The sequence below is a fragment of the Colletotrichum fioriniae genome (assembly GCF_027942845.1).
Source record: "Colletotrichum fioriniae strain IMI 355084 chromosome Unknown scaffold_10, whole genome shotgun sequence".
Taxonomy (NCBI): domain Eukaryota; kingdom Fungi; phylum Ascomycota; class Sordariomycetes; order Glomerellales; family Glomerellaceae; genus Colletotrichum; species Colletotrichum fioriniae.
The window spans coordinates 1,388,011-1,525,510 of NW_027076846.1; the positions used below are offsets into that span (position 1 = coordinate 1,388,011).

The window sequence follows — 137,500 nt, forward strand, 5'->3', positions numbered from 1 at the left end:
CATGGGCCAGCACGGTGCCCGGTGAGCCCACCCCTCCCTTCAGACGGGATGAGAGCGAGGAAGAGAGTAAAGAAGATGGAGTAGTGGTGGTAGGGGACAGCCGAACAAGAAGAGAGGGTACTTTGGTACCGAAAGGATGTGTGTGGCCATGTCCACACTTCACCCACTTGGGTTGAGCCTTGCTGCAACTGGGGACATTCGAATTGTGGGAGAAGAGGGAACACCAACAAGTAGATGGGCAAGTATAAGTCGGGTAAGACGAAGTACTCTCTCATCGTCGTTGACAGGCGGAAAGCAGTGCAAAAGACGGACAGGAAACACGCCAAAGATACCTCGTCCGGAGACCAGACGGTTCGACTATGGTACCTGCTCTACTGCGTATGGATACCTTTGCCATTGGATACTTCCTTACACCTTTCCACTGACTGAGCAGTGAGGTATTCTTCGGATGGGGAAGGCGTAAGTGTATTCTTTTTTCCCATCCTTTCCTCGCGGTGCAAACCTTGTCTTACTACGCGCACTACACGTCATAGCACAAGGAATTGATCCGGCACACACCAATTGCACACAGGCGCCTCTGCGCCCCCGGCAACACTAAAAGTCTGCCGAGTGTTGCAAGCCCGCTTTTGTCGGATGGGACAAGCTGGGTAGAAAAACTCTGTCTTCTTGCGTGCAGTAAGCAACATGCGAATAGGTACAGTACAAAGTATGGCAGACGCAAGAGACGCGAGAGAAAAAAAGAAAAGAAAAAAAAAAAGGGTATTTTGCGGGAATCTGGACTCCTGCAGCGTGGGTACGGAGTACTACTTACCTTACGCAAGTTTTCATCAAGGCCCCCCCTCCCCCAAGGAAGTTCCCGAATGGGTCCCTTTAGGAAAGACACCAAATCAAAGAGAAAAAGAGACCCCAGAAAAAAGCAGGGCAAATGGAGACGTTCCGCGGCGGAACGTGTGTCGTTGTGTGGAGCCATCTCGCGCGGGATCCAGCGACGAGCATCATTGTGCTCCAGCTGAGCTCCATCTGGCGACATGTCGAAAACCTCGGCCTGGCCCTTTTGTGGCTGCGACGGCAGATACTCGGCATCTGATTATGAGGAGTTGGATGAGAAAACAGAGCCAACAAGAAGATTGAGAAGAGATAGGTGACCGGAGAGACAACGGCCCAGATCCAGGACCACCTTTGGTCGCCATATAACAACAGACCACATCAACCAGGGGGGTCCTGCAAGTGCTGCGATTCCAGCACGTCTTGTCCATGTAATTTGGACGTAATGGACGTGGAGTTCTCGATCCACCACCAGAATCTCACCGAACGGCGTACGGGCAGAAAAAAAAAGAGAGGGAAAAATTACCACACCAGAAAAAGACGTCCAAGAAGAGACGGACATGGACCGGTCCGTTGAGGAAGAGAAGGAGGGGAACTACCTCAGGGAAGGTGGGAAGGTAACGCAACCTAACAAGAAGGGAAAGAGGGGTTCAGCTACCTGCTATGCGTGAGCAGGTGCGGTGGTGCGCACCTCCCTCAACAAGTTGCAAGAGCTTCGCAGAGCTTCCTAGAGCTTCTGGCAACCCCGACAACTCCCAGGTCACACCCTTCCGCGCCACATAAACGGTTGCAAGAGCTTCTTGGCCCCTTCCACACCCATTACAGAGCTTCGCGAAACTAACTTTGGCTCTACTCCTTGGTCTCGATCCTTCACGATAGCCAGCACGTTGTAGAAAGGGCCCAGACGGTAGAGAATCGGGCTTGTTTGGCAAATCTGCTCATGTTGTTGGCTGACCTTTTGGGAGGGTGCGTGTGGCCGGACGGGCGTTGTGAGACATTCGGACATTGGGCACGCGACCAGCCCTCTGCTCATCTCACTCACGTCCGTCTCTCGATCACAAGTAGCTCGAACTGCAGCGATTGATCCGTCGCTTTCTCCTTCACCAACTCTTGCGTGGGTTGGAAATCTCTGCACATGACAACTCATCCGTAAACATGGACAATAGGAGGGTCCTTCTCGCCATGGTTGTCGGCCCCCTTTTCCCTTCTTGTCACCGATTGAACCATGTACCAGGTCTCACAACGCCACCGGCTCGGCGTGAAGACTGGGCATCAAATGCTCTTTCTTCGCATACCTTTCCACGTAACCCATCACTCCATTCACAGAGCCGGGGTTTGAAGACAGACCATTTCAAAGCCTTTCCAATGTATCCATGAGGCGAATCAGTATAAGACAAGGGGGGTTGAAGAGGCAATCAGAGCATGTACTCCGTAAACGCCTTGGAATGATGAAGGAGACCCAGACTCAAGGCGAAAGAAGACTTTTTCTCTTTCCGCGGTGGCACTTTGCTGCGTTTCCATTACACAATGGTTAAGGGAGGGGACAGAGACCGAAGAAAGGGTCAGTTCAGTCATCCCACGCTCCCACGCTCCTAGAGGGTCCTGGTGACCTTGGTTCCAGCCCTCATAATGCACCTCCTTATCTCGAATCGACATTAGTTGCGATGTCGTCAGCCAGTCCAGGCCTGTTCCGTCCAATAGACTCCCCTTGTGTGTTCCCAGTAACAGCATGGCGTGCCCGCCCACTCGCCCCGTTTCCCGTTCGTGGCCCTTTGTAGGCCGCAGTCCGCAGAAACCTCTCAGTATTTCGCATGTAGACCAGATGTAGCCTCAAAGCATATCCCGCGTGCCATGCCAACGTTTTGCTCCAGGGATCATCGGCAGTCGCCAGAGACGGCCGTCGCCAACGCCGACATCCATAGAGTTGCCGGAGCTAAATCAGGGAAGGGGAACAGCCCAGGGGCTCAGAAGCCAGACAGAGTCAGACAGAAAGTGAGAGACAACACAAGCCAAGTCACGAGGAAAGGGGGAGGGGGAGACCGCCAGCCAGTCCCTCCCCCTCTCACGACCGCTGGTCCTCCCAGCTCCCAAGCCACCGCCATCTCTCCGCCACCCGAGCCACCCCGTCCAGCGCGCCCTTGACCCTCCCCTCCGGATCCCGGAACCGGTGCCCCTCAAACTCGACGAAGAAGACATAGTGAAACGGCGCCGTCAGGCTCGGCCGGCTGTTGATGCTCGTAAGATTCGTCCCGTACCGCCGGAAACACTCCAACACATCCGCCAGCGCGCCGGGGGCCTCGTGCGGAACCGTAAACGACACCATGGACTTTGTCTTGTTCTTTGGCCTGACGCAGTGGCCCGGCATCTTTTGACTCTCGTCCAGGCCCTTTCGGATGATGAAGAACCGCGTCGTGTTGTCCTCGCGGTCCTCAATCGTCCGCGCGAGCACGTCAATGCCGTGCATGCCCGCCGCGATCTCGCTAGAGATGGCGGCGCTCGTCCCCGTCTCGTCCTGGCTGACCAGCTCCGCCGCGCGGCTCGTCGAGCTGACGTCGATGGCCTCGATACCCTTGAGGTACGTCTGCAAAAAGGCGACGCACTGGCCCCACGCCTGCGGGTGCGAGTACAGGCGCCGGACGTGCTTGAGGCTGCACAGCGGCTTCGTCCGCGGCTTGAGCGGGTTCGGGTCCGACGCCGTCGGCGTGCAGGCGCCGGAGCCTTCGTCTCCTCCCCGTAGTCCCGGGCCGGCGGCGGCGTCGTGAGCCGGGTCCGGACGACGGCCGACGAGAAAGTGGTGCACGTCGAGGTAGATCTCGCCGCAGACCGAAATGTCTGGGTACAAGCCGTTGCGGTCGGCAAAGTTGTCCAGCGTGAACAGTACGGAGCCATTGGTTGAGTTCTCGACGGGAACGACGCCGAAGGCGACCTCGCCGGCTTGTACGACCTCGAAGATGTCTGATGGAGGTTCGTTTTCAAGTCAGACGGGAGGTAGCACACGGCACGGCGCGGGAACGAAAACACAAAGAGAAGGAGAATGGGGGTGGTGCCAAGAACACCAGAGACGACATATGAAGAAAGGGAATGGTGATTTACGTGCCTGTGATGTTGACGACGGGTCTGAGATCCCACTCATCTTCTGGGAAAGCCTGCAACGAAGCCTGTGATGCACAAAGTTAGAGATGATTGACAAGTTTCACCACTCTTGGCATATGCCGTGCGAGGTGTGGTTTCTTTTCTTCAGGTTCGTGGTACCTACCTGGTGCGTGTACGAGGCCTGGGGGCCCAAGAAGCCCACCAGAGGCTTGATTCCTCCGCCTGTAGCATCCGCCGGAACCTGAGACTTGTCACTCATGGTTTGATCGTGGTGTAACGTAAAAATCTGAATGAAGGGCGAGCAAAAGTACGTGAGCGTACGCTTGGAGGAAGCTTCCAGAAATGAGCAGATGAAATGATCCGTGGATGGGTATTCGTCTGAGAGCTCACACACACGGGAACAGAAGTCGTTTACGTGGTTGTGGAAGTCGACAGAGGAGGATGAAGATGATGATGAGGAGGAGGGGGCCCTTTATTTCCGGATCCCGGGTAGCCGCGTAGGGGTCGCACCTTGGCGCGGTCGATTGCCTGCAGAATACAAAAGACGGCTTCCTTGTACTATCTCGAATACGAAGCCAACTTCATTTACTGAGCTGCGCGCTGTCCTACAACCTCTGGGGCGCAAAGTCGACGACGAACGAGGCTGTCGGAAATTTCGACGTCGTGGTGGTGGTCGTCGATATCGGAGGTTTAGTGGTGGTGGACTGGGCTTTTTTTTTTTGGCTGGAAGGGAGAGGGGTTGCTCCCGCGGGGCATGGGGAAGATGCTCCACTCGCCGATGAGCAAATGCCGGGCCCGGCACAACTAAGACATCTGCGACTTTCGTCTATCGCGCCAGCTTGGAATCGACTATTTGATTTACCTGTTGAGCAGTCATGGTCAGTCATGCTCATGTTTAAATATCTTGAGAAGGCAATTTCGCTCTTACGGTAACCGCTTCATAACAACAAACTTACCGTGGACGAGACACAGCCCAAAAAGTTGTCACCTTCGTGTCGGCCGCCTGGGACTGACAGCGGATCATCCCGTCGCTCAAAACATTCCAGCTCTCACATGAGCTACTTAGGTCATGTACGTACGTCGAGGGAGTCTCCTTGTCGGCGCTCCCACTCTGCGTTTGGCCGAAGAACACGCATCGAGCGTATGCTCACTTCAATGGTCGTTCTGGCCTTGCGAGGCGTGCTTGTCAAAGTATCAGACCAAGAGTCTTCGGCCATCGTGTGTGTGCGTGTGTCTGCGGTAACATTGGACGTAGATGATATCACAACGGTCTTAATAGCGAAAGGGGGCCCTGGGACTATCAGCCAAGGCGGTCACCCTTGACTGCCGCTCATATCTCCAGCCGGCCGACTGCCGTGTCTTATCACTCACAACATCCTCACGCCCCGCCATTTCCAAGGAAAAGTGCTCTTTCCCAGTGAAGCAGTCCTGACAGCTCTCCGGTCCTTGATAGCAAGTCCTAGATAAGATGAAGACGTGTTTGATTGCTCACGTTGATCTCGTGAGCTTGCCACCACAGGGTGTTGCTTATCGAGCACCGGCCAAGTCGCTTCACCCATCAGCTGAAGCATCGACGCATCGGTCAGTCAGCAACCACAGTGGTTGGCATCACGAGAGCCTGTACTTGAAACGGGACGAGTTTTGCATATTGTGCTGAAAAGTTCTCTGAATGGGATATAAGGGCACTATCGAGACTCCGACGGAACCACCGGAGGACTGACGATGACAACGCCTGGAGGCAGAGGTTCGTTCCGTCCGCAAACTCTCTCTCTCGTCAGCCACCCCGACGAGCCCGCGTATACGAGAAACACGAAACAACTATTGAGTCACAAGCGCCGCAACGTCATGCGTCCGGAACGACGTCGTCATGCTCAGACCGCAAACCCTCCGGAGCCCGAGACTCCTCTTTCGCTGTCGATGCCGGACAGAGGGCCAAGCCGACAGCCGTCCATGCGGGGACCGGCGACCCGCCCGACAGACCGACTTGCCGACAGTGCCTAAACAAGAACTCATGGTCGCGGCGGCGGCGGTGGTGGCGGCGGCGGAGCTGTGTGGAGAAAGGACTTCATCCGAAGCTGGCGGTCAGTGGCGCATCCTGGCGTGCCTGGTTGGGTTTTTAGCGTTTCCGCACCAATCCCAGCTGGGTGTTCGTCGCAACTCTACTCCCCTTCAATTTCGAGGAGACCTTCTTCTTTCCTTCTGAGACTCTTTGCGAAAAACTCGTTTCTTACAAGCTGCAATGTCCATGCTGCCGTGATGCTTCGAATCTGCTGCAGGGGTGAAGCACGGCATCTATAGCGCAACAGCAGCTTCGAAGTGGATCTCTGGCGTGAAGCAGGGGAATGATGGGACAGTGGTTAAAGTTGCCCCGTAGCTTTCATAGTAACACGGAGGCAGCAAGTAGGCGACTCCTTCGGTCTCGGTCCCGTTCCGTAGACCGCGATACGAGTTGGAAAGTTCATCGCGAGTAGTGTTAGTTGCGACGACAAGGCGGTCGTGGCCTCATCTTGGTCTTTCAACATGTTTCTGTTTCTTCAGAACCCTGTCCACGTGGAAGGCCACCGGTCAAAGGTCACACAGGCCACGGCTGACGACATCAAGTCTGAACGGCAAGGCTCAAGCAGACGCAGCAAGGGTTGCCGTCCGTGATGAGCAGCTAGGTAGGGTAGTGAGGTGCCGGCGCGCCGGGAGAAGACCTTCCCACAAGCCGATCTCCATCGCATATTGCAAAGTGGCAGCGTGGCTAGGACCGATGGCTTTCTCTGAATGAGGGGGATTAACACTAGGCCAAAATGTTTGTACCGCAACGAGATGGCCAATGGATATGCAAGGCAGATCTTCCAAGGTTTCATGTTTCAGGCTTGGTGACGCCCGCTCTGACCAGGCCACGTTGGCACTCCATTTTAGCTGACCAGACGGCCGGATCTAGGACTGCTCTGCAGAAGGGTAGGCTCCTTTTGGATGGTTCCCAGGCGGTCTGGTCTGAAACGTGAGCGGCGCGCTCTAGGGGACATATTTGGGAATATCGTCAGTTTCCAAGGAGTCAACTGTGTCGGCAAATGCCAAGTCTTGGTTGACCGTATGTGTTCCCCTCTCCTTGGGTGGCGACTTGGCGGTGATCGGGCCATAACTCATTTCCTTCGCATGACTGCAGTGACTGCATGTCCCCACAGTCGTGGACTGCTTTCGCCGAAGAATCAGCATCAGGAGCAGATGGGGATAAGCAGGAGGTGCCCTGCACGTCTTTCTGTGCAACGACGGCACAAACGGCTGCGTATCTTTCCAAAATAGCAGCGTTGGCGTAACCGAATCCACCAACATGCCGTGGAATGGCACCTCAGCGCTGTCAATTTCGCAGACCGTGGATCAAAGGTTGCAGGAAAAAGAAAGGTGCCGTATATCTCACTCGGTGTATACATATGTCAGGTGTCTCCTAGTCCTGAATTTTCGTAGCAATCAGAGGTGTCACAGGAATAAGTGCGCCGTTTAGAGGTAAGCTATGTGTCGCATGGCGCCTCTTACAAGCAGAGAAAAGTCAAAAGGCGGCTCGAAATGACAATGTAGGTGATTGGCTCGAGATGTGCCAAAGAAGGTAAAGAGGCTCTGGAAGGGGTGAAGCCCAGCCAGGATGATCCACGATGCGCAAAGTGACGGTGAGCGCCCCTCTCCACGTTAGACGTGCCTTGGGCTCAGACTGGCGTCGCCGTGTTAATTAATCTGAGGAGACGCCAACGCCGAAAGGTAAGCAGAAATGACGCTCCGGAGCCCCCCAGTCTTGCGAGCCATTGCCCATATACGGAGTAGAGACTGGAGAGGTGGTGCAGTGGTGCCGTAGTGGTTGAGTCTTGGTAGTCCCTGGTGTCCAACGAAGCACCAGTGAAGACAAGGCGGGATATTGGCGCCCAGAGTAGGGAAACCAGGGATGCAGGGCAGCGGAGAGGGTGTCGAGACGTGCGACACGACTGGTTTCAAGCGATCCAGCCCCGAGTTGAGTGCGGGAGTGCGCCGGAGCCAATCACCGGTGGACGCGGGCCATGCTGCCGGCCTCTGCAACTCTGGCGAATCCTCCATCGGCCTTGTCACTATGAACTCCTGCAGTTCTGTTGTGCTGTCCTCGGCGAACAGCTTACACTTGACTTTTCTAGCGGGCACCTCTTGATTCGTCGATAGGTAGTTCACGATGGTCGGTGGCGACCTGCTCCTCCTGGCAGACCGCGAAAGCAAATAAGGGATTGCGGCCAAATTATCAGGGTGTGTTGGTCTGCTCGTTGGGCCTATCACGTTGCAAGGAGTCGGCTCCATTGTATGGCGTCCATTCGACGGACAAGATCTCCGCCTGTTGGTCAGCGGCCAAACCATTTTCTCGCCTATCGTGTAATCGTGTCATCGTCCCAAGCAGAGTGGAACCGGCGGAGGTATCATCACAGCGGGGATCTCTGGCCCTCTCGTGATCCGGGCGAGACGGACAAGCTCTCGTTGTTGACAGCGTCTGGTTGCGACGGTGACCTTCTCCAAGGAGCCGGGTATTGTTGTGGAGGGCTCATGCCGGACCTTGGTGTGTATCCGTACGGATAGTGTAGACCATGGAACATGGCATGCCAAAGTGTACGTGTGATGGGCCGCCTTGTCACTTGCACCCGAGAAGGGATCGTGAGCAGGCCTCTGCAGGTGGGTTACGGGTAGGCTGACGATAAGACGACGTCTGGCACCACGGAGGCGAGGCCGTGCATGATGGCGTGGCTACTTAGCACTCAGTATTCGTACGCCATGGTGGCTTTCATGGCATGGCCGAAGCCATCGCTGTGGAAAATTGTGTTCCAGAGGAAATTGCATCCCATCTTCGTCGGGAGTCAAGGGCGGCAGAGGTTCGAAGAGAGGCGCCGTGACGTGGCTTTGGTGAACAGAGTCTGAGGCTTTGAATAGGAACAGTCTTGCAAGCAAGGGGCGGGCGGCGCGCGCAACCAAGCGGGTGTGCTGACGGGCCAAGAATAGCAAAGAAAAGACTCGGATGGGCGCGTGTAGGATTGTTCCAGAGGTCAGCGAGAAGCCGGGATGTTCTCTGGTTTGTTTGAAGAATAATCTGAGCTTGGTCGGCAGCTGAATAAACTACCATCCGCCATCCGCCACTATTCACGGATTCCGTGGCTGGACGTGGTTGCTATTTTGTTGCACCTCTTTTCTTCTTAGGGTCCCTGTAGGCTCTGATGTGTGTGGTCGTCATGATGAACAGGCCGTGATGGATCAGAAGCACGAGAGGGTCTCTTGTGGCACACTGCAATACAAGAACACGAGATATCGACTTGGCGACGATTGGCTGGGCGGCGGGGGTTGCATGACGGCGCATTGAGAAGGGCAAATTACACGTTGGGGAGACATTGGGGGGATATTGGGGACGTTTGGGGAGTAAGACGGCTTACGGCTGAGTAATTCCTCAGGACTTCCTCAGGTACATTGTCCATGTTTCTGGTTGGAAGCACGGGAAGGCACGCTCCAGAGTCTTTTGAGAGTGCCTTCCTCAGTGATGGGCAGTAAAATCCTAATGGAAGGTACTGACTGGGCAGTCAAGCAGTGAAGGCAAGTGCTAAGGAGGAGCCAGGACAGCTCAGGGCAGGTACTGACTGAGGGGGCAGGTGCCGCTGCAGAGCCAAAGTTTGGGTGGGGACGTGCGGCGTTGACCCTGCTTGAGCCAGTTTCATGAAGCCGCCGCCGTCGCCATACCCTTGCAAACGCCCTTTTAAAGGTTGCCATGTTGCCAAGGGTGCAGACAGGGGCTTGACTTCTCCATCCATGATCCGCCATCGCGCCTGAGACTCATCGTGGAAGGAGAGGAGAGAAAGACAGATGAAGCCTTTGGCCAGCGAAAACCTTGTTGAATCGACGTGCCATTTTGCCGTGTAATGTCGCTCTTTAGTGGACCGCAAACCCGAGGGAACCGGTCATGTTGGACAGAGATGGAGGCTCTTTGATGGCATCTTGGAACACATTGCTAGCGTAAGTAAGCCTCTTCGGAGTACTGTGTAAGCCTAAGCCTGTATGGCAGGTAGATAACATGCCCGAGCAAAATGAAGAAATACTACTCCGTACTCAAAGACTTGGTGACGAAGAAGAACAGGGGATAGCTGAACAATACATCAAAAGACCAGACCTCAAACAACGCGAACAAAACCTTGCCGTACGCCTCATCGTCGTCGTACCCCTTCGCAACGTTGCCTTTCGCTCATTGTCACCGTGGCTAAAAGCCCAAGACTCAAGGGCAGACTCCGCGGAAAGCTTCTCGAGTGTGTTTGTTTCCCCCAAGTTTCTGCCTCAAGCGAACAGACGCATCAGGGCCGTTGCGAGGACTGTGCGGCCTGTAAATCTCGTGTTTTGTAGCTCAGCTTTGCTTTGCTTTGCTGTACAGTGATACCGTCCGTTGTTCCAAGGTTGTACACACACAGCACCTCAGAGAGATTCCTTCTTTGCATTGGAGCCTCAGCCAAGTCCATTTCCTTTCACGGACTGCTGCGACAGCACACAAGTGACAAAGGAAGAAGAAGCATTGGAAGCTTGTTGCCGCCCTCCCCTCCTCTCCCCTTGCCCCCCTGCTGTATGGTCTGTGGTCTCTCACCTCAGGTAGAGTCTCTGTGGTGGTGCTTGCTGCCGCTACTGCTGCCCACCCAGAGATGAAGTATCTCTCTTCCCAAGTTATATGTGAAGATACCTCAAAGGCTGCTTACACCTGCACCACTCACACACCCCTCCCTGCCGCTGGCTCCCAAGTGCAAGTCCCCTGCACCCCCAAAATCCATCATTAACCCTCCCCTTCCCTCCTCTTTTTCCCTCCCGGCCGAAGTACCCGTAATTCCACACACGACCTTCACCCTCACCAAATTCCCTCCTCTGCGTCTCCAAGCAGAAACCAGACCTTCACGGTCCGGCACTGAAGAGGCTCGACATTCCCCGACCTGGATCCAGCGAGAGACACCTACATTCCACATTATCGCTATATCGCAACTTCTTCGCTTCTATCGCATCCGGCCCGACGCCTTGTTCCCTGTCTCGGACACCTGCTTGACGGAATCCTCTCTCGGCACGACGCGCTCCAGGAGAGGCAGCTGAGACAAACCCCTCCCGCCATCACCATCGCCATCGACCACGCCAACTTCACTCCAGTCAATGTCCACCTGACATATCACAATTCCAAGATGGCAATGCTTGCCCCCAAAACCGCATTCCCAGCACCGCTGGGCTCCAGCAATCCCATGGTTTCCAACGTTTCTACCGGTGCCGCACCGCCCTCAAGACGGGCACCCACAATCCCGAACCAGGCCACTGCCTACGCCAGCCCGACCGAATCCGAATTTTCTGAGAGCGACGGCCCCGATGCCGTCAAGAACTGGGACGAGGACAGGGTCTGCGACTACCTGAGGAGCGTCAAATGCGGCGAGTACGAGAAGCTCTTTCGTAAGAACCACATCAATGGCGAGAACCTCCTCGAACTCGACAAGGATGTCCTCAAAGAGATGGGCATCGAAAAGGTCGGCGACCGCGTGCGATTGTTCCTGGGCATTAAGAAGTTGAGGACAAAGGCCTACGCCAACCAGAAGAAACGGAATAGGGTACGTGCAAGACCGGCTCTCCCCTCCCCTTGCGGCACCGTGAGACGCCGTCAGCAATGGGTAACACAGCTGACATTTGACCACTACAGGATTCGTTTGGTGGCCTCGACCAATTCACCCCGTCATCGGGCGGGTCTTCTCGACCATCTGCTTCAAGTGCTCGTACCGCCCCCACGCCTTCCATGAACAAGCGCTACTCAAGACAATACGACTCCCTTCCCCTGGAGGGCGCTTCTTCTCGTCCCAACTCACCCCTTCCCGGCACGGATGCCATCCGCCCTCTGCGAACAAGATATGGCCAAAGTCCCGGCTATGTGAGTAGCGCCGGGCAATCCGTTCCCCAGACCGGCCGATTGGTAACTTCCCATACCAGGAATAACTCCAGTATGGATGGTTCACTGATGGCTGGCTTACCGCAGAATCAGGATGTTATCCGCGTCATTTCCACCGGAGGAGTCACAAAGGTCGTCAAAATCGCTGACTGCAACACGTGTGAGGAGGTCATGCGAGTTACCCTTAGGAAGTTTGCTCTACGAGAGGATCATGAGAGGAACTATTGCTTCTGGGTACTGGCCGGAATTGAGCCGGACCCGAACCAATGCCGGCGACTCGGCGATACGGAGCTCTGGCGGATTATCAAGGACCAGAAACGCCCTGAGCGGAATCGCCTGATTCTCCGCCGTGTCCCTGCCGGCGAGCCCGGCATGCCCGAGCTCGAGAGAGCAGCGGGCATCGCCATTGAGGAGGCGCAGCAAAACCACAGTCGCGCCCTCGAGACTGTGGATAAGAGAAGCCAGATGAAGGTGCAAAAGCTTCTGGGTGAGAGATGGAACGATGAGCTGCAACATCCTCTCTCCCCGGTCTCTTTCCACGACCGAGAGCGCAATGTGTACAACACCGCCAAGGAGCTGGAACGTCCCGCATCCAACGACGGCCCTAGATCTGCCGGCGGACCCAGGAGGAATAAGGGCATCTTGCGGTCGTTTGGCGGGTTGCGTCCTCCCAGCGAGCTCATCGCCTCGGACCTCACATCCTATTTCCCGGATCACCCAAGAGAGGAGATTGACAGGACCGCTCGTCTGTCCATGAGAAGATCGACTCGTCTGAGCAAGGTCAACAGCCGTCTGAGTGTGGCTAGCAACCTCAGCTTCGCGTCTAGCATCCAAGATGCACCCCCTATTCCGACCATCGCCGACAGCTGGCTTCACGCTGGAAGTGCTCCGAAGGCGCGATCAGGCCTGCGGGTCACCCACTTCCGCGACTCTGTCGCCTCTTCCATGCTCGACACCTTGCAAGAGGAGTCGCCTGTCGAGCCGAACCGCAAGTCCTATGTGTCATTCGCCGACAGCTCCGACGGTGCTAGTGCAGCCGCTCTCAGCGTGACCGACCCCGAAGGTAACGTTACGCGGCGAAGCTACTTCGAGACCGACGGCTCAACGGGTTCAGGTTCCCTCAAAGATCTCACGGCGGCGCTCAACGAAGACGGCGAGGACGCCGATGAGGAGCTTGAGAGCTTCCTCGCGGGAGAGTCCTGGTCTGACGACAAGTGGATGAAGGGAGCCCTCATCGGCCAGGGCTCCTTCGGTTGTGTCTACCTCGCCCTGCATGCCGTGACCGGTGAGCTTCTTGCCGTCAAGCAGGTCGAGGCGCCAGCCCCAGGTGCCAACAGCCAAAATGATGCACGCAAGAAGAGCATGATCGAGGCCCTTAAGCGGGAAATCAGTCTGCTCCGCGACCTTCGACACCCGAATATCGTTCAGTATCTAGGTTGCAGTTCATCTACCGAGTACCTCAACATTTTCCTCGAGTACGTCCCCGGCGGTTCCGTCCAGACCATGCTCAACTCGTATGGTGCTCTCGGAGAGCCCCTTGTGCGCAGCTTCGTCCGCCAGATTTTGACTGGTCTGTCGTATCTGCACGATCGTGAGATCATCCACCGAGATATTAAGGGTGCCAACATTCTCGTGGACAACAAGGGCACTATCAAGATTTCCGATTTCGGTATCTCCAAGAAGCTCGAGGCTACCAACATCCTGTCTGGCGCGAACAACAACAAGCACCGCCCCTCCCTCCAGGGCTCCGTCTTCTGGATGGCTCCCGAGGTTGTCAAGCAGACCTCATACACCCGCAAGGCCGACATTTGGTCGCTCGGGTGCCTGGTTGTTGAGATGATGACAGGCACACATCCGTATCCCGACTGCAGTCAGCTGCAGGCTATCTTCAAAATTGGTGGCGGTAAGGCGGCTCCCACGATTCCGGAGCATGCTTCTGAAGATGCCAAGACGTTCCTTGCCCAGACCTTTGAGATGGATCACAACCTGCGGCCGAGTGCGGACGAGCTGATGCTTAGCCCTTTCCTGGCTCCCATCACATAGTCTCTGCGTTGCAACAGATACCCCCCTCTTCGATTCTTTGGGCTCTTGCCGCTACACTTGTAGCGGGATACTGTCCTTTTTGTACCTATTTTTCTTACGACACTCAACTCCTCCCCACGTTCTCGCGCCAGGACGGGGGATTATATACTGGGACGAGGCATTGGATTGTCTCTCTTTTTTTGTACGTGCGAGCGGCCGCTGGAAGGACCCGACGATAAAGCATGGACATGGTTGGACTCCTCCTTGACATTCACGCATGGGCTGGCGAATGGAGAGAGGCTATAAAGATTTGGCATTTCACGGGCACCGGGGGGCATGAAACAAGAGAGTGTATAATAATATCTCGATGAGAAATGACACTGAAGAAGGGGAATAATGAGCCGAGAGTTATAGCACACTGCTTGCGCATCATGTGAGATGCCATTGTCCATCATGACAGTATCAGTTGACACCCTCAAAAGTCATCAACTGGGTGACCCGATGCTCTCGTGAACCTGCCCCAGCGGTATGGCCGAGGGTTCTTGCGACCCTAGGCGTCATAGTCAGCAACCCATCTCGTTTGTTCGCTCACTCAGTGGCATGGAAAGGAATTAGGAGAAGCTCGGATGCATCGCCTAGTCAGCCGCCGTCGCCATTCATTTCCCGCCAGCCCTAGTCTGAATACCCAACATCAAAACAAGTAATCAGTGAGCACTTTTGCCCATTTTTCTTCCTCATTGGGAAGAGAGAGAGAGAGCAGTACCCGAGGCAGGTACATAGTTTTTGCCATCCTCCGCGTTCCTAAGTAGGAAGAGACACGATCAATTCACCGATGGGCGGCGAAGTTTCTTCTCTATTAACTTTCACAAAGTTGTGTAAAAATCCTCCGTACGGATACTTTTGCGACTCGTGTCCGGAGTAGGGATAGTTGCCGCGTGTCATTTGCCTGGATTTTCCCAGTTTTGTGTACCCAAAGGGAAATGTCTCTGAGAAAGCCATGTGCTTGATTTCCATCTCTGCGCGGGGTGATAAATTACTCGTTTCCTTTTTTGGTGGGAGACTGGGAGTTGAGGTTGAGAAGAGAGATGATGATGATTATCTTCATTATTTTAAACCTCGTTGTTTATCCTATTCCCCTCATGCCCCCATGCTGCAGCTTTCCCCTCTCGGCGACTTTGGAAATACAGATCTGCGGGCTTGCAGGAGTGTGGAGTTTATGTTGTGAGCATGGCTTGCATGGGTTTGGTTGGTGTCTACTGGGGGGCTGTTTTTCTTTTTTTGCCTGGCAGCTTGCCCGGGTTTTGCTTTCCCTGCTCAGCGTTAATCTGATTCTTTGCTTCGCGAAATATTCGTCTCTTTTATCAAAGCCGTTGGAGTCTGGAAGACAGAGCATATGAGATATGCCTCATTGGATGAATGAGGGCTCATTGGATGAATGAGGAAAATGGAATTCAAGGTGCGAAAAAAGGGAAGACAAATGACCTGCCAAGCGCTTGATCAAATACATCTCCCGGCTCATTCTCACATTGAGACCGCCAGTAACACCCAAAGCTCGGTCCAAGCGTCTAAGAGAATACATAAAAGTGTACAGAAAAGGCTCCCGTATCCTTCGAGCAATCTGATGAAATGAATTTTGCCTGCACATGCAAGTTCCTGGGGGCTGGAGCTACTCGGGTTTCGAACTTTGAGATCGCCTTTTACTCCCCCCCAACTAGGTCAGGATTCTGGATTGCTGCTGATCATCGGGTTACGGATGTCTTGCAACACCGAGGCGGAGATGTGCCCAACTTCCCACTCTCCAAGCTCCAAGTGCTTACTTTTGCCTTCAGCTACCCAATGATCGTCTCTGGGAGAGCGTGATGGTCATCAAAGAAGAGCCAGGGATTTAGTCGCTGTCAACAAGAACTTGTTGGAAGTCTTTGGGGGGGAGGAGAGGGCTCGGACAGCCGTTTGTGGGCACCGCTAGACGGGCTCCCATGTCCTCTTCGCAGACGCTAGCAGCAACAAAACGTGCTTCGGGACGTTGCGATTTCCACTGCGTATGGGTGGTGAACATGGGAGCTTGAGGGGGGCCATACGGCATCTCAGTTCCGAGGTTCAGAGTGAAACTCGCCGGTCATCCTTTACCCTATTTTGCCGCTCTTTCTGTGATCCGTCATCTGCAAGCTGCGGACTCGAAGGAGGGGGGCGCGGGCTGCGGCGTTGACGTGATTTCCTAATGTTGGCCGCTGATTGAGGGTTAGCCGCGGAAGCCCGTCCGCTTCGTGATACGTCGTACTATCGAAACCTACTATGCGAGCCGCATTAGTTTCTTCCTCAAGTCTCGCAGCAGCTCTCGACAGCCTGCTTTTTCAGCCTCCAAGGCCTAGAACTAGACGGGCTGAGTCTAGAGAGACTACGAAGTCTAGAACCACCACTCCCGCCGCCGTGGTTCAGCGAAGGAACAGACAATATCGATCGTCGAGAAGGTAAGACAAGAAAGGACGCGTTCTTTTCTTGACCGGTCGAGCGAGCCGTGGCTTCCCGTGCTTTCCGTCCCTTCCCCGTGTCCGTCCTTGCCGTTAACGGAGAACGAGCTGAGACCTGCAGGAGACGGTTCTGTATCGCGCCGTCCGCGGAAGAACCCGTTCGGAAGAGGGGGGGCCAACGGGGGCTGCGGTCACGGGGGTTGTCAGGCACCGCGGGATAAAATTGAGACGGACTCATTCATTGAAACGAGATCGACCTGTCAAATTTCCTTTGACAGTTAACCCCGACATGAGGCCCCCCGTCACCCGGTGTCAGGGGTTTGCATTCTTTAGTGTCTTTGGTGCGTCTAGCTCGCTGCAGTTTACATGGCTTGCATGGGTGGTATGCAGAACGCCAGACGCTAACAGACCGCGGAGAGAGTTTGGACTATTCAGACTTGGCATCTGATAGGCATATAGGGCATGGGCACATCCGACAGGCAACCCAACCCGTTACCCGATAGCGATAACGCGGGTGATGATAAACCTGATAGACACTGAGGCGAGACTCGGGAGGGGTGACGAACACATGCTAGGACTGGGGTTTTATGACGGCCTACAGGTGCCAAGGGCGGAGGGCAGCATTCCAGGTTCGTTGGTGAAACAGATTGCGTCGTACGGATACTGGGTGGTAGTGGTCGGGATGGGATCTTCGAGTCGTTCGTCTTGTCATTTCTTTTGACGTGCAAAGTCTAATTTGTCTGGACCTCTAGGCTTCTGGGGCGGCAACGACGGGTACCCATCCCACTCGTTATTCAACACTATTGATGTAGAGAGAATCAGATTTCTGATTTGTTTTTGAACAAGGATGGGTAGAAAACACAATCTCTCTGCCCGGGTCCGGGGTTGCTGCTTATCACATTCTAACTTTTGGGAACTCCTTTCTTTTTTCTTTCTTTTTTCGTTTCGGCGTCACATTCGGACGCCTCTTGCCGCGGGTTGTGGGAGAGTTTTTGGAAAGACGGCGCCGTGGAAGCGGTACGAAGTATCCGTATGCAATCAAATATTCACTACGGGTACCAATACCGCGCCGAGCTACTCCGTATCCTACTGTCTCACTGTGGACTCTATACAATCTGATAGGTCTGACAGATGACATGTAGTTGCGGAGCACCGCAACGGCGCAACGGGTTAGAACTTGGCAACAGGATAAAACGGCCTTCACTCCGACTGAGAGGAACAGCAGTACCCGCTGCCTGTCAATGTCATAGCTGCGCCGGCCCGGCCGGCAAGCTCCGAAAGAGGAATGGGAGGAACTGTGGAGATTGGGACGCGTAAAGAAGAGAGAGAGAGAGCACGGAGGACCAGACCTGGAAATGGTCAACCACTGGCCGCATCCGCTGCTCGTCCAGAAGCAGAAACAAAGGCCCTTTCACACCAAGGACGGAGGCGAAACGCGGAAACCTTTCTTGATTCAATCTGGTCTCGCGAGGTTACTTAACTAACCGAACGCCGGTTCGGGGATCGCCTCAACTACCGAACTTTGCCGAAGACATTCTAGGAAACGCAGGGAGAGCTTTACTTTGACTACATGCACCACGAGTCCGCGATAGCCGTCTCATCTTCAACAAGACTCTTTCTATTCATACGGAAAAAGAAATGCTTCACCAGAGAGGAGAGGGAGACGGGTTACGGTATTATGGGCGGGAGGATTTCCAATTGGGTCTCGAAGATGCAATGCGTTCCCACCCGTCAAACTCCTCTCTCTCCCCTTATTCCCAGCCAGCGGGCCTGCAGGCTGCGAAGCTGCTGAAGAAACCTGAACCGCAGGAGTTCCGCAAATGCTGAAGAAACCCTCTCCAGCCCCTGCCTTTTCAACCAGGGGGAGGAGGGAGGCAAATCCACCAGAAACTGGCAGGGCCCCTTGCCACGCCATGAGGCCGGTGGGCTTTTGCCAATGCTTTCCCTCGATTCCTCGAGGCAAGTCGTCACTTGTCAGTGTCAAGACTAGCGAAAAAGCACGTGGCCCGCGTTCTATGTGGTAGAGTCGCAATGAGTTTGCTGATTCATGTTTTGTCTCCGGTCCCCGGCAGGCAGGATTACGATCTCGACCGGGCCACGCGTGCGTTGGTAATAAAAAAAAAAGCCGGGAATTATCTTTGCCTCTATTCATTGGGGGCCGTCCCGATTCAGACTCTTCATAATCAAAGGATAGTCCGTACTGCTACTTTTTTCCCTGGCTATTACGCGAGCTTTTACGCGAAACGTCACTGGGTTACCATTTTGTCACCCCCCTGAGCCCTGCTTCATATGACAAAACCTAGGTGGGCAGCTTTTTCTTTTCTTTTTTTTTTCTCCAGCCAAAAAGCACGCAAGTGGTCGACATCTGCCGCGTTGCATTTGGAATGCCACTATGGCTAGCCAGGGGTAGGTGAGGCTTTGCTGCGCTGATCTTCATCCGGGGGGACCCTTGTCACATATTGCCTACTACGGATATGGGCCTACGCACTACGCATGCTAACGTAGGCGGCCAAGTTCCGGTAGGTTGACGCGGTTTTGACGAAGCACTGAGCACATGCAGGTTCGGCTTAAACGCGTGAGGATTGGGTCGAGTGAGGCTATTCTCGAAAGATTCAAGCATGTTTTCCTATTGGACCTGGTCTGGAACTGTGTGTTTGCAACTCTGTTTCTTTTTATTTTACTTGTCTCGATTTGACTTAGTCTCACGAGACAACCCTGTTTGTTAAAGATCTACATCGTCTTCTATCCAAGGCACGCACTCGGTCTCCCAAGAAAACTATCTACGCCGCAATCTTCTCTTGGCCAACCTTAACAGCAAGCTCGACGCCCTCGATGACGAGGTCCGGGCGGGACAGGAAGGGGGGAGTGGGAGGTGTTTGCGTAAAAGGTAGTGTAGCCGGTAGGGAATTGGGCAGCCATGGCCTCCTGGGTAGCCAGAGGAATAGCCTGGTCCTGCTCAGTGTGGAAGTACATGACCTCGATGCCATTGTTCCACGGCTCGTAGGTCGCGGGGTCGGAGAAGACACGGGCGGACTGCCAGCTCAACTCCGCAATGGCCTTGGCCTTGAGAACCGGGTTGACATCGGCGTAGAAGATGGTCTCTGGGGTATCAGCGTAGACCTTGTCACCCTGCAAGTTCAGTGTCAGCGGGAATTATCTCGATCAAGAGTCTCTTGGGGCATGTTTCTAGATATGTCGCATGCCAAGCAAGGGTTTAAAACAGTGACATGAGGGATGGGTGGAGGGGGCCATTGGCACTGGGTTCCAGCGTCAAAGTGTCAAAAGAAGAAGCTTACCTCGACTCTCATCCAGGGGAGGTACTCTCCGCTGAGCATGTCCAAAAGGCTGGTAGCGTTGGGGGCAGCAAAGGCGGCAAGGTAGACGAGCATGATGACGCCGCCCTTTTCGTTGTTGGCCGCGCGCTGCTTGTATCCAAGCCCCTCGATGGCGTTGCCGCCAACCATGCCGCCGTACGAGTGAACGACGACGACGACCTCCTTGCCGGCGTCGGCGAGGGTCTCAATGGTGGACCGCAGGACGGCGGCATCCTCCTCGAGACCGACGGTCGCGGGCTCCGCGCCGACGGAGGGGAGGGTGATGGCCTCGGACTCGTAGCCCTTTGAGCGTCAGACCGGCGCGGACGAGGTCGAAGGACTGCGGACCGTGCCAGGCGCCCGGGGTGAAGACCACGGTGGGCAGAGTGGCGGCGGTGGCCACGAGGGCCGAGGAAAGGAGGCTGGCGATCTTGGGGAGCATGTTGATGGATTTAGGAGGAGTGGTGGTAGGGGGGCGTGTGGTGTAAGTTGCGTCAAGGGGGGGCGAGAGGACACAGACAACTGCCGATCAACGTGTACCAAGGTTCAAGAGTGTTTTGGTACGGATACGGGTAACCGTTGACGTGCAGGATCTTTGGTAAAATGAACGACGGGTAAGGAGTTGTGGGATGCCGGAGGCGTATTAGCGAACGATGCAATAGGATCGATCGAGTAAGAGGGAAATGCTGCACGAGAGAGTGATTGAGGTGCCAACGCGCGAGGAACCGAGGGGATCGTGGGAAAGCCGAGGGGAAGGAAGAGATGAACATGCCATTTTATCCTCGTTCAATATCCGTACGGATACCTCTCTGACTCTCTATCTTGTTACTCTGCTGACAGCTCCCGGTGCTCCCATGAACCTCGTCTTTGCCTCAATCTCATAGAATTCATTATGCCCATGTCGATATCAGAGAAAAGAATTAGTGTCGCAACTGTCGCCCCCCTCAACGGTGTCCCCCTTTTCCGAAAGAGGTCGTCAAGACCGGAGGATAGCGACTGTATTGAGGTGGTGTTGATGGGGCGAGCTGAGGTTACATCAGCAATGGGGCACATTTGTCTGAACTCCCGTGATGAGCCTGGCTGCGATCAGACGTCGCGCTCGGAGCACAGGGTCGTGACGGGGACCACTTCTACGTAGTACTGGGTAGGGGACAAGGGCACAAGAGGTAGCAGGGCCTCGAGGTGGACGTTATATCGATGCGGATTTTGGCTCCCCAGTACGACGTTGGCCCCCTTCGACAGGCGTCGAGGGGACCCTCCCCTCCCCATTGAAGCCTCCAGCCTTGACAAGCCGGCATGTTGTCGCCCCTCATATGCCGAGTCAGTCGAATCTCACCACGTTTTTCTGCACCGGGCAGGGTGTCAATGGCAGAGCGTATAAGGACTCTAGGCTTGCGCATCCCGGATATCCAGGAAAGAGAGGCTCCATTTTGTTCTTGTCCGAGCCCTTCTTTTTCTCTCATTTTCCTATTGATATCCCCGTACCCGAAAAATTTCGGGAAGCAGCAGAGAGATACCGAAAAACTGGCGTGTTTCTTGCATTCATTGTATTCTTCGTTGACTCGTTGTTTGTTGTGTCCACGATACTGACTCACAAACTATTGGATTCTGGACGGAGGAGTACTGGTCTCGGAGATTTCACGCCCCCATCTTTTCCCTTCTTCAGCCTCCATGGCCGACACATCGGGTCTGACAGACCCTTTGGCGGATAGAGGGCCTGAACTGAGTGGCACCACGACGGCGTTGCTCGTTCTCGCAACCGTTTTTGTCGGTCTCCGGTTCTGGGCGCGATGGACTGTTGGCTTTCACTATGGCCTCGATGACTGGTTCATGGTGGTTGGCCTGATTGTCACCTTTATGGCGGGAGCCCTCAACTATGCCAGTAAGCACTAGACAAGACGATGGTTGAAGTGAGGGCATCACGAAGACTGACCCTGAATATAGTGATTGCACAAGGCCTCGGCCGCCACGCCGCAACATTATCACAAGATACCCTGATCCAGTTCCTCAAGCTGCTGCTGGCGTTTGAGTGTGTATACGTGACGGCGGTCATGTTCATCAAGATCTCGCTGCTGCTCATGTACCGCCGCATCTTCCCCGGCCGCGGCTTCAAGATCGCGGCCATGGTCCTCGGCCTCCTCACCATCGGCTGGTGGCTCGCCATCGTCTTTGTGTGTGTCTTCCAGTGCACGCCCGTGGCCAAGGCCTACATGCCCTGGATCGAAGGTACCTGCATCGACCTCAAGGCGTCCTTCATTGGCAACGCTATCCCCAACATCTTGACCGACGTGGCCATCCTGTGCTTGCCTATCGGCCAGGTGTGGAAGCTACAGGTGACATTGGCTCAGCGGTTGTCGTTGTGCTTCATGTTCCTGCTGGGAGGATTGTAAGTGATGCCAAGCCCTGAGGTAATCGTATAAGTGCTGACCTCGACAAAGTGTACTCTTCGCCAGTATCTACCGCTTCACAACAATTATGCAGTTTGAGCTCACTGACACGACATGTAAGGCTCGCCCAGCCAGCTACTTCTACTCATCCACTGACGATATACCTAGGGACCCTCGCCACTGCGTGTACATGGTGCGTCGTCGAATGTGCCTGCGGCGTTATCAGCGCTTGCCTGCCCACATTACGCCCCCTCATGGTCAAAGTCTCGTCGCAGTTCGGAAGCATCGCGACAAAGTACAACCTCTCTGGGGGTCAGAGCGGCGGTCGCTCAAAGGCCGGAAGCCGGGGGCCCACGGAACTCATGACGATCGGGGGAACGGGAGGGAAGTCGGCCGACAGAGGGTTCAAGCGCCTGGGAACCGAGGACGGAAAGTACGGCATCACGACGAACATCTCAACCCGATCTGCAGGAGCAGGAGGAGGAGCGACGACAAAGCCCTCGGAGGGTTCTGACTCGGGCTCGTGCGACGACTTGTCCCTGAAGGGCGGAATACGGATCAAGGTGGACCAGGAGGTCCGTTGGGGCGAGGAGAGCCGGTCTCGTCAGGACTCAACGGCGTCGACAAAGTACGAGTCTTCATCACGGAGCGGATCCTCGCATCTGGGCTCAAACCGAGTCTGAAAATGGGTCTTGACGACTGCATAATGAGAAGCGTTTACTTTGTCATATCATAACTGAACATAATAGAAACCTAATACAGAAGAGCGATTGTCAGCTTCAACAGATAACCGCCCGCCGGATTCAAAAACCATCTTGGACTTGACTCTGTACCGGAAATCTAGGCCCCAAAACTATTTTTTGGCATCGCAGCGTCCCGGACCAACCCAGCTAGGCATCGACCTCTCGCGTCCCATACTCGAACATGGCATTCGACTCCACGGCGCTCTCGTCAACGAGCTTATGCGCCGACTCTACGCCGGCGACAGGCAGCTTGAACTCGAATTTCTTCCCGGACGCCGGACCGCTACCGTTAATCTGGTAGGGGAACGGCAGGAACTCAGGCAGGAGGCCAAGTTGGCGCAGCGCGGTAGCCTGGTCCCAGGCAATGTGCTCGTGGTGGAGATGGTCGCCCCGTACGTTCACGACACTCGTAAAGGGGATAGAGAGATGCTTTCCAGTTGGCGGAACACCGGGAAGCCTGCGTTCGAGGTTAGAAGTACGCTCTTCACTTGTTTTGTGCTGGGGGACCCTTACAGCCAGTCAATGACCCTGTTGTGGGTGCACTTGAAGACAAACTCATCAATCACTCGATCAATACCAACCGTGCGGCTGACCAGCTCGAGCTCGGTGTCATCGGGATTGTTGAAGATGAAATGGTCTCTGTAGAAGCTGGTCAGGTATTGGCGGCCCACGCCGCCGGTGAGCGTCGGGATGTGATTGACCTGCGCCGGTATTAGCCAACCTTGCCCTTGAGAGCAACCTCCCGACAAAACTCACATAGGGCTGCTCGACCATGGTGGCCATGGTCTTTTCGACATTGCGCTCGCCAAACTCGAAGAGAGTGTGTTCTTCCCAGACGGCCTCGAGATCAAAGTACGGCCCGCCGAGGAGGGGTTTCAGGAACGTCAGTGTGCGCGTGTGCGCGAGCCCTGCGGCATTGGCGTTGAAGTTGGGATGGCTAGGGACGACGAAGAAGTCGCTTGCTCCGGGGTAGGAGTGTGTCTTTGCCGTGGGAGTTGGCTTGGGACTGTCTGTCACGGTTTTGGGAAGATGCGAAAGGGTGGGAATTGTGAGTGTCTGGCCAAAGTTGTAAAATACGGCCGCCTTGATCTCGGAATGACTCTCCAAGGCGTCGACAAGTTGCGAAGAGGGGGCACTGATGAGAGCTGGTGAGATTTGTTAGTTGGAGGTTTCCAATAGCCAACGATGTCCTTACAAATGACACCAAACTTGTCCTTTTCGTCACAACTGTCGAGCTCTCTGAGAATTTCAATGGCCGAGGTAACCTGGCCAGCAACGTCCGCGGCTCCTGGTGCAACGCTTATCTGCGCAACGGCGTATCCTTCCTCTGCCCATTTTTGTGACGGAGGAGGGTCCAGGATCTTGTCATGTTTGGACAGGTTGATGCCCTCTTCGACCACGATGATGAGCCCAGGCCCGTGGCCACGGCGGGACAGTGGTGGTTGAATCGTCACGGCGCTCATCTTTTCCTAATTTTGTTGTCTCGCTTTGAGGTAGAAACTCTGCTCAACCAGTTGGGGATCCTTTTTGTAATGTGCGACTTCGCGATTGGCACCAATGGAACGGCATCGACTTTGATGACCAGTTGAACAGGTTTCAATGGTAAGGTGAGATCAGTTGCGCCTCCACTTGGTGCAACCCCCGCTCGAGATATCGGCCGATTCCTCCCAGCTCCATTCCCAGATAAGGCAGTCAGCCGGGTTGGCAAGCCCTCTGTAACAACCTCGGCCAATCGCGACTGTTCCTCGAGAGTTGCGTCTTCCAATGCCATGTTGCAATTGAGGCGGTTTAGGGAAGAGTCCGTCAACAGTCCTTGGCGGTAAGTAATCATGTTTATCTAACCTCAGCATAGTATCGCTGATAGGGATACCTGGTTGTCCGAGTACGCCGTTGTCTGGAAACCTGAGAGAAGAGACCAATTGAGTTCAGGGATGAGATGTCAAAAGATGCAGAGTCCCCATTGAGTCTGTAACTCAATTGGCGCAGAGCTACCTTTTTCCCGAGTTGCTGAGCGACATAGAGGATGTTGGAGGCAAGGTGTCTTTTCAATTTGTTGACACACAACTGGCTTGACGCACCACACATATTTGACTCAATTGCGTTTAGAACATCCTCAAGCCCACAAAAATTGCATTTCTCTAGGTATTCCATTGCAATGAAACCAGGTCTCACTCAATTGCACGGCCCATAGCTAAGCGTGTGAAGCTCGCTATTGGCACCTCGAAAGATGGCAAAAGAAGCAATTGGTGCAGAATGCAAGGGACCAGCCAATGCAGGGGCGCAGGGGCTGCAGACAACCCAAGGGCGGGTCGTGGCATTTTAAGGGATCTGCCGTGTACTGTGTAACGCCGGGCGGTAGTTGTCTAGAAGCGGGAGAAGAAAAGGCTGCGATAACGTATAATCACCCTCACATCCGTTCTCAACCTTGAGAAGAACTGAAGCAGTCTTTGTTCATAGCAACTTTCCAGTCTACGACTGTAAGTGAAGGTGACGCTCGATGACCATCCTAGCTGGCCCCGTCCACAATGACGTGCCGCGCCGGAAGCGTGGGGAGTCCCGTTGCCGCGTTCATCACAGATTTCCCCCGTCCCCCCCTGTGGGAACTCCCCGATCTTTGGTCCCTGCAGTGTGCGTGGACTGTGGACTGCCTTACGAGTCCAGACAACCGGGACCGCATGTGGGAGACGTACGGCGGCCGATGAATGGTCGACGGTGGTGTCCCATGTCCACACAAGTCGTCCTGCATCTCATCTCAGATCCATCCCTCGGACCACCGCATCCAGAGCCTCAGCTTTGATATGCTCAGACACTCTACCCCAGACAGAACTGCCAGAATATTCTCGTCTAATCGTACAGGCTAGTTGTCGTTCGTTCGCCATGACAGTTGTCGCCGAAGAAGAGTGACATGAAGGAAACTTGGGCCACCCGCCAGCCAAGGCGATGGCTGATGGTATTTCAATGTCTTGAAACTCTAAAAATCACTCCCCCCGACTATGAAAGCTGGCCTGAAGCTGCCCTCCAATACCCTCCGTGCCGGGTGCCCTTCATTCTAGCCCCTCCCTCCCTGGCCATAGTCGGCGACGCCACGCCACACTATACAGACTACCCAAGATGTCAGACACAGCTCCCTGGCGTCCATTTTGAGACCTGGGTCCCTTGCTCAGCTTCCTACTTGTCTCCGACGTAAGTTCGACTCTTTCCCACCTCCAAACCTCGCCGGCTGCGCTCTGCGTTACTCTTTCTTGCTCATCGTCATTGTCAGCTTGCTCTAATGCGGTGATTTATGATTCCTGGCCCAGCAAAGACAACCATCGTTCACAGCTGGTTCTGGTCCCAAGTTGCGCGCATCGATCGCATCAACCACGTCTTTGAAAAGTCGCCGACTCCGAGCCGCAGCATCCATCGACAGCATTCGCCATGTCGACTGCTCCAGTGAACAGGCAGACCTTCATTGGTCTGCTCATCCTTCTCTTCTTCCTGTGGACGCTCTCGACTTTTACCCAGACAACATCGACAACTCCTACACACATTGTGAGTCTTGAGCCAATGTCTGGTCTTTCTCTAGGCTCTCTGGACTAACTCTCGACTCCCTAGACACACGACCAGCAGTCTGCCAATCCTGTAGGCCATCCGCAGTACCCGAACAGTAATAGCAATGCCGCGGATAAGCAGAAGCCCGACAAGTCCTCGAAGCCGTCCCACGATATTTCAAAACCAGACAAGTCGCCAGAGTACTCCCTTCCGCCATGGTACGAGGACGACGAAGACAAGGCAGACAAGGCAGCCTCTCAAACGACTGCCAAGGGAGCGAAGGAGACCGCAAGCGCTGCCTCTGACAAGGGCGCGAGCAAGAGCTCGTCTGCCTCTACATCTCTAAAGTCGCATTCGTCCTCGTCTTCTGCCACCTCGAAAGAATCATCCGGCTCCAAGGACCGCAGCCGTCCCCTAGTCCTCTACGCCTACGCCGAGTCCGACGCCGGCCGCGAGAACCTCCAGTTCTTCGTCAAGCAGGGCCTGCACGACGCTGCCGACTTCATCTTTATCCTCAACGGCGAGACCAATGTCAGCAGTATCATCCCTGAAAAGGACAACATCAAGGTTGTTGCCCGCGACAACACCTGCTTCGACCTCGGCGCGTACGGCGAGGTGCTCCGGAAAGGAGATCTGTATAAGAAATACAAGCGATTCATCACCATGAACGCCAGTATCCGCGGCCCTTTCCTACCTCACTGGGCGCAGTCGTGCTGGACTGACATGTACCTGGACCGTCTCACGGATGAAGTCAAGGTAAGACGATGACGAAGTTCCGCAACTCTAGTGACTGCTGCTAACATGGCTTGCTAGCTGGTCGGCATGACGGCAAACTGCTGGCCCCGATTCCACGTCCAGTCCATGATCTGGGCCACCGACAGCGTAGGCATCGATCTGCTCCTCAACCCCCCGCCTGGCTCCTCCGTCAAGGACGACTTCGGCACCGAGAACGACCCTGTCGGCCTGGGCGGCTGCTACGACGGCTGGAATCACGCTGTGCATGCCGAGATTGGTGCTACGGGCACCTTCTTGAAGCAAGGCTACAAGGTGGACCTGATGATGACGGCGTTCCAAAAGTCCAAGAACTACATTGAAGAGTGCGACACGTCGCAGAATGGTGACGTTCTCTGGAACGGCAAGTACTTTGGTACCAACGTGCACCCGTACGAGACCATTTTTATCAAGGCCAACCGCGACATTGACCCGACTCTGATTGAGCATTTGACGACCTGGCATCAAGCGTCCGGTTTTGACAGCTATGCCGCTTGCAAGTCGAGTTCCTAGTGGTTGGGTCATGTTTTGGATGTAGTATTGGGCGCTCGGCGTTGGCTATTTCCTTCATGTTTTGGAAGTACAAAGGATGAATGTGTACATTAGGCGCATGTGTACGGCAAAAGAGCGTAGTTGGAAATGAATGCATATTGGATATCACTTTTAGATAACGAACCGAGTCAAAATCGATCGGCAGTGTGTTTCTGACTACTGACTACTACTTGTAGCTCCAAGTTGTTCCAGTCTGGCCAACTTTGCCCCGCGATGTTTGCTGATCCCGGAACCTGCTTTCGCGTCTTCCACTCCGACCAACACCTGACCGTTTCTCCTTGTAAGCGTACAAATTATGTTAAATTTGAGTTTGAACCCCGTTGATGTGGGCATAGTGAGGCTGTCAAGATGGATCTCAGCTGGAGATCTCTATGGAAACCCGCGAAACGCGCGGTGAACATTTCGTTGATGAGATACATAGACTGACACGGATGGCTTGCTTCGCAGGTGAAGGACATATCTCACCAGATTCTTGCTGCCATAGCTTGTCGAAGGTATCTCTCGAGTTTATTCGGCCTCAACTGTACACATGCCTGGGCTTCAATTGCGTTAACCTACCAAAACTACGAATTATCACGATGCGGCCCTCAGTGACATTTTTCATCTCAGTACTCGCCGCAGCCACAAAAGAAAAAGACTGCGCCTGTGTCTGGTTCTACCCGGGTGTCACGTGGGGAAAGTGGGCAATGGGCCGTCCAGACGAGGCCATTGGCATCTGCGTCGAGGAAGTCGGCGGCTGGGTGTACTACCCCGACCAGAACGTGCAGGACGGCGACATCCCAGCGAACCGGTGTACCATCTGTCGCGACGCGAGAAGCTGCACCAAGGACTATGATGTCGATAATGACTACTTTCGTGTACGGTGCAGCACGTATGCTGAGGGAAGTTGTGGGGCGTGGAGGTCTCAGAGGTGAGTTGCCATAGAGTGCGTCCCGGGTATTATCGCTAAGTTTACTGGCTCGGTGAAAATGAAGGGTAACACAATTAAATCAGGAAAAGTTAAATGCGACTGAAAGTCTGTTCTCGCTCTGTACTACCCAAGTTGCAATATCCGTTGCGGCAATTGAAGGATACAGCACCCATACATGTATGTTTGAACAGGATACACACCTTACTAAGGGCCTCTAATACTATTGAAGTTTCAGTGCTATCCTGCTGCGTCCTAGATGACTCGAGAATTATGAATGCATTTCGAGGAGTCACCGTCGTTTTGTATTAGAGATGAGCTCGTAAAAGCAACATAATTACGTGAGTTCACACCACAGGTGTCATACACGATATTGTACCCACATTGACCCATTGATACCCGAGACCCCCCATTTAACCTCACAGCCCGTCCTCCTTCAAGATCAAGCTCCTCTTACATCGTACACCTTTCCAACTTGCCCACAGAACTGCTCCTGTGCCGTCTTGAGCCTCTTGCAGTTCAAAATCTAGCACATACGACCATACCCATTGGAAAACTCGGGATCCCGTCCGCTCTCCCATAGATAAGCCAATGAGGGCCGGATTAGTAGTTGGGTCGGTGACGACCAGCGAATACCTGGTGTTGTATGTTTTTTTTTGACGTTTTGGCGATTTCACGATGTTTTTTGTGGTGGATATAAGTCGAGTTTTGTCGGTTGTGAGAGTACACCAAAAAAGAGCAGTGCGGCTGCTGACTGTACAACTGCAGCTGCACAATGACTAAGAACCTACCTTACACTGCAGTCTGCAGGTGCCAGGCAGCCTTTTAAGAAACCCCTGTCGACCACCCGAGAGCTTGAACTTTGAATTTGAAGCATGGCCGGTAGCCGGAGCTAAACCCCATCAAGGAGGTCAATCGAACTTGGCCCCCGGGCTAGGCCGGCCGTCTCACTTTCGATCCTCCCCAATGGCCGCCAAGAGCCAGTCAGCAACCCGTCGTAAAGCCTGATGAGGCAATGGGACCCAGCGACCATCTCCAGGCAGCCGTCAATTTCCCTGCCGTCATCCTGCTCGCCCGTGCGGCTGTCGAGGTTCACCACGACTTTCGATGCAGGAACCAGGATTTCTCGAGGTCGCCAATCGGTCCGGATTGGATGGATTGGATGAACACCTGCAGCTCGATGCCGTCAATCCTTGCGTTCTCTGGAAATAGACTCCCGCTGTTTGGCGAAGCGATGTCGATGAAAAGAAGGAACAGGGGCTTTTTGGTGAGGAGAGCTACAAAATACACTAGAGCTATTCAGCCCTCACGATCGACATTTGCATTAGCGTCCAGGCCCCAAGAAAGAGCTGGTGCTACGGCATCGGGTGCTGCGCCCCTGGGATAATCTCGTTTTCCTTCCTCCTCACTTCATTGGCGAATCCTGGGGTTTACCGTTGCGGCCCGCAAGACTCGGGGAAGGCATCAGAAGCTTGTTAAGACGGCCGGTCTTCCCACACTTCTTTGTCTCCGTCTCTGCATCCCTCTCATCGCAAGCCTGACAATCCATCGAACATTGTCAACATGGTCCGTCTCAGTCTTTTGGCACTCGCTGCCACCACGCAGCTCGCCCACGCATGGCTGCCCAACGACGGCACCAGAAAGCTGTTGGATACCCGCGGCTTCAGCCTCTTTGACAACCAAAACACCACGTCCGATGACTCTGACGGCGTGAGCAAGCGCTGGTGGACGGCTTCCGGCAAGATCAGGGGCGTCAACTTGGGCTCCCTGTTCGTCTTTGAGCCCTGGATCGCCAACAACGAGTGGAACACCATGGGCTGCGGTGGCCAGCAGTCTGAATTCGACTGCGTCATGAACACGGGCCAGGAGAGGTCTGATGCCGCGTTCCAGAAGCACTGGGATACGTGGATCACCGAGGGTGACTTGGATGAGATGATGTCTTATGGCATCAACACCATCCGTATTCCCGTGGGATACTGGCTGGATGAGTCGTTGGTTGACCAGAACTCTGAGCACTTCCCAAGGGTTTGTGGCCCTTTGATCTGTTGTCTGACTAAGACTGACCGAATATAGGGAGCTGTCAAGTACTTGATCCGGCTCTGCGGGTGGGCTAGTGACCGCGGATTCTACATCATCCTGGAGTATGTTCAACAACCCATGAGACGCCTTCAAAGACTAACAACATGAAGCCAGCACGGTGCCCCGGGTGCTCAAGTGGCCAAGAACTCGTTCACTGGCCAAGTAAGACCTCCTATCCCTAGACTTATGGCCGTCCTCTGACTGTCTCCAGTTCGCCAACACCCCGGGCTTCTACAATGACTACCAGTACGGCCGGGCTGTCAAGTTCCTCGAGTTCCTGAGGAAGCTTGCCCACGACAACAACGAGCTCCGGAATGTCGGCACGATCGAACTCGTCAACGAGCCTACCAACTGGGACTCTTCCGTGCAGTCCCTCCGCAGCACGTTCTACAAGAACGGCTACAATGTTAGTCACTACTGTTGATACCTTGCGCATCTCACTAACACTCTCAGGCCATCCGCAACGTCGAAAAGAGCCTCGGCGTCAGCGCCAACAACTACTTCCACATCCAGATGATGTCCTCGCTCTGGGGCTCTGGCAACCCGACCGAGTTCCTCGACGACACCTACTTCACCGCATTTGACGACCACCGCTACCTCAAGTGGGCCAACAAGAACGACGTGCCCTGGACGCACGACAGCTACATCTCGACGTCGTGCAACGACAACCGCAACGGCGACGCCTCGGGCCCGACGATTGTCGGCGAGTGGAGCATCAGCCCGCCCGACGAGATTGAGAACTCGGACGACTGGAACCGTGACACGCAAAAGGACTTTTACAAGAAGTGGTTCGCAGCGCAGGTCCACGCCTACGAGAAGAACACTGCCGGGTGGGTGTTTTGGACGTGGAAGGCCCAGCTTGGCGATTACCGGTGGTCCTACAGAGGTGAGTTTCTTTGATGATCATTGATGATGTGTATGCTAACGAGGTTGTAGACGGTGTGATTGCCGGAGTCATTCCTAGGGACCTGAACTCGATCGCCAGCTCGGGCGTCTGCGGTTAGGTGTCGTCTTTGGCTACATTGACGGAGAACGAGATATTTGACGCATTATGCATTCTCATTGTAGATATTTCCATACATAAGGCATTTGAACGTGTAAATGACCCTCCTGACCCGACCTCGTATCGGAGTTCCACTGCATCTTGTCACAAAAGCAACGTAACCTGCGCGAACCCGCACAGCACACCCCATCACCGGCCCTTTCGGCATGCATGATTCCCTAACCAGGACGGCGGCGTTGGTGTCTCGTCCGCATCTAGTAAGGCTTCAACCCCCGCTAGTCTCCAGTCAGCAAACGGCCTCGAGATCAACCTTGCCGGCGTGCAGGATCAATGACAAAATGCCATCTACATGGGAGATCATGCAGTGGAAGTCCATATTCCCCGGTCTGGGGCATGCTGATCGTGTCAAGCTGGAAACGGCCTTTTTCTCGTATCTTTTGACTATCATCGCGACTATTTTCTCACCACCAAGTCACCCGAGTCAAAAATTGAGCCAAGATGCCTAACCGGCCCGCCGGCACATCCGCGTTGGTTCCAACGTCATGTCTCACTTACACATGGGATTCAGCTCTGCACTTACTAATCCCTCGCAGGACTCTCAGGACTTGGGACAAGTTTGTGACCAAAGACAACAAAATCTAAAGCGGATTTCCGCAATGTCTCGCATCACCATATTGAAAACACCCTGATATTACGAGGTTGCATCTGACATTTCAGCCTCGAAAAGCCCAACCCGTAACCACCGTCATCTATGACGTGCATGTGGCGCCGTTCCGTCCCGCCTTGGAGAGCGCCATTTTCCAACTCAATCCTCACGATGCAGGAAACGTGGGGTTCCTGCGAAGCTTCTTTTCTGTGAGGCAAACATCTGGCTTCCCTTCAAGCACTGCTGTCCATAGTTCTAGACCACGTGTGCTCCTCTTTTCCGTTCATTAACTTCAGATCGACCCACGGCCGGAAACTTGGAAATCTGAACCCGCGTAGAGTTTGCGTGGCTTGGTGTGGGGTTATCCTGCGCCGGGAAACTCAAGCGTCAGCATCGTCACTTTTGTGGACTGCTTGATATTGCTGTTTGATAATCTGAGCAGTCACTGCCTGGGCGGAGTACACAGAGGGCTGACTGAAGTGACAGACCCGGTGCAACCCTGTGAACAAACGACAAGGACGATCAGAATCAGACGAAGCAGCTGTTTCCCCAGATTTCTTGCTTCACCGAGGACAGGACCATCCTCCCTTACTGGCTCGTTTGCGCTAGCTCCGTGCTCATCAATGGAGCCGAATTGTGGGCGGTGATCGACACCACGTTACCAGTGCTCCTTTGAGACTTCCTAGTTTGCTAGTTTGCGTCCATGTCACCCTGGAAAGTGACACCAACTTTACGATGCGGCTAGGGACCTCGTGTATGTTTAGCGGGGTTCCGCCTTCCCCCGACCGCCTCTTTTTTTTTTCTCCCCTCCCGCCAGATCCTTCCAACATGATCGTCCGTCAAGTGGGAAGAATGAAGGACAGCAGGGTCTCTCGGGGAAAGAAGCCTGTCTGAACCGGAAGCAGCAAGAGAGGACGCCAGAGTTGTCTCTCTCTTAATATAAACCACGCCACCCCGCTCTTCTACAACCTCATCCCATCCGTCCTTGGTTAGATCCAGCATCACCAAACGTCGTAACCAAACCTCAAGGTGTCCAACATCATTCATCGCATCTTTCAAGGTACGTGAAAGCCTCCAACAATTGCTGCCACCTGTGTCTCTTGTATTGGCCTACGAATCAGTTCGAAATTGGAGAAAGACTGGAGACGGATGTACTGACGCCGTCTAGCAGTTGAGGTATAAAGACCAGGGTCATCTCCTCTTCATCATCATCATCAGCATCAGCAACTATCACTTCTTCACAAACACATCGTCATCACCTCTTCAGCCATCAACATGAAGGCCGCCTACGCCATTGCCCTTCTGGGTGCTACTCTAGCTTCTGCCCAGTTCACCAACCAGACCAAACCCTTCTGGCTCAAGTTCACCCCTTGCACCGGTGGCTCCGGCGAGACCTACCTCACCTCGTGCCACTCCGGCGCCGGCCAAGCTGGTCTCTGCCCCGAGACCACGGAGCCCGTCCAGGAAGCCAACCGCCCCACGACTCACACAAACTACTTCCTCAACGAGACCCAGTCCGACTTCAACGGTCACCTCCTCGGCGCCCTGACCTGGAACCAGCCCATCGGCAACGGCGACCCTATCTCCTCCGGAATGATGCTCAACCTGCAAATCGTTAGCAACGGTGCCATCCCCATCTTCTCCCCAGGAAACACTGCCCTCTTCACCCTCGGCTTTGACGAGAACGAGAAGCTTTTCATCTACTCCCGCGCGGACGACTCCAAGGCCGTTGCTGGCTCGCAAGCTCCCTATGGCGACGAGGCGTACTACCGCTGGCACGTCTGCTACACTTTTGTCGGCAACTACTACTACCGCTCTCTCGTCTGGATCACCGCCGGCCCGGCTTCCAACCCTACTTGCGAGGCTGTTGATGTCTATCGCGAGTGGGCTTAAGGCATGCATGGATGGGGCTCACTGGTACCAGCTTCGACTGAGAGAAGAAGCCCGAGCTTCATGGTCGGTCCTGCAACAATTACACGACAGCAACTCTGGCATTGTCTTTGGTCTGAGTTCCGACACGACTGATGATGGTGGCCTACCTTCTGGCTGATGGAGTAAAACAAAAGTTTCAATAGCTAATCCTAATAAACTATACGTCACAAACACTGGATAGTGCTTCTTCTCCGTTATGCTGTCAATTGATGTTGGTCCATATCATGGCTGTCATGCTATCCTACTCTATCGGCCCAAGCATGAATCTGGGGCATAAAAGTAGTACCTGCCGTCTTATCGTATCTCGGGTATTTCGTATCGTGTGGCTTTTTCCAAAGCCCGATCCTTCATGACAATTCCCGAAGCCAGGAAAGTGGAAGGAAACCCAGTACCATACCAGGATGGAAGTGAAAGTACTTGTCTGGATAAACTTCCGAATCTCATTAGCCCTGTTACCAAACCATCGGCAACCATCTGATCTTCTCAGAGGACCCCTGATATGTCGTCTTCCAGGGACCCCGTGCATGGGCCGCCCCTGTTGGGAATGACATGGGCGGGGACGTTCTCTCTTGACGGGAAGCTTACATTACCATCCCTCCTCTAGCTCCTTGATACCGACCTCTGATGCAGAGAAGTCAACAGTGCACTTGAGAATGTATGCTGCACGATTATAATATGATCTGAAAGAATTTGAACTTTGTTGTCTTAGGTTTGTATCCCGGGCGAACAATGAAATGGCGGGGTAGACCAATCATGTAAGCGATCCCCCCACCAGTCACTTACACGGACTGTGGATGCCCCGCGAGTTCGCCAACACTGAGAACAGGCTGTACCCGAGTAAGGCAGTCTGGATCTTCTTTTAGTAATTTCAAGACTTTGACGGAAACCCAGAAATTCGAAGATTCATATTGTCATAAACTCAATAGCCCCATCAACCGATGAACCATCAGCTTAATGCTTCGGAGACACAGCAACCCAATGAACCTCAAAGGAAATAAGCAGACCGCTTGCTACGTGATGAAACATGTGAAGTGCGGCGAATCCATCTTGAAGGATTTCTGTATATCTGAAAAGGCCTTCAGGTCAAGAGAAATATGGATGCGATCGCCCCTGGTCTTGAGTCAGCCGTTGGTGCTTGTGCTGACATTCAGCCATGTGGTATGGCATCCCACCAGGGAATCTAAAGCATAAGTAGCTTACCTAAGGTAGGCACCAGCCATGTGGTATCGCATCCCAACTGAAAGTCTTCTCACTAGAATGGCCCGAAGAAGTCATTGTCCACGGGAAAGTAAGCATCGTTGCAGTCATTCAACATCATATCGAGAGTATTGTCGGAGGTCGATCATATTGGTGGTAATAATCAAAGGTGTACCAAGACCAGTCCCTCCAGCGGGAACTGGAGACTGAACTAGAACTTCGCAACCGTAGGTATCCTTGTGGCGCTTGATGTTAGACCGGTGCTTCGGGAACTTCTTGCCGCAGGACATCTGAACGGCCTGGTTGTGCTTTGAGCTGATGTGCCTCTTGAGGTTGAAAGGACTGGAGTAGGTTCTATGCTCGCAGCCGGGCACTTCGCAACGCAACTTTGTCTTGGTATCTGCGGCAGGCGTGGCGAAATGAGCGTTCTACTTCCGCTGCGCTCAGAAATGAGTAGGTTCGTTGATCTTGATCTTAGAATTGAGGCACTGTCCACTAGGATGATCGCATCATCGTTATCCCGGTTGTCGAGGTCTATCCATAGTTGGTATGTCTAGTAGATAGTGATGGTACCGAAATCCTGGAATCAGAGAAGAGCCAAAGCAAAGCTGCTGATACGATGGCACGACCAAGAGATGCGGTTTAATCACGGCCATTCACTTGATCCTAGACCCTTGCGATTGTGGGATGTCCCGCAGGGATCCCCTGTGTGTAGATCACCTTAGCGTTGGAAACGTCCCGTCCCATCCTCGGAATCTAGATCCCCTGTCTTTAAGGTTTTCCCCGTTCAACCACCTTCGTGCTTACACAGGCCGGATTCAATGGCTCCCGGGGCTGCCGCTGCGCATCGTAGGAAAATTCCTGGTCATTCGGGTTCCCTATGGCGGGCTTCTTGACTCAGCTTAGATGGAGAGATTCAAGTTATAGTTTCGCCGATCGTGTTCGCAACACTTCGCGCTCACACAAATCGAAGAGGAGATGCTTTGTCACACGCAACTACACCATGGTAATTTTGGGGGAAACAGGTATTCATTCTCGATGTTTAACTTTTATACATCAGAAACTCCCGTACCAAACAATGATGTATCAAGAAAGATGCATGGCTATGCAATAAAAACGACAATGCCTCTGCCTGAGAGTCAAATCCCTCCCCATTCTATCGCGTATGCACCTCCAAATGTCCACACGAAAACATTAAACAATCTGGTTTTTGATCGCTAGGGAATCTATTTCGACTAGTGATCGGGAATGAAAGCTTCCGTAGATGGAGGCCTACCCCATTTACTAATGGCCGTGCCGGTCGTCATTCAGTTCGTGATACTGGTCGTAATGCTGTTCATAATGCTGTTCATAATGCTGGTCATAATACTGGTCATGATTCTGGTCCTGAAGCTGGTCGTGAAGCTGGTCGTGAAGCTGGTCGTGAAGCTGGTCGTGAAGCCGGTCGTGATACTAATGACTCTGGTAGTAGCCAGTATGGTAACCTTGCGGGTAGCCCCACTGGTGACCATCCCAGTAGCCGTCCTCGTAGCTTTGCTGAAGACCGTCCATCGGCTGATTACTCTGCTGGGAGCTCTGCTGGTGATACTGGCAATCATATGGGTAGCCGGACTGGAAGCCATACTGGTGGCCGTACTTCCAGCCCTCACACCACCCATTATGATACCCATGCTGCTGGCCTTCCTGAAAGCGTTGCATACAGATTTGCTGATAGTGGTCTTGTGGGATGCCGGCGTACTGAGGTTCAGTGCCCTGAATGTTGACACTGAACGCTATCCCTGGCCCAGTTCCATTGCCAACAGGCACCGCAGGTGCCCCCAAGATTTGCTGACATACCCCACAGTCCTTTTGATGCCGCTTGATGTCATCAGGGCGGTCATTAATGAGGTTGCCGCAAGACATCGGGACCTTGTCGCCATGGACGCTTCTCTGGTGTCTGTTGAGATTGGAACGTTCGCTGAACCGCGCGCCACAGCCTTCTGGGTGGTCGCACTCGAAGACAGAGGGTTTCGAGGTGTTCTTATTGGGAGTCATGATAGGTTTCTGGCAGTGTTGGAGTCTTTTTTGGGGTGTTGAATGCAGCCAGCTGCAGGTAGGAGGAACAAAAGATCAGGCTGATTAAAAAACAGATTAAGGAATGATTGGGTACATGAATGCTAACGACAGTGGTAAGAAAGGACATAAAATCAGAAATTAACGAGACTCAAATTGGAGCTATGGCTGGCTGTGTCCCCGGTCTTATAGCCTTGATCTCATGGTACGTAGGTATCTGGGTTGACCGGACGGGGAGAAAGGAACCCACCGCGCAAATCCTGGTGAGGATCGGAGTGTGGACTACGCAGTCGGGCCCAATGACAAGATGTATACTCCTGAGGATTGTACGAATCTGACGCTGGAACAAATTGCCTGGAAGCCACACCATTCGAAGTGAAGCTCAACCCCTGCGTTTCGCCAGTTGAGGACTGCATGGGGAACCACGCAGCACCGGGGCAAACGCACCCCTACTTCTGGTCATTCTTATGTTCAGCTGTTGAGAAACGCTTCTTCGATACTGGGACGATGCTGTGATTGTGTGCGTCTAAGTCTCTGATGTGTTAGCGCCGATTCTCTCAATACACAGTCTGAACATTGGGCATTCGACTATCGCAAGAATAACGTCTCATTGAAGGAAGAATATGGCATCAAATGACATAGCGGACAGAGGAAACGTCGAACTCAACGAATGCAGAGAGCCTTTTCTTCGCCACTACATATATATATACTAAAAACTATCTTCGTGAAGAGGACTTAAGTTGCAGGCTACAGAATCCTTTCCTTTCGGATACCGCGTTTGCCTGACGCTGAATGGAACGTCAACATTCTCAGACGCCTCAAAAAGCATCATCAGGCGTGGAAATCTCTTCGACGATAGGCAGATTTACGAAGCGATGCTTTCGCTAGGTTTCGTATGAGTGAAAATGGCACCATTGTTGCCCCTGGTTGTTGCCAGTCCTCAGTGTGAAGTCAACTTCGTTGGCATTGCAGATTCAGAGAACAAAAATGTGTGAAACCTGCAAACATCAAGTCCTCAGTGTGGCGATCACTTCGTTGGTGTTGAATTGCGATAAAAAGAAGAGGGTGCCCCCGAACGTATGAGGACTTGGCCCCACACCTGACGTCGAATGCCCGGTCTTGGGAAAGCGGTCACGAATTGCGCTTGACGCGAACGCTCTGCCCCGCTATGTACTTCGCTACCTAGTGTCTGACGGGGCCTGCTAGGTATTTTGAATACCATCGGCGACGGCGTTACCTACAACCGCATTTTCCCGGCTGAGGTGTCGAGGGATCACCAAGCCAGCCAACCTCACCACTTCACCACCAGCCTCACGAGTTGAGGTATTCATCGAGAAACGCAGTAGAGCCAACACTTCGCCGTCTTCTTATCGAATCCTGTAGTTCTTATCCACTACCTTATCCTCAGCGGACTCAATTCATGTCGTTACTAAACTTGCAGGCCGGACGCCATGGAGGCTTGCAACATGAGACTGTGGTGTAAGGTTAGCGTACCGGTATTTGTAGCCTTGTTGGTTGGTTCCAGATCTTTCCCCCACCAGAATGTCTGTAATACCAGGCACCCTGCACCAAAGTGGGAGCGTAATCCAGTCACTTAGTCGCTGATGGATGCTGTGGCCCACCTCACTTACTCACTTGCACGGTTCTAGGCACGTACCTGGTCTTAGGCTCGCCGTTGGATGGTGACCCGATTTTCTTATTCAGTGGGGGTTCACTAACACATCAAGTCGCCGGGGCGAGCCGAAGTCTTTCTAGCTTGCCTGGTCTTTGGCAAGTGGCATAGGCAAATGGATGTTTGTGTATTCAAAGACCGATTGGGTAAAACAATGTACTAACAGACGAAACGGCCAGTTCTGGAAGGGGCACAAGATTTCCATGGTTCATCCTACGTCCCCTGTCAAATTCCAAGCTGCCCCAACTGCTCCTCATGAGGAGCTCCGTGCTCACGCCTGATTTGACCATTCAATCAGTCGGCAAAGGTCTCGGTCGTGTTTGGGGCTGTATTCTGACTAATGATCCCCAAAGTGAAGTCGTCAATAAGGACGTCCATTTCGCCGAACTCTTCTGGGTAGAAGCCGTGGTTGAAATCAAAGTTCGTGGTCTCGGTGGCGCCGGTTGTCGCACTTGTAGGTGATCCGAAGCCGACTTGTTCAGTGGGGGCAGAAAGCTGAGCCATACAGGATTTTCCACATGACTTTTGGTGGCGCTTAATGTTCGATTTATGGTTTGGGAGGGTTTTCCCGCAGGATAATCTGATAGCAGTGCCGTGCTTGGACTGAGTGTGCCTCTTGAGATTGGATCGAGTGGTAAACTTGGTGAGCTCGCAGCCGGACTTTTCGCATCGGAACTTTGGGGTAGCTACAACCTCGAGAACGGGCATTTCGACGTCGTCTACTGCTATCTGGACATGAAATAGAAGGGCTGTTGATCTAGGTTTGGCAGACAAAGTCGAAAGCTAGAAGCTGCTCACCCATTCCCATCGGGAGGAAAGCAGATGACAGCCACGATTCATTTATACTCCTTTGGCAAATTACTGGAAGCAAGTGAGAATTTCAAGCCTCATCAACCTAGCAATACGTGGAGGCAATGCTAGAGCCCAATTGAGGAGGAGGATGGTTGATATGGTCTTACTGAGGTGACTGCCATTGGGCACAAAATTCCCAAGAGGTGTGTGCAGGGGGGGGGGGGGAGAAAAGAAAACCGGGTCTGCATAAGGTTATTGTCTCCACCTAATCAGATACCAACATCGGGTGAGGAAGTTCTCTCCGGGGCGCTATGCCCTGCAAGTCCATCTCCATGTCTCCACTATAAAACGGGTATATAGCACGGACGTGGTTGCCTCACAGCGATGAGCAATGGTTCGCTGTGGCGGGATGTGGCGCAGATCTTATTTGAACCATGGGTACCTCTCCAGCGCAGGTGCACCGAACCCCCACCACTCTCCAACTCTACCTCACTTACATGGGCTTCGGTCGGAAACTCATACACACTGCCTTGAGCCATCCTCTCGTTCTAATTTTTCTTTGATCATAATGAGAGCTCGTGAATGCGTTGAGAATGAATTTAATCACACCCGATATTTGGTCGAGCGCATGAGGATTGATAGATATCCAAATTTATCAGGCTACGGAACCCATACATGAGTCTTGCTTCATGGTTACAAATGGAATGAGTGGTTCTTCCCCCTGACGTGAAACGGCCACAATCTCAGCACACAAGTCTCAATTCCCTCTTCCGTGATGATTTGCGCGCTGAATCATACTTTTTCTGCGTACTTAAGATGAACAGAGATTCCAAATTCTGAAGTCCTAAAGATGATTGTCTGGCTGGTGGGCTTCGAAATAAAAGCCGTCCATGATATAACCCATGGCGTCGAGGCCCCTCGGGTAGGTTTCGAGGGTAAGATCGAATTTCGGAATCTCAGTAGCATTGATAGGTGACCCGAGATTGTTGTGCACCTCGGGTATCGAGGGTTGATCAATAGCTGCACGACACTTCTGACAGGACGTTATATGACGTTGAGAGTTTGATGCGTGGTTCTGTCGGCTCTTGCCGCAAGGCATTTGAACCTTTTGGCCGTGTTTGGACTTTTGATGCCTATTGAGGTTGGATCGAGTGGAAAAAGTTTTGAGGTTGCAGCTAAGCTCCTGGCAAGCGAATTTGGAGAGGGACCTAATTCCCTGGTTGGACATGGTGATCGAGACGTTCTGCTGCCACGGACCTCTAGTGATGAGTGACCGGGCCTATCGATCTGGTAACAAAATTTTGAGAACGAGAAATCCTGTGTCTTCTGCCATCTTCGGTTAAAACAGATGGAATTGAAATCTTTTTGTATTCAGCTGTTCTTAGTAAATGAGGATTGTGAGCCTCTTCTTGATGGTCACCTCTTACACGTGTAAGGTAGGTTGCCAGTGTAAAGTGAAGGGGGTGGACGGGCGAGGTGGCCCGGGGTCACCCCATCCTGTTCGATCCCCGAAAGCCGAAGACTGTTTTCCGTCTGCAAGGCAAGATACTGATTGGCTGCACACAGGAAATGTCATCGGGTCAGCGGGGCAGCATGGCAGCAAGGTGTAAATTTGTTAGAAGGAGCGCATCGTTGCCTAACCACACAACCGTCTTCGTCCCACAATCCAGGGACGTGATTCGGAACGCCGCGCATTCATCTTCCGGGATGTCGTATCTCGATCACGATGACCGCTGGGGTTGTCCTCGATTCTTGCCTCGAGCATCTCACCAGCCATACAGCCACAAATACCGAGCCCTCAGCACACTTCACAGGAGACCCACCTCTACCTGACTTACACCGCTCCGTCACGGCCAGCCACACTGTTCGCGTCCGTCTCACGCTGCCCTTCCAATGCTAGACTATGGTATACTGTTACTCTGAACATCTTCACCAACACAGGAATCGGAACGTCTATATCCCCTGGAGCCTCTTTCGGCTTGGTATACGGCAATTCACCTGATGCATATCCATCTTGTAAGGTACGTAGCGTATTGACAGATGTGATGAACCATGTTTCATTCTTCTCAAGTGCGTCCGTTACATAACCATGGCTAGCTCCTCCTCTGAGAGGCACCGCGGAGGCGTGCAATAGAAATTCCCAAGCTGACGGGAGGGACGAAAAGAGAGGCCCTATCCAAGGCTCCATGTCGTTGGTAAGTCCAGTGCCAACAGCTTCCCCCACCATACATAGGCACAGGCTCGACTTCCCCAACTGCACTGCACCCCAAATAGTCCACCGACTAAGAGTCCACTGCAACGTTGTCTTCCATGAGATTGAGCATGAAGGTCATAGCTGCGAGACAGTCCTGACAGGTGTCCATGTGGCGCTTGACGTTCGACGGGTGGTTTGGTAGTAGTCTGCCGCAAAATACAAGAACCGACGGGCCATGCTTGGACCTCATGTGTCTGTTAAGATTGGACCGAGTAGAAAAGGTCCTCATTTCGCAGAAGGGTTCTGTGCAATGAAGGTTCGAGGGAGTCCCAGACAGCGGCGTAGCCATATTGACGTTGGCGGTACCCTTGCACTGGGCTCAGAAAGTAAATAATTGATGGCGGCTATTGATCAGGAGATGGAAGACGATATTAGAAGCTGTATGCTGCTCGTTTGCTCTCCTCGTCAAGACGAAGCTGATAATCGACTGGCCGTCATTTATACATGTATCGAGCATCTTGCAAGTGAGCGAACGTCTTCCTCGGGACTTATCTCGGTGTGGAATGACCCAAGTCAAACGTCTATCGAGGTTGTAGCGACAAGTACAAACGAGCCAACTTTCGACGCAAATTTACATCGATTGACAGGAGAGATAAACTGCTGTGACACCGTCAGTAATTTGTGTAACCGTGTGGTTGTGGTGCCTTTTGGATAAGAGGAAGTTCTTAGTCAGAGGATGGTTAGGTCCTTGATATGACTTCGGATGGACTGGCTCACCACATACGGATCTATACGGATCTTGAAAAACGCGGTCGGGCGAAAAAAGCAAAGTGTTAAGGCAACTTGATGGAGCGGACCGAGACAACAAACAACATGGAACTTGTTCGAGCAGGGGTCAGGAGCTTCCGCCGCTCCTTTTGTGCTCTCTCTTCTAGAAACAGCCTATCACGCAGCTTGAAAACCCGAAAAGTTCACAAAAGAGGGGGAAAGAACATAAAACCACTTAACTACTGGGATGATCAAGCTACGGGCTTCCCTGGCATTTTAATTAATTGATCTGGTTGATCTGGACGGGACAGCTTCATCGACGATGTTCAGAGACGGACGGAATCCTCTGAATCCCACGTAGCCTCCTAAGGCTGATGGCTGGTTCCTTTTGCCCGCTCCAGTGGCATGGAAACCCTCTCGAAACGTCTAGGTCTTCCAAGTCAAGACTTGCTGTGTGAGCCTGCCACCGTAATCATGTTGGATAGGCGCAGAGACGTAGGTCGTGCTGCCGGTCACGATAGCTTGCATTTGATGACTATGATGGCGCCCAATACACTAAGTGCATGTTGCGCCGGCCAATCTCGGAAAGAGACACCTGCCTGAATCCATGTGCCTTCCAATTCTCCAGGTCTATGGAGTATCACACTGGCCGCATAGGACAGCCTCGCCTCTTCGCTCCTCGCCCGCGCCGCACTCATTTGGAAATGGCACTGGCGCCAATCTTGTCTCTTGATGGAAAGCTTCAATTGTCGTCCCTCCGAATGTTGACATGGACGAATCATCAGTGTCGCTGGGTGCGTCTTCTGCACGATCTTAGTGTGAGTTCATAGAATCCGAAGTGAGGTCAATTGTCTCAATTTTAATGTCGGAATCAAAGTCGTGTCTGGAAATGTTAAGAGTCACTGGCACCGGCGTTGGGTACCGTACGGTTTGCCCGGGGTGCTCCGAAATGGTGGATCCCACCAACCGGGCACTTACACGGACACTTTGAACGCCACACGAGAACCGGATTGTATCATTCATCGTGGTTTATTGATATCAAGAGCCCCATACATACGAAATGTTCCAAAGCAACCGGGCTAATCATTGAAATCTACCCAGAAACGGCAGACAAAAGAAGTTCCAAACCTAAACAGACCCCTTGGCTTGCCATGTCACGACACGTGGGACAGCCAGCTCTTCCTAGCATAAGTGAATCGCAATCCAATCGAGACTTCCAAGCTGGGGAAAAGTGTTGCAAATACTCCTAGTCATAGATAAGCTCGGTGTTGGCATTCGCATTGATTTTGCTTATGAGCTGTATATTCAGCCACGAGGGTTCAGAGTTCCCGAAGGATCTTACTGGAAGGGCCCCATCCTCCAAAATATTGTTCATGTAGTAGTTGACGACCTCTACCTCATAAATCTCGAGGGCAGTATCGCGGTTCGGAGTCTGGATGGCACTGGTGGGGGCAGTCGTAGGTGTTCCGCTGCTGATTTGCTGACCCGGGGTTGAGGGCGAGCCCGATGATTCCAGACACTTTTTACAGGTCTGTTGGTGACGCCGCGAGTTGGATGTGTGGTTTGGCCGCATTACGCCGCAAGGCTCCCGTATTTTCTCTCTGTGCTTTGATAGGACATGTCTGTTGAGATTGGACTGAGTCGAATAGGTGGATTCGCAGCCCGCCTCTTGGCAACGGTATTTTGAAGGTGTGTTTGTCCCATCGGTGGACATGGCGATATTGGCGTTCTGGCTTAAATGCATCCAGCTAGCGATCGGCAATTGGAAGACGAGATTGGATAATAGGCACTGCGTGAAAGCTCCACTGGCCGACAGAGACAGGAAGAAGGAGAAGGGGAGTCATGTTTTAATGTTGCTAAAATGAGGAGTTCAAAACTCATCCCACGAGCGATTCCCGCCATCATTGTCACAAAGAACCTCAGGTCCGTATCTTTTTGAGTTGAGCCTCTGATGTCGACGTGTGCGCTCACAAACCTGTTCCTACTGGTTCCCGCGGGTCTCACAGGTCCTCGCTGGATAATTGGCAATGGACAATCGTCGATGATTGAGCTGAGGTAGAAGACTGCCTGTAAACACAGGCAGACATAATTGAGGCAGGGCAAGCAACAATTCGCCATCTCGATGATTTAGTAATGCTTGGCTCTTCCTTGCTTAAACTATCAGCCCAACTCTCCGGCGTTTTTTGAGCAGGCCGAGAAACATGGCGGGGTGTGCTGTGTAGGTATGAAGAAGGGGCCAGACGGGGCAGACGGGGCAGACCCGCCGGAATCCGTTCATGCTGAATAACGTAGGTAGGTAAGATGAGGGAGTACTGCAGTCACCACTGGCCATATTAACCTTTAGAGTTAAGGATTTACGAAGCTGTTCTAATCCTTCCTCAGCAATCCTTCCTCAGCCCTTCCATTGAATTTTAACTCGTCAGAGCTTCTGCGTCTCGACCCATGAGAATTACCTACTTGGGCACCACGCTAACCAAATCTCAAACCAACGCTTGTGAACTCTTAGCAATGACTGCATAAGCATATTCTACCTCCATCCTCCAATCTCCACGGCATACTGTCAGCCACGTATGTACACCATCATGCTATAATTCCCTGTGCTACCCCAGTTGAGGCTTTTCGCAAGTGAATACGGTGGCCCAGCAACGCGGAGCAGGTCCCTAAGCCCGTACATCTCCCTTCCAACGGGCGGGCCCAATAGGGACGTCATGGCTTTCTCGCAACCAGGCACCAGGGCACATCGGCAAGGAAGCATGCAGTGTCCATTCGGACCGTGTTAGTAACATCCTGGCTCCTCGCAAATTCGAGCCTGTTAGGTTGCCGAAACGTTGAAGCTCGCTCAGGTAGGGTAAGCAACCATGCTGACGGAGGATGAGGACAGTAAGAAGCCCGGTCCAGCCTGCCATCTTGAGAATTGGAGCAACACCGTCTACCGTCTTGTTATCAGATGAACCCTTCCCATCCCTCCCAGCTCGAGCACCCATTACAAGTTTACTTATGGCCCGCGCCCGAGAAGCACAGGAACCCCAGCACCCGAATGTAGAATCCTCATTGCGGGAACCACTGCCATTGGTGGTGGTCTGCTTGGTAAGAAGTTGGGGAAACCCATGGCCAATTGCATAAGACGAATAATCGGTGCGTTGTTCCGTCTTTTGAGTCATAGCTACCTAGGTAGCCGTCCTTATTGAATCGGCGTCTCCGTTATGCCAGAAAGTCAGCTTTCAGCTGTTGACGTTGTCGCCTCTGATTTCACAATGACAACTCTTCATTGTCCCTGTTAAAGAGCATCCTATAGGAGCCCTCAGAGACATATTGCCACACAGATAGCCTCGCATAACATGGCTCCGCATCCTCGCCCCCCGCCTCTTGCTCCTCACTCCTCACTCCTCAACGTGCCCCCGTCTTCCGGCTCCCCCGCACCTCCGTCTCTCATCAGCCCCAGCTTCCCCGTCCTCTCCACCGCCATACCCTCCCCGCCCTCAGTTCGCCGCCAAAATCTCCGCCGCATCAGGCGCAGAGCTATGATCCCTCTTCCCATCCGCCATCTTAATCATCTCGGCCTGCTTCTTCATCCTCTCCGCCTCGGCCTGCTTCGAATGGCTCACATACGTCCCGTACCGCAGCGTGCCCAGCGTCAAGACCGCCATGAACAAGATCCCAATCACCGACCGCCGGATCAAGATCCACCGCAGGCCCTCGATTTCAGATTTGGCGTCGCTGCTTAGGTGGAGGCTGATTTTGTAGTTGATTTGTTGGATCTGGTCATGATCAGTACGACAGACCTTCGGAAGCATCAAAAGAAGAAAAAGGGGGGGCGCGGGACTCACCACACTATCACCAGCCTTCTGCTCCTCCCTAACCGCCATCTTGCGATCATTAAACATACCCCGCACATTATCATTCAGCGTCAACAGCTCCTGATTCAAACTCTGCGTCAGAATATCAACCTCGTGCTGCAACAGCGTCCTCTTCTGCCGCATCTCCTCGTCCGCCAGCTTCTGGTTATTCTTGACCTCGGTGCTCAGCTCCGAACACGCCGCCCGGAACAGATACGTCTCGTTCTCGACGTCGCTCTTGCTGACCAGACTCTCCTGCGCCACATCTAAATTTTGGGCGAGGATCGCCCGGATCGCCTTCATCAAAGTGATGGCCTGGTCTTTGCTGTACCCGCCGCCCTCGAGGTCCTTGACGAGCGAGTAGCTGTCGAAATGGTGCACGTAGGGGGGCGGGGCCATGTGCGGGTGTTGTTTGGCGACTTCTTCGGGAGGTCCCATGTGTAGGATCGCTTCGAGGGGACCACTCTTTTTCGCTTGATCGCGGGCTTCTTGCTTCGCGGCTTTCGCTTCCTCCGCCTCTTCGGGTTGTTGCTGTTGCTGTTGTTGTTGGTCTCCGGAGACGGCGCCCGTTGCATTGGCCGCGCTGTTGTCCGCCGTATTCGATGCCGTCGCCGCCACCGCCGCCGCCCCCCCCGCCGCCGTCTTGGGATTCACACCGTCATCGCTTGCCCCCTTGGACGCACCGACCGCTGCCTGCCCGGGACTCGCCTCCTTTCCATCATTCCCCGGCCCCGGCGCCGGCACCGGTGCTGTCGCTGTTACTGTCGTCGTCGCCGTCGTAGGCACAGGCTCGACCCCCTTTCCGTGTCTCGGCGCGAAACCCGACTGCTGCGCCCCAGGCGTAGGCGCGAACGCGGCGTACCCCCGTCTCCGAACCTCGGCGGGTCCCCGTCTCCGACATGACTTCGACGCCGCGCGGCTCGTCGTCGTCGTCGTCGTCGTCGTTGTCTCGCTGAGGCGTATCGTCCGGAAAAGGTGCGGATAGAGAAACGTTAACCTTGCAGGCTGCATCGTGAGTGGCTGTGGTCGTGGTGTTTGTGGTTTGTGTAGGGAGAAAAAAAAGTAATTGGGAAATTTGGGGAGGTGGTGGAAATGGGAAAGTAAAATGGCAGCGGATACACCCGTCCAGGTTAATTTCCCACGAATGCACACGTGGGGGGCACGGGGTCCAGCGTGTCGGAAGGCTACCTAAGCTCAGGAACCCGACGTTTACTACCGGTCTGGAGCTGTTTTCCCCTGATGTCATTGGGTGGATCCCTGCCGCTTATCCAAGTAGCCAAGGTACCTAATCCCGATGCCGACCTCGCTGTCGGGTCCGTTTCCGAAACCAACGGAAAATCCACCGAGAGCACTTACACCGAGGTGAGCATCGAGGTCAATGGTCTGTCTGACTGTTGTACATCGCAAACAATCAACAACCCCTTGAACAACCCCCCCTTACTCCCACCTCACGCTCACACCCACCCACATGGTCAAATCATCTGAAACTTTCCATACTCTCACGTCTATTGACAGGTCTAATCCGTCAGACTAAGACTGGTATCGCTTAGACACGAATAATTCAATAAAATACAAGAAGACTCGAAAAATATCATCTGCGCCCCAAAATGACCGACCCTGATGCCCCCCTTGGTGGAAACCCGACAAACCCCCGATAGGAACCTCATATTCCGACCGGCCGCTTTCCGTGTTCGTATCGCTCAGCCATTGTTCCTGTGATAAACCCTTCCAATAGCTCTCCAGAGACTCAGACTCATTACTTTGCGAATAAAAAAAGTCCAGAAAACTTGCAACCAAAAAGCAACAGAGAATCATGTCCGTTTTGGGAACCCTCGCCATTCCCCAAGTATTTGTCCAAGCAATTTTTCTACCGTTGTGACCGTGTTCCAGCCATGTATGTGGGGGATTTTTTGGGGGGTTGCATATTCAGATCAGGTATGTGTAAACAATATTAGGTAAGTTGTTCGTCATCTTTTTTTCTTTCTCTTTCAAACAAGTCTGGCACGTGAGCCGGGATCGTCAAGTCCGTTTGGTGTCGTGATGCATGTCCGAAGCAACCGTAGACGCCGTCATCGCAAAAGATTCGTGTAGTACTGTTATCAGGCCTCCTCCACCTGTACCTTGAGGCTGACACCTCCGGGCGCGCTGGACTTGTTGTCGTCCTCGGCAACCTCGCCAACGGCACTGGCGCTGGTGCTGGGCGGGCTGCTGCTCTGAGGGCTGTTGGGCTCCATGGTCAGGACCGGGGTTGGCGCGGCCGAGCTGGTGTCGGCCTGGGATCCACCAGACTTGGACGGCGCCGTCTGCGTCGTCGCGTAGATGAGCCGGTCAATGGCAGCGAGCTGGCGGCTGGTGCTGGTCTTGCGAAGGGTCTGGAACTGGGGTCGCATCTCCTCCACAAAGGCTTCGCGTTCGGCACCCTCGAGCTGGTTCAGCAGTTTCTGAATGACGTAGTTGCCATACTGGTCCTTCATCATCAACTGGAGCGAGCTTGTACCATCGCTCGCCTGGGAAATGATTTGCTCCCGAATGCCCTTGCGCTCTTCCGCGTTACCGTACTGGATGCACTTCTCGACAACGTTGGACGCAAATTTGTGCTTGGACAGGGTGACCAGCTGCGCAATGACAAGCTGGATGATTCTCGATCGGTCCTCGGGCATGCCGTGCTCGATGATGTGCTGCACGACATAGTTGCCATACTGGTCGGTGATGAGAACCTGCGTCGAGTTGTGCAGCTCAGCCAAGATGGTCTCCTTGTCCTGCTCTGTGCCGTACTCCAACATGCGCTGAATGACCCTACAGGCGTACATGTGAGCCGCCAGCTGGCTGACTTGGCCGCGGAATGCGTCCATGACGAAGTCAATGTACTGGCGAGGAACCAGCTCGATGATCTTCTGCACAACGTGGTTGCCGTTCTGGTCCTTGACGACCTTGAGGATCTCGGGCTCCAGCTCCTTGACTAGCTCGGCCTGCTGCTCGACAAGAACGTGTTCCAGGGCCTATTTTTGTTAGTTTCGTTCACGTTTGCTATGCGAATGTGTACACACCTTTTGGACAACGCGGCAGGCGTACATCTGCATGGACAGGTCAACAACCTTGCCCTTCATCTGTGACGCCAAAACTTTCTTCTGGACTTGGTTGCCGTGCTCAAAGAACTTTTGGATAACGTAGTTGCCAAAGACATCCTTCATCAGCTGGATGGCGTTTGGCTCAATCTCGCGGAACACCTGATCCTTCTCATCGCTGTTGGCAGTTTCGAGCTTTTGTTGGATGAAGCGCGATCCGTGCTGGTCTCCGCTAAACTCGACAATGTGGCTGTAGATGTCCTTCAGCTCGTATCGCTTGTTGGACTTGGAGCTGGACCTGAATTCCTCCAGGAGCAAGCTGCGGACGCCCTTGCCAGGGTCCTGGTCCTTGCTAGGCCGGATGGGCATCACGCCCGGCATCGAGTACGGCGCCATGTGCAAGCCGTAGCTAGGCAGAGGAAGCGATGGACGCCCATACGGGTCGAACATTTGCGGAGGGTACTGGCCTGCAAAGTTGGGAGTGTAGTAGGGTCCAGGGTAGAACGCGGGAGCCTGCGCCTGGATGAAAGCGGGAACAGGCGTTCGGCGGTCGCCATCCGGGACCATTCTCAGATCGCGGGACGACGGCCGTTGGGCCCACAGGTCAGACGCTTGAGGCGCATATGTCTTGGGGCTAGTGACAACCCGGTACTGACCAGAGGCACCGGCGATGCGGTCGGTGGAACCGCGCTTGTACTGAGCCGCCATGGCGTCGGCGTACATTTCGCCAGTGATGGCGGCGTTCATGTCGCCCCTCCAGGGCTGAGACACGGGGTTGAACTGGAAGTTCTGCGCACCGGCGGCGATGCTCTGGGCCTCGTCAAGCGTAAGGGACTTCTTGAACTGAGGAGCCAGGTCCGTTTCGTCCATCTGTCTGCCGTTGGCCATAAAGGCCCTGTTGTTGGTAGTCTGCGTGGGGAAGGAGGAAGAGTGGCCGGGGATGGCGGGACGGCTCGAGGCAATCGAGTTGCTGGGAGTGTGACCATAGCCTACAAAGTTGTCTCGGAAGGCAGGGGGCGAATGGTGCGAGTCGTCCGACTGGCGCGAGGGAGGAATGCTGCTGTCTCTCGAGGGAGCACCCACCACACCGAGATTCAGATAGGCATTGTCTTTGGAACCTCGCTTCTCCTGCCTTGCGTACGAACCATCAAAGGCGCCGCCGTAGCTGGGCCCGAAGCCTGTGTTCTCCTTGTCCTCCTCCAGGTATGATTTCGGCCGTCCATTGATGAGGTTGCGTCCCTGCCCGACGGCGTTGTTATCGAAGAAGGAGTTGCTGTTGTGGATGCTGTCGCGTGTGCGGTTCGGCGAGGTGCTGCCTGATGCTGATCGAGTCTGGGTGTCCTGGTTCCAGGGATTCTGAGTCCACGTGTCCGCCTCCGAGTTCGCAGCAAGGGCACCGGACCCTGATGGCTGTCCAGCGAAGCTATCTTCCGGGCCTGGTGCATCACACATAGTTAGCATCCCGGTCCAACGTTTATCAATCAATCATCGTCCCGGTCGGCCATACCTCTGGGGTCTCTCTTTCCTGCGCCTCCTGTGTACGTTGTGTTCCAGATGTTTTGCGAGTACAAGTTGGAGCCTGTGAAGCCGGGGGCGACGCCGGCGGCAGGCTTCTCATTCTGGCCGTTTGCCATGGGGAAGCTTCCGTACCGACCTGCTGGCCGGGCCTGGACAACGTGGCAGGTTAGCAAAGTGGCAGCCATTGGTGGAGGGTAGAAGGAACAGCAAAAGAGAAAGTAAGGCGCGAGGCAAGCTTTTTTTGAGCTGTTTGCCAGGTCTAGGCGAAGTTCCGAGCGCCGAATTGGCGACTCGAGCCAAGAGGCCATGAGGCCGCTAGGGAAGCGCAGTCTTGACACACACGGCCGCGCGCTCGCATCTTCGCAACCCGGGGCTCACCCCCATCGGACCTCACGTGGAGTAAACGGGGCAGCGACTTACGGTGGTGGTCATGTTTGTGGTCGGTCTCTGCGCAGGAGAGACGGTCGCAGAAGATGCGGTCGAGTGTCCGGGGGGATGCGGAGAGAGGAGGAGCGAGGGTTTCCGGAGGTTGACCTTTTTTGGTGCGGCGAATGGGGGTGAGATCGGATGCACCTTGCTTGCTGCTTGATGCTGCTCTTTGGTCTGTCTGTCCCACAGAGGTGCTGTGGTGGCTGGCGAGAAGCGAGAGGATGCAGAGGTTGAAGGGGCCGGTCTACGTGGCTGACTGGATGGCTGCACACACACGTCGAGGGCGCAGCTGCTTGTGGGAAGTTTTGGGTTTTCCGCTCGTGAATTATATACGATGTAGGTGTAAACTTTTTCTTGCGACAGGAACTTTCTCCAGGAATCGTCTATGGCGCGCGGACTAAAAAACGAAGGGAGAACGGTGGGCGTCAGCAAAACCAGGCAGACTGGGGGGGGCAGAATTTCTAGCGCGAAGCACAGGGTTGATTGTTGAGGAGAGGGTTTGCCCGCTTTGGTCGTGAGGGAGGGAGGCGAGCGAGGAGAAATAAGGTGAGGGATAAGGGTGCAGGTGTGCGTACTTGGATTATGTAGAAAGAAACAAAGCGAGTGGGCTCTCCGGGAAGGCAAGGTATGTGGGAGAGCAATAGCGGGATGGGAGGGATGGAGGAATGTGAGGACGGGCGAGGATGAGGGCGAGAGATGACGAAGAGAAAGAGAGAGAGAGATAGAGAGAGGGAGGAGTACGGATAATGTACGGAGAGTAAGGTAACTCTGTCAAGGTATGTAAGGTATGTATGTATAGAAGCGACTGGAGACTCTTTTGATGATGTGGAAGACAAAAAATGTACAGTGATAAAAGTAGACCGAGAACAGAAAACACCCGACAGGTCAAGCGTCGTCGCTGGTAAGGCTGATTAGGTTGATTGTTTGATGGAGCGCCCGCGGTCGGCTGGGGCGAGGGACAAGACGGGAGCGGGCAGCTAATAACTTTGTAGGAGATTTTTTTTGCGCAATCCAATATCGAGGACAAGTCCACCCTGGACCTTTGGGAAAGTCGTGGGCTACCAGCTGGGACCTAGACTTGACCTAAAGCCTGGCCTTGGGACTGGGAGACTTGAAGACTGGAGACTCGTGTGGGAGCTGCAGTAGCTGCGACTTGCAGATGGACTAAACGGAGGGAGGCATCCACTGAGGAGAACGGAGACGGGGCGGGAGGACAGGAGGGTGGTGAGAGGGGGAGTTTGAAGGGGAGCTGACATGGAGCTTTCTTGTCTTGGGTGTGGCCCAAATGCTCCAAAGTGGTCCTCTATTCCCTCTTTCTCCCTCTCTCTCTCTCTCTGCTCCTCAGTCTTGAGGAGTCGAGGGTCAGGGATGCGACCGGGGGTGCATTGGGACTGGGACTGGGAACTGGGAACTGGGCCTAGGACCGGGACTGAAGATGGGGGCCCTGGGAGTTGAACGATGGAGCCGTGGGAAGAAGGGGGAAGGGGTCCCGACAACACAACTTCGGGGAGGCAAGGCCGCAAATGCAGTAAGAAACAAGGTAAGGTAGGTAGACAGACACCGACGGGAAGGATTGATTGATGGATGGCAGACGGGAAGGGGTCAGTCATGCGAGGGATGGGGATGTGAGGCCGAGTACGGATGGAAAACGAGACACACACACATTCTTGCCGGTAATTATCGTACCTCTTTTTTTTTCTTTCTCTTGCTTTGGAGGGGGATGCCAAGGTGCTCAACACTGTTATAACTAGGTGACGGTATGAATAGAGTGTGTAAGGTGAGGTAGAGACAAGCAATGAAGGCGGGAAAGGAGGGAGGCGAAAGGACGGGAGAATGAGATGGGAAAGATCAGAATAGGCAGACAAGGGGGGGAAGGGCAATGATAGTTTGGCCCTGTTATTGGATCCAACCCAGAGACGAGAGACGAGACTTTGCGCCGAACTTACCAAATCTTGTACTTCGTACTCCTGTCTTGCGAGGATTTGACAGTCGAATGTGTGCGAGAGGGCTACAAATTCCCCGTTGCTGCTGCCTTGCTGTTTCTTGCCTATCGTTACCTCCCTCCTCTATTCTCTTCTTTCTCTATTCGTGGTTGGCCTGGTTTTGTTGGCTGCCTGCTTCTCTGCTCCTCTCCACCCAGGTACAGATATTGAAAGTTTGGACAGGTGGTGACGACAGGTCACAGAGCAGAGTGCCAAAGGGGGCAATGCGTTCTTTTTGGGATTGTGCGTATGTGGGTGAGCGAAGAGCGTTCGTCTCCAAATGATGTGATGTGCGGCTTGACAAAAAAGCTAAATGTTCGTTTGCAGACGTCTTGAATGGACGGTTTATGCGTGCGTTCAGAGGGCTGAAGTACCGGGGCACCTTGGCGGGAGAGAAATAACAGGTACCCTGACACGACAAAATACGGGCTGAACTGGGCGCAGAGAAGTATCGAGTGTGGAGGCGAACAGGACTTGACGTCCAATCAACCTATGGATTTGCGGAGACACTGGTCCGTACAATGAATGACAGAGTGAGTGAGTGACTGATTGATTGTCCTGGGTGCAGCGACGGGCTCGCAGAGGAGCGGTTGAGTGCGAGGTGTCGAGAGAAAACGGGCCAACAGGTATCAAGTGCGTGGCGGAAAGCAATGTACAAAGTCCCCGGGGTTCGAAACGTCGATACAAGTCGGGACGAATGGTGTATGCAGTCTGTCGCGTGTGTGCTTCTTCTTCTTGTTCTTGTCCTTGTCGCTCCTAGCTTCTATCCGTAGGTGCCTCGGCTGGTGTGTGCGTTGCTCGTGTGTGCGTGTTTGCGCTGTGCGAGAGAGTGTGTGTAATTACTAGAGAGTTGACGCTGCGTGCCCCAATAGATATGTTCTTGGGGCTCGACTCTGCCAGAGCAACGTCAGACTATAGGCAGAAGATGACGATCGTCGGGGGAGGAAAAAGAAGAGAAAAGTTTTAAAACAGATAGACGATGCGAACTGAAAAGAAGAGGCGTGGTGGTTCCCAAGATGATCAAATAGAGTCAGAGAAAATGGTGGATGGGTGCGGCAAGCCTCTGGAGCTCTTCTCTTTGGATCCTCTGGACTGGAATGGCGGTTTGCGATTGGTCTCCGACGGCTGGCCACAGGCACGACAGGGAGAGTCGTTGATGTTGCAATGGTACCAAACCCAAGGCGAGGTACTTGACGTTACCTCTGGCTTGGCCAAGGTAGGGCAAGCCGCAAAACAGACAAGCACAAAGTGGCCGTCCTTGAATGGTCAAAGGGTCTCGCAGACTGCATGTATCGAGACTGAGTAGATCGTGGATGCGGTTGTGCTGCTTCTGTTCTGCACTTTATGATAAACAAGCTGCTAAAAGACAGCAGACCGACTGCCTGAATCACGGCGATGAGAGAGGGTCTGTCCGGGCTGGGACCGTTTTGTTTGTACAATATATTCGCTGGCGGTATCCGTACGTAGATGCTGGTCACTCGGGTACTTGGGGGACGTGTATATGATGCCGCCGTGGTTTGCCCACGCTTATCTGGTCCGGAAGTCCTCAAGCAACCTAATTGAAGGCGCCGAGTGTGCAATTTGGCGTGTCGATGCGAGAATGCAGATGCAGCGCGCGGAGTCGGGAGTGTGGGACACTGCGGAGCAAGCGGGAGAGCGAGAGAGACTGACTGACTGACCCGTAGCTGTATCCGTAGCGTGTCCGTACGTACGAGCAGAGCTAGGAAGCTGCAGGTCATTCAAGACACGAAGCGGAGCAAGTACGGATACTCTGTTGTCTGGCTTCGCACGAACATTCGTAAATCATGGTGAATGTCGTGGAGGAGAAACACAGTCCTTGGTACCCTTGAGTCGCCGGTGATCGGCGAGATCTCAGTCTTAATCTACTCTCGACTGATGGATGCTGCCCCAAGATCAGACAGGACAGGCTGACGGCAAGCTTCTTCGTCCTTCGAGGTGAGGACGTCGTACCGTTGGCCGTCCGAGAGCTGGGCCCAGAGTCTTGAGTCTCGACCTCTGCAGGAATCTGGGCTGAACAACAGGCGGCTAGTCCAATCGAGGGAGACACACACGGCGGGGATACGCTAGGACGAGACGAGTCAAGAACAAAAAAAGCCCCGTCTGCCGGGGGTCTGCCGTCCTTTTTAGCGTCTGACGGGGGTCTGTTTGTTCGGGGGCACTCGTGGGCGGTGGATTGAGGAGGCACGATTCCCACGAAAGAATGAGATGCAACTAGGATTCGATGCCGACACCGCTGGGCAGGCTGGTTCGAATGTGGGCTATATTGCGTGGCAGACAGATCTCTTTCCAGTAGAGGCGTCAGTAGATGGCTCGCTTCCAGGCCAAGCAAACGGACGATCAGCTCTTCTCAAAACTTCTCGAAGACCTCCGCAGCACTGACGAGCTGTAGTTGGAGCTGGCTGGGCTGATGTTGATGGGGGTCCGGGACGGATGGCGCGTTGATCAATGCAGGCGAGATAATACGGACAAGGGGACAGCTGCTGTTGAGAGACAACACTGCGCGTGTGATTTGATTGCTTGCAGCCCGCGGTTTGCGTAGTATCGTCTCTTGGGTGTAATCCGCTGGTGATGTGATCAATAGCCCGCCCAGGCAATACGAACCCGACAATGTCGCTTTACTCGCCTCTCCACTGTTGTCGTCGTGCAGAATACTCCGTACGCAGCAGTGAACGAGAGGGCTCAATTTCTCAACAGGACGGCAACGGCACTGAGCAGCAGCACCACTTGTGGAGGATATTGAAACCAGGGCCAAGGTATTCGTCCAGCGTAGCGAGGAGAACAAGCCTGGGCCAGGGGTTGGGGAAGGGGGACCACAAGTCTGCAGCAGCCGGGTGGGTCGCCGTGTAAGGGAAGACTGCTCGATGACGAGCGGCCAGCCGCGGCTTGAATGTTTTGTTTTCTCGTCTCGTGAGGGGCGAGAGCAAACTTGTTGTTGCCTGCCTCAAGGGTGGCTGAAGAGGATTAACGATGATGATGATGGTGGTGGTGGTGGTGATAGCGACCCGCGCGAACCGTGGCTTGAAGCTTGACAGGTCGCCTCCAAACTGCCACAACCCCGGATTTTCTCTGGTTGAGCGCGCCCGATGCCGTCTCGCTGTCAACTGCGCCGTCTCACGTTTGGTTTCTTGTCCAAAGTGTCCAGACAGGACTTTAGGGGGGCGTGAGCGATTAGGGTCAGGGGGCGGCGATATGTGCCGGAAATGTACTTGCGACTATGTTCCGGCCGAGTTCCGTGTATGATCTTCAGGGATTCTGGGGCAGAAACGACAGCCAAGTCTTTGAGATTCGAAGAAGCGAAACAGGCCACAGAAAGGTTGAACACACAAAGAAAAAACGGCGCTTCGTTTCTTCAACGTGTGTTTCTTTGGTTGTCCGACCGTTGAGAAATGTCCAATGTGTAGGGTTATCCATAAGGAGTAGTGAGGGAAAGGAAAGAGAGAAAGAGACTCTTGTGCGATGTCGCCTGCAGCCCCGTCCTGTGTCGCCTCGCCTCATTAAGTAAATTGGTAGGCACATATTGTTTAAGGTAGTTTAAGGTAGGAAAAGCAGCGCTCGCCTTCCAAGTTGGGTGACTAGATTCTGCAACAAGGCAGGCTGCCTACCTTACCTCACCTTCCTTCCTTCCTTCTTTTTGCCTTGACGCCTCCCTCACCTTACTCGTACAGCCCGATTTTGATTCTGGACCTCAAGGAGGAACGTCGTATCCCTCGTCATGTACCTCGGTTGAAAATACTTGGCAGCTACCAAAGGCCTCTTCGTCTCTGTTGTCGTTCTTCCAACGAGAACGCGCTGATTGGCAGACATGGGGGCATGGATGTCAAGTGCTAGCTGAGGAAACAGTTCGAACCGTGGCTCGTGTTTTCAATACATATGATGAATCCACCAGGGCAGTGCCGTTAGTCCCGCAAGTCGTCGCTCAATGTCCAACGTCTTTCATCAGAGGCAAGAAACAAAACATTCTTGTACTTGTTTGCCAAGTGTGAGTGAGTCTTGCTTTTGTCACTCCAAAGAAGTCAAGCAAGGGGCGTGCGGAAGATCAGGCGGTGGGCGTACTGTGTACTACCGTGTGGCGATGATGCAGAAAGACGAGGATAAGGGGAAAAAAAGAAAGAAAAAGGCTATTACGGATAGTTAGTCCATGGGAATACCATGAATATGCTTCGTTCCTCCGTTGACCTGATGGCCCTTGGAACGCAATGCAATTCTGATGAACAGGCATACCGGAATGCTGTAATGTTGCTAATGGGCGCGCTGGCACGTCCTAGTTCCGCCATCCCTCGGCTGAACAAATCTGCCCGTCAACGTTTCTGCTTGGTACGAACCGGGGCTGGCCCATCTCGTCCCTGAGCTTCTCCGTCCGTCCCAATACGCCCTGTCAAACCTACATCGGTCCCATCAGCATAGCAACCAAGAGTACCCGTAAAAGGCACTTTACCTACTTCTCGGCGCTATGTATTGCCATCCGAGTTGACGGGCTGGGCTGGGCTGGCTGGCAAGGGCTTGTTCTAGACACCCGCGCGCGCCAAGTTGCTCCCGCTCGCCCTTCGCTTGTTTGTGTTCATCTCCAACGAGCAAATTCTCACGCAGCGTCACACTGCATTTGGAGCGCAACCCCCTCGGCCCCCTTGAAGATGTATGTCAAAGACAGCGCCCGGCTCCGAGCAGAAAGCCATGCTCTTGGTTGTGGATTAGCCCTCGTGGTTGGAATCAACATGTTTTGTACGGAGTGGCTCTTCACTCAGTGTCGCGGCCGCCAACCGCTCGTCCTTTTCGACCAAAGGCTAATATCAAGCAAGGTGCTTTTGTTTTGGCTTGCTGAGCGTTACTCTGCGACATCCCACGGGTGCAACGCCGGTACTCACAACGTGCACTGGTGTGTCATACCGCTCTGCCTTTGCGGGCAATCTATGAAGAATTGCTGTGTGTATGTACGGAGTCGAGTGGCCTCCTCCCCCCCCCCTCTGTTCGAGCCGACGGGGTTGCATGAAACTCCAAAGGGACTGGGAATTCCTCCCCCTTCCCGAGGAAATACCCCAAAAGACCGCCCGAGGTTTGATTGTGTCGACCCCGGATTAGTCTTGATCCACTCTGGCGGGGTTGTCGTTGTTTCAGTGTTTCAACTCTACCAACTTGAAAGAGCCAGTCACGACTGCTTTTCATTCCAGGCGGCCTGGTCCGTCCACGTTCCTCCTTGACGGGCCTGGGCAGGGTCCCATTGGACGATGGCACGCTGGGAAGTAGGTCACGGCAGGGATCGACATTCCTCAATATCGCCTGTCCAGTATTTGCAGGCTGCGCTGCGAGCTATCGCATCCCAACAGCAAAGTCTGGCGGCTTGGTGACCATCTGGCATACGTGTGGTATTGCATGAAGGCACGAATCAATTGAGGCTGATTGCTCCAGTAGGCCGGGGCAAATGGCTGGACAAGGCCGAATGGGAGTTCGTGCGGTCATACTCTCACTCTTCCGTACTCATGAAACCTTTCGCTTTGCTGAGGAAAGAGCATTTCATACGATCGTGTTGGCTGGCTTGAAGGTTTCCTTTTGGTCAATCAGCAGCCACTAGCCAAGCTTCCTCTCGATATCCTACGGACGAAGCGGTCCATGTGATCTTCACGGGGTTCCGGCGCCACAAGATGTCCTATAAAAACAAAATTATGCCTGAAGAGGACAAGAAAAAGCAAGTCCGAGAATCAAGCACTACCCGCTTTCAATAAACCAAACATCTATCGCGAAGCGGCAAAGTCTATCTGGGGGTTCGTCTGCGAGTTGGCAAACCTTCTCGGGCAACAAGGCGCGTCGTTGCCTTCCGATTGTATTGGTCTTGTTCGGCCCCGCCAGCAAATGAGGATCCTCGAATCGTTCTGCCCTGAGTAGAGGTGCCAGCCTCTGGATCCGGTACACGATTCCGACACCACTCATTGCCGTTGAGGCCTTGCTCTTGGAGTCCGGATCTCTGCGGACAATCTCGATTGTATGTCGGGATGACTTGGATTACAGCCATTGGCTAGAAGCATATTGCGCAGCCGGCCCAGTCGCTGACCGCCTCAGAGTTGCTTCTTCGCAAGGATGGCAAACGGGACTTGCTCCTCAACGAAGGCCTCTGCCGACAATCTGTTGCTGAGACATTGGGGGCAAAGTAGTCCGATCGTGCAGTCGCTCGCCGTTGTGTAATATCGATGTGGCCGGCATAGATTCGTACGCAGGCAGGCAGGGTAAGTATGTCCAAGGACTATGAGAGGATCGATGTCTTTCCAGACCCCTACTCGATGTTGTGGCACTTGTAATGCTGAAAGTGCCACACCGCCTCCTGCTGTGAATTAGTCTGGCGCACAGGACGGTCATCGTCTCTGAAGCTCGGTGGTGAACGCGGGGCTCTCGCAGTACGGCGACGGGTAGCTGCATTCGTACGAGGACAAGCAAGAACCGGGACTTTTTCGCTAACTTGCCAATGTGTGTTTCGTCGATCCTGTTGAGATTTGGTTCAAGGCATGGTCACTCGCCACTGAGGATCCTCAAATCGAGGTTTTGTGTGCCGTAATTACTGTGCTGGAGATGTCTGCCAAATGAATCTTCGCCCAGCACCCGGTGCCCAATCTTCAGACACCTGCTGTGCTTTGCACCTTTCCTGGGAACATGCGGCCGGGAAGTTCACGAGGTTGAGGCCGACATTGCTAGCCAAGCTGGGATGCGCGGGTTGTCATTGGTACTTGGGCAGGCTCTGGTCTGCTTCACCGCCCGTCAGACTGCTTCGGTGTTGTTGCTTACATCGTTTCCGTAGACTAACGCAGAACAGATGGGCGATGCATGGCCCGAGTCGCCCTTTTGCACAGGAGAACTGCCTGTCAGACTGCTTCGATATCGTTGCATGTATCGTGTCCACAGGCAAGATGTGGTCGTGGCCGCCACTTCTGCGCATGAGCATAATGGGTGACCTGCCTCATGCGTTGGCATCCGTACTGGGCGAGTAGTAGCAAGCTTCGATATCATGTTGAGCAAATCTGACTGATCATGGAGATCCAAGACGTCGTTAGGCGCTGGCACTGCAAGGACACTTCATCGTACTCACCAAGGGGCATCTCAGCAGGAGATACCTGACTGGAAACTACCCATGCGGTTGTCTCCAGTCAAGCTGCGACTGTGATCGAAAGGAGTCCAAGTTTTCCGCGAAAAGGCCACATTGAAACTATTGTACGATGCAAAGTTGAGCAGACATTGTCCAGGACCGTGGGCGGTGGAATGGATCGTGCCTCTGGACGGTGCAGCCTTGATGCGTTTGGTATCTAAGTCAAAGACCTTCTCGGCAGCGATGGCCAGCTAGGGGAGGCGCCACATGTCAAATGTGCCACTTGGGCGACTTGTCAACATGATATCAAATCGAGTGATGATGTTGTGGAAGTGGTCAAGTGAGGAGAGGCGTGATTCGTCTCTCTGTGGCGCCGCATTGAATCGGGGCGGACTGGCGCCACAAAGGAGCGCCACAGGTAGCTCGGACCACATGCTCGGTATGTTCGGTGTCGAGCTGTCAATGTTGCATTGAACCCGAAGGGGCAGGGGATGTGGGATGAGAGGTGGTCGCTGCATTGAACAATGCAACGGTGCTTCATAACAAACGAGATGAACAACTCTCGTTTGTCTCCAAGGGGCAACAGCAATTCCCGGAAATCTCGTAGACGGTCCCGAAAGGGATGATCTGCGACAACAGGAGCCGGCAGGCGGAGTCGGACGAAAAGGCTATGCTTAGATCGCTACGGGCCGGGCAGGATTTTTTTTATTCTGGATTATGTACTCCGTACGACAGTACAAGGCTCGCAGGCGGCGGCACCGCGGTAGGCGTGGAAGACTGGAAGAGTCCATTCACGAGCTCGTAATCTCGTGTGTAGGGCAACGGAGCCATCGTGGGCCACGAGGCTCTCGCTTTGCCAGAGATGACGGTGCGGGTCGAGAACCCCACTGGCATGGAATGACCAGGTGGCTGCTGGAGCTCCGACGCTATTTCTGGCATCGGGAGGTTGCCGCCGCCAAAAAGGTGGGAGAGGGCGGAATGAGTTAATGAAGTCTTTCTAGAATTGGGCGAGAGTCAGCAAGCAGCAAACCTGATTCGACATGTTGAATGATTGCATTCGTGGGGCCCCGGGAGAGGCCAAGACCGGATTGGGATGGACAACTATGTCAGTCGAGGACGGTACGGATACCCGGAGACATTTAGACTGGGCAGAAGAGGGATCAAGCTGGCAGCTTTTTCGTTTGGTAGGTTTGTGATGAGAGAGAAAAAATATCCGTAGGCGCCGGTGTGTTATAGCTCCGTGTGATGATATCGAGAGGAGGGCGGCAAAGGAGGAAGCGGACTGGGCGGGGAGGGAAGAAAGGAAAAAGAGATTTGGGAAGCAATAGTTTGGTTGGGCGAATCCGAGAGCATTCAGAGTTCATGTTCTCGACGGGCGTTGCATTGTTATTCTCCAAGTCGTTATTATTTGTTTGTGTTGCGGCTGGCAGCTTGCGGCTTGCCTCGAAGAGTGGAAGGCCGGGTATTGCTGACGAAGGACGCACCTTCCTTCTCGAAATGGATGTCACCACGACGCTAACCGCGTGTTCTATCCAATGGACCCACTTGCACAAGGCCGTAGTGGGTGTTGATTTGCGAGTCCAGATTGCACAGAAAAAGGGGAGTCCCAGCTTGTCGTCACAGCCGCCCAGGTTCGGAGGAGGAAGGCAAGAGCCAGGGGGGTTATCCGGCAGAATTCAGGAACAGAAGCGAGAGCAAAAGGAAGAGCAGAGCAAGAGCAACTCGCTCGTTCCTGGCTGCACACGAGCTCACGGACCACGAGCCCCTGCAGGGGGTTGATGAGCTTAGTTGGGAAACGACCAACGGCCGCCCAATAATCGGCGCCGTTTCAACGCGGCTCCCGGCGCCGCCCCGCTCCTTCCAAGCACACAACGTTCTCATTGGTCAATGGCGGAAATTGCAGCAGACCGTTGACGAATCGTGCGTGCCTGTCAGATGGGCTCAATCTTGGGGCGTTGCTTCCCATGTTCCCAAATCAGTCAAGTTGCTCCATGGGCTGTGCTTGCCAGAATGGAGAATTGGCCCGGTCCAGATCCACTACGGAGTGCGCCAATGGAACTATGGATTCCATGGAAGGGAAGGTGGGAGGACCGTTTGCTGTCGTCCGATGCTGCCATCTTCTCCTCTTTTTCCACTCCCGTCCTGGTCCTGCTTAGTTTTTCTCGCTTCGTTTCCAAGGCGGTAAGCAGCTTTCTCCTGAGTTTTTTTAGCCTCAGTACCTTTACTATCCGTAAGATGTTATGTATCTTACGCAGTAGATACGTATAGGACGAATAACAAGTACCTTTGTACTGCCTGGCTGGAGCTTCTCTCAACCCGGTCTGGCTCGGTCGTGACCCCTGCCGCCTTGCCAATAGGCTGGGGCTCTAGGAAAGGATTCAATCTGTGATCACGAACCGCCCCATGCAATGATGAATGATGCCGCCCTTTTCTGTGCGCTTATGCTGTGTCTCTGCTGCATAGATCCTTGGATGCCTGGCCAGGAACGGCATGGCTCCATCGCGTCTTCCTCCCAGGCGTCCAATGCCGCCCACACTGGCACACACGCTGGGCAGTAGCCATTTACCCGCTGCCCAGTCCTAATGCAAGCCTGCGCACCAATTGTCCACACACCAACGCAGGTACCAGGCACACACACACACCACCACACCGCAAACCTCCTCTCTTCTGCTCGTCCTCTTCGGCGCTACCCCTGTCTCCCCATTTTCCTACCAGGACATATCCTTCCTCGTTCCCTTCCATCTCGACTTCTTCTCCTCTTCCCTTCCCTCCCCTTCTTCTTCAACAACTTTGTTCAAATCGTCGTTGTCCTTGCTGTACGTTGCAGGACCGTTTGTTGTCACTCGCTCTCTATTAGCACCCTCCTTCCAGTCACTCTCTAATACTATCCCCCCCTTGGAATTCCCGCTTGCATTCACTAAGCAGTTTTCCGTCCTATCGTTAATAACCAACCCGCTCACTACGTACCATCATAACTACACCGAAAAATACACCCAACCCTCAAATCCAAAAATATCCACGACACATCGAGAGACAAGTTCATTCTTTAACGACTTTCGCGACGGCCTGCCACAGAGAGAAGACTTAATCCCTTACGTACGTGCCACTTCTTTTTTTTTGGGAGGCGAGGCAAATCCGCCCTTCTGGACCAGACATTCGAGGACGCTTGTGTGTGCGTGTTGGCCTGTGAGAAAAGGGAGATCTGGAATGGATCTGGTCCCCTTTGTGTGTTCACCAGACAATGCTCCAGAATGTCTCACCAGATGTCGGACCCTCAAACAACAAGCCCCTTTCGCGATGGCTAACAATCCCCTCTACAGTCGTCCTCTCTTTAATAATTATACCGAATACCGCTCCCTTCTTCGACTCGCACCAAAGAAAGGGATATTTGCAGTAATAATCAGACCCGCTCACGATCAACACAATGCCTTCCATCCAGAACCTCATCTCCCGCAACGCCCCTGGCGTTGTCACCCGCGACGTCGATGGCGGCGACACTCTCAACCTCATGATTGTCGTCCTCGCCCTGATCTTCTTCGCCCTCCTCCTCGTCTCCACACTCTTCCTCATGCGCCGCATGCGCAGACAACAACGCCAAGAACAGATGCTCCCCTCCTATCAAGAAGTCAAGGGCGGCGCCAGAAACCACCACAACCTCACCATCCAGACAAGTCAGGACGGCCGCTCAAGCGTCCTCTACATCGGCCAGGACGGACGCTCGCCGATGCTCCAGAACCCCCAGTCCGCTCCCCACTCTCCCGACAACGTCCCTGAGATCCACATCACCTTCCCCGACGAGCAGGATGAGGGCGGTCGCCGCAAGAGCGGCCGTGTCCTCGTCGTCCGCGTTGGCGACGGCGGCTCCGTCGGCCTCGAGCCCGTTCGCGATGAGCAGCTTCCGGCGTATGAGAAGGATAGCAAGTCGCAGTTTTATTCTGTCGATATCGACTCAATCGGCGGCCTGAGGGAGAAGGAGCGCTTCAACTAAGCAACCAACAAAACCAAAACTACCAAGTGTCCAACTTTTGCCCGGACAAATTTCTTCTGTACAGATCGGTTCCCGCTGTACAAACCACTCAGCATTTTTCTCAACATGGCATGGCGTTCGACGACACACACTTTTATACCCTGCGCACCGGGATGACTTTCTGTCCATTGCATGGTATACACACACGGGGAATATACCACCGTCTGTGGAGTTACCGCGCATCGGCATTGGGAAATGGCTCGGGGCGCAACTCTTACGTATATAAACTTAACGACTACCCCCGGGAAGCCCGTCTCGCGGTGTGAACGAAACCAGGAATCACCGTGTGGTGAAGGCGAATGCCGGGTTGTAGAATATTTGTATATTCTAATGCTGTATAATTTCCTTCTGTCCTCTAAACAATTCAAAGCAAATGATGACCCATGGCTTCTCGCATGCCCCTTGTGCTACCCCGAGTCTGTCGATCCTGTGAGACCGTGTGCCGCCCTACGTTACAGCCACCCCGCATTGGCGACATTTGCCGGAGGTCCGACGTCAATGTTTATTGCCATTGGGCCAGTAGCCGCTCCTGCGGCACGGTGCCTCGAAATGCGGCATGCTGCAGAGAAACGGCTTTTGATCGACGAACCGGCTTGTTTCGCAGTTGATGTTCGAGGGGGGAACAAAAAAGCGTTTGGGCCATGGATCGACAAACAAATGATTTGCGACGATCATCTATCAAAAATCCCCCGACTCGTGCTTCCAACAAACGGACGCGGAACTGGCCCGATCCCGGCACGGGCTGAGTACGGACCACCCAAATCGTCTCCACTCATCGCCGGATCTCGCCGGATAATCGCAGCGGTTGTCGGCTGTGCTACGGACGACGCACATCGCCGTGTCGAACCTCATTCGACCAGTGAGGGTTTGCGGTTTGGGATAGTGAGTGGGTTTTCTTCACGTGGAGGGTAAGACGAAGTGTCTTTGGGTTTTGATATTATTTATATGTATGGGAGATTTTCCTGTTCTCAGTCTGCGAGCACTTTGACAAGCGTCAATCCTCAGTGTGAGATTGAACATCAGACAGACCTCTCACGATGGCGCCCTCGTCAGAAATCCCACCTCCGTACGAACAGCCTGCGAAGCCCAGCGGGCTCACGGTGGATAGGCCGAATTTCATCATCTTCATGCCGGACCAGCTTCGCTACGATTCACTCGGCTGCAATGGAAACAAGGTCAATGTTCATCCTCACTTAACCTTCACTAACCTCGTATTACTAACTGCCCGAAAAACAGACCGTAAAGACGCCCAACATTGACCGCTTCGCGGCCGAGGGCACCCGCTTCACAAACTGCTTCGTCCAGGCCTCCGTCTGCACGCAATCCCGCTGCAGCATGTTCACGGGCAACTACCCGCATGTCACGGGCCACCGCTCCCTCGAGAACCTCATCAAGCCGTGGGAGCCCAACCTGTTTCGTTCGCTCAAGGAAAAAGGAGGGTATCACGTCGCGTGCCTCGCGCCTAGGGGGGATACCTTTGCGCCCACGGTGACGGAGCTGTCGCTGGACGAGTACGGGTTCCTCGAGACGCCCGAGTTCGTGCCTAGGTTCGCGGGCGGCGGGAAGACGGAGCCCGAGGACAAGGAAGATATCTGGAAGAGGCTGTTTTATAAGGGGCTAAGGAATAATGAGGAGGCGATGGATTATGATGATGCTGTTGTGAAAGGGGCGCTGAAGTGGTTGGAGTGTCCGCCGACGGATAAGCCTTGGGTGCTATTTATGCCGCTTATTTTCCCGCATTGTCCTTTTCAGGTGGAGGAGCCGTATTTTTCAATGTATGATCGCGGTGAGATGGGTGTGCCTACGAAGCCGGAAGACAAGGTGAGCCGCTCATGGGGAGTGCAAGAGACTACCGCAGCTGACGGACCACTTATCAGACCGGCTACGAGCCGCGTTATATGCAGCTCAACCGCGAGCGGTACGGCACCCACCGCGCGACGCCCGAGATCTGGGCCGAGGTGATGGCGACGTATTACGGCATGATCTCCCGTCTCGACGACCAGTTCGGGCGCGTCGTGGACAAGACGAAGGCGCTGGGCCACTGGGACTCGACAGTGACGATGTTCTTCACGGACCACGGGGAGTACCTCGGCGACCACGGCATGATTGAGAAGTGGCCGTCGGGCCTCTCGGACTCGCTGACCCACGAGCCGTTGATCGTCGGCGGCTGCGGGCTGCCGCGAGGCGTAGTGTACGACGAGATGGCGGAGATGGTGGACCTAGTCCCGACGATGCTGCAGTTTGCGGGTATCGGGGAACATTTCCCTCACTGCGGTGTCTCGCTCGCGGACGTGTTGACCTCGGGGAATATAACGATGAAGCACAAGGAGTTCGCCTTTTCCGAGGGCGGGTTCTTGACGAGCGAAGAGCCGCTTCTGGAGCAGGCGCCGTATCCGTACGATATCAAAGCCGCCTTGCAGCATGAGGACACGACGATTGTTGGCAAGAGCGTGTCGTGTCGGAATAAGGAGTGGACGTACGTATATCGGCTGTACGAGCCGGCGGAGCTGTATGATCGGGCCGGGGACCCGGGAGAATTGCATAATCTGGCCGAGGTGGGTGAGTATCAGGAAGTGAGGAGGCGGATGGAAGGGGTTGTGTTGCGGTGGATGGTGGCAAGTAGTGATTTCTTGCCGTGGCAGAAGGATCCAAGGTTTCCTGTTGTGGAGATGGAGAGTGTTGCGGATCAGTTTAGGAGACGGGGCGGACGGTTGGAGAAGGATGTTAAGGGTTGATTTATTGGATTGCTGTAGAATTTGATATTGGTGTGATTGCTACGAAGTAGTGGATTGCCGAATGATGTGTTCCACATACTCCGGTGCTCCGGTCATGGTGCCCACTTATCGCCGGTTCGCTCTCGGGGTGGGTCGCGGCCGTCCCTGCGGCCGGAGACTTTTTCCGTTGGGTTCCGGCTCTCGTTTCGGCTCGACCCTTTTTCCTAAACGCGACACGGAACATGCGAATCCAAAACACCGGCCTCACGGAAACCCGACGGCTGGGACTCGGGAGGTCTGGATTCTTCACTTTGCTCCACTATATAAGGTCGTCAACGCCCCCCCTCATCTTCGTCTGGTCGCTGGCGTGCAGCTGAGATGTGATTTGTGTTATTCGCGCTGTGAGGTGCCGTCTTATCCAGCAGGCGCCTTTGCCTCCCTGCGCGGTTCGTGACCTGTGCTGTGCTGGTGTGTTATGTTTTAGCCGCCACAATGGGCGCAGGTAGCTCCCGCGTCGTCGCAAGTCTCCTCGACACATGTGCGGTAGCATCTATTCTGGGCAACTGCACTACAGTATGTTTTACGGGCAGGCATTCTTGGACATCAAAATGTTCCATCTGCACATGTCCCCAGCAGGGCAGCCAAGGCAGCATTCACAGGCGGGAATATGAAGCCCGTCCCACTCCACAGTCTGCGGGCTCAGGTTGGCTCGACTGAGGCAAAGAAAGGCAAGTCAATCCTGACGACACTCACCAAAAAGGCCATGGCTAAAAGGTGGCCGCGGCCACCACCACCACCACCTCCTGCAAGCGTACCTAAATTTTAAGTTTAATCCACTTGCTATTATCCCTTCTTGTGCCTGACATTCTCCCACAGAATCGGTTTGGAAACACTCCACAGCCGCCATGCAAGAGAAGGTAGTTTGCTGGGTACCTACAGTCAACTAGCCAAGGGGTTCATACTTACATACGGAGCACTGGAGCAGGCTAATACTTGTTGGCAGTGCCGTGTTACCAACAAAATAGTGGCAGGCCAAGGCTCTCCCGCTGATCGGCGTGTGTCAGTTGTTTTGTCTGACCTCCAAACCCCGGGCCCATTCCGTTTTGTCTGCAACGCCACCCCTTTTTTTTTTTTTTTTTTTTTTTTTTTTTTTCCCCTTGCCCGCCCACCATCACTTTATGGGGAGGGAGTGCTGGGAGGTGCTGGGGTGCACTCGAGAACTCAACCCCAGCGTCCTGCAACACATCTGACACGAGCGCACAACCCCCTTGAACGCCCATCAACGAGGATCTTGACACAAGAAACAATCGCAGCGCTGCAACCCAGCGCCATCCCCTTCCGTCCCCCCTTTTTCACTAAGATCATACCTTACCAACAACATCAATCATCAAACAATGCCAATGTCCAATTGGGCCGCGGGAAGGGGCTACAGGGGGCCGTCTTCCTTCGCACCATGAGTCGCTTAACCCTTCCTCGTTACAAGACAACCTTACTAAAGTTACCGAGGGTTACATTCGTCAAAAGTCTTGTTTCTCTCCATCCTGGGGTTCGCCATGGGCCATGCGTCCACGGTCCATACTCCAGTGACTCCCTGGATAATGGACAAGGGAAAAAGACATGGAAAAAAAGTGTCAGACGGAACCCGTGGACAGCTTCAATGGCAACTCAGAGTTCCAACGCAATCGACCATTCACACAAACATCCAGACCTCAAGACAGGGATCCGGGCCCGAAGAAGCTCGCGGACCTTGTCACGTCCTTCCCGCAAGCCCCATCACCATCTGTTCTATAGTCTATGGGGTCTCGTAGGCTGTGAGGTGTGAGTTATCCCCCTCCTCCACCCATGCTCCAATCCTGTTGCTCCCCCGCGAGCATCCCAAACGCTGGTCCAGCCAGCGCCGAGAGCTCGAACCCCGTCCCGCGCATGCATGCAGTCCAGAGAAGAGTCGAAGCGCCCAGGGTTTGCTTCTGAAGCTTGCTCAAGTTTCTTTTTTGCTGCTTATTGCGTGCCGTGCCTTGCTGTGCTTGCTATGCTGTGTGTTGAGCGGTGCGGATACTTAATATCTATTCGTCCCACTTTCAATCATTCGAGCTGTGCCGGGAGTCCGATTATCATAGATCAATGGGACGAAAGTGAGCGTGTGGTCAACTCTTCCTCTTCTCTTCTCCCAATCCTTCCCCTATTCTCCTTTTCTACTGTTCATCCTTTCATTTTTCACTTCTATTCGCGTGTTGTGTAGATCACGACCTCGAAGGTATCATTCTCTTCTAATACACACATCTCTCCCATCACCATGAAGCCCTCACTTGCACTCCTGGGCGCCGGCTCCGCCCTCGCCTTCCGCGAATCCAAGGTCATCTCCTCGAGCTCCGGCGAGATCTGCATCTCCTCCCAGCTTCTCGCCGCCTCCTCTAACAACGGACCCATCTGCCGCAACAAGGAAGACCTCCTCGGCGGCCGCGCCGACCAGTTCCCCTTCTCCTCCGTAGGAACCTCTGCCCCCTCGGGCTCCGCGTGGACGCACACCTCGCCCTGCGTCAAAAACGGCACGGGGTCCCCGGAATTCTGCATCTACCACGCGGCCAACTACGGCGGCAAGGGCATCTCCATCATCACCGACGCCGACCGCGCCGCCCACATCACCCGCAGCTGGGGCTTCACCAAGCCCGAGGAGCTCGAGGGCACGAACCAGCCGCTGCCCAAGTTCGAGGTCGCCAAGGTGCCCGGCAAGGACTACGGCCTGGTCGCCTCGCTGCCCATCAAGCGGGGCGAGATCATCCTGCGCGAGACGGCGAGTCTGCTCATTGATTATGCGGCGTTTAGCCACATCCCGCCGGACGAGATGAAGAAGATGCAGGCGCACGCCGTGGATTTCTTGCAGTTCAACCACCGCAGTCAGTGGCTCAACATGTCGAGCCACGGCTACCACGGCGACCACCTGTCCATGGTGGACAAGATTCTCGTGACCAACTCGTTTGACGTCGAGATGGACGATGCGAAGCGCGATGATGACTTTTACGCCGTCTTTGTGAACAGTAAGCCCTCTCTCTCCCTTCCCCCTATTCACCCCTTCTTTCACTCCTTGTAACCTGCATGAGCAACACGGCTAACACGGCATCTCAGCATCCCGCATGAACCACGACTGCCGCCCCAACGTAGACTACTGGTTCGACCCGCGCACCCTCACCCAGCGCACCGTCGCCATCCGCGACATCATCCCCGGCGAGGAGCTCACCCTCTCCTACATCGACCCCATGCAGACCCGCGCCGCCCGCCGCGAGCGCCTGCACTCCACCTGGGGCTTCCACTGCTCCTGCCACCACTGCATGCAGCACCGCCTCAAGACGGACGAGTCGGACCGCCGCATCGAGCAGATTGCCTCCTTGCGGGAAGAGTTCAACGACTACACACCGGCCTCGCGGGCGACCCCGCAGATGGCGGAGCTGTTGATTTCCTTATATGAGCAGGAGCACAACTGGAGCCTGTTGACGGAGGCGTATACCCTGGCCGCGATTGAGTACAACGGCATCGGGGAGCCGTGGCTGGCGACCAAATATGCAAGGATGGCGGTCGAGTATGGACTTACCACGCTGTGGGAGGGCCATGGAGATGTGATTGAGATGACGAAGCTTGCGGAGGACCCGTGGAGCCACTGGAGTTGGATGCTGAGGACGCGCAAGAGGTATAGCTGGGGACCCGGGCCCAAGGTTGATTTGGACTTGGATGATGATGATGAGTGAGATGTGCAAAGTTCATCAGTGTAGATGTGTGTGTGTGTGTGTGTGTGTGTGTTTGTGTACGCATGAGACTATTATATCTGGTTCATGGGATTTCAGGGAATGGCGTCTGGGACAACACGGCGTTGGGGAATCTGGAGAAGTTTACTCTTTTCAGTATCAATAAGATGAAAAAAATCAAATGATCTCAAATTACTTCATTTAAACTGTGAGATGTGCTACATGTGAATGACAATCTAGTGAGTATGAAGCTTCTGTCAGCATGTCAACCTATCTTGGCTCATTCATCTCCCATGAGAGATCTCGTTGAAAAATCTTAGACCTGCTCCCAAAACTCAGAATTCATCTCTCACAAGAGAACTCATGGCAAATCTCACATCAGGTTCCGAGACTCGGATAATACTCAACCAATCATCACCAGCATGACTAACGAGAACCATCAGATTAAATCCCAGCCATATTGTGAATGTCATGCAAGTTTGAACCAACCATCGAGGCGGTGTCAGCACTGGGCTACCGCTGGTCACAGCACGTGTAGCAGAATCATCTCATCCTGAATCATGACACAAAGCCGGGGAAACCCATCACGAAAACGAAGTAAAAAATCAAGAAGAAAAAAAAAGACACCAAGTGTTTGAATCGTGTATCGCTCATTCAACGTATCTACCAAGAGTCGTGTCGCTCTGGTATTGCCTCCCCTTCACCCCGCTGAGGCCTCGCCCTCGTCCCGGTTTGTGTCTACTAATACTATCCGCTTGCCCCTTCCCTGAGATATAATCTTGACGCCGTGAAGAGCGGTTCCGGACCCTGGGTATCATGAACCAAGTGTAATGAGAGAGTGCCAAGGAGAAATGTCAAAAGTCCTTCGAGAACGCCATAAAAACTCCGTCCTTCCAGAGACCCTAAACAAAAGAATGCACGTACTGATGTTCCTCAAATCCGAGAAAGTAAAGAGTGCTTAAAAAGTGAGTGATGGGAGAAGAGGCGCTTTACCGTCAGTATGCCAAGCCCTAGTAATGATACGAACTTCAAGCTTCCTCTCATGCCGGGCCGCCACCTCGACCCAGGCCTCGACGGTTCGCTCCCATGGCTTGAACTCAAAGGTGCTCGTCCAGGTCAGGTAGGCCTTATCGCCGTCCTCGATCTTGTACTCGAGCTCGTGCTTGCCTGCCCACATTAAGGGCCGCTGCTTGATGGTCATGTGCTTCAACTGGGGCATCGTGTACGCCATCCGGGCGGCGGCGAGGGATACGTTCTGGCGGAAATCGACTAGCTCTGAGGATTCATTGATATCGTCGCTCTGCTTGTGCCACTCGGTATTGTACCAGATGGATCCATAAGAGATGTAGAGAGTCTTGAGCAGCCAGAACTCTGGGTAGTACGGGCGGTTCGCTAGGAACGGCTCAGTATCGTCCGTACCCATGGGCCAGTGAGGACGTAAAAATTCCCTAATACGAACGACATTGGTGACATTGAGCTCCTTAAGATGCTGAGCGGCACGCCGGAGCTTATCACAGAGCCTGGCACCGCTGTCGCCTTCAGCGAGCGTCTCGTGGGGGATCTGGCGCCACGATGATATTGTATTGGACATGATGGTGAGGCATTCTAGTGAGGTGGGCCACTTGGTCATGGAACCGGCGAATTCTAGCCAGTGTTAGTGAGGGGACCTTGAAGTGAAGCAACACCATAATGGAACGCACGGTTGAAGTGGATTTTGCGGGTTTCCTTCTTGCGGTCCTTGGTGATGTCAAAACTGGCCGTTCGCAACCCGGGTAGCCGGGCGATGATGTCGGCATGAGCGGCGGGCATCAGTGCCCGGTGGTTCTGAGGGCTCACGGTGAATGATTTTATCACCTTGACCGCAGGCAGGCGGTTGACCCGGTCAAACTCCTCATCCTGGCCGACGAAATCGATCCAAGAGTCCGCAAAACGCTTTTCGCCAATATCTTTAATGTTCCACCTGCGTCGTTGCCACAGCTCAAAGTTGGCGTTGCGGAGGTCGCTGGGTGAAGAGATGCTTAGTGAGAAATCGATGCCCTCCTGGGTCGTCTCCTCGGGTGTCCAGGAATGCATGATGTCAAATAGACGGTAAAATGCAAGAGTAAAGCAGGAGTTATTCTCGGCCTTGTCCTCCCAGGTCTCCTTCTTTTCGCAGGGATCATTGTCGTAGGTGGGCAGGTCGACGTGTAGGTTGATCCGCTGGACGAGTTTGCGGCGAGAGCCGACCATGGAAGACTCAAAGTCGTCCAGATTGGCCAGGGTGACTTTGAGGACGGAAAAGTTGAAACGCTCGACGATGGCCTGCCACTCCTTGCAGACCAAGGCGTAGTCGGCGAGGGAATCGGACTCATCGCCGTAGCGGCAGTCATCGACGACACACTCAACAACGGCTGCACGGAGTTCCGCTGGGAGGAGACAGAACCTGTCCATTCTGCTCGCGGGCACCTCCAATACCGATACATCGGGAGAGGACATGGTGGAAGGTGAGAGAGAGAGTAATGAAAAAAAGACTGTTTTGCCCTGCAAAAAGAACGAGTGAGGTTACGGGATGAGACGGCACGACGTTGACTTGAGTTCGGCTGTAGCCCGCCCAGTCCGCTGAGGCTGCAGTCGGTAACTGTCGGTCAGAGCAAGGTCAGGTAGGGCGTTGGCTTGGGTTGGGTAGGGGCGGGGAGGAGCGCACCTGATCAGAACGGGAAGGAGGGGACAGAAGGGTACATGTCGAGCCGTGAGCGTTTGGCCTGGCAGGAAGTACAGGAGATGTTACTCAGATGGACGAAACCTTGAAGTACCCGTCCGCTCGTTCGTTAGTGGTTATGTGACTGGGTGGTGGTACTTTGTAATAATCGGGTAGTAAGGAAGGTAAGGTAGTCAGGGAACCTGGGACGAATGGCGGGTGCGGGGTGTCACGGGCAGTTGCTTGACGGAGGTGGCGGATGGCAGATGGCGCCGGATGGCCTTGGAGATGAATCTGTACACGAAGCAATTGTTCTGCCGTTCTCTTTGAACTTGTCGTCTTCAAATCTGCAAGACGTTGCGTTTGTACGATGCTCTCAAACGAGATTCAAAGGCAAGGGAGACCGCCATATCCTGTGAGAGAGGCGGTGATGGAGGGGTACGGTGTACTTCCATCAAGGTACCTACGCACCTACGGCCAAGGTACCTTACCTTGGGATCTGTAATCGCTTCCCCAGTCAAGGTGTCTTATCGAAGTGCATCCCGTTATCTTATGGTGCTCCATTTTCTCTATCGATAACAATTAACAGGAGGGATAGCGCGGGAACGATAAGACTTCCGTGGAGACACTGGAGAGGGAGGTCGTTGACTTGGGTCCCTCAGGATTCAGGTTTCTTCAGGGTCCATTCCCGTTCCCGCAGATTAAAGGGATGGGGGAATGTCCAGTTTCGTCGTCTGTTCGGATGCTTCCATTGTCAAGCATAAATCAAACACGAGCCGATCTTCCATCCGCAACCTGTTCTTCCACACCGTCTTAGGCATTCCTGGGAATGAATTTCTCACATCTCAGCCTGTCTCGTCGCAGGCCACTTCACCGCCAAGGCCTGGCCCCAGCCAGTGTTGCGAGCTGGAACCAGCCTGGTCTGGCACGCTGTATTACCCGATGGCACCGGGTTTCACTGTGCCTCTGGCCACTGACAAGTCTGCACCAACGACCTCCACCGGTCCTGGAGGCGGGGCCATCCTGAGGCTTCAGACCTGGCGGGACCTCTTCAGAATGCAGATTCCAGTGGGGTGAACCTGACCTGTAAAGTGTTCCAGCGGGATCCTCTCTGAATCAGGGCTAGTGCGGGGTTGCTGCTGCGCCCACTGCTGGCATTTCTGGTCCTGTCGTTGACTGCAATCGACCGCCTCAACCCCCCCCCCCTTTCGTGGAGTGGTGAGCTGCTGGTGAGGTGCTAATTATATTGCCTGGTGGAGAGAAATTGGAGTTGGAACCCTGCCGTGCGGCGTGCCGTCTCTCACGCCTTCCCTTCCATCTCTCAGGTGCTGAAAGCTCCGATGACGAAACAAGAACAGGCGCAGCAGTCTCTTTTCTTCTTTTCTTCACCCCATCTGCCCCCCCCTTCTGCCGTCTGCCGAGTGCTCATCAGCCCAGACTTTTCTTCAACGACCATCGACCAACCCCTCCAATGCCACAGAAGACCCTCGGAGTAGTTGAACACCATGATTGAAGCGACAAATCCTCCTCTTGCCATGGCTGACAAGCCCAGTGGCCTCCAGGCTCTGCGCGAGTCTAAGCCGCCCGCCACAGACACCTTCACTTACCTGACCATCATCGGCGAGGTCCTCTCCCCCGAGATCCTGCCTGACCTGAACGAGATCCTTCAAGACACTCAGCTCACCCAGGACATCGGATGGGACTTAGTCGAGATGCTTGTGCCCGTCCAGGGCAGTCAGCAGTGCCTCGAGACCATTGCCCAGCTGGGCAACCCGCGCGAGGTCATTCTCAAGGTGCTTGAAGTTTTGGAAAAGACTGTCGAAGAGGCCACCGATGAGGAAGACGATCCCGCGACGACGGCGACATTCGTTCACCTGGTCGGCATGTTGAGCGTCCTGCACAAGCGATTGAATGTCGCGCGCCCCTCACGCTTCGTTCATACGACCCTTCAGAGCGTCTACCGCACCTACCATCCCCGCAATCCCGAAATGACGGCTGCAGTCATTGCCCTCGTCCGCTCCCTTTCTGGCGATAAGCGCCCGCCGCTCCCTACCCGCCAGTCCAGCAACAAGCTCGACACTCCCTTTACGAAGAGCGATCCCACAAAACATGCACCGGACCCCGAGGCCGCACACAAGCAGCAGTTGGCGCCGACGGACCCTGACACCACCAAGAGACTGCTCCAGTCCTTCATTACCTGCATCATCGAGGCCTACGTCAACTGTACCGGCATGGAATGGGCCTCTCGCTTGCTGGAATTCTACAACCCAGAGCGTGTCGTGATGCGCAAGAGCGTGTTGCGTGCCTTTAAGGAGGACGATGATCTTTTGGCGAGGGACGCTCTGGTTGGCCAATTAGTCGTATGTACATTCGTCTGATGTTGCTCGGACGGATGAACTTGCTAACAATTAACTCAGGCACTTGCAGGAGATCTTGGCTTAAACAGAGTGCGTGCTCTTTCCGTCAAGGACATCTTTGAGGGCACCATCCCCAACAGCCCGCTGGCGGTCGAGACCGATGACCTCAGCCCCGACAACATCAAGCTCTCCACCGGAGGTGTCTGGTGCCTGGTTGCATACTGGCTCTTCTCAGCAGAGGTGTTTGACGCGGACTACGAGCAGGTTCAGATGACCATGTTCCCCGATCATGTCAAGCTCCTCGAAAACTTCTTTGGCGAAGATCCGCAGTCACGCATCGTGGGAAATCCTGGTACCACCGAGGCTCTCGTCGTAATGGGACTCTGGCTGGAGAACTACAAGCGCATCTCGCCGTCAGAAGGCGACTTCATGCCCTACCACCATCTCCTTACACTTGTCTCTGTGTTCCACCCTACACTATCAGTTCGAAATGTTTCGACAACGCTCGCGGGCCTCGTCCTGCATGACGACCCCGATGATAGCGACCGACTCAAGATCTTGGAGGATCTCCTTGAGAACTGTATTTTCTCCGCCCTGCAGGCCTCTGCGGTGACGTGGTTGCGAGAAGAATTGATTGTGGCTCAAAAACGCAAGCTCACAAACAGATTCTCTACAACAGATGCAGTTGAGACGCTGCAGTACGTCTTGTTCCCCAACATGGCATTCCTCAAAGAGCAATCCGTTCCCGAAATCTGGGAATACTGGGTGCAGAACTTCCCTTTCCACTTGCAGGTAGCCAACTTTGCGTACTTCCTCTTTGCCGGCACCAGCTTCCAGCACTTGGTGCCGGCTAGTATGCCCGGCGCCGTGGAGCAGCGCTACGTTGAGCCCCTGCTGCACGCTGTCAAGACTTTGCAGACGGCCCTTGAGAAGAAGGAAGTGGACGATCAGGGCCAGGGCGATGAGGTCAAGACACAGCTCGACATTCTGACGATGCGGTTAAAGAGCTTGCCTCTGCAGTAAAAGTTGCTGTTGTTGTACATTGGACGCTGGATATCATGGGTAGCCCCGGCGCGGGTAAGCCGAGATGCTCTGTGGTATGGGCTTTGCATTTTCGGGAGTAGGTTCATGGCGGAGTCTCTTATGAGTTACGAATTACCTTGGCTGCTGAGCAACGAGCAGCTGTATGAATTTAAAACAAAATCTTTTCTCAAATATGCTGCTAGCTGGGCTTGATGTGTGGTGGCGTCTCTTCGTCAAAGTTTATCAGAGGGAAGATCAGGGTCTAGGAGCGGGCCGCGGTGAAGTGCGAGAGACCACCTGTCACTGAACTCACACCATAATGCATGGAATGTATTTCACTACAGGCGGCCACACGTGTCGTCTTATCCGCTGCGAACTCACGCTATTCTTGAGCGGAAGACGGCGTCGACGGCGTCAGTGCGGAAGGAGGAATGTCTAGAAGCCTGTCATCTTTGACCCGAAAGCCGCATGGTTCTAAACGCCTGCTCTGACGATCCACGGCCGACTTGGACGTTCTGCGGAATGAGGACGTTGCGGATGCTGTCGCGGTTGTGAGATGCCGTCAGGTAGACGTGGACTGTGGCGAGTAATTCGTGGCTGTGCACCATCGATCTTGGTGTAGATCCTCGATCTATTGGACCAGGGGAACTTGAGGTAATACATCCGAAGCACAAGTGTGGCGCCAGTGCCTTAGCTCATGTGCAGCCAGATCCGGACGTCCAGAAGTGCATGTTTGGAGGACGCCGCGGTCCAAGGGGGCTCGAGCCCAATTTGGCTTCATGTAAGAAACGGCTGGCAAATCCTAACGCAGTCTCACCATCTCATCTCGGTTGAGGGGGGCCGGTTTGCGTACCTTCCGTCATGCTGTACCTCACTTGTCTCACCGTAGATCGTCAACGCAATTCGATTGAAATGAAAGCAATGTGTTGTCAACGAGGTAACGTTGGTTGCCCAGAAATGAACAAAAACCTGAAGTGAGGTACTGAGGACGGGGGATTGTGGCGGTTTAATTCGAATGAGCCACCGGGGGAGAGTCTCCGGACGTGACCATTCGCATTGCCCTTTGGGCGGTTTGGCACGGGCCAGCCCAGCCCAGCCAATGTCATCCCGTCGCACAGACCAGGAAGCTACACTACCTCATCGGCAGGGGCGCACCCTTGCAGATAACCGGCTTAGCGTCACCTTCGGGAAGTGATGTCATTTTGGACCAGGGGGTGGATTGGAAAGGAAATTCCAGCACTGCACTGCTCCATCTGCAGCAAATAGCAGTGCAGCAGCAGGATGACTTTGGAAACAGCAAAGCAAGAACCAGTTCTGGTTCAGGTCCCAGACTCCCAGAGCGCAAGCCGCGGCCACGTCCAGGCGCCCTCCTTCCTGTGCTGCTCCTCCGCCGCCTTGCTCGCAAGCTTGCTTTTCGCGTGAAACTTTCCATGGGCCGGACAGGTCTCTCTGCTGTACCTTATTATTCCCGGAACCAAACAGATCGGCCCACGAGAGGGTGGTATCGGCATTCTTTATGCCTCCCGTCCGTCCCTTTCGCCTCTTTAGCTTGCGGAGTTCGAGGTCCTTAGTCTCTCCTTCATCGCTCCGGGTGTCAACCTCTGCGTGACAACCCAGCCAAGAACAAGTGACGCGACTTGCACACCCAATCTATCTTCGCCCCTAAGACCTCTTTAGCCACGCTATTTTCAAAACGTATACCTACCTACCTACCTTCATGTCCACATTGGGATGCCAGCCCTGATCTAAACAACAAAATTCTCACACACGATCCCAATTCCCTTTCCATAACCGCAACTCCCCCCCTTCGACCCCTTCCGCGTCACCGTCATAGACAAAACTCAATTCGAGAGCAGACCTGACACCACCACACGCCAACCCGACGCCATCATGGCGCACCCAACCGCCGCGGCACAACTGGCCATGGGCACGGCGACCGAGTCCGAGGCGACGGCGACCCCTCCTCCCGAGCAGCTTCACATTGACGAAATCGACCGCGATGGGAGACACATTGGTGTGGTGCGAGACGAGAACAGGAACATTGTCTATCCGTCCTTTGTACCACCCGAGATCGACTCGCCGAATGCTCGATCACCCCAGTCTACGACCGCGCCTACAGTTCCCGAAATACCATCAAAGGATGAAAGGGCTACAAAGACCGAGTCGGCCTCAAACAGCCCTGACCACCTCGAGGTTCCCGGCACGTTGAACCCCCAGGAGCGTCCTCCCATAGACAAGAAGTGGAGGACCGAGGCGCCTGAACGAAAAGCTGGCCAGAGCAGCGCGGCACAGCGAAATATCCCCAAGCGATCCGGAACATCATACCTCGATAGAGCGCTCTGGGAGGCCGACAGGGGAGACTCGAGCTCGAGTTCGAGCTCGAGCGATTCCTCCGATGACGAGAACGCACAAGAAACCAAGACTCCGGCCGAAAGAAAAAAGGCACAAGATAAAGCCAATGCGAGGCGGCAAAGAGAGATTGCCGAGCGCTACCGCCGCTTCCACGTCGGCAACGACAATTACAACACCAAGGGCAAGGTCAAGAAGGACGGCCGTCTGCGTATCTCGGTCAAGGAGACGGCCAATACCGGATACTTGGCCAAGGCATTGGGCCAGGCCGTCAAGAAAGTGGTGCCGGTGCCCGAAGGCGAGGAGCAGGGCGAGGATGCGCAGCGACCGCCCGTGTCACGCCTTTCGTCCGCTACCACGGCCACCGCCGACCGCGAACCGAAGCCGCGCTTGAATATTGTCATCATGGTCATTGGCTCTCGTGGTGATGCTCAGCCGTTCCTCAAAATCGGCAAAATTCTCAAGGAGGACTATGGACATCGCGTACGCATCGCGACGCACCCCGCCTTCCGCGAATTCGTCGAGAAGGACTCTGGTCTGGAGTTCTTCTCGGTCGGCGGTGATCCCTCCGAGCTGATGGCCTTCATGGTCAAGAATCCGGGCATGATTCCAACGTTGGACGCTGTCAAGGCCGGAGACATTGGACGACGACGATCGGCCATGGCGGAGATGTTTGACGGTTTTTGGAGAGCTTGCATCAATGCCACCGACGACGAGAAGGATGTCCACAACCTCAAGATGATGGGTGAGAAGGACCCCTTTATCGCTGACGCCATTATTGCCAACCCTCCCAGTTTCGCCCATATTCATTGCGCAGAGGCCCTCGGCATCCCGTTGCATCTTATGTTCACATTCCCCTACACCCCGACTCAGGCTTTCCCTCATCCCCTGGCCAGCATCAAGAAATCCAACGTGGACCCCGGTTATACCAACTTCATCTCATACCCCCTAGTCGAGATGATGGTTTGGCAGGGTTTGGGCGACTTAGTCAATGACTTCCGCGTCAAGACCCTTGGATTGGACGCCGTCTCGACACTTTGGGCTCCTGGCGCGACCTATCGTCTGCATGTTCCCTTCACTTACCTCTGGAGTCCTGGTCTCGTCCCTAAGCCCCAGGATTGGGGTGAAGAAATTGACGTGTCTGGATTTGTCTTCCTCGACTTGGCTTCGACTTTTGACCCACCCAGCGACTTGGAGAAGTTTTTGGATGCCGGGGAACCACCTATCTACATTGGTTTCGGCTCAATCGTCGTCGATGATGCAGATCGTTTTACCCAGATGATCTTTGAGGCTGTAGAACTTGCCGGAGTCCGCGCGCTCGTCTCAAAGGGCTGGGGTGGCTTGGGAGGTGACGAAATGGATGTTCCCGATAACATTTTCATGCTGGAGAACACGCCTCATGACTGGCTTTTCCCCCGAGTCAAGGCCTGCGTCATCCACGGCGGAGCCGGAACCACCGCGATCGCTCTCAAGTGCGGTCTGCCGACCATGATTGTGCCTTTTTTCGGCGACCAGCATTTCTGGGGAAGCATTCTCGCAACAAGCAAAGCCGGACCCGAGGCTGTACCCTACAAGCAACTCGACGCCGAGAAGCTCGCCGAGGGCATCAAGTACTGCCTCACAGACGAGGCGAAAGAAGCGGCTGCCAAGGTCGCCAAAGACATCGAATTAGAAGGCGACGGCGCCAAGAATGCAGTGCGATCATTCCACCACCACCTGACTCTGGGAGGCATGAACTCGATGCGCTGCTCTATTCTGCGCGACCGCCCGGCAGTCTGGACACTGAAGAACACCAATGTCAAGCTCAGCGCTCTCGCTGCCGACATCATTGTCGAGGAAGGACAACTTTCATGGAAAAAGCTCAGGCTGCTGCGGCACACGGAATGGAACGATTTTGAGGGCCCTGGAGAACCGGTCACTGGAATCGCGGGCTCTCTGGCCGGGACGATGGGCAACGTCTTTGGTGGTATCGGTAGTGTTCCTTACAGAATTGCCAAGACGTCACATAAGCGTAAGGAGAAGAAGGAAAAGAAGAAGAAGTTGAGGGCCCTCCGAGATAAGCGCACGAGTGCCAAGGAACGCAAGGCCGCTACCAACAGCAACGGCGCGCTGCAACCGCAGGAGGGTGACGAAGACAACTCGAAGAAGGAGGGAGACAAGGCGAAAGCAAAGGGTGGAGAGGACAGCAAAGCGCAGAAGAAAGACGAAGGAAAATCCAAGGAGGGAGAGGGAGATAAAGATGAGAAGCAAGACGACAAGAAGGGAGAGCAATCTCAAGCCAACGGAAACGCTTCTTCTGCAAGACCGGGTGCGCAGGAACGACGCGATACAATGTCATCAATCGATACTGGAACCACCGTCGACGATGCCGTTGGAGACTATGCCAATGAGGTTGGCGAGGGCGTGGGTAAATCGGCACAAGCCCTCGCGAGGGCACCGGTAGACCTATCCATGGCCATCGCTCAAGGGTTCCACAACGCTCCTCGGCTTTACGGTGACGATACCGTTCGACGCCCGCCACGTGTTACCGGCATCAGCTCTGGATTGAAGGCGGCCGGCAAGGAATTCGCTTACGGCATCTACGACGGCACGACCGGCCTCGTTCGCCTACCCGTCCGGGGTGCCAAGAAGGAGGGTGTCAAGGGATTCGTCAAGGGAACAGGCATGGGTCTCACGGGATTCGTGCTCAAAGATCTCAGCGCTATCATCAGTCCCTTTGGCTACACCCTGAAGGGCATCGCCAAGCAAGTCGAACGAAAGAAACAGCCCGATCGAGTCGTCCGTCGGGCCCGTCTTGTACAGGGCCAGCGCGAAAGACGGAACCTTCCAGGCGATTCCAAGAAGCAAACCGATAAGGACGTAATTACTGGTTGGTATACCATCCGAGAACTCCTAGAGACCCTCGAGGCCGAGAAGAAGCAAGGTATCAAGGGGGTTTTCTCGCACAAGAAGCAGCGAGTCAATCACGCAGCCTTTGAGAGCGTCGACATTGCCGACCGTACCCTACAGGCGATCAAGAATGGCGAGGATATGAGCACCGTTGTCGGTACGGAGAAGGAGCTTCGCAAGGCGGATGAGAAGTTGAAGAGTCCTGCGACGAGACATAGTGTTGATACGAGGCGGTCGACCGAAACCGCGCGGGCGCGCAAGTCTGCTGAGGATCAGGAGAACTCGGAGGGCTCGGACAAGAACTCATCCAAAAGGAGAGATGATATTGCCGAGAACGAGGAAGGGGAAGCGCGGGCCGAAGCGGCGGACCGCGCGGATGCCAAAGACAAGGCTGCCGCAGAAGACGCACAAGACAGGGAAGAGGCTTCTGGGTCCAAGTCGAAGGATGGAGCCCAGATTAATGGCACGGCTGGCGGGGAGCAGCACAAGACGCAGCCAGAGGAGGACGGACGTCGGCGGCCCAGCGTTGATCGCGCGAGGTCGGCTCAGGTTTAGGAGTTTGGGAGGCTATCGTCTGCACGGCGTTTCTTTTGTTTTTCGAGTGGGTGAGAAGAGAGATTTCCAAATCAGACAGACAGACGTCCCCATCGCCCAGGCATGTTCGGCACATGCGTTGTTTGGCGTCTGGGACTTTTTTAGATACTTTTTTTGACTTATACCCCCACCCTTTTTTCTTGGTATTCCTGTGTAGGAGTAGCAAGTAGTTTTCTAATCAAAGTTAATATCCAAGGGATTGCTCCGATGTGTTTGTGAGAATGGCTCATACCTACCCTCGACGTCTTTTCAACACCAGAAGACGAGACGCAAATCCAGGAAGAGGACAGGTAAATGCTTTAAAGAAATGGATAACAGGTATATCGACCTGCGCCGTATTCAACACACCTCGGGGTTTATGTGATACACCGTGTTTCCCTCCATCTTACCAGAACATGCTGCCATTGCTCAATACCAAAGGTACCTGAGACGAGGTGGTGAAAGAAGGTGCCTTCCTTGTATGATAGACCCCGGAGTCTAGTGTAGATACGGATCTTTCTTTTTTTTTCTGAAGGCACCTACCTTCCTTAAATATAATCCAGTTCAATACTTATAAGCGTCGGCGTCGCTCAGAGTTATAGTATAAGGTTATAATATATAATTACAACACAAGGTTATAATATACCTTTATAATATCCCTTATAATATCTCTTATAATATCCCTTATAACATCTCTTATAATATCTTTTATAATATCTCTTATAATATCCCTTACAATATACCTTTTTTGTATAAAATTTAATTAAGTATAACAATTAAAATTATAAATAGTAATAAATTAAAAATATGATAATATTATCTTAATACATCTCTTTCCTAAAACATGTGATATAAGATCGACCTTGACGGGACCATGCTTCTCAGTACTTGTCATCCATGTTTACTATACTTGGCCGTACCATCAGCTCGAACGAGCATCCAACATAGAGCGGGCTCTGATGTTAGTGCACTTCTGCGCCGGCTAGTCCTGGATACGACCCCTGTTTCTGAACGAGAGGGTCGATGAAGTCCCGTAAACTGTCTGCCTGTGCCCGGCATTGGACGGACCAGGTCCGATCGTACTCTCGTGAGTTCCTCCTCATGGCACGGCCACCAAATATTCCGTCTATTGCGCGAGCGAATGTAAGATCTCCGTGTGACTGGCTGCTGCCAAGCTGGAGTGCCTCAAAGGCCCGTAGATAGGTCCGGAGAGAAGCTATCACCGCCTGATACTCATTCCAATTCAGAAACTTTCCGCCACGATCTTTGATGCTAATGGCTATTACGTAGACTCCCGGGTCTGTCGTGGACTCGTCATACCGATGTTGCTGATTCTCGCAATCAAACGCAACCGTCCCTTGCACAATCGATGTCAAGAGGTCTCGGGGAATAGCGTGGAACAGCTCTAACGCGGTCCAATCTTCATCACAGTCTCGTTGAAGCTGTAAGATCGTGGCATTCGGGGCCTTGGGCATGTTTGCGTCTTCGAGGTCTTTGACTTCAGCGGGGGAACAGTAGTGACACTTCGTGGAAAGAATCCCCTCGCATCAATGCTGCCAAGAGCTTCGCTCTGGCACCGCTCATCTGAGGACATTCTAACGAGGGAGTAGGAAGCACCATGCCTTGGACGTGTAGTTGGTAGTCAAGAGGTGACGTTGCTCAGTTCCAGCCCAAATGGACAGGTGCGTAGACCTGGACCTTTCCCAAGAGCAGCAGCACTAACACTCCTTACCCGAACCAAAAAGTGACAGGCACAGTCAGCATCCAGTTCAAATACATGCAAGTCAAGAGCACGATTTCACAGCGGGTTGAAGCTTCGAATATTACAAATCACATGGAAACAAGACATAATGCACGTTGACGAACTTTTTTCTTTTTTATTTATTTATTTGTCTCCCCCCATCCCACCACGACACACCAAAAAACGACACACCAAAAAAAAACACTCCCCACACTTCATCCACACTCCATTCACACCCCCAAACTCCAATCCTCTTTGGCCCTCACCTAGAGATTCTCTCTATTTAATGATAGGGTGGCTGGCCAGGGTAGCCCTGACCCGGCGGGGGCGGGCCGTAGTACTGACCCGGACCTGGCGGCTGCTGCCAGGGAGCACTTGCGCTCTGGTACTGCTGCTGGGGCGGCTGCTACTGGGTATTCGGACCCTGGTACTGCTGCCACTGGGCACTTTGTGCCGGATACTGCCACTGGGCAGGCGGTGCCTGATATGGCTGTTGCGGCTGCTGCTGCTGCCACGGGGGCTGCTGTTGCCACGGGGGCTGCTGCTGCTGCCATGATGGGGCCGATTGAGGGTAAGCCGGCTGCTGTTGAACCCATGCATGGCCTCCGTATTGCATAGGTGGCACCGAGGGGAAAGTAGGCGGCGCTTGCATGGGCGGCATGAGGGCGGGAACTTGGAGAGCAGCGGACCTGGCCCGCTCTCTTTCAGCCTGCTCTTTGGCGGCATATTCGATGCTCTTCTCGTGTCTTTGAATGAGCCAGCCATCGTACCAACTGGCTGCACTGCTCGCAGAGCCCGGCTGTGGCAACTCTGCCCACGCCTCCTTCACTCTAAAGGCAAAAGCCTCAGGACCAAAGGGAACAACCTTGGAATCAAACCCCAGGATAGTGGGGGCGTTGTTGACAAAGTGGTCCATGGCCACTCGTCTCCTGCTGACATCTGTGCTCTTAAGGATTTGCTTGACCTTTTCAATCATCTTGATTCTCAAAAGGTCCTGACTGGATGCCGCGGCATTGGCAAAGCTCAACTGAACCAGTTTGCTGGTAGTGGCCGCGGCGCCTCTGGCAATGCTTTGAGGCTTCGTGACCGCAGCTTTCAGCTCGGCTTCTCGGTTCTTGAAGAAGATTTCAATCGTGATATCTCTGCGATCTTGCGCGTGCTTCACGTAGGCCGCGGCCATCTCAAAAACAGCTCCTACATACTTCATCACCTCGTTTCGAGGTTCACTGTTGATGGCAAGAACCAGCATGTTAACTCTGCCACGCCTGTGGTGGCCAAACTCAAGATTGACATTCGGGTCAATCTTCTTGATGTACTTGTTTACACCTTGAAGCGCGGTCGGTACCTTATTTTTGTATCGGCACGAAAGCAAGTCGTCTGACATCTTGTCATCAGTCAACTCAATCTCAAACGGCGGGGCACCAAACTTGTAAGACGCGCCCCCCAGCCTACCGTAGGCATCCCATGCCCTGCTTCGGGCAGAGAAGTTGTCATAGAGCATGACCTCCATCCTCGTGGTGGGGCGCCGAGGGGCGGGGTAGGTCGAGGAGCGATTGGCGCTGGAAGTAGGTCTGCCTCTCGCTTTGAGAGTTGGGGAATGATATCCCGACGGCTGCTGTTGGCGTGTCGGGGCAGAGGCGGCGGGCTTCTTGGTGAGTCCCGAAGTCTTGTTCTGCTTCGAGGCCTCCTCCTCTAGAGTCTTCGACTTCTTAAAGCCCGCGTAGCGACGATCATATGGCTTGCGGGTGATCTCTGGCATGACCTTCGACTTGGGCCAGGTACCAGGAGCACCTACACGAAACCATTAGTTGATACAATCAAATGCAAAAGCACCAAAAACTTACCAAGACGACGCCACATCGCTTTCATCGTGAGCCATTCCAAGGCCCCGGTGCTCACGTCTTGCTCGTTACTTGCTACTAGGTATGTGAATCCAGCGTTGAGACAGTCTGCATACATGGCATCCAGGCCACTGACGTCTAACTCGGGCTTGCACTTGACGACGTGGAAGAGGACAAACTCCTCTAGGGAAGCGAACTCTTCTATCTCTTACCTTTTAGCCCAGGCCTTGCTCAGAGTGGCTGAAAACTGTGCAGGGAGCAGGTCCCTCAGGGGGGTCTTCGCGTGTCTCGCCGAAAACCAATCATCTATTATGCGCTGGAGGTTTCCCACAGGAAACAAGGGCGTGCATGACTGAGTGTTTTGCCCAGCAGCAGGAAGATTCTCTTCCTTGGGTAACTCCTCGGCCATCTCAGGCTTCTCGGTGGCGGCATCGGCAGCGACATTGGCGGCGGCATCAGCAGTAGCAGGGGAGGCATTCTTCTCCTTGGGGGTCGCGGCGTCTACGCGTTTCTCATCTCTCTCTTCGCGTGCCTCGGCGGCAGGCGGCGGAAGTTCGGTTAGATTGACCATTGTTGCTTCGTTTTTTCTAATTGTGGTGTTCACAAAAAAAAATTAACGAAAAAAGTTGTTCGTTGACAAGTCAAAGGGCAAGAGGGAGAGGAAACCAAAAGATCGATAATGTCACCAGAGAGAAGTGCGAGTTGGGCCAGGGGGCCCACTCGACAAGATACCTTGGCCAACCAGGAGTCGAGGCTCTGGAGCCTTAATTGAATTTATTACAAGGTAGGTGGTTACCCTACTTGAGTGATGCCTACCTTATTCATCGTAATCCCCAACAGGTGAATCATTCTCGTTTGCGTTCGAGGTCAAGCAACGTCGTTGGATTTGATCAAGGTTAAGTTGGCCAAGGCTTTTGCAGGTACCCTGCCGTAAACCTTAATTTGGCCCCGTCGCTGTTGGAGGTGGGCTCTTCAGGGGCCATAGCAGCGCCACTCCATCTCCGACCGGTCCAACCCGAACTGGTTCTCAAGCCTCGGTACTTTTCTTGTGCCTTTGAGCCCCGCGAGGTATCAATGACCTTTGTAAGGAGTACGTGACCCAATTCCTCGGATCTGCCCATCTCCTGCAACCGCCACCCCCTGCAGCTACATACCTACGTACACCTCACTTCCGCTTGCCTCTCTACGTTACCTGACACTGACCATCACAACTGTGCAGACAGTACAACCGCCGCCATGGAGCCGCAGTCACAGACGTACGGGTCCTGGCAGCAAGTTCGCGATTTAACGGGGGAATGGTACAACAGCAAGGACAGAGTCTCGTTTGCGTAGATAGAGGCACATGCAGGATCCGGAAAGCGCAAAGAGATGGTGGGACATCTTTGTTTCTCACCCTTGTTGAGCCGGATAATGGCCCCCATAACCGGTAGATCCCAGAGCCTCACTGCCTCGGAGGCACGTACGCCATATCCTCTTGCAAGATTGCATGTACCAATCAAAGTGAAGCAGAGACCTACTGCAGGTCACGAAGACTGAATGCCCCTTGTAAGACTCGGCACGAACGCCAAGCATCCGTAGCATTCGGCACAGAGCACAGTGCCGACGTCACCAGACATTCGCTTTGATCACGAAGGGACACGAAGCGGAGAAAAGATCGCTGGGAACTTTAAGATATCCAACTCGCCTCTTTTCTGTTGGAGGTTCTGGGCCAATTCAAGGCGCTCAGCTATCAGGAGACTCTAGGTTTTCCTCCAAGATAATGCGAGATGGAGTGCAGCCATCCAGAGACTCCAAAAGAGCCGTTGCATATTGAGCAAAGCTGGGATGAATGATCGGAAGGTTACTGGAGGACGGGCACCAAAGATGAGCATATTCGTGGCCTCAGTCGACTTTAACTTTTCATTTGCCCATTTCTTCGCCGGCAAGAGCAACAAGGATCCCGCCAAATTGCAAAACATCATGATGGGAATTGCGGGCATATCGATGTGAAGTCATCTTTAGCGACGAGTATTTTGGGTATGACTTGGCACTCCAACGTGATTGCGTTACCAAAGGCCTTGACGTGAGTGAGATAGCAAATGAGTCAGATGATGGTTGCTACGGATTACCGAGATACCAGTCATGCTACAATGGGAACTTGCTCTCTTGGTAGAGCAAAAAGTTGCGATGACCATGCGAACCCACTTGCCAGTCCGTGTCGGCGTACGGGGCTATGACCTGAGGCTCAATTGTAATTTCGTCGTGTAAGAAAGTCCGAATGCAGTCGTGATCGGTCTCCTTGGCCTCAGTCGGAGGGCCGTGACTAGACCTATCGCTTTTGTCACAGCCTTACATGGAAGCGTGGACATCACGAAGCGCGGTCCGGCACCGGTTCTCGAAGATAGTAACTAAAGGCTGTGGGCGGTGCGCTTTCTTTCTCTGTACCCGGTGGCAAAGGACCTTACGTTATGGCGTCGCTACCCAGGTGCGGGAAGGGCGAGTTCAGTGCCAATGACGAGGATCAAGATGAGGACGAAGTTGACGCCGAGAGAAAGAACACGGAGGTAAAAGATAGGGGGCTAGATAAAACGATTACGTGGTGATCTTGATCGTGGTATTTACCTTACTGCACTTACTCAAAGATCATGAGGACTGTGAAGAGCCTATCATCTAGCCTCTCTATTATGAGTTGCCTCCTTAAATACCTCTTATCTAGACGGTCCGTTACTTCCACCATCGTCTTCTGACTACACCTAGGTATGCATGTCGCCTTTCCTGTTCAACTAAGTCTGGCCTGAACGACTATAGACCTCACCCTAGAACAGTACTAGATGGGTTAATCAATTACCAAGCTAGGGGACCTGGAAGGACACTATTCATTGGAGAAGACACCTTTATGAGCTCACGGGTGATTTCCGCCCATATTTGGGGACTGCTTAAGACACCCCTTCGGCAGCGGCAGGAGTGCAGTTCGGAGAAAGATGTTACGAGACGTTGAAAAACCCCTCAATCCTAGAAATAACATCACAATTACGCACACATATTCAAAAGAAAAAGTCTCTGCAACACGGTTTCGCCACTATGCTCAATTCGCAAGAAATTATTGGTCTTGTCACTTCACCACCTTCGTTCGTCACCAAGACGCCCCCCAACATCGATGACAACACCGTCATTGTTGCGGTCGCGTCTCCAGACCTGGAGACAGGCGTCCAGAGCCGTAATGGACGGTTTCTGTCCGACTTTTATGCCTTCAACTACTTGTTCAAAGGCTTGGGGCATTCACAAACTTGGTTGACAGCAGCAGTAAGTTGTATCCCATAGCCTCCTGACTGCATCCGACGCTAACGCAAGACAGGACCCGGAACGTCTGCTTGAGACGTATGGAAACTACTTGCATGGGAACCCGTATCAAGAACAAAAGGTCGTCCTCAGCTCCTCGCTGCTCCAGAACGGGGAGATCACACCACCCGTGGTCGTTGAGCCTCAAGGCATGATTGACCGTTTCTTGAACGAGGTCGAACGCGCTTCGGCGGAAGCAGCACAGCACGACCGTCTGTTGCTTATCATGGTCTTCTTTCATGGACTCGTTGACCATAGGTTCCTTCTGGATGCGTCTGATGACGAGAGAGGGCTCGAAGTAAATCGTCTCAGAGAGGCGATCGCAGATGGGTGCCGCGCGACCATCCTGACACCGGCATGCTATGCTGAGGGATGGATTGGCAAAGACCTGACGGGCAACAACCAACATCCACTGAGTGCCACGCCAGGGAAACAGTCTGAATCGTGGGTGCTATCTCCCAGCGCCAGTAAGCGCGCTTACGGGTCAATCTTTGTCAGTTCGGTGATTGCGACTCTGGTATCCAAGGGAAACCCTCTCGTTGCTGCGGAGGATGATGATGAGGAGGATGGGGGAGGGGAAGCTAGCGATGGGAAAGAAATCGAAAGGCTTCAGCCCGACCGGCCAAACGAGATCCAAGCGGAGGCATACAGAAGCTTCTGTTGGTCCATCCTCGATACTTGCCTGGGTAAACTCCATCGAATGGCGTATGACCAAGGATTATGTTTTAGTGCCCAGGACGACCAGTGGTCCTGGCCCTGGATCAAGCGCACAGGTACGCCGTTAGCACAGTTCCAGTCACGCTGGGATGCACTCGAAACTGTCAAGTTCTCTGGAGATGAGGCACAGAGGCTGTTTGGTGATCCGGATGACAGCAACGACTGGGGACCGTCAAGCCAGACTAGTGATCCTGAGGTGCAAAAGAGAATGGAGGATCTCGTTCATCAACAACGCGTCCCCCCTCTGGCCAAACTTCTCCTCGAGACTTGTCCCGGAGATTGGAGCAGGTGCTGGGGTGATAGGGACCGCTCTTATTTGGAACAACTCTCCACTGATGTTGTGATCCCAAGGGAGAAACGCTCTTATAGCCTTGCGGATCCTCTGGAGTTCATACGCTATCGTTTGGAGGCCGCCGCGATGGCAGACCGCATAGTCAGCCTTTTCCAACTCCCCGTGCCGTTTGGCGAGTCTTGCATTACGTGCGACCTCGATCGCTTCAATACAAGGGCGGGGAAAGAGTCGGAGGGTTACTGGAGGCGTTGCTCCATAGTCTGGTCATGCCTCGCAACTAATTTGTACCCGGAGCCTCGCAACATTCAAGGCCATGAGTTCGTCAGGCCTTTGCGCTATGTTGTCGCGGCAGTATCCATGATGCCGTTGAGTAACGAAAAGGCAGAATCTCTTGCAAATGAGATCCTCGAGTACACTGGTAGGCTCCGCAAAGGTGTGGAAGAAGGCGTCGCCACAAACGAGGGGGTGCCCGCCAGAGCCGACGTTGAATTGCAGCAATCGGTCGAAAGGCCCGTCGTTAGTTCTATCCTATTGTCAGTACGTCCGTGTCTAGCTTTTCTCTATTCAGCTTTACTTGAAACTATTCAGTGGCGAATATGAAGAAAGAGTGGTTGGATTAGAATACAATATGTTATTATCAAGTGTCGAGGTCTTCCTAAAGAGGGCTGTCCGGCAGAAGCACGCGGTCGATGTTGCTACAGGTATCGGGGCTCAAAATACGCGGCATCCGGGTCCCTCCCTGGGAGGTGTTAGTCAGCACGTGCACCTAGACTCATAATGGTGAGCGAGGAAGATGCGCTTGAAGCATGTTGGGATTATGAAGGATGTCTTGTTGCTTTAGAATGACTTCATCGTGTCCCGCGAAAGTAGAATTTGTTGCGGCGGTTTACCTAGGCAAGACTGGGAAGTGAGCCAGAAAGATGTTGGAGAGGGCAGCCTATGATACAGCTGTTGTCATGTTAAATTACTTAACACAATTGAACGTATATGCCATGGCCTTCAAATATTGTATGGGAGTGACCTCTGAACCGACGGGAATGACGTTGTGAGACCTATTCGGCGGGACTGGACAATTTGGCTCCGCGAGAGCCTTAACAATGATAAAAACCCCTTCATTACCGCGAAACTACACGCCGCCACGCGCCGCCCTGAAAACTACTGACACAACTGTTGAGGTTCGGATCGGAGAGGAGAAGTTGTGATTACGCAGGTCGCTTGTTTGTATGCCTCGTGTCGAAAGAATCGATTGAATATGTGTTCGATGATTGCCAGTCTGGCAAGGCCCCTGTTTGAGCCGTCGGGGATGAAGGCGGGTGGGTTTGATCAATCATGTAATTCTCTTGTTGATTAGTAGTGAGCTGTGGCGAGTCTTGTATCTTAAGCAGCTTCGTCATTGGGCGGAATCTGATCGCCTGGCCTAGAGATTATGCCGGTAAATAGGGAGAGGATGAGGAAGAGGACGAGGAGAAGGAAGAGGACGAGGACGAGGAGGAGGAAGAGGACGAGGACGAGAAAGCGGAAGAGGGTAGTGACCGCTGAGACGGAGTCAGAGACGATTTAAAGGATTTGGTCAAGCTGACGCCTCAAAGGTGAGATTACATGGTAAGACGAATGTATTGCTTAGAATGACTACCAAAGAATAGTGAACTAATTACTCGAAGAAAATGGATGAACAAATGCAACTACATTGCCGATCCAGGAGGGAAACAAGGCTCTCAGGTGTTTAGACTCGCCGCTTACCTGAGAAACCCGGCGCACTCGCAGAGACAGCTCAAGATTGATGAGAGAGTTGTTGACTTTGTCTATCTAAGGTACGAAGTAGGGGTCAGCTGAACCCCCGAAAAGTCAGGAGGCGAACGACTTGAGCCGCGGCCAAGCAAGGCAACTGACTAGGCGCTCTGGCAAGCTGCAGGATGATCGATGTCGGCTTAGAGAACTTGGTACAGACTTTGTCATTGGTCGAGTATCGGCCGACAGGCATGCAGAGCAGTGGAGTGCTTTTTCCACTTGACTCTCCAACAAGGCTTCGTCCAATTGGAAGCAAAAGCCGACTCTTGCTTTCCAGCCCACAGGGACCTCAAAAGAGGTGAGTACTCTCCAGAGAAGATAACCAGGAATCTGCTTAATAAACACACATTCATGAGAATTTGGATGTGAGGTCTCGAGTGCTCTGCCCTTCCAAATCAGGAGGCGTATGAGCACTCCATAAGTCTTGTCAGATCCGGAAAGCAGCCCTCGAATCTGTGACCTATGCCAAAGCGAAGCGCAAAAACAACTCGCCCAAGTACATCGAAAAGTAGGTATGTTTAGGAATACTGAGATCTATTCAACTCGGACTTTAAATTTGGCTCGGCTCGAATGCTCATGCTCCTGCAAAGTAGGCCTGTAGGCACGCTAGGCAAGCACGCAAGGTAGTTATGTATTCGAGAACTACGCATAGTCGGTGGATAGATTGGAGAGCGATAGTCTACGATTCTGGGGGTCTTCTATGGATCGAGGCACATCCAGTAGAATCATAGCTTACTCTCTTATACCTGAAGATGAGGTAGAAAACAAGGGTGAAAGTGTCCAGCCCCACTAGTCGTGTGATATAGGTAGCAAGTGCGTGACGGAAAAGACTGCAGAATCACGGCCCTGTATTCACCTCTATCACCACCTAACAGCCACAAATAAACGGTTCAAAGTACACGGAAAATTCTCAGACTATGAGAAATCTTAGACGGACTTCACAGTACTGTTGAAAAATGGTGATCAATGACGAAATTGGTGTATCTGAGGTAGAAACAGGTGGTAGAATGGCCGGGAGACTCTGCGCTGCCCCCCCGCTAGACAAGGTGCGGTTACACAGGACTGTGAGGCAAGTCCCGCTGCCTCACCAGCCTTGACATCAACGCGAGATTTTGCGAACAGTTCGCCTGATGTTGAACCAAAATTCTTCTCGACATTTCTGTCGACATTTCAATCGATGCCCCGGACTTCTGACTGTCGCCTTTGGGGCATCTTCAGGCCCATATACCTCCTTATCATCACTGCATTCTCATTGGCTATTTAATCTTACGGGGTCTCGGCAAAACGAAAATACCGCATCTATGAAAGACCCCCAAGACAAGACGAGGGAGGCATTCCCGTGTACGGTAGCTGACTGTACGTCGGAGGCATTTTCGACCAAGGCCAATCTCAAGCGGCACATGACAGCCAAACACGGCCCACCAGCCAGAATGGCCTGTAACAAGATGCTGCGGCACCACAGGGACAATATCAAGCGTCACCAGAAGAGATGCCGCATCTGCTCCAACAAATACAACACACCTCGAAACGGCGCTGACAGTGCGAATTCACCGTACTTGGCGCCGTTCAATCAGGTAGTCGCGCAACTTCAAGCGAACCCAAAGTACCAGGCTAAGGAGAACCTGGGGTATCTTCCCCCTAACAGTGGCTTTCCCCAGGCTGCCGGAAACGTCGTCCTCGATGTTCACTCCAACAACGAATTGGATATGCTGCCGGCGTACCCAATGGAACTCGAATCCTGTGCTGGCTCGGGTCAATTGTAAGTTGCTAGCGTACTTGACACACAGTGTCTTTTGTGTTCTAACACTGTGCAAGCTGGGACGTCAGCGACATGTCGCCCCAGGTACGTTCCGTGGCTTCTTATTAGCTTTGATTGATGACTAAGCATGAGTGTCCTGTAGTATTCCCGAATCGGTCCCACCACCTTCTTCTTCCAGGATTGAGAGCTTGCTGGGATTACCCGGCTACGTTACTCTGGAGATGGTGGAGTATCGGTTTGTGATTGGCCTACGATACATGGCCGCAAAGCCCCGCGACGTGGGGAAAAAGGCAGTCAGCGTTCGGGCGTTGAAAGTCGGTTAAATGCTGCGCACGACTTTCGAATCTATGCGAGGGACTCTTTTTGCATCTTCAGTACAGAACGTACCGTTTGAACTTCTTTCTTAAGTAGTGAATCGATGTTGGCTTGTTCTCGTTATCAAGTTGGAAACCAGTATGTGATTCTCTAACAGCAAATGCGTGAGCCCTCTGATCTTCACTCGGCGGACAAGCGACCCCGCTCTCTGGTGGGGGCCAACGCACCAAGGTCCCACAGGATGCGGGAGGCTTCGTCCACCTAGCGATTCAACCTGCGGATACCTCTTCAACTGCTAAATTAGACTACGGCTAAGTCCAGCTCTATCGTGCTTGCTCGTCGGCCTCCAACACCTGTCTAATCGTGGAAGAGACGAGCAGGTAACGGTGGGAAATCGACCTGTCGGCGTGCATCGGATGCATCCATTGGCTACCTTATCTCCATGTGACGCGAGCTGCTTGCAGTGTTGCTGTCGGCGCGGAACTAAGTTTCAAGACACAAAGGCAGAGATTCCGGGAGAAATATGGAGACCCCGGCGTCGGGCCGGGATGAGGGCTCGGGCGGGGTCGACGACTTCCGGTAGTGCCCTTTCTGTTGGCGAGCTACATCCATCGAAAAGCATGTATGTCGTTGTCTCGTGAGCTCTAAGAAACGCGGGATCTCCGAGAATGAGACAATTGAAGCTGATGAAGATGATGAACACAACATGTCGCCGTTGCACTTATAAGCACTCGGTAACTTGCTGCAGTGAGAACAGCTTTGGACGGTATGCCGACCAGCCTCAAGGCCTACATCAAAAATCACGACGACGACTTGAATGCCTTTGCTACCCAGCGGGATTATCTAAAGAACCATATCGAGGCAGCGTCTGGGAAAGATCTAGCGAGAAATTCAAGAGCAGCGCCAAACGTTGGAGGCTTCCTCGCATAAGACAACCAAGGCTCAGAGAGAGTTGGAAAAGAGACAGAATAATCATCGAGCACCCTCGGAGATCTGAGCGGATCATATGAACAGACAGAACACAGCCAAGACTGGCAACCTCGATGCGACGGTCAGAGACCTTGACAGAAACCTGATTCGCACTCGTAAGCAAAGAGACGACCTTATAAAGAAGGTTTCCGAAAAAGTCAGGCCCCTGCAGCGCGCAATAGATATGTTGAAGAAGACAGTTGCCATGCGAGATGGAGAGCTTTAGAGTCAAAAGGGCCAGCTGGTCAATATGGAGAAGGCACGTGAGCGACGAGAGTAAGACCTCAGTGAGTAGATGACCAGAGTCGACGAGCATCTACGGTCGAGCAAGGGCACGCTTGCTTTGTTATAGGAGGAGCTGCAAAATCAGCAAGACCGGTTGGCCAATATTGAAGAGAGTCATATCGATGACGAGAGCAAGACCTCACCCAGTAGACGGCCAAAGTCGAAGCGGAACTACGGTCAAGCAGGGAGACGCTACCCCAGCAACAGGTCCAGCTAGGGAGGGAGCAAGAGACGCTGGGTTTTACCCAAAGTGCACTTGCCCAGTCAGACAAGCATCTCGAAGAGCAATGGACCCGGGTCAGCAAGGAAGCTACTGCGGATGCAGCAGCAAATGAGTCGATTAAGCCCTCGAGGAGTAGGTCGACCATTTGAGACGTGTCAAAGAAACATTTAATCAGCGAGACCAAGAGATCGACAAGCAGCGAGCCAGAGCAGACAACGAGGCTACAGCGCATGCAACAGCGAATCAGTCGATTGAGGCCCTCAAGAACGAGGTCGTCTCGTTGATACAGGACCAAATCAAGATTGAACGCACCCGAAGTGACGCACTCAACGCGTAAATTGGCGCGCCACAAAATCACTTGGAAATGGCGGTTACATGGGAAACTCAAATCGCGAAATGGAATGACGGCACCAAAGAGCAGAGGCCCCAGGAAGCTGTCACCATCCAAGAAGCACTCGGCACCGTACAGCGTCTACAAGAGACGTCAACCATTGTGCGGATGGAATCGGCAACGCAGACCAGTCCAGAGGCAACCACAAGACTGGAGTTGAGTCTCGCAAAGACTCAAGCCTCTGTCAATGGACAGGGAGCCCCTGGTGGAAGTCCCAGAAGGCGCCGTATAGAGCCGGGGGAGGACGACGGTCATCGACTGCCAGCGATTCACGAACAGATAGAGCAGCTGGCACAGCGTCGTCTCGAGTCGTTTCACTTTGATGATGATGGCTACGACATAGTGAATTCCAACCGCTTCCTTGGGGGCCCTGGCCAGTTCCACCCCAGGGCCAGAATCAGTCGAGCATTCAGTCAGTACCGCTAGCAGACCAGAGCGGAAACCAGCCGGTTGCTTGGGGAGCCACGAGCGGACCGCCTGCTTTGGTACCGAGGGCCAGAGCCAGTCAGTTCCATTGGGAGACCAGACCGAAAATCAGCTGGCCTCTTCATGGCGCAGTCAATCTCCATTGCGCCACACGACAGATCACTACACTGCAGCAGAGAGGCGCCGTTCCAAGAGCCCAATCAGTGACACGGCGCGTATTCGCAAATCGGAAAGGGTTCAGCTCTGACTAAACGACTCGACCATGGTGATGAGATGGAGAAGGACTACAGCACCAGAGTAAAAAGACAAACAAGACAAACAAAAGGCGACAAGAAGGGACGTAACTTGCACCGATCCGACATTGCATGGCGAACTTTGGCCCCCTGTTTGGGTAAGTATGCATTGTCCGGAGATGAGCAAATCAGGATCCAGCTCCATTAGACCAAAGCTTTCGAGAGAGATGATCGATACAGAGAACAAAATACCTGAGCGAATTGTGGCCAGCACAGCCATTGGCTTGGCGACTGTGCCTTTCCTGATGACGACTGCTCTATTGAAGGGTGTCCGCTCTGCAATTCCAAGATGCGCTGCTGGGATCAGTGCTCACGCGCGCGGGGCCTGTCTACTCGTATCAAGGCTGAGTTGATTGTCTTGAGGCGTGCCAATAAACCTCCGATCTGGTCATGGCTTTCATTCACAAAAGTTCTTCAAGATGCGCTCTATAAGTCATTTGATCGAACTGATCGGTTCTTAAGACCACAACAAAGACTCATAGGCACAGTGTCTTCTCCAGCAAAACAAGTGCTCGCTGATCTTGCAATGCAGTTCAAATAAGCTCAAACACGACGTCGCAACGATGTCAGAATTGGTTCTAGTCTGTCGTGTTGGAGTGGGCGAGTGAGCGTTGGGCTCGCACGTGTGGCCGCAAACGGCCCAAATTCGTGCCAGTCCTTTAACTACCGACAAATGTAATCCACAGATATAGCCTTTGACCGAACTCACGACCTGGTCTCCAAGTTTGATGGCGATGACATGCAACGGAGGAAAAGTTAAGATATGTCTTTCAGTCGAATAGAATCAAGCCAGTTTCTCGTTCACTTCTCATTCGCGGTTCCGGCAAATAAAGTCTACTTGGAATACTATTACTGGACAGCCTTACAAGGAAACTAAATTCATAACTGTTCATTTAATAAGAAGAAAAGGAATAACTGAAAGTAGCAACGCCCCTGCGAGTGTCGCTATTTAATTGCAACGACAGCATAGTACCTGCTAGGTCTGGAGCAAGCTGAAAAGATGTAACAGTTCATCGTGGAAGGGAGGCAGGTGGTTGTTCCGAAAGCAACTGAAATGATGTGCCAGCCGGTGGACAATCCCTTCCCCATCTTCAAGTGAGGCATCATCGCCCTGTTAACAGCGAACAAGCTTTCTACAGGTCACCGATGGAAGCCCGCCACGGGAGCACCGACCTGTCGGCTTCTTGGGCTCTCACACAGGGCTGCTCAGTCCATGGATATTGCCGCAGCACGATTTGGGCGAATCAAGAGCCATGAGAAAAGGAGGACATCAGAAAAGGGGGAAAAGGAGGGGGCTGCAACCCACCACATGTAATGAGTGTCTCACTCGTGGTGAAGGGTGCCTTCATCAGCAGGCTACAACGAAGCTAGACGCGACTATTCTCCCCCAGTCCTCTACACCACTGTCCCTCAATTCAACGATTCATATGGCTTTCGTACTGGCTACAGTCAAGTGTTTCTCGCTCAAGGTTAATTGAAGGCCTAAGAGGCTCTATCGTTCGGGATGGCCCGCCCGGGTTTGCTGATCAAATCAAGAAAGAAGCTGAACCGGCCGAACATTCCATAGACCCACAGACTATCAACCCGTCATTCCTCATCGTTCTTCTCCCGCATTCCGATGTTGCAAAGTCCGACAGCAGTCTTTCAGGGGCATACGCTCTTTTGCTACTTCTGTTCGAGAAAAGGTCAAACAGGAAAGGAAAGGTCCATGGAACATGGAAGGTGCCTCCACAACTAGATACTTGAATGAATTCATGCTGGTATCGTTTGGCCGACATCAACCTCTTCGGGCAGAATCGTGGATTCAGTCAGATTCCGGTCTTCTTGGGAGCAACTACAGCGACCTGTCTGCCTTCGGGATGCCGCTTCTTGAGTTGCTGCCTCTTCAGCTCGGAAGTCTGGACTGTCCCCATTTTTGGCCCGTCAGTTGTTCGAAGTAGAGCAGCTAGTCTCTCAGTCAAGCTGAGGGGCAGGGATGAGAGCGCGAGGGAAGTGTGTCTGCAAGATGTGGGAGCTAGCAATGTCTCTCGCCTCACTTTCAAGCTTCCTCTGAACACTGTGAAAATCGAGTAGGAGCTGTTCTTGCCCCGGTTTCTAAGATGACCTCGACAACTTTCACTCAATATGAGCATATGTGTATTGTCCATTCTAAACAAATATTCTTTACCCTGTGGATATCTCTACATATTCTCGGCGACCCCTGTCGGAGATTCACGTCAAGCCTTCAAAGCTTCCTGCTCTCTATGCCAGAAATGGGCAGCTGATGATTGACTTCAGCCGTCTGGCTTGGCCCCCGTCATTCATTTGGCGTTACATTGTTGACTCGGACCGGCGAGGATAACGGCAGCCGCATGCCTCAGAAGCGAGACGAGAGACGGATAACCGTTTCTCTCCCAGCAAATCCCCTTCTTTCATCTATGCTGGGTGAGATCCGTCTTACTCGACTGCAAATCTAAGTACAGCCTAGCGTTTGGAAGTGGGTCGATGTTCGCTTGGGAGGTACAGTCGTGCCTCTTGAGCATCATGAGTGTCTATACTAAGATCCGTTTACTGATTCTATCGCCCGCTTCTTCCGCGCAGACCGCGACATACGGTAGCTGTATCTAAGCACGCTCCGTCTTTGCTTTCACCGCATACGGTCTCTCGCCTGGCTAGCTTCCATCGCGCCTCCTGCCAGGCGTTCCGCCCTCCGTAGCTTGTCCCATCAAGACAAGTTACTACGACTCGACCTGACCCCAAAGGCTTCGGGAAAGCTATGACTCCGCGTCACAACATTTACTGCTATCCGTATTCGCGAGCTGTGGAGGGCCTTCGACTCGTTGCCTTGTTTTCCTCATGCGCACTACCCAAAGCTCCAACCCCGCCGACCTTAAATACTAGCTGCTTCTTCAATTATGATCAGGAGTAGACGTGGACATACATTCTCTTCCATTCTCATTCCTTAATGCCTTATCATTGGAGAGAACCATGATTCTGTAGATCTGCGTATCATCACCCAAGACGACAGCCTTAATCACCATGACTTCTACAGAGGCATTCGTGTGCTGCGGCAAGACGTTCACTCAAAAAGGCAACCACAAGAGACACATCAAGACCGTTCATTCAGCACGCATTGGAATGCCCTGTGGTAGCCGGCTCAAGCCTAGGGCAGACAATGTCAGGCGCCATAAGAGCCAGTGCGAGACATGCAAATGTTTTCGAAGAGGCCATCCCCCAAGCCAGAACGACTTGGAAACCGAGCCGAAAACCATTGAGAGGGAAGATAATACTTCTCCAGCATCCAATGACCCACGTTACATGGAGCCAACCAGAGTCGAAGAATTTGACTCACGGCATATGGACGCAGCTCCTCCAACGGCAGACTCCGTTCAAATAGTACAGAACATCGCCACAGCTACCATAGACTCGGCCATTCATGTTGATAATGGAACATGGATTGGCTTAATTGAAAGCATCCTCGAATTTCAGATGCCGTCAACTTTATTAGATCCAACCCTCTCGAACGCCATGGGACGACAAATGAGCGTTGGCAATGCCAACATTGAAGACACTTACACATACTATGACCATTACACTTCTGACGGGTCATTTCATTTCGAAGACGAAAACGAATAGTAAGCGCTGCTCAATAACTCCTTCTTTCATGAGCCATCATTGAGGAGATGCCCTACCTATGGATTTACGATAAACGAGCGGCTGCCTCGAGGGGAAGGCCACTGGCTTGGTGAATTGTCAAACCGCGGAGGGATTCCAGGGGATTGGCTCACCGAGATAAATCCAGAATATTTCTAGGCATATTAAATTGATTGAGAGCTGGGAGCAAATTCTGCTTGCGTTAGAAAATACTTAATAACATTATGTCGAGCTTCGGCTACTTCCCCTGAAACAGATCTTCTGTGGTGCGCATCCTCCGGATCAGCAGAAATGAAGCCTGTACTCAATGTGGTTTTCCATGGGCGGGCGCAATAAACCAAGATCTTTTGAATGGCAAGACACAAATGATAGAGAGTGCAGCGGCCCGGGGACTGTTTCTTGCTGTCGCTCACCACCCATCTACGCAGCAGTATTTCCTGGTCAGCCAGCGATCCGGAAGTACCTCCATCAACCCGGACACGGATCAAGCAGAGCTTGGGAAAGCTCTGCTCACTTGACGCCTTGCTGACCATGTCCGAGTAAGGTAAGACATCTTCCTGTATCTAGTCTTCATTGACTTCTTTGCAGCCATTCTCTGCTCGTATTGCCTGGTGCACGCTACCTCAAGGATGTCAGCCAGGAGCGGGCCGGGGTGCCATATCGGCTGTCTGCATCGTACTTCAACTACTCTTACATGGGCAGGGTGGAATTAAGGTGCCCACTGACTCCATAGATAATGTGTCATCGACATGTGATTTCATCCGTCAGGCACTGTCTAATCCCTTTACCGGTCTCGGGCCGTGATTATGTTCGACGGGAGGCCGTGAGGTAAGACATATTTTATTTCGTTCCCCTGCCTATTTTACAGTGCAGGTCATCCAGATGATAGAGTTCAAGTTGTGGTCTCAGAGCTCATGTGATTGATGGCCTCTACTTGAACAGACGAGAACACCCCATTTGAGGGCTGCAATGGCACTTTGACTTAAACATAGTCCAAGCCGGAGCTGTCGTGATGCCATCCCAAGTGATACCTGTAGCTTCGATGAGCTCCAAAAGAGTTGAGGTTTATCTGACGCCACATGCCTGGCTAGTTGTCTAGTGATTCGTCCGTACCTGGCCACCCGGTTAAGCCGTCTTGGCAGGGAGAGAAGGGTGTATCTTCTACGCACACCTTATCAGCACGTGTTCTCAAGACAACCTGTAAGCTCCAGGGTGGAGGAAAAGAAACTCCCCGCTCGCGTCTTAGCCGCATGACCTGGAGAGCATTATACTTGGCAGCCTTCCGGGGACAGCAGGCCTTTTCACGATGAAGTTCGCTAGATACGCTATTCCAACGGTCATCCCAACAAAGTTCGAAGTTAGTCCTCTATATTCATATGCTCACAAGACTTTTCCTGCAGAAAGACGAGTTCAAACACGGTAGATAATTGATCCCGATCCCAGCGGAACGGCCTATCCGACGGCCGGCCGAAGACCGTGCGCCGGAGTGGGGCCGAAGACAAAGGATGGTGGAGAACACCGTTGGCCAACGGCGCAGGACGCTAATTGAGGTGGTTTGCGGCCTCCGGAGTACCTTACATTGGCTCCTGGCGATTCTCGAGAGGAAAAGCAATAAGGGCATGCTTATCTAACCCCGGCGTGCAGGGGTTCGTAGCTTGGCGGCAGTTTTCTACCAATCTATCATCCGCCATATCCAATGAGTTGTTGGAGGGCCGAGTCTGCAGGGTTGACCTGACAAGGGGGGGGGGGGGGGGGGGGTGGACAAAATTGAAAGTTGTCCCCCCTCCCCCTTGTCTACTATGGTGAAGCCGGCATGGCACACATCAACATGAGTCGAAGGCGACCTCAGGAATTGTCAATTCTCCTGCATGAGTTACGCCTCTACGGCTGCAAAGGGCGGAGAGGCTCCTGGAAGCCGCGTGTCCTGCGCAGAAGTAGCCCATCGCCCGGGCCATAGGTGCTGCCCATCTAGTCCCAGCGTCAATTCAACACCCTGGCTGCGAGGCTCTGTTGAGCTTTATCATCACAATACCATCCGTGACTGAGTTTCTTCAACGCGCCGGGAGTTCTTGGAGCAGGCAACAAGAAGATCAGCTCGGTGGGATGACGCCGGCACGGACAATGTCGTCGGCGCGCCAAGTAGCCTCGGGAGGCGTCACAGATCCAACATTTTAAGACTCACTCGCTGTACAGTGACCGAACGGCATAGAAGAAAAAGACACTACCGGCTTGGCAGGTCAAAATCCTCCTGAATATTCCCTAAAGAGTATTGCGCAGCCTACTGATTCATAACGATCCGACTATTGGGGTAGAAAGGCAGTCTCCATATTGCTACGTTAATCTCAAGTTCGTGAGAACATATGTGATGTACTTGGACGTCGTTCAATTAAGCTCGCTTCGGCTCACGCCAATCCTGAGTCTTTCATAAGCAGCAGAGAGCGCATTCGGTACCGACTACATCGGAGGTGTTTGGACGGCTTGTGGCACATAGGACAAAAGAGGACCCCCTTCGAATGTCGAGATACGAAAATTTGGCCGAACTAGCTACCCTGCTGTTGGTGACGGGTAATGGCTTCCGTGTGCCGGGACTGGGATCGAGACGTTGGGTCTCTTGTATCCCTGTTGGCGTGCATATTGGGACCGTGGGAGTATGTGAGAGCTGACGAGTCTGACACACCCCTGTCCGCCCTGGCGGACCTCGCATTGCAGATTCCAGCAGAAAATCTTTGAGGATCCGTTCGGGTAGAAGGGGAATTGGCGTCAGCTCCATCCTCTGGATCTTCTTGAGCCCGTGTCCCTCGTGGCTGCCGCTGGTGTGGTGTGGTGGCCGATCCAGAGACACCACCACGGGTAAGGCTTCCTAGTATCCGGGATCTGTACGGGACGCTATGCGGAATGGGAGGAACGGGAAAAGGAGGTGCTCATCGCGCCACGCACCCTCTAGTTCTCAACGGGCTACAAGGAACACCCACTGGCGTATGTTCACTGGCCAAAGATGGGAGGTTTGTTTGGATCTCAAGGTAACATGTAAGGATACGGAACCGTAGTCGAAAGACCAAAGCTAAGGTAAGATAACGTAGGTAGGTGACGCTAGCATGGGTGACGTGCTGGATGTTCTAGAAAGCCCCAGACGACCCAGATCCAGCATGATACCGTCTGTCAATACTTTGGTTCGCTCATAATCCAACGCCCCCTGTCTGTGACTTACAAGTGACATGAAGACCCTAGCCGTCTACCTGGCTGACAAGACACCCCCACGGGCGTTGACGGTGCCTGTACCAAGTTTCCCAATATATCCTGGTTGTCAGATGACGGCGTGTGCGGTGAACTCTATACTTCAAATGAGATTCACTTAAGCTCGCTTTGACCTGCCGTGGATACATGAGAAGCCCACAGTCGGACAGTGTATCACGTCTCCCGCAAGGCACCCCGAGGAACAGACACTCATGTAAGTTCTAGATGTCGGAACCCCTTCCACTTCACTATGCTGGCGCCTCTTTAGGTTTGGTTGATATAGTTAGCAAAACATGGACTAAGTACTACGTAAGCTTTAAATTATCAGCTTGGCCTTCGGATGACCCCCGCCAGGTCAAGCAAGCTGTCTCGCCGAAGGCAAAGTATGCAAGTGTCCGCGGAAACCCGTTTGTGTGCCGTGGTGAATGAGACTAAGGTAGTGCCGTCTGTGTGTCCGTGCCGTTGCCGTTGGGAAAATCATGGATATGGGAGCACCGTTGACCAGTGGCGGGGTCAATCTTGCCACGCCCCAGCCTGTCGATTCCGATTCCCTTCCAGTATACCCGCACTGGAATTGCTCCGTACGGTAGGTGACTAAGACCAAGCTCAAAGGCAGGGGGCGCTTACGATTATGTTCTTGGTTAGTTAAACCTCTTTCTATCGTACATTATGAGAGTATGCCTCTATGCGGTACTAATTCTTTCACCAGTCTCATGGGCACGCGGCTTGATGAGTGAGAGACCAGACTGAGGGGGTGATCGGGGAGCATTAAACGCCGAACGAAGGCCTAGGTGAGTTGTGCTACTCAATGGCGAACCCAGGTAGACTTGGCCATCTTGCTACCATAAGACGAAACTCGGTCGAGCCACAGAGAGAACTAATCAGCATACGCCCAAGATAGTATGAGGCCGTGCGACGAAGAGCGGTTTCTGCGAAGTGCATCACCAAGGTCGAAAAAGTACCTTGCAGGTTGGCAGTCAATCCCATCTCAGCAAACGCAGGGGCTTGATAATCTGGCATGCTTGGAAGGACAAGGAGCGGAGAGTCAAGACTTTGCGAGAACATAATTTGGAGGGGCTTGGCAACGCAACACCCATTGTGGCCCGTAGCTGCAGGATAGACTTCCATTGCGCAGATCATTTCCAGACGAGCAGAAAAAGAAAAGTCAGGTCCCGCGACGATGGAACTGTGCACACAAGCAAGCGACGCGGTTCCCTCGAGTTGGAGAAAAGCGATCGCTTCTAGGTCGAAAACCCGGGGGGGGGTCATTTCAGCCGTTCATCCAACGTCTCCATTTCATCCAACGGCTCCATTTCGACACCACCCCAGAGGGGTCCTCTCTGTCTCACCCCAGTCACTCTTTTCCCCCAGTCTCTCTTCCACTCCCACCGCACCCCAAGGCCGCTGCGCTTCCCAAGGCCGCCGCGCTAGTCGCTACTCGACGCGGCCCTTCAGCGCGGGGAGTTTGCAGACACCCCAATCTCTCTCCAAGGTAACCGATATGTCTCTCACCTCAGCCCCTTCTTCCCTTTTCTTTTCCAACTCCGTGTTCCGTAGTTTCTTTGCCCCTACCCTAGAGTGCCTAGTCACTTCTTCTCTTCTCTAACCCCACTCCCTTCACCTCTTGTCTTTCACCCCAAGGTGTCAAAGACGAAGTTGCATCTCGTCCGCTGTAGAGCTTGATTTGCAGTTGCGTCGGAGGATCTACCTTCGAAGTTCTGTAGCTACATTGGCTCGGAGCCGACGCAAATTTGACTCGCCACAAGATGCGACTTAACAAGGATTGGGCGATGCCGCGCACCCGAGGAACCAAGGGGCGATGCACTGCCGGGTTTCCATTACTGCTGTCATGATACCTAGCCCAGGACCTGATCGGATTTGGACATACTCTGGAACGAGTTTGGACTTGGGCTAAGTACTCGTTACTCGGGTTAATCTGGTCCCATGCTGATTGCCCCCACCATCCACCCAAAGCACTGTGCCCACCAGTCTCCTCAACTACCGTTCGAAGACCAAGGTGCCTTATCCATAGAGTCTAGAGACAACCTTTGATCCCCAGCAACTCCAACCACATAGATCTTGGACTTGCCGGGGGCCCAGTTGATGGCAGGTACTCACATCCACACGACGTCGTCGCGTCTGTAATTTACGCTTTGATCAAGGGAAGAACCTTTGGAAAATTGGGTGTGATGAAAAAGAAAAGTGAAAACCAAGTCGTAGCATGGTCATTCCGCGCGGAGCAGGCCCAGGGCCTTGTTATCCTGTATTCGAGCAACGACTCACCACAACAGCCCGATCCCAACTCAAGTCGCTGCTTAATCTTAGCTCAGTCTTCTCGGAGGCATAGAGAATCAAACATATAAATCAGCAGGACCCTTCGTCTGAGGTCAGTTGAAAGCAGTTCATCGACACTGAGCCATCTTCAGACTTTCTATCACTTTGCTCCCGAGCACGCTTCCGTGTCTATCAAAAGACTTTACAAGCCGAAATGTCGCAACGAAACTCTCAAGAATGTCCCGACCAGAGGTGCCGATGGCAGCCCAGCGCAGGTTGTAACCTCCGTCGTCATATCTTCTACCACCACGGACCGCCAGGTCGGGCGGCATGCGGAAGATACATCATCAACACTGGCCACTACCTTGAACGCCACAAGGAGTCCTGCGTCGATTGCAAGAACATGAGTGCGGCTGCAGAAGCCCTCATGCCTTCCGTTGAACATGACGGCGGTGACGATCCCGAGGGCGCTCCTGAGGGCAACCACCGAGCTCTCTCCGTCCACAATGGCGGGATCATCATTCATGGCTCAAACTACGGAAAGATCTCCCTGAAAATCAAATGCGGTTCTCTGGCCTGCGCTGGCGGCCAGACGAGCTAGATTATTCATCATGTCGACAAACACGTCAAGCACGACACCAATACTAGAAACAGATTCTAGCAAGAACGTACGATAACAGAATATTGGTGGACTGGCCTTCGAGTTTGGTCAGAACTGGAGGGTGAATTTCAGAAATTTGGATAACAGGGCGATACAAGGGGGCTCAGGTTACGAGGGCAGCGATGGGGTTGCTGGGATTCAATGCCGGTTTTGGTCTTCTTCACTTCACTTGGAGGAACTTATCCTAGACTAGAATAAACCTTTTTCAGCACATTGCAACTCACAGAGACCTCGTCACAGCTCCGTATATCTAGGGTAACTGTAGCCTACGCTCTAAGCTAACATGGTAAATTTGGGACCCCGACTTGCCGCATCCCCTCGTCAGTTAATTGAGTACAAAAAGCTGGCCCTGCTTGGCAGCATGTCAGTGCTCTAGGAAATTTGATGCTCAATTGGACTTTTAAGACGAAAACGGAATAGCTGGTCTGGCTTTGGGACTCCGTGTGAGTGGGTAGGTGTGAGTTGGTGTTGAGTCCGCAGCTTGGGGGCGAGATTGAAATACGCGAGACAGGGTACAGACTGGCCGAACTGACGAGATGTGCAAAATTTGAAACCGAGAATATTACCACGGATCAATACTTTGAGCCATTGTTAGAGGTTGGTATTCTGATATCCTGCTGCACAGGCCTGGGTTGGCCTCCGGGTAGCCCACCCGGTCTGGCCCTGTGCTGGAACCCACACACCCTCCCAAAGGATGAGGGAAGCCACCCATCATATTAATTGCATTAGCCGGAGGCTCTCGAGACTATTGGGGTTGCCTTCTGTCGCCTTGTCGAGACACCGGGTTGAGTAAGGGTTTTCCGCTCCTCATGAAGCGGCACTGGAGGAGTATACCCTCCTCCCAAGACTACGCTTCTGTCAACTATCACAAGAATCACCACGGAAACCGAAAACAGAAATATTACAAGCTTAAAGTGGTACTTAAAGAGTCTTTTCTTTCCTTTTGAGGCCAAGGTCGACATCGATACCAGGGGTTCCGCTGCACGCACACACACACACATATATACACTTACACACAGTTGCATCTCTTCTACTGTCTTGAGTCTAGGACAAGGAGATGATGGGTGTCGAAATCCTTCAGCTGCATGGGTTCTGAGTAGAAGAAGCAAAGAGAAGCAAAATTTGAGCAATCTTGTTCCGGAGACGCGCCGGTTGATAATGACGGGTACCTTAGCGGAGGACGCCCCGCTGGAGACGTAGACGCGAATAGGATTGGGACACTGTACCAGATTTGCCACACTTGAATGATGTTCCTCAATACCATTGCTTGCAGTTCAATGGGTTCATTCACTTAGTGACTCTCAAATTTCTTCCTCCTGCGAGTCGAGTTGGCAGCGGCCGCTGGCGGACCAAAGTGCAGGACACCGACCCCCTCCCCTTTTTTTGCTGACCCCCAGGGCCAGCAGAGCATCACGAACCCATGTAGAACCGAATCGAATAGAAAAGAAAATCATACTGTTCGAAAGCTAGTCCGCCTCGTCGAACCGCTTGATGCATGGCTGTCGCATCTGGCAGACACACACCTCGCGAGGGCCTCCTCGAACGCCAACCTGGTCAACAACGGGGAGCGCGGGATCGGCATTCCGGCCGCGACGTGAGTGTGAGCTTGATCTGTTCCTCCAAGAGAATCCTTTCACTCACGAACATGATTTTCAATCTCATCTTCTTCGTGGAAGGGTTCGCAAGAAATAATTTGGCGGTGCAATCGTGCCCCTGTCGACGGGGTGCGAGTGCGCGGCCGAGTGTCCAGGACTCGACCACACCAGCGTCGACCACACCGGCATCACCCACCCCCGGTGCAGAACAGCAGAGTACTTTTATTGAAACTATTGGCGAAATTGGAGCTGAGAGTCAAGTGACCGACTTAGGAACACTCAAGAGGGCTCTTTACACACAACGTGGCAGGGCACCAGCCCCGGTGGAGGATGTTCATGACGTTCGCGCCAAGTGGAAAAAATTAAGCGCCGTCAGTCAATCGATCAGGAAACAGGAGTCTGTGATCATTGGGAGCGTTCGGGTCACGACCGCTTCTTGCGTTCGCAGAAACGGTCTCTCGCATGCGGCCGGTTTGACAGTTGGTTGGTTCGAGGTTACATTGGGAGCACTCGGTGAACCGAGTCGACCAAAGTAGGATACACAGCCCGATTAATCTGCCTTGCCAAAAAATTCCTCTGATGGGATGAAATCCTGTCATGTATGAAGCTGACGTGCGGCTGGATGCCTGATTGCCTCACATCGTCTCGACACTGAAATTTTCTCCTGGCAATACACGGCTGCCCTCAAGTTGTCGTTCCTGGTGCTTCTTTCTTGATGGTACCCGAGCCTCTGCAACGTTGTCAAAATCTTTACTTTGTCATTGATTAGGTTCTTGTTTTCAATGTTCTACCGGTCTAACTTTGGACCAGACTCTGCTGTACCTGAAGCCTCAGTTCAGGGCCGCGGTAAGCCTACGGAAAATACTTGGTTCGAGCGGATACGGAAGGTAGACGTATCGACTTTCATTCATGACCTCGATTGACGACGACTGAAAGATCTGTGCTGACGTTTGCTCATGATTAGACCAAGAATCCGCGTTTTTTTACCCTTTCTCGATCGATGAAGCCGATACTGAAATTGAGGTCCCAAGAACACATGTTGACATAGGAAGAAAAGTCGCAATGTCCCACCGAAGGCCGCGAGAAACGATTCTACTTTTGCTCTTGTACTCCTCGCGTCTTCTTGGAAGAGGTCTCTGCCTAGTCCGGTAATGTTCAGCGAGCTCTTCTCCTCTTTTGAGCAGACGGCATGTCTACCTACTCCTAATCATAGTAGCATGTCCTTGCTCCTTCACCCAGACCACGAGATGCAATGGTTTTGCTTTGAGCCCGGTCCTCGATATTTTATTCCCAAGCACGAGAGAGCACCCTTAAAATCGTTGGTCCGGGTCAGAGACTCAAAATACAGAAACGAGGACGTGCCGACTGCAGTAGCATGGCGAGAATAGAGGAGCAAAGAATGACGGCACCTTCCCAACCATCTAGATGGGCACCCATGTTGGCAATTACCCGTCTCAGGTCAGGTGAGAAGCTTCCTACTAGGACGGCATCAGGAGTACGTCTGACTACCTCGTGGTCTCCCTTCTTTTTTGCAACAAGGAGACCATACGCCTGATAAGCCTTCAGGCAAGATATTGTTGCTACGCCAAAAGAAAGATTCAGGCCAGTGACACGGTATACACATCATGTTGGCATTTGAGAATGAATATAATGGCGAAATAAGATGTCTTGCTGAGCATCCCATGATACTAATCTGATGACGAGTATTGACGTGACGCGATGCCCTCGCGGTACCACAGTCGGGAGCAACGCGGTGCTGGAGTGATGATTGTTGAGGGAGGTATGAGTAAAATATCATGACATATACCAATTAGAGATTCTCGTTGATGTACACTGCTACGTGAGGTAGGAAGAAAGGGATCAGCAAGTCGTCATGTCTACGTGCACTGCCTCTGTTACCTCAGATCCCGCAACATTCTGCATCGACAGTTTCAGTCAAACATCCAAATGGAGCTCACGATCCGCTTCCATCACAAATGCCCATAGACGCGAGAAAACAGACACCGTTGTTCACAGCTTTGTGCTCAGAAGTTTTCCACTAGATGGGAGGTCAATAGGGGCCAGTGCCAAATTCCAAAAGGTTGTGATTAGCAATGGCAGGTCCACCGTACAATACCTTGAGGAGCGAATAATACACCATCTCCGGGCCAAGTAAGACCACATGATGCCATCCCGAGCGGCCATGGGAACGGCATGCAAGCTCTTGTGGTGTTCTAAACGCCCGCAATGCCGTCGACGCTTCTGAACAGCAGCCGGTGGGCACAAAACGGGTGGTCAAACACCACGTGTTCGGCTCTCAACCCTCGAAAATGATGGATTATTTCTCCACGGCGGAGCGAGATCCGCAACTGGGGGATGTCAGAAGTTGGTCTGCTTGGAGAAGCCGGCATGATGGCAAGCCGGAAAGGGCCTTTCCTACGCCCCGAGCGGGCAGATCACCCACCATGCCTGTATGCATGCCGGCAGCTCCAAGGCTTTGAGTCATAGACTGCATACATAGAGTCAGCGTATGATTCTCTCGTAGGGGTTGGCGGCTCGTGGCAACATTCGCAGCTAAGACTACTTAACCCATGCGTTTTCCCCTACCAAATCGCTAGGTAGGTGGATGGCATCGGATTCTGAAATTCCCCTTCGCACACGACCTCAATGCTGCCTTGCTCCAACATGCATGGCAGGATGCAGGTGACAAGGGGGGCAGTTCTCCCCCATGATTGGGGTTTTGATGCTTGGGAGGCCAGAAATGCGGCCGCTCTCACACCGCAGTGGGAATATGTGCAGTAAATCGCTTCCTCGGTCGTTAGGGTTCAGATTACAGCAGATTGACTACCGAAAGATTCACCTTCAATCTCGCTTGCTTTACTAGTTGACATGAAGCTATTCCAGGCAGAGTTGGTAATATTTCGACCCCAATGTCACCCATTGCTGTCCGTAGACGGAGGCAATTGCTCACTATAGGTCGGGCTCGCTGAGCACCGCATGCTCCGGATTTTCTCAGAGCCCGAATACAATCTAAGCGATAAAAGCTACAAAATTCTGAAAGGAAGCGCCGCGGAAAGCCGTCGGGGATGGTCAGCTCTCAAGGAACAGCCCATCAATTCAGCCCCCAGGTTGCATTCTCATTGAAATCCCTGGTTACCTGCAGACGTTTATCTCGCTCAAGGGAACAAATTTGCCCCCCGGGGATGGTAACCGGCATATCAATTCCCAGTCTGCCTTCGGCCATTCGCCAATCCCTGGATGCCCTGGTCAGCCAGGTACAGCCACTTGGTCTCATGTAACTCCTGTATATCCGACCCCATGACACTGCGTAATGCAATGGCATCCTCCAGAACGCGTGAGGCAACCGCGTCGGGAGGAGTGGTAGCGATCATGGGTAGATAACGCGCTCATGGAGCGATATCACGTGGCTGATTGACCACCTCGTCGCCCACAGCCCTCTCAAATTGTCGGAATAGTCTTTGAAAAGAGAAAGAGCGGTGTCTAAGATGATCAAGTATAAATAGGAGTAAAAGATCCCTCTCACGATCTGTTCATGTCGTCTCTTCGCTGCCATCGACTTTTCTTCTCCCGACCCCTGATCGCGCACTGCTGAGTCCCTCTTCTCTCAACACCAAATTCCTCGGCACCTCGAAGCGAAGATGTCTACCACCCAGCAGCCTTCGATTAAGTGTTGCTCTCAATCCGGCTGCTACTGGGATCAGAAGTTAGACACCGATACCCATCGTACGCACATGCAGAAGCATGGTGAAGGGGACTTGGTCGAACACTGCAACATCGTTATGAAGAGTGGGATCGACATCGAGATTCATAAGAAGAACTGTTGCATCTATAAAGCTGCCATGGCCCTTGAGAGACAGAAGAAGGCTACCAAGTCCGCGCCTGTAAAGTCTAAATAGGTGAGATCATACCCTTGAAAGTAAACCAAAACGCAAGGCTCAAATTATGTGCAAAGACATCAAAAGTCTGCCGACAATATGGAGACAACAAAGGGACGGATATGTTCTAAGAAATGAGGAAAGTAGGAGATTTCATCAGAGAGATGTGGGAGAATGTAGGAAGAAAGACAACGCAAAAGTTTGAACGAACGAAAAGGTTTCAGAAGTTTGATTGCATTTTGGGCATGTCACAAGGCTTGTATTTCGTTCTCAAGGATCCTAGGTAGATACACACAGCACCAATTGATTCTTAGGAGCTCCTCCCAACTCTCTTCTCTGAATGACGTACACAAGATACGACTATTTCTAAAGCCAACTGGTTACCATTTGAGCTGATAATGTGCTTGAAGTACTTGATCTTCGACGAGTTGAAGGTTCTTTTACGACTACTTACCGCCTTGTTAAACTGCCAGTTCTATTCATCTACGATTGACATATCAGGCAGTGGCCCGGGAGGGATCAAGACATAATTCACTTGAGAAGCTTTAGGTAAGAAAGAGTCTATTAACCTAGAAGTGATGCCCTCAACTCTCTCGTCTTACTGCGAAACATGCGCAGGCTCTACGTGGGCGAACGATACAAGAGAGAATGTCGTTTCAGGAAGGTCTTGACTACCCACCTATGCTTCGTCACCTTGATCCGATTCGTCTCCCGACCAGCCTTTCTAATCATCTTCATCGTCCTCCTCAAAATATACCGTAGCAAAGTCCACCAGGTCACAGCCCATTTCGCCAACAGAATCGAACAGAACCTGTTGCGGTATGACCGTCGGAAGCCATGCATAGTACTCCGTTTCAAACAAAGCGAATCCAAAGCTGAGTACGTGTAGTGGCGCGTCCTGAGGAAATCGCAAACCTTGGTCGGGAACTAGCTTGATCGAGGTCCCAGAAAAGACGCTGTCCAGGCCACCTCTGCCGTCGGGGAGAAGGACGTTGTGTGCCCAAGCACGAACCATTCACCTTTGAATTTCTCTCACGTCTTCATGAGAAATTCCGAGCGTCGCTTCTGATGCGTTGTCCTGAGCCTCCGGGATCAAGTTGTTCACACGATTCGCAATGCTTCTTGCACGGTGACTGATTTTGCGGCATGTATTGGATGAAAGAGTAAGCGCCCCATCCTCAAATATGATAAAACCCATGTCAGTATGCCACTCCTCTTCGTATTGGCGGAAGATAGCCAAAGCCAACCACATAGCGCCACTCTTGATAACATCGCTTGGCACGTCTATGCAAAGCCGCTGCAATAGCCCGTTGATGGAATCTTTGTCCGCAAAGTGATCGGGTGAAATGATGAAGAAAGGATTCAAAGCGTGGCACGTGAGCACAATAGCCGCAATGTCGATCATCGCGGACCGGGCCGTGGCGGGCGTGTCCTCTGTTATGCAGCTCAGAAAGCAGGCTACTGACAAGTCGTTTCCCGTGATTGATAAGAAGTCAAGAGTCTTCCGGGCCTGGGAAACGTTGAGATGTACACTGATTCCGTCCATGCCGTAGTAGATGAACCCCAACACATAAAGCCGGCGGATAGCCTCAGCGAATGCCGGCTCCTTGAAGCAAACACGAAGACGGCCGATATTAATTTCAGGACATTCATCCATCGCATAGATGATGAATACCGGAAGGTGAATATCTTCGAATTCCCTTTTAGGTTCCGCGTCGAGGATGTCATGTAGTGCCACTTGGGCGTGGATGGTTCTATCCGCCTGCTCAACATCCTTATCCAAGGCGCAAGTTATTTGAGTCAGCATCTGGGCCCTCGACATCGCCACCCTCTTCCGAACCACATGCGACGTCTCTGTGTCGAATACCTCCTTTATCTCGCTATTGAGAAGAACCAAATGGTACGCGTTCTTGGCATCGTTCAACGATCTTCCCATCAAACCGGGGGTGATATAGATTGATCTGGTATCCTTCTCGTCAGTGAAGTACTTCCGAGCGGCCGCTAGAAGCGTATGTCTCAGACGATGCCGCTTCCACTCGGAGTCTCCAACCCAGAAGGCTATCGTTCTCGTTGTATTGTATTCCGACGGCCCCGGGTCCTGAACCATCGCATACTCTGGAGCAATAGCTTCCATCACAGCGTCTGGGTACTCCCCGTCGCTTGCTTTGTATTCAATCCATCTCAAATTTGACAAATTTGGCGAATTGGTCCGCTGTGTCAATCGAAAAGCTGTGACGGGAGTCTCTGATCTGTTGGTAGCAACGGCGAGCATCCTGCCTAAATCTTTGTCAACGGGGGCAGATGACAACCAGACGAAGCGCAAAATAGTCGTCTCTTCGGTCTTCGCGAGAATGGACAACTTGACCAACGAGATCGCATAGCCGACGCTCTTGGAGTGATCGGCGTCAATGACGATCAGTTTGTATCTGCAATCAAGCTCCGAGGCCAATCCGATACCACCGTATCTTGACACCACGGGCCTCATCCCCACGGTATATCCAGCGCTGTCCCACTCGCTTTTTGACACCTCTTCCTTTTGGAGCGAACCGACGAGGTACCTGGACAAGACACCGTTATCTCCGCTCGCCCTCATGCCTATGATATGCAATACCAAGGCCAGCCAACTACCGTCGTCGGTCGAGGGAGGTGATTGCACGTGAGCGACCGAATATCTTTCATCGCTCCCATACCATCTCGAGAGCTTGTCGATCTCGTTCTTCCATTCAGCCGGTATTTCAAGGCTCGGCGTCGCCATGTTTTCGTCGTGTTTCGATAGTCTAGTGGTCTGTCGATCTGGCGTTCTGGTGTTCTGTGATGTACTAATTGAGGCACGTTAATGGAGTGACATGATAAGCCAGGTATTTGGAGCAAGGTGCCTAACAAGAGGAAGGAAACTGGTCCATGCAGGACTACAGATACTTGCATTTTTCGAAACATGGAAGGAACTCGGCGGAAAGCTGAGCACCTAGGCCGGTGCCTGGAGGTATGTCCCTTCTCTTTGGGTGTCTCAGTCGATGGAAGGACATGAGCGCCTGGGTTCCCTGCTCTGAGCTGGACAGAGGAAGACAACTCAATACAGACCTGATCTCCTTCCATCATCGGCTCTCCAAGGTGGCAGACTTGTCTATAATATACCAGTCAACGCTTGAGGTGACGGAAAATGTGCCTTGCATGTGAGTATGCAGCGCTAAGTAATTAGCTTTTGGGAGGGATGCAAGTCAGCGCAATGGTGACAGCGGTCTGCACTGACTGTATGTTCATCGGATCGGCCCGTTCCTGTTGAGCTTATTTTGAGGGGAACGCAGCCAACTTATATCGTGAAGAACGATAAGGGCTGGGACTACCTTACGTCAGAGATTTCTCTATCGAGTGAAAGCCGAAGCAGCGATCTCCGAGGTATATCTCTATCAAGATTGTTCCTTCACGGCCGGAGCGGAGACTCCATCCCTAACGAGCTAACATGGGGCACGACGCTACGAAGGGGATGGACCCAGATTGCCTCGGGTAATCCTACCTAGGTAGGCGGATGGGCCCCATAATGGCAACGAAAATCGTGCAACATTAACATTGAACCCGATGTGCTCAAGTAATTCGATCTCATCCATCCAAGACATTGTGTAAGTCCATAATCAAAGACAAGACGTTATTCACACCACCGAGAAGCCGTCAGACGATATGCGTCGAGGTTTCCCGAAAGTAAGGTGTTCTCTGCCCTACATCTCGGTCTGACCACCCTCAAGTCGCAGCCTAAGAATGCAAACACTGGCGACCAACAGCCAAGTCGCCCTGAAAGCGCTTATTCTTAGAGAGGAAGCAAAGCGTGGCGTTACCTAGACCTACCTACGAATGATACGAGGCTATGAAATTTGCCCGCAGTCGCAAACACGTCACAAGATTGCTGGCTTACGATCTGACATGGTAAATTGCACAGGATATATGAGGAGGAGGCGGAATTCACTGACAGTGCTCATAGCCTGCTCACGATGTGCATGGGACTTCGGGAAGAGGGTCTGACGTATAAGATCGTTAGTGCTCTGCTGCGATGCTAAGAATACTTGGTGCCTTAACCACTGGCGATATCACCTCGTCCATCTCGTTTACCCTGTGCATCTAGCCTCCACGACCGTCTATGAGGCCTAGGAAATCTATCGGCATGTCTTTCTGACTGTCATAGGTCAAATTTTGGTGAGCCCTTCGTCCCTGGTAAAGTTGCTCCTTCTATCCAGATCGTAGACGCTCTGTTGACATCGACTGACGAGTCTTCTTCTTGTCATGAAGGGCATTTCTACTCTCTCGTAAGACCTTCTGCTTATCCCTAAGTATCTTCTTCTTCTTCTGGAGAGCTTTCTCATTCTCCCGGATACCCCTTTTCTTCTCGAGAGCTCTTTTCTCTTTACGGGCCTTCTTTTCCGGATGGGCCTTTATCTTCTTTTGTTTTCTTGTTCGAAGATCATCGGCAGCCTTTTGCTTCTCCTGACAGGCCTTATTCTTCTCGACGACAGCTTTCTTAACCTCCCGCTGAGCCTTCTTCTCCTCCCGAAGGGCTTTCTTCTCTTGATGAGCCTCCCTTCCTCCCCTAAGCACTCTGTTTTCCTCCTGTTGAGCTTTCTTCTCTTCTTGATGAGCTTTATCCTGTTGACGAGTCCTTTCCTCTTGGTCAGCTGCTTCCTCTTGGCGTGCCTTTTCTTCTTGACGACCCTCCAGCTCCCGACGAGCCGTCTCCCAATCTTCACCTTCAAACTTATCCATCGGCGTAGAGGAAGCCCTTTCTGAGATACCGCGCTTCTTCGCAATGGCCTTGACTTTCCCGGCTCGCTCATAGCTCTCAACATCCCAAATCTCCCCAACTCGACTCTCGACTCCCTGTATATCTGTCACCCATATCTCGAGCTTAGTGGATCCGCCAGCCTCGCCATCGAAGGCGCTATAGTCGATCTCGATCGTCTGGGTACGACAGGCGTCATTACGCACGCCGGGCGAGTTGCCACCATTTTCTCCAGCTGGCGCAGCGTCGTCCTCATCCTCCAGTGTTCGCTTGTTCATTACTCTGTTGCTGTGGGCGTCCATATAATCGTTCGAGAAGATGTGTGGATGTTTGCGAGCGTGTGTTGGAGTACTGTGGCAGACGAGAAGAGATGTGACCTGAGGTTGTGAGAAAAGTCTGAGGGAAGGTGGATGGGCATTGTCAGGTACTTACGTAGAAGCAGGAGCTTTGGGCAAGTCAGCCTTTCTTTCCTACTTGTGGAAGCTAATCTTTCACGAAATCGGAGGCAGTAAGGCAGGCCTATCACCTAGCGGAGGGGTGCTTCCCCAAAACCGCTCAAGTCAGCAACAGTTCTTGGGACTGTGTCGAGTCTGATTAATACTCTTTTTTTTTTTTTTTTTTTTTGAAGTACTATTACATTCGTATCGGTAAACAACTACTTTGCAGCATCAGGGAACCTCTGCTTATTCGCCTCGTCGACTGCCTTGCGTACACCCGTAACATTCTGAAGCACCGTCGGATGATCGGAATGCACGCAGATAGTGAATGGCTTTCCCTCAAACCCAAAGCTAAAGATCCCGCCGCTGTTATCCTTGCCCTCGTCCTTCAGTGATGCAGACAATGCCCTCTCGTAGCACAATTCTGGTGTAGCCACCTTGGACTGCGCCACTGGTATGAGCTTCCCTTCTGGAGAGTAATCAATGTCGACGTAGACCTCCCCCTTGGAATGGGATGCCTAGCTCCTTGCACATGGCTTCTTGTGTAGCGTTTTGCGATGCGTAGACTGGGATGTTGTCCCCAAACGTGGCGCAAGCTTCCAAAACAGCTCTCATGATGGTCTCGTCTCTTTGCATGTAGAAGAAGAGCTCCCCGTGAGGCTTTATATGGGACAGCTCGACGCCCTCCGAATTGAGTATGGCTTTGAGGGCGCCGACCTGGTACAGCACCATGGCGTACATGTCTTTGGGGTCAATCTCAATCTTTCTGCGACCGAAGCCAAACATGTCTTGCAGTCCCGGGTGCGCGCCAGCCTTGACGCCGTGTTTCTTGCACAGACGAACGGTCTTGAGCATGATGGAAGGGTCGCCGGCGTGGTATCCGCACGCAATGTTGGCGGCGTCGATGTACGGCATCAGTTCCTCGTCCGGGCCCATCTTCCAGCGGCCGAAGCCTTCGCCCATGTCGGCGTTGATCTCGTATTTGCGCGCCAGTCCTGAGGCCATTCTGAAGTGTTGGGATGATGGGCGCTGTCTAGGAAGTGCTGAGCTTCGAGAAACCGTATGACGTAACGGGAGACGATGGAGTAAGCGTAAAGAAGGCATCTTGTCTTTGCTGCCTCAATGTCGTCTAATAAGAACGCTTCTACAGTCGAAGTGAGAGATGGATGGTACTCTACCATTGGGGTAGATGATTGGGGTCCATTACCCCAAAGGGACGTCTTGGGGTATGCTGGATCAGGTGGTCCTTATCACTGAACTCCGCCGACAGGGGTTCCTGATAGTAGTGGGTGCCCATTGTGACCCCATCAATTGGTACGATGCGGGGTCTACTGCATCTGCCGTCCACACCCTTTGAGGTACAGACCAACGACGTCAACTGAGCAAAGAGGGCAATCATCTTACCAGAAACCTACCGCCTACCGGGACCTCCACCCGACAAACCTTCATGCGCTTCGCCGATGATCCCTTATCTCAACCCGGTGCTCCGGCAATGCTCCTGGATACGTTTCCCCTCTCCTGGGACTCTAGCTGTTGGGGTAACGACATGAGAGGCCTTCAGAGTAGCCACCGGCCCGGTGGGCGCGTCTTGCCTTCGAATCACTAATATGCGGACGAACGGAATGGGCTGATTGATATACTGGGGGTCACGAACCCAACTTCGTATGGTCTACCCCTCCATGTGCTCTCTGACCGCATCCAACTTGTTGCTGACCTGTCCAAAGCCTCAACAAAGCTATGCATTCCAGGCCACTTCGTAGCATTAAGAAGGTCCTGGTGGCCAATCGTGGCGAGATTGCTGTTCGCTGCATCAAGGCTTGCCGTGAGCTCGGTGTCCACAGCATCGCCATCTATACGGACGCTGACACAACATCACTACATGCCTTGCTGGCTGACGAGGCGATCGCGCTGCGGGGTAGCGACACTTATACAGATGGGTGAGTGACCCCGATATGGCTCTCATTATGCTTCTAACAATCACATCAGAGACGCCGTTCTAGAAATCTGTAAACGCAGCGGCGCCGATGCCATATTCCCTGGATATGGATTCCTCAGCGAGAACGCCGACTTTGCCGATGCCGTGACGACTGCAGGCAAGATCTTTATGGGTCCATCATCCGCTTCCATCAAGGCCATGGGTCTGAAGCATGAAGCGAGAGCTATTGCTGAGGCTGTCAAGGTGCCTGTCATCCCCGGTACTTCCTTAATCCCATCAACCCACGAGGCCATGGAGGAAGCCAAGAAGCTTGGTTTCCCGGTCATGCTCAAAGCCACCGGAGGAGGCGGCGGTATGGGTCTGCAGATATGCTACGACGACGATGATATCCCAAAAGCATTCGCCACAGTCGAGAGTCGCGCAGGCGCTCTATTTAAGAACAGCGGCGTCTTTCTGGAAAAGTATTATCCTCGGTCCCGACACGTAGAGGTGCAAGTCTTTGGAAACGGCGAGCAAGTGGTTGCATTCGGGGAGAGGGAATGTTCTCTCCAACGACGTCACCAGAAAGTGGTTGAAGAGTGCCCCAGTCCATTCGTTGAGCGGACGCCAGGTCTACGCGAGAGGATGCTTCAGGCTGCAGTTGACTACGCCTCCCAACTCAAGTACAAGAGCGCCGGCACTGTTGAATTCTTGGTCGACGATGAAACGGCTGATTTCTTCTTCCTCGAAATGAATACACGTCTTCAGGTCGAACACGGCATCACAGAGATGTGCTATGGTGTCGACCTGGTTCACTTGATGCTGCGACAAGCCGACTACGAGCACGGCGGTCAGCTCGGCATTCAATCAGAGGAGCTACGAAGCCTCCCACAAGCGCAGCCAAACGGTGCGGCCATCGAGGTCCGCGTATATGCTGAAGTGCCCCTACTCGACTTTGCTCCTAGCCCGGGGCTTCTACAGCATGTCAGCTGGCCTAAAGGTAATGGTATTCGGGTGGACACATGGGTGAAGAGCGGCCAGCAAATCACACCCCTTTACGATCCTCTGATCGCAAAAGTCATGGTACACAGCAACAACGGTCGAGTTGAGGCGCAGAAGAAGATGCTCGCCACCCTAGACCAAACTGCTTTGCAAGGTACGCAGACGAATTTGCAGTACCTTTCGCAGCTGCTACGTTCCGATGAGTTCACCAAGGGCGATACACTCACGTCTTTCCTGTCCACTTTCAAGGCAAAGGTGTGTGCCGTACAAGTACTCAATCCTGGCGTCTTCACCACGATTCAGGATTACCCTGGGCGACCAACGATCGGTCACGGCGTGCCTCCCGGCGGACCAATGGATGATCTGAGTAGTCGAGCGGCAAATATTCTCGTTGGTAATGATCCTCAGGTTGAGGTCCTCGAAATAGCCATGTCTGGTCCGGAACTACTATTCCATGAATCCGCCGTGGTGGCCGTGTGTGGCGCCCAAGTTCCCGCCAGTGTTGACGGCAAGGACCAGCCAATGTGGTCCCGGATCCTAGTGCAACAGGGGCAGACGCTCAAGATTGGCAACGTCATAGGTGACGGCCTTCGGACCTACCTCGCAGTCAAAGGAGGCTTCCCAGAGATACCTGTGTACCTCGGTTCCAAGTCAACGGCGCCAGAGCTCGTTTTTGGCGGTCTTCAGGGGCGTAAGCTGCAGATCAACGATATTCTCGCCCTTGCCCCTGATACAGCAGTTTGGGCAGCCGCAGCCACACCATTTTCTTTGCCTCAAAAGGCAATTCCTGACTACGGATACTCGGAGATATTCTGCCTGAATGGTCCGTATGGCTCGGAAGACATACTGACCCCCGAGGGAATGGCGACAATTACCAACTCCAAATGGACTGTCAGCCACAATAGTAGTCGCAGTGGCATTCGACTGGAGGGTCCACGGTTAAAGTGGGCACGCACCACCGGCGGAGGAGGCGGGTCTCATCCATCAAACGTCTTCGACTACGGGTATCCCAACGGTGGTGTTAACTGGACCGGGGAGTTTCCCATCATCTTTTCCCGCGACCGCCCGGACCTCGGCGGGTTTGCTTGTGCGGTTACTATCTGCTCAGCCGAGATGTGGAAGGTTGGTCAGCTAAAGTCAGGCGACAGCATCCAGTTGCGACTGGTCTCTTTTGAGGATGCCATGAAAATCAAACACGCAAATGAGGCCTACTTGACTTCTTTGGGTGCTCTTGTGGCCGGCAATGATACCGAAATAGTGCCCCTCAAGTTGGAGTTCGGCTCACGGACCACAACTTCCATATTGCACCTGGTCGAACCGAATGGAGATCATCCCCGCGTCACTTACAGGCAAGGCGGCGACACTTCCATCATAGTAGAGTACGGTGAACAAGTTGCGGATCTGCGCAACACGGTCTGCGTTCATATTCTCGAGGAAAAGCTTGCCGGGCGCAACCTTGCGAGCGTGCGCTGTGAGCCGAACCTCGCTACACTCACAGTGCATTACGACCCTCTCCAGATCTCCCAATCCGAGCTACTGAAAAGTCTGATTGAGCAAGACGAGAGTATTGAAGAGATTGTTGGCATCAAAGTGCCCGTTCGTGAAGTCAACCTTCCGCTTTATGTTGACCACCCCACCATCACAGAAGCGACAGAAAGGTATATGGAGAGCGTTCGACCCACCGCTGCCTATTTGCCAGACAACGTCGAGTATTTGCGGAAGAACAACGCTTTGGAAACGCGTCGCGATGTATTTGACTCACTGCTTAAGACACCCTGGCTCACAGTTGCCGTTGGCTTCTTCCTCGGAACCCCTGTCATGTTTCCACTCGACCCCAAGTACGTGTTCACGGGGCAGAAATACAACCCTAACCGCGCGTACACCCCGAGCGGCTCAGTTGCTCTCGGTGGGTCCCTCCTTGTCGTCTATCCCGTGGCCTCACCGGGCGGCTACCAGCTCATGGGCCGCACGTTGGGTACGTGGGATATGATGGGCACTCGAGCTGGCTTTTCCCCAACGCGGCCTTGGTTGTTCAACAACTTCGATATTGTTAGATTCCACGAGGTCTCCAAGGAAGAATTTGACCAAGTAGAACGAGACTTTGAAGCCGGTAGATATGTGTTCAACATTTCCGATGGGACCATCAGCATGGACGAGTACATTGCCAAATTTGACGCTGCAGCCCGCGATCCCGCACATCAAAAGTGGAGGCAGCGCCAGGACGCCGCTGCCAAGGAGATGGGCGAGCTCGAACAGCGGCTCTTTGGTGAATGGAATGCCGCCAAGGATGCGGCTTTGTTGGAACAGAGTAAAGGAGGTGGGGACGATGCATCGACAGATGCTGTGGCTATTGAGTCGCCCATGAATGCCAACGTCTGGAAAGTCCTGGTAGATGTCGGGGACGTGCTTGAGGCGAAACAGACGGTGGCCATCTTGGAGGCGATGAAGATGGAGATCAAGGTGATTGTTCCAGACTCTCATGTCGGAGCAGTCGTGACGAAGATTACACGTCCGCCAGGGACTGTCGTCAGTCCTGGGATGCCAATACTAGTGGGCAAGAAGGCTTCTTAGCCTAGTATGTATGCTGCGTTACGACGATCCTGAGCTGCTGGATTTTACGCTGTTAATTACCAAACGAAAGCTCCTTTTCTTTATCGTGACTCATGACTGCCGAGTGTAATGTGACTCCATTGATCTTGGCATGGGGTGATGAATTGACCCAGACCCGACGGCCCGCCGGGGATTCTGACCCACTTTCTCGGGGCCGACCGATTGCCGCTGCCGGACTCTAGCCCCCGCTTGAGGATGAGCAAATAAGAGGGCGTTGAAGGAGTTTGAATGAGAGAACTGGTCACCCGTGTTTTCCCTTTCTTCATCTTCAGACTTCAACCTATATTGGGGATCTGGGAGCATCCTGGCACCACCCCCGCTCAAGCTATCTTCCCCATTGGAAGTATGTGTCCGTAAAGCTGTCGGCCCGGCGGGGAAAAATTGGGTTCCGGGTTAAGTTGCGCCCATCTCAGAAGCCTCCGAAACGGCCCTTGCATTTCATCTCGAAGCGGAGAGCATCTGAGTGGCCGGCCGGAAAGGATTCGTCATGCGTCAACCAGGAAGCTGGAAACTATACCATCATGTACAAGGTGGTCGCATCTCGATGCTCCCATCGCTCTTCTCAGATCACCTAGTGCTTAATTGAGACGATGAGATGATGAGATGATGGAAAGAGAGGAGAGGGTGAGAGGGCGAGAACCCGACGTACTGCCGACCTCAGACATCCCAAAGCATGTCAATGGGTGCAAATGGAGACAAGTCGTGTGACGATGTATTCTATGTTCAACTCCATTGACACTACGCGCTTCTGCACATGCCAGTTGGCCAGGTCCAGGTCAATGATGCGGGTCAAGCCGGGAGATGATGGCGTCTGACCCATGGGCTGTAGGGCTGAGCCGATGTTGATGGCCGATAGTCACTTGGTGAGGGGAGGCCGACATCCGCGGGGCTACAGTATGTGATCGCGCTAAGTAGAAGGCCGCTGGACTGCGGGCAAGTGCACGGGCTAGAGGTGTCTGCCACCTGTCGCGGCGTGGTGGCCGACAACCGCCCACCGCAGGCCTTGCCGGCCGTTGAAGAAAGCGCACAGTTGCTCGGGTTTGTATAAGTGGCTTTCAAACTCTCGATTCGGGCCACCTTGGAATCCGTGACGGTTTCTGGATTGCTGGGTATCTATCTTCATCTCTTCCATTGCGTCAAAGACAAGATACCTTACGCGCACACACGCAGCGACGATCAGCACATGCACCTTGCGTCTTTGACTCCTGCCTTTTGTCTCTCCTCCACAGTACGCAGTACACTACACAGGACCCGCTTACTGCCGCTTCCCCGAACTGAATTCGGTCCCGAATTTGGTCTCCACTTGACAAACATTTGACACCTCCATTGCCTTGGAAGGCGAGGCTTACACTTCGATTACGGATACATCAACCAACCGACCACCAAACCCGCGATAAAGGAAACCTTGGTGCAAGCCACCAACGACGACCTTATCCCTACCTGCATTCGTCCCACGGCAATCCAACGCCAACAAAGACGGCACGTAACACACAAGTCGACGCCCTCAGCCACCGCGGGCAGCTTAGGATTTGGTCCAATTGGCTCTTCAATTGGCTACCTCAACCCCCCCCCCCCTGCTCTCGCGTGGAGGGGTCCAGGGCTCCAGACAGTCCAGACTCCAGGACATTCAGGCACCTCTTGTCGGGTTCAACCCACCGTATCCGTGCGCCGCAGCTCTTTCTTGCTGCCTCCCGGTCGATGGTTTGGGGTGGCCAGAGGTCACAAACATTCTGCTCTCCTGGTCCTCGCTACCAACGGGATACTAATACGCCCTCTGGCACCTTCTTTGTCGCCGACCAAGCGTCTTCTTTCCCTCCTGCAACCACCCATCTACTTACCGCGCCTTGCATGAGACCAAAGATTGAGACAGAGAGAGAAACAGAACATCGACACATTTCCACAACCAAGTGATAACGAATCCCGGGGAGCCCACGGCAATCGGCCGCAATCAACAAACTTGAAGAATAGTCTTCGACATGCAATCCTCGCTGTCGCCCGAAGTCCCACCTCCTCCGGGGAGCACGCACAGCACACACAGCAACGGGTCCCCGAACTCTCTAGCAATGGTGCCCGACTCCGAGTCACCAGCCGACCGCGACTCGCCAAACGCATCCTCCTCGGCGACCAGTGATACCCGATCCCAAGGACAACAGCCCCCCGTTGTAGCGGTCCCCGCTGCATGTCTCGCCTGCGTAAGTCGCACCTCCATGTCAGCTTAGGGTCCCCGTCGTCGTCTCTCGCTGCTCCTCATTGGCTCCGGCGGAGACCGCAACGACGAGACGGGCACCACCCTCTTTGGCGTCAGAGTACCCCTAGTGATTGGGACCAAGACTGACCTCAATCTTATTCTGTAATAGCGCAGCAAGCATCTCAAGTGCGACGGCCAGAACCCATGCTCGCGATGCCTGAGCTCCCAGTCCGAGTGCGTCTACGTCGCTTCGCGGCGCGGCTACAAGGGCCCGAGGAGGAATAACACCGCCAATCCGAACAAGAGAGCTCGGTCTTCTTCCCCCACTTCCACCATAGGTGTCGGCGACAATAGCTGTCCCATGCTACTTGGCGCAAACGGCACTTCAGTCCCCACGACGATGCAGAACGGAATGGCATTTAATACTCCGGGCGTCGTGCTGCCAGACACGCCCAGCACCACCTTTGCCGCGACGCCCAACTTTTCAAATCTACAGCTCTATCGGTCATTCGGTGCTGCCATCGGCTTCAACTCGACCCAACTGGCCCTGGGCCAGTCTCAGCCCGGTGTACCTGCGCAAGTCCCCGTACCTACCTTGGCTGAACGATGTCTCGACTCCTTTTACCACCATTTCTATGCCTCGCACCCGTTTGCCCTACCCAAGGAATGGCTGCTCCGTATAATGAGAGACACCAACATGGAGCCTCTCCTGGCTGCCATTCGGTGGGTTGGAGCTCTCTTCCTGGATGTTGGGCCTGCGCGGGCTGGCTTCCTGGACGAGGCCTTGCGACTGGTCCAAGATCCGACAACTCGGAGGGACGGCTTCTTTGTGCAAGCACTCATCCTTCTAATCGTAGGCCTGGACGGCAGCTGTGAGCAGGACAAGGCTCGAAATCTGCTCGGTGAGGCTGAGCGCATCGCTCTTGAACTTGGGCTGAATACCCGTGACTATGCCACACAGTATGGGCGCGGTATTCCCGTGCTGGAGGAGAGCTGGCGGAGAACGTGGTGGGACTTGTTCGTTGTAGACGGCATGGTGGCTGGTGTACACCGTCAGACCAACTTTCTCCTGTTTGATGTCCCCGCCGATGCCGCCCTTCCGTGTGAGGAGCACCAGTATTTGTCTGGGGTGAGTAGTCGCTTACTATCCTGTGTCACGGCCAAAGGCTAAGATTCTGAACTAGACCATTCCGCCGCCCTTGACCCTGACGGATCTGGAAGATCAAGACTTTTCCGGAGACGACAGGCAATTTTCCTCATTTGCATATCGCATTCTCGCAGGGCGGAATCTCGGAAAGTTTATGCGCGTTCCGCCAATATACGGACCTGATGATGAGAATCTTGGGCGTATCGAGGCCCTCCTGACCAACTGGAGGCTTCACCTACCGCTATCCAAGAAGGATGCCCTGAATCAGAAGCTACAGTCGGATGAGATGATTTTCCAGGCCAACATGATGACCAATGCGTACGTTTGACGTCCTGTGATTTATAAACAATATTCAACTGACGAGATGTAGGACATCCATCATGCTTCACCAACCGCACTCTCAGCTGGACTCCTCGCCCACGCGATCTGTAACATCCTGCGCACCGCACCGACCGGTCCCGTCCGGAGACTTGTTCAACTCGCACACGAACCACACGATTGCGTCGGCTGCCGAGATCAGCAAGATGATTACCCACCGCGTGCCTCTCCTCTCGCACACGCACTTCTTCACCTGCGTAGTTACACTATCCTCTATAGTCCACTTGAGCAAGTGGGCGCTCTTCTTCATCCCCCACGACGACGACGACCTGCGACAGCAGATTCGGCTCAACATTGGCGCCCTCAATAAGCTCTCGGCGGTGTGGAAGGCGGCGGGCAACGCTTCGGGGCAGGTCAAGGGCGTCGCGCAGGAGATTTATCGTTCCAAGAAGGCGTCGCAGATCAACCCAACGTACTGGCAGGGCTTCACACAGGACGAGGTGATGAACAGCATTGCGGCGGACGAGACGATTATGAACGACATTGAGACTGGGTTGAGCGGGATACCGATGCCGCCTCTCGACAACCTCCCCAGCTAGAGCCTGGGGAGGTTTTGTGTACACGAATTCAGGTTACGAGGGAGAGTTGTGAAGCCGCGGCAGTTTTGATGATGTTAGGTGCCATTTCACGACAGGATAAGAAGAGAGAAGAGGGAGCGTTGGCGCGATTTGTGGCGATTTGGTGATTTGTTAGCGATATACCAGCTTGGGAGACGTGCCGAGCAGCGGGAGGCGTTTGAAAGGAGTCGTGAGAAACAAATGGGTTGTCTATTTATATTGGTCTGAACGGCATATATCTCTGCTCAGAATACACGACCGGCGGCATGGGGCCGCCGTGAATCATTCAACTATTTTCCGTCTACAAGAGTGTGGGAGCGCTGCATCACACTCTCGATCTGTGAGCAGAATTAACCATCTTCACAAGAGCAAACCCTTGTTCATCTTTCGAGTTTTCATATGACACCCCAAGACGGAATCCAATTCTAGGCGGCGCCACAGCGCGGGAAATCTCCAAGCGCCAGATCCCACGGTCCCATTGAGATCCGCTACCCTTTTTCCGTGGATCTGGACATCGTGAGATTCCAGATCTCGAGTCAGCCAAGGCTTGCTTGCCCCGCTTGTATGCACACTACTCCAGGCACCAGTTAATATGATAATGCCTGTCCATAATGGAGATATCGTAGCATTGAAGGATCGTGAAAAAGCAAGGGTGGTTGGTGGTGGACCACCCCCGTTCATTAAGCTAGTCCCCATTCTTCTTTACGACGACGACACACCATCATCAGAGGATCGCGAACGTGGAGTGGTGGACAGCCACATATCCAGACAACCTAAACTCAGCCCTCTGAGGCGGCGTCGAGAAATGAGACCCCTCTATGGGATACTCGATGAAACCCGTCCAATTGCCTCACGTGGCTTAGATGCAGCCGCACTATTTGTACAGTAAGGTAGCCGGCGCATGCACACAACCTGCAGGGTAATAAGTAGGTTGTCTCATTTGTGTGTTTGCGCCGTAATCCGTACCCAATGCCTACCTACGGTTGTACAGGGTGTGTGAGTGTGTGCTGTCTTGATGCAAATTAGCGGAGCGCCAATCCAGATACCCGTCGCCACCCTTCTCGGCGTCCACTAAATTACCTACTTTTACCCACAAGTTTCCCGTCCGAACTCTCCTCCAACGCGCCCTTCATCTCGGGGACCATTCGATGTTTCCCTATCCCCCGCTCTTGGTTGAGTTTTAGTCTTTTGTTTCCCACGCTTTCCCACGCTATTGAAAGCTACGAGATTGGACCGTTTTTGTTTCTTGTGTACCTTCGGCTGTCGGCAGGAACCTCGTTTTTGTGTGTACGAGTGTTTGGTTTCGAGGTAGCACGCGAGAGATGCGGGATGGATGCGACCGGCCGGCGGCAAGGCGGGAAGGGATGTCGGGGGGACCTAACCGGTTACCACATCTTCACAAGCTTCAGATGAAAGAAGTTCTTCTCCTATGAGATCTCCTGCCCGCGTGTGAGATGGATACAACTGTACAACGCAACACACACACCCACTCTGTGCGGGCTTGGAGATGACCGGCCCCCCCACGGCTACGCTACCTGGCTTCCTCCTGCGAGATAGATGAAGTGTCCCCCCGTCGTAGCCTGTAGGCACATATGTCTAGGGTTCCATCGGGGATTAATTCCGACGTCATTGCCACGATTTTGCCAAGTGATACCCGGAATCGGTCGTGGTTTCCCAAAGGAGCCTTCGTACTTCTGGCGACGTCGATACCCTTGCCGAGCATACCGGTCCACCCCGCCCAGGCACAGGACTGCATAGCCAACAGCAACCTTTTTCGAGATTTCAATGGGACCCCTATAAGTAAGATTGCATCTTTCTATTGTGTAGTGTATGCAGTACAATAGACAATGAAGGATGCCTAAACGTTTGTGTGGGTAAGGTACGGATACGGCAGCTGCAGCTGCATTTGGGACTGCAAGGACCGTCGTCCAACCATACAAGGCAATTGGTGTTAGTTGCTGTGCACCTTTCCAACGTGTGTGTTTGCGCCGCACCCTTACCTCGGCGCATTCCTTTTTTCCCCTTTGGCTTATGAGAAGAGCCGGGGTATCTGTGTGTGTGGAATGGGAGCTAAAAGAGACGTATTACATGATGGTCGCCGATTACTAGTGCGGCAGGAATGAAGCCTATTGTCTGGTTCAGCCTCAAACGGCCTGGCCGCACCCCCGGTTTACCGTTGCTTACCTACCCGCACACCAGGTATCCGTACTCCGTACCTTACAACAAGCAACACAAGCAGCGGAGGCGGCGGTACAGCCGTCCCTGGCGAGCCGGGTAGGCTACATCTCTTGGCGGATGTCGGTTCCCCAGATAAGGATTGTGAAGGAAGGAAGGGGTGGGTGGTGGAGAAGGATCAGACCTCATATAACACTTGCCTTCCTTCTCCTTGCTTTACCGGCTGTATCATAATTGTGTTTCATTATTACTCTTATATCTCAAGATTTCCTCTTACTCTGGTCTAACTGAACGTTCGGATTACATACATTTTTCCTTAGATTCCCGTCGAGCATCGACTTACAACAGTTTCTCGGTGAAACATCATCAAGAAAGAAACTAGGACGGAACGCCATGACGATTCGAGATAGCGACGCCTCGGGTGCGAAGAAGGAGCACACTAACATGACGAATGGCGACAACAACAGCTTCTTCGAGCACGATGTTGAGATGATGGGATCCGTAGACGCTCATCTGCTCAACACCACCGTCCAGAACATCTCGTGGGAGGGCACCGAGGTCACCGTCAAGGACAGGGTGACGAAGCAGCCCAAGAAGATTGTTGATCACGTCGACGGGCTCGTGGAGGCTGGTACGTCTTGCATGTCTTTTTGTAATAATAATGACATATCATCATACTCACACAACTTTCACAGGCGAAATTTGCGCCCTCATGGGCCCCTCGGGCTGCGGCAAGACGACCCTCCTCAACGTCCTCGCAGGCCGCCCCACAAACGCCTCCTCGGTCTCCGGCTCCGTCCTCGTCAACGGCGCCAAGCCCTCGCGCTCCCAGTTCCGCCAGATGAGCTGCTTCGTCGAGCAGGAGGACGCCCTCATCGGTTCCCTCACCGTCCGCGAGACCCTGCTGTTCACCTCGCGCCTCTCCAGCACCTCCTCGCTACCCGCCAGCGAGCGTCTCGCGCGCATCGACGGCCTACTCAACGCTTTCGGTCTCAACGAGCAGGCCAGCACCATCATCGGCACGCCGATCCGCAAGGGCATCTCGGGAGGCCAGAAGAGGCGTGTTGGTGTGGCGAGCCAGCTTATCACGAGCCCGAAGATTATGTTCCTGGACGAGCCGACGAGCGGGTTGGATTCTGCGGCGAGTTTTGAGGTGATTAGTTACCTCAAGACGGTGGCTAAGAGGAGCAATGTAAGTCGAGTCATCTCCTTCACGGCAAATCCTGAACACTAACACCGACAGCTCATCGTCATTGCCTCCATCCACCAACCCTCCACCTCAACCTTCAACCTCTTTGACAAGCTCCTCCTCCTCTCCGCTGGCAAGACGCACTACTTTGGTCCCGTCGACAACGTGGTCCCTTACTACGAGTCCCTCGGCATGCCGATTCCCACGCAAGTGAACCCGGCCGAGCACGTGCTCGAGATGGTCAACACGGATTTCGTCAAAGACAAGCGCCAGGCGGCGCAGAAGCTCGAGGCGATGCACGGCGCCTGGGAGGAGTCGCGCCCGGCCAAGGAGCTGCGGGCCGCCATCGCCGACGCCGAGAAGAATAGCAATTCCCTGGATGACGACCAGGCGGAGAAGAAGCCCGGCTTGCCGAGTCTCGCGCTTACGTTGCTGCACCGGAGCTTCATCAAGAGTTATCGGGATGTTGTGGCGTATGGGATCCGGTTTGTCATGTATACTGGTGAGTTATCTGGATTCTTGTTTGTGCCTGGAAGATGGTGTACTGACTGAATGTAGGTCTGGCCATCATGATGGGCACTGTCTGGCTTCGCCTTTCGACTGACCAAGAGTCTATTATCCCCTTGACCAATGCCATTGTAAGTACCCCTACAATCCAAATCGAATCTGGTTCCCGAGCTTTACTGACCATCATACTAGTTCTTTGGTGGCGCCTTTATGAGCTTCATGGCAGTAGCCGCAGTCCCAAGCGTACGTAAACCCCTTACCTTTCCCCCTTTATGCAACCCATAACTAATGAACGAGTGGCAGTTCCTCGAAGACCGCGACCAATACGTAAAAGAGCACCAGAACGGCCTCTACGGCCCAACAGCCCTCCTCATCTCAAACTTCTTCATCGGCATCCCCTACCTCTTCCTCATCGCCCTCATCTTCTCCGTAATCTCCTACTGGCTCTCCAACTTCCGCCCCTCGGCCACAGCCTTCTTCATCTGGGTCCTCTGGCTCTTCCTCGACCTGCTCGCCGCCGAGTCCCTCGTCGTCTTCTTCGTCTCCCTCTTCCCCAGCTTCGTCATCAGCCTCGCCCTCGTCGCCTTTGCCAACGGCCTCTGGATGAGCGTAAACGGCTTCATGGTTTCCCCCACCATTCTCAACTCGTTCTACAAGTATGTCTTCCACTACTGGGACTATCAGAAGTATGTCTTTGAGGGCATGATGCACAACGAGTTTGGGCACCGCACGTATACCTGCGGAAAGGGGTGCCAGTGCATGTACCAGACCCCGCTGGCGAGCGAGTGCAAGATTGCCGGGCAAGGCGTGCTCGATACGTACGGGTACACGGAAAACCACTTTGGGAGGGACGTGGGCATCATGCTTTCCATCGTCATCGGCTACCGCATCGCGGCGTGGATCGTGTTGAAGATTAAGAAGAACTAAGGATGATGCCCACGCCGCTGGTCGGTTCTCTCATGCCTCTTACAAGTGGTGTAAGGCTGGGAAGTGTGTAAATGGGGTTCGGGTTTGTCTGTCCTTTCACCGATATAGTTTGCTTTGCACGGCTTGCAAAGGCCTGGTCTTGTAGTATTTTTTTTGGGTCGTTTCTTTAGATGAGAGGGAGCGTAATAGCTTGTTCGAGGGTATGGCTTCTGGCGTCCATCTGGTTTAGACAGTTTGTATCACTTAATTTGCAAGTCTTAATAATTGAAAATAAAATCAAAAAAATCCTTCGGGACAGGGGTCAAGGAATGAGTGAACCGGAAACTAAACACTTGGGAATTACGGATATCGTGAGGTAAAACAGTCAAGATTGGTATCAGACATCGCAAACGGAAATGTTGCCGTCCCTCCATATACAGCTCAACGCCAGACCCAAGATAAAAAAAATTAAAAAAAACCAACTCGCTTCTTCCCCAATCAATCGAGCTCCCAACTTTTCAAAACCACCAGGTTTGGGGAACATACATAGTAGACAGAGGTTGCCGTCCAGGCATTTACAAACATCGTACAACACCACCACCCCATCATCATCATCATCTTACATTACCTAGTATAACTAGAGCTGGGACCCGACCGGCCCACGCCCTTCTCCTTCTGCCACGTCGTCCACTTGCTCTTACCGTCGTACCGCGAAAACCTGTTCCCAATCGCGTCCGATACCGTCATCGTGGGCACCAGTTTCGCGTCCGAATGGTACGGCAACACGCTGCGCTCCTTCTTGGCCCGGGGCGTCTTGGGCGTCATCTTCTCCTCCTGCGCCTTGAGCGCCATCCTCCTGTCCTTGAGCACCTGGCTCAACTCCGCCTCGCTGCTGGCGATCTGCGCCTTGAGGAAAAAGGCGTCGGCCGTCGTCCTGTCCTCGAGCGTGTCCATGACGGGCGTGCGAGGCGTGTACTCGATGCCGTCAAACTTGGGCGCGTGGGAGGGGTCAGGCACGATAGCGGGGTCGAGACGGGCTTCGGCGCCCTTGGAAAGCAGCGTAGTGATGTCGAGACTCTCGCCGTGGGGGATCGATGTCTTGTGGCTCGGCGTGATGCAGTCCATGTCGACCTCTTTGCGGAGGACATGATCAATGTCAATGGCCGAGAAGTACGCCACCGACTGCGGCAGGTCGTGAATGCCCACTTGCTGGGAGAACATAGCCCTAGTCCAAACGTTCGCCACCTGCAGCGCCATCGCCGCACGGTACTTGTCATGGTTTTTGACGAGATAACGGATCTCATCGTGGACGGTGATGGCGAGACGAGCATCAATATTGAATCGCCTTGTGAGATAGTCCATGCTGACGATGAGGAGGTGGAGGTAGTCGACGCCAGATGACTGGACGGCCCAGTTGATGCGCGACGTCAAGTAGCCGTTCTGGTTGATGAATCTGCGCATCAACGCTTCCGTGATGCCAGCCCCCAAGACGAATGTCCGCGGCCGTTCCTGGGCCGCAAACTCCTCCAGCTTGTTGAACAAGAACGACTCAGTGCCGCCCCGCCAGAACGGCCGCTTGCTGAGCACAGATCTGTTGGTTTTTGTACCCTTCGTCGTGGCATACAATTTGGACGCGGTAGCGTTCGTCTCCTGCTCGGACAGGTTGGGGTTAAACTGTCTCAACAGCTGACCGGCAAACTTGAGCCCCGCGCCGTAGATGCGACCATAGTTGAAGACCTTGGCGTCATTCCTCGTGATGCCGAGGATGCCTGCTGTCCGCGAGTGTAGATCCGTGCCGGCTGCTTTTGTGCCCTCGAGAGTCATGAAACCAATGGCATTGCCACCGTGCAGTTTGAACGTTGCGTCTCCGACTAGACTCGCAATCCACAGCTCTTCCGAGTCAACATCGGCACCGACGAAGCAATAGCCCGGTGGTGCTTTCACCATTGACTTGAGCTCTGAGCCGACCCTGTTCTTCTTTGCGTTACTTGCCGTGAGCCAGGTGTTCTCCACGGCTCGTCTTGTAATGGTGCCCATAGGTATAATCTGAGGCAAGATGTAGCCTTGGACTTCCTCGGGGCTCTTCTCCTTCTTGGAGCTCGCCTTTTTGTCGTTTACCGACAAGTCGTCTTCGTACACCACCATCTGTGACCTGATGCGATCCCGAGCGCTGATCCAGTACGAACACGACGCATTCATCTCCAGTGCTTCCTTGGCGTACGCGTACTCTGACGACAAAGTGCCCTTCTCAAAGTAGGAGAGATAGCTCTTGGCCATCGGGTTGACACATCGTGCCGTGGGCCCATCCTTGTGGGGGAGCTTGAAAAAGATGCCCTCTTCTTTCAGTAGCGCCGCATCGGTGTCAGAGTCGGAGAAATCGCACTCAATCATTTGCTTCTGTGCGTAGGCCTCTGCTTTGTCAAAGGCCACTCTGAACGTCCATCCGTACTTGTCCGACCAGAAAAGCGGATGGTTATCCCATGAAAGCTTAAGCAGGATAGGTGCGATACGTGTGCGTACAGAAATGGCAATGGGGGCATCGCTCTTCGGAAACAAGTCCTTATACCACTTTGGCATGCCCGGCTTCTTCTGTCTCGCGGCTGGTCGTGGAGGGTCATTCTTCTTCTTCCCCTTGACCATCTTGATCTCCTGGCCGGACCAGTCCAGCTGCTTCAACCATGGATCGTTTCCCCATTTCTCAGGGTCATCCTTGAGTGCGAGGGCCTGCTCAGTAAGCTCGATAAGACGCTCCTGCACGGCGTCAGAAAGCTCTCGGTAGGTGGCCTCAGCATTGTGTATGTAGGCGTCCCATGTCTTGTTGACGGGCAGAATGACGGACGAAAGGTGTCGCAGCGCGGCAAAGCTGACGGGATGAGGGCAAGTGTCCAGGAAGTTGGGAAACACAATCTGGTACACCCTATGAGTGATGGCTACGTCTGCAGCGCAGTAATCGAGGAGGTTGTCCAACTTGCTCAACACGCCATCCCGGTCGAGGGAGCCGAACTCGTCGCGAACGGCCTTGTCAATGGTGACGTCAAGGTGGAATTTGGCCACATCGCGGAGTGAGTTGACCGAGCTTCGTTCTACCCACAACTCCTCCTCCTCTTGCCGCAAAGCTGTGTTGCCCAGAAGCTCCGCGAGCTGCACATCGTCTGTCTCGTTCGCGATTTTATCTCGTAATTCTCTACTCTTTTTGTGCTTCATCCACGTCGGCCTCTGTTGCGAGCACATGCCGTTCACGGCGACGTGAAGCGACATGGTGTCGAGGAATGAGTTGCGAGTCTGCTTCACGTCGTACTCTTCCAATATTCTCGCCCTGTCGTATCCAACATTGTGTCCTACTATTATACGCTCCTTGGTTGGGTCGCCCAATGGTATTAGGTGCCGATCAGACTCGGATTCGCCTAGCAGCCAGGGGGACAGCCAGGCGTACCATGCCGTTGGGCTCGAGGCGCAAGCCATGACGGCAAACGAACTTTCCTTCCACATTACTTCGGTATCGAAACAGAGCATCGACTCGTCCGGCGCATCGACCGCCTCAGTTCGGCCATCGGGATAGTATTTGGTCCAGCCACTCTGGCGAACCCATTTCCGCGGTTTTGGTGGCGCGCTCGCCCTCGCAAACTGTTTCGCAAAAGAGAGGTACGGCTCGGCAGAATCGACGGCCAGCTTATAGAAATGCTCGTCCAATGTGCGTCCCTGGAGCTCTGGTAGATCGAAGGCGATAGGGTCGCTGTTGTCCGTGTTCTTGCCGAGCAAATCGTGCCGTCGCAAGTGATCTTTAGATAGTTCGACAAGTTCTGAAGGCGGCGGAGGGTTTCCATCGGGGAAGAGCTGTTTATATACGTGAGCGCTGAGGTGCTGGACACCGATGTCGTTGAAGCGCGCTTGCGACGGGACTGTAGATGTTAGCGAATGACCAGGCGAACATCTATAGGCAGGCGCAAGATCATACGAGCTAGACTTTGCTGTGATTCTGTGATGCCTCCAGCCTTGGAGGCATCTGCAGCGATTGCGGATTGCCACCGAACGTGAGAGCGCCATGCTAGGCGACGGGAAGCATGGTGTCGAGCTAGGCGGACGAAGCTCGCAGTCGAACTCCTCAGTACATGGTTCGCAATCTCAACCATCGCTGGATCGGCCTTGCAGCATGCCGCAGCGGGTTCGGGTGCGTATTAAATGCGTATTGTCGATGTGTGGTCGCGCAGCATTACCTGGATGCGAAGTAGAGGATGCGCAGAAGCTAAGAGGTGCGACGCTGAATGAGCGATGAGCAAGGAGCAAGGCCGAAAACTCGAAAGTTGCCGTCACCATGTCGATAGGCGTCGCGATAGGGGCGGAAGAGGGGCGCGTTAGCTTGGGTCCATGTACTGGTGCAAGGATGGCAGCCAATCGGCATCGTTGGGATTGCCTGCTTTGCTCAGCTCACCTGGTCGCCCCCACCTTGAGAGCTTTCAGGGTCTCCCGCCTGCCTGGGCCTGGGAAGCGACCTCCCGTCGTAGAAATGGAATGTCCCAACATTCGAAGACAGTTGGATTGGGTCTCCTATCTCGTCTGCCATCCCCACGGACGCTGTCGCTTCAGAATAACCGACATCTGAATCTCCCATTCGTACGATCAATCGAGAATCTTGTGCGGGGTTAGCTACAACACCTGACCTCCATGATTTGACACATCAAGGCGTAGTAGCGCAAGAGCGAACTACGCACAATTATGATCAACGCCTGAGTGTCTGAACAGAGTGAATTCATGGTTTTCAATATTGGTTTTCGCAGCAACATCGGTGCGTTCATCTCCCTACTGAGCAAGCACGTCAAGTGAAGGTATGAAGCATAGGATTTATATCATGGTATGCGTGGCCTATACCTCGAGGTAAGGTACCTTAGGTAGGTACTGCTAAATTGTCGGATTCCGAGGGCAGTCGCCGCCCGTTGCCCCCACTTTGGTCCGCAC

The 137,500-nt window shown here is 53.4% G+C and overlaps 27 protein-coding genes across 27 annotated transcripts; 15 read left to right on the forward strand and 12 right to left on the reverse strand.

The window, feature by feature from the left end:
• Window positions 1-2,887: 2,887 nt before the first annotated feature.
• Window positions 2,888-4,177, reverse strand: PHA2 (prephenate dehydratase; the record flags this gene model as incomplete). Its single annotated transcript, XM_053190048.2, has 2 exons — window positions 2,888-3,780; window positions 4,078-4,177. The coding sequence occupies 2 exons, from the start codon at window positions 4,175-4,177 to the stop codon at window positions 2,888-2,890; spliced, it is 993 nt and encodes a 330-aa protein (XP_053052470.2).
• A 6,925-nt stretch (window positions 4,178-11,102) lies between these two features.
• Window positions 11,103-13,891, forward strand: STE11 (ATP binding; the record flags this gene model as incomplete). Its single annotated transcript, XM_065758328.1, has 2 exons — window positions 11,103-11,516; window positions 11,606-13,891. 2 exons carry the CDS (start codon window positions 11,103-11,105, stop codon window positions 13,889-13,891), a joined length of 2,700 nt encoding a protein of 899 aa, XP_065613083.1.
• A 5,255-nt stretch (window positions 13,892-19,146) lies between these two features.
• Window positions 19,147-20,094, reverse strand: N0V96_008433 (uncharacterized protein; the record flags this gene model as incomplete). Its single annotated transcript, XM_065758329.1, has 3 exons — window positions 19,147-19,467; window positions 19,635-19,955; window positions 20,026-20,094. 3 exons carry the CDS (start codon window positions 20,092-20,094, stop codon window positions 19,147-19,149), a joined length of 711 nt encoding a protein of 236 aa, XP_065613084.1.
• Window positions 20,095-21,323: 1,229 nt separating this feature from the next.
• Window positions 21,324-22,722, forward strand: N0V96_008434 (uncharacterized protein; the record flags this gene model as incomplete). Its single annotated transcript, XM_053190051.1, has 4 exons — window positions 21,324-21,534; window positions 21,597-22,038; window positions 22,091-22,155; window positions 22,208-22,722. 4 exons carry the CDS (start codon window positions 21,324-21,326, stop codon window positions 22,720-22,722), a joined length of 1,233 nt encoding a protein of 410 aa, XP_053052473.1.
• Window positions 22,723-22,929: 207 nt separating this feature from the next.
• N0V96_008435 (uncharacterized protein) lies at window positions 22,930-24,245 on the reverse strand (the record flags this gene model as incomplete). Its single annotated transcript, XM_053190052.2, has 4 exons — window positions 22,930-23,239; window positions 23,296-23,483; window positions 23,539-23,927; window positions 23,978-24,245. The coding sequence occupies 4 exons, from the start codon at window positions 24,243-24,245 to the stop codon at window positions 22,930-22,932; spliced, it is 1,155 nt and encodes a 384-aa protein (XP_053052474.2).
• A 1,954-nt stretch (window positions 24,246-26,199) lies between these two features.
• N0V96_008436 (uncharacterized protein) lies at window positions 26,200-27,597 on the forward strand (the record flags this gene model as incomplete). Its single annotated transcript, XM_053190053.2, has 3 exons — window positions 26,200-26,313; window positions 26,377-27,069; window positions 27,127-27,597. The coding sequence occupies 3 exons, from the start codon at window positions 26,200-26,202 to the stop codon at window positions 27,595-27,597; spliced, it is 1,278 nt and encodes a 425-aa protein (XP_053052475.2).
• A 2,509-nt stretch (window positions 27,598-30,106) lies between these two features.
• On the forward strand, window positions 30,107-31,626 carry N0V96_008437 (uncharacterized protein; the record flags this gene model as incomplete). The annotated part of the gene is made up of 6 exons (XM_053190055.2): window positions 30,107-30,568; window positions 30,617-30,684; window positions 30,733-30,784; window positions 30,834-31,028; window positions 31,076-31,508; window positions 31,559-31,626. 6 exons carry the CDS (start codon window positions 30,107-30,109, stop codon window positions 31,624-31,626), a joined length of 1,278 nt encoding a protein of 425 aa, XP_053052477.1.
• A 1,920-nt stretch (window positions 31,627-33,546) lies between these two features.
• N0V96_008438 (uncharacterized protein) lies at window positions 33,547-34,164 on the forward strand (the record flags this gene model as incomplete). Its single annotated transcript, XM_053190056.2, has 1 exon — window positions 33,547-34,164. One exon carries the CDS (start codon window positions 33,547-33,549, stop codon window positions 34,162-34,164), a length of 618 nt encoding a protein of 205 aa, XP_053052478.1.
• A 5,254-nt stretch (window positions 34,165-39,418) lies between these two features.
• On the reverse strand, window positions 39,419-39,832 carry N0V96_008439 (uncharacterized protein; the record flags this gene model as incomplete). The annotated part of the gene is made up of 1 exon (XM_065758330.1): window positions 39,419-39,832. One exon carries the CDS (start codon window positions 39,830-39,832, stop codon window positions 39,419-39,421), a length of 414 nt encoding a protein of 137 aa, XP_065613085.1.
• A 6,525-nt stretch (window positions 39,833-46,357) lies between these two features.
• Window positions 46,358-47,725, reverse strand: N0V96_008440 (uncharacterized protein; the record flags this gene model as incomplete). Its single annotated transcript, XM_065758331.1, has 1 exon — window positions 46,358-47,725. The coding sequence occupies one exon, from the start codon at window positions 47,723-47,725 to the stop codon at window positions 46,358-46,360; it is 1,368 nt and encodes a 455-aa protein (XP_065613086.1).
• Window positions 47,726-48,813: 1,088 nt separating this feature from the next.
• PUF3 (mRNA binding protein puf3) lies at window positions 48,814-51,482 on the reverse strand (the record flags this gene model as incomplete). The annotated part of the gene is made up of 3 exons (XM_053190058.2): window positions 48,814-49,713; window positions 49,762-51,215; window positions 51,287-51,482. The coding sequence occupies 3 exons, from the start codon at window positions 51,480-51,482 to the stop codon at window positions 48,814-48,816; spliced, it is 2,550 nt and encodes an 849-aa protein (XP_053052480.2).
• A 12,737-nt stretch (window positions 51,483-64,219) lies between these two features.
• On the forward strand, window positions 64,220-64,783 carry N0V96_008442 (uncharacterized protein; the record flags this gene model as incomplete). Its single annotated transcript, XM_053190059.2, has 1 exon — window positions 64,220-64,783. One exon carries the CDS (start codon window positions 64,220-64,222, stop codon window positions 64,781-64,783), a length of 564 nt encoding a protein of 187 aa, XP_053052481.1.
• A 1,076-nt stretch (window positions 64,784-65,859) lies between these two features.
• Window positions 65,860-67,557, forward strand: N0V96_008443 (uncharacterized protein; the record flags this gene model as incomplete). The annotated part of the gene is made up of 3 exons (XM_065758332.1): window positions 65,860-66,003; window positions 66,059-66,643; window positions 66,700-67,557. The coding sequence occupies 3 exons, from the start codon at window positions 65,860-65,862 to the stop codon at window positions 67,555-67,557; spliced, it is 1,587 nt and encodes a 528-aa protein (XP_065613087.1).
• A 2,272-nt stretch (window positions 67,558-69,829) lies between these two features.
• On the forward strand, window positions 69,830-71,276 carry SET5_2 (SET domain-containing protein 5; the record flags this gene model as incomplete). The annotated part of the gene is made up of 2 exons (XM_053190061.2): window positions 69,830-70,571; window positions 70,660-71,276. The coding sequence occupies 2 exons, from the start codon at window positions 69,830-69,832 to the stop codon at window positions 71,274-71,276; spliced, it is 1,359 nt and encodes a 452-aa protein (XP_053052483.1).
• Window positions 71,277-72,231: 955 nt separating this feature from the next.
• N0V96_008445 (uncharacterized protein) lies at window positions 72,232-73,748 on the reverse strand (the record flags this gene model as incomplete). The annotated part of the gene is made up of 2 exons (XM_053190062.1): window positions 72,232-72,917; window positions 72,974-73,748. 2 exons carry the CDS (start codon window positions 73,746-73,748, stop codon window positions 72,232-72,234), a joined length of 1,461 nt encoding a protein of 486 aa, XP_053052484.1.
• A 1,737-nt stretch (window positions 73,749-75,485) lies between these two features.
• On the forward strand, window positions 75,486-77,330 carry YBP1 (YAP1-binding protein 1; the record flags this gene model as incomplete). Its single annotated transcript, XM_053190063.2, has 2 exons — window positions 75,486-76,310; window positions 76,368-77,330. The coding sequence occupies 2 exons, from the start codon at window positions 75,486-75,488 to the stop codon at window positions 77,328-77,330; spliced, it is 1,788 nt and encodes a 595-aa protein (XP_053052485.2).
• Window positions 77,331-79,220: 1,890 nt separating this feature from the next.
• N0V96_008447 (uncharacterized protein) lies at window positions 79,221-83,123 on the forward strand (the record flags this gene model as incomplete). Its single annotated transcript, XM_053190064.2, has 1 exon — window positions 79,221-83,123. The coding sequence occupies one exon, from the start codon at window positions 79,221-79,223 to the stop codon at window positions 83,121-83,123; it is 3,903 nt and encodes a 1,300-aa protein (XP_053052486.2).
• Window positions 83,124-85,288: 2,165 nt separating this feature from the next.
• N0V96_008448 (uncharacterized protein) lies at window positions 85,289-87,294 on the reverse strand (the record flags this gene model as incomplete). The annotated part of the gene is made up of 3 exons (XM_065758333.1): window positions 85,289-86,673; window positions 86,727-86,928; window positions 87,055-87,294. 3 exons carry the CDS (start codon window positions 87,292-87,294, stop codon window positions 85,289-85,291), a joined length of 1,827 nt encoding a protein of 608 aa, XP_065613088.1.
• A 2,489-nt stretch (window positions 87,295-89,783) lies between these two features.
• On the forward strand, window positions 89,784-92,589 carry N0V96_008449 (uncharacterized protein; the record flags this gene model as incomplete). Its single annotated transcript, XM_065758334.1, has 4 exons — window positions 89,784-90,005; window positions 90,058-91,054; window positions 91,403-91,566; window positions 92,491-92,589. The coding sequence occupies 4 exons, from the start codon at window positions 89,784-89,786 to the stop codon at window positions 92,587-92,589; spliced, it is 1,482 nt and encodes a 493-aa protein (XP_065613089.1).
• A 1,679-nt stretch (window positions 92,590-94,268) lies between these two features.
• On the forward strand, window positions 94,269-94,781 carry N0V96_008450 (uncharacterized protein; the record flags this gene model as incomplete). The annotated part of the gene is made up of 3 exons (XM_053190067.1): window positions 94,269-94,597; window positions 94,654-94,681; window positions 94,740-94,781. The coding sequence occupies 3 exons, from the start codon at window positions 94,269-94,271 to the stop codon at window positions 94,779-94,781; spliced, it is 399 nt and encodes a 132-aa protein (XP_053052489.1).
• An 18,714-nt stretch (window positions 94,782-113,495) lies between these two features.
• Window positions 113,496-115,526, reverse strand: N0V96_008451 (uncharacterized protein; the record flags this gene model as incomplete). Its single annotated transcript, XM_053190068.2, has 2 exons — window positions 113,496-113,646; window positions 113,983-115,526. 2 exons carry the CDS (start codon window positions 115,524-115,526, stop codon window positions 113,496-113,498), a joined length of 1,695 nt encoding a protein of 564 aa, XP_053052490.2.
• A 1,463-nt stretch (window positions 115,527-116,989) lies between these two features.
• N0V96_008452 (uncharacterized protein) lies at window positions 116,990-117,838 on the reverse strand (the record flags this gene model as incomplete). The annotated part of the gene is made up of 1 exon (XM_053190069.2): window positions 116,990-117,838. One exon carries the CDS (start codon window positions 117,836-117,838, stop codon window positions 116,990-116,992), a length of 849 nt encoding a protein of 282 aa, XP_053052491.2.
• Window positions 117,839-118,191: 353 nt separating this feature from the next.
• On the reverse strand, window positions 118,192-118,978 carry N0V96_008453 (uncharacterized protein; the record flags this gene model as incomplete). Its single annotated transcript, XM_065758335.1, has 2 exons — window positions 118,192-118,476; window positions 118,541-118,978. 2 exons carry the CDS (start codon window positions 118,976-118,978, stop codon window positions 118,192-118,194), a joined length of 723 nt encoding a protein of 240 aa, XP_065613090.1.
• Window positions 118,979-119,710: 732 nt separating this feature from the next.
• Window positions 119,711-123,461, forward strand: N0V96_008454 (uncharacterized protein; the record flags this gene model as incomplete). The annotated part of the gene is made up of 2 exons (XM_053190071.2): window positions 119,711-119,910; window positions 119,960-123,461. 2 exons carry the CDS (start codon window positions 119,711-119,713, stop codon window positions 123,459-123,461), a joined length of 3,702 nt encoding a protein of 1,233 aa, XP_053052493.2.
• Window positions 123,462-125,563: 2,102 nt separating this feature from the next.
• Window positions 125,564-127,752, forward strand: N0V96_008455 (uncharacterized protein; the record flags this gene model as incomplete). Its single annotated transcript, XM_065758336.1, has 4 exons — window positions 125,564-125,692; window positions 125,858-126,817; window positions 126,873-127,153; window positions 127,206-127,752. 4 exons carry the CDS (start codon window positions 125,564-125,566, stop codon window positions 127,750-127,752), a joined length of 1,917 nt encoding a protein of 638 aa, XP_065613091.1.
• A 2,586-nt stretch (window positions 127,753-130,338) lies between these two features.
• On the forward strand, window positions 130,339-132,568 carry N0V96_008456 (uncharacterized protein; the record flags this gene model as incomplete). The annotated part of the gene is made up of 6 exons (XM_053190073.1): window positions 130,339-130,576; window positions 130,641-131,137; window positions 131,189-131,636; window positions 131,693-131,772; window positions 131,834-131,884; window positions 131,945-132,568. The coding sequence occupies 6 exons, from the start codon at window positions 130,339-130,341 to the stop codon at window positions 132,566-132,568; spliced, it is 1,938 nt and encodes a 645-aa protein (XP_053052495.1).
• A 603-nt stretch (window positions 132,569-133,171) lies between these two features.
• On the reverse strand, window positions 133,172-136,677 carry MIP1 (DNA-directed DNA polymerase gamma mip1; the record flags this gene model as incomplete). The annotated part of the gene is made up of 2 exons (XM_053190074.2): window positions 133,172-136,446; window positions 136,503-136,677. The coding sequence occupies 2 exons, from the start codon at window positions 136,675-136,677 to the stop codon at window positions 133,172-133,174; spliced, it is 3,450 nt and encodes a 1,149-aa protein (XP_053052496.1).
• Window positions 136,678-137,500: the final 823 nt, after the last annotated feature.